Here is a 117,897-nt window from a genome sequence, read left to right as displayed (position 1 = left end):
ATACTAGTTGTTTGGCTGCCTCTGGCTTTTAATATTTTTTTTTTTTTAAACACGGATAACAAGCTTGCAGTTCAGAAAAGTCAGAAATCTGAATAAGTCAGTTCTGTAGAAGTGTCTAAAGTCATTTAAACATAAGTTGTCAAGCAGCTAGTTTCAGGGGAAATCAGTGGTATTAAACTCAAAAGCAAACATTTATTATTTTGCAGCTTTCCAATTCTTAGATATGATGGATACATCAATTTTCTTTTTTTTGTATTTCTTTCCTTTTTCATCTGGTGATCCTGTCAGTAATTCTGTTTTTCATAGCAAGCTGTCCTGCAGATGTAGCAGTTGCAAGGTTGAGACCATTTACTACTGACATGGGTGATTACAATGATTCACTTTTATTTATGTAAAACTTTTATCCCAAAAGGAAAAAGCTGTTTGCTGCAAGTGCTTATAAAGTATTAGCCGGAGTTCAGTTTCAATTTGTTAGTGAATGTAAATCTGCTAGTATATCTAGCATTCCCATCCCCCTCAGATTAACCATTCTGCTGTCCAAAGGTGCCCCTGTGCTCCCTTATCCAGAGTGTAGGCACTCCAAAGCTCCATGCACACTGGGCTTAAAAAAAAAAAAACAAGCGCCAGTTCCCTTGGCAGAAAAAAACTCTAATATAGAACGTTTTTGTACACCGTTTAGCATTTTCTGCCAGAAACCTACAATAAAAAAAGCCAACCAGAAGGGTCTTTTTTTTCCCCTGCCTATAACGTTGAGCCTAAGATATGCCTCTAAACATCCTAATCTGCATGGACACATAGGATAACACTGAGCTGCTTCTACAGGCAAAGCACAAAACCCCTGTAGAAGCAGCAATTTTTAGGCTAGTGTGCATGGAGCCTAATACAGGAGGTGTGTTACTGGCCAAAACACCAGAGGAAAGCAGAGGTGAAAAGCCTAAAAAAAGTAAACTAATGCAGCCATTACATCTAATGACTGGTAAACTACAATGTATTACATTTGGTTTTGGGTCTAATACCGGTTTAAGAGATTAATTTTGTGTTGTGTGTTCCTAGAAAGGGCTCTTTAAACATTTGAAATAAATGACAGGTTTGCGTTAAGTGATTTCATGTGTCATATGATCAAAACATAAAAGGCCTGGGAAAATGTACCAGTACAGCTGGTGAGTGGGAACTATGTTGCCCCGCTGGACATTTCTTTATTTATTAAAGCACACAAGTGAGGTGTGGTGTGTATATATACTTATACCGAGGGGTCACCACCCTAAAAAAGAGAGCAAACCTACAAAAGAGAAGGGATTTTAAGGGTGACCTACCAGTATATGTATATAAAACCATCAACAGTACAGATACAATTATATAAAACATCCATTACAATTTTTATTCAACAAGATATAAAAACAAACTACATGTAATAAAAAAGTGAATGGATCGTAATTTAAAGTGACTTGTTGGCGATAACGCATTTCGCGGTAAGAACCACTTCAGATTATTGCACTCAAGTGTGACAAATATTCGTAGCATCTCTAGAAGTGAAAAAAATACGTATAAGATATATATATATATATATATATATATATATATATATATATATATATATATATATAGGTAATATAACATAAACTATCAAAACATCAACTGACCTATAGGAAGAGAAAAGTGCCTATACAACCCCACAAAAAAAAAAGAAAAATTACAAAATCAATACGAAATATCTCAGGAAGTAGTCACCTCTATCTAGGCCATGGGGAGGCATGCAACAGACCACAGATAGGCAGTGATGGGCACAATATTGTCAATTCTCTGACACCAATACAAATCTAATGGATAAATCTATAAGAATTATAAATGGATGAGATAGTCATTCACCAAATACTGAATATATGTGGAATACACTTCGCAGTCTACAATATACTTACTCCAAATTTACAATATAGCTCGAATCCACAGATAGTGGGAGAGATCCAAGCAGGCTATGTCAAAAAACCAAACCCCTACCCAAGATAAAGATGGAACACGTACATCTGGTAGAATATTATAGGAGTGCAGACTTCAATAACCAGCGGAGGCATATAAGTCTCATATGTGGTTTCAAATATGAAACTATATCCTCTATGTATGGTTTTTTACTTCTAGAGATGCAACAAATATTTGTCACACTTAAGTGCAATAATTTGAAGAAACGGTTGTTACCGCGAAACGCGTTCTTCTCGCCAACAACCAGTGTAGTTTTAAATTACGATCCCTTCACTTTTTTATTATATGCAGTGCTTTATATCTTGTTGAATAAAAATTGTAATGATGTTTTATATAATTATATCTGTACTATTGATTTTTTTTAATATACATATACCGGTAGGTCACCCTTGAAATCCCTTTTCTTTTGTTGGTTTACGTTTCTTTAGTTATTTATGTGATTGTGATTTTTTTTTTTTTTTAGTATGTTGCCAATTCAGAACACTACCTAAAAATATATTCCTATAATGTATATAGTGTTCTGAGCTCTTAGTTTGGTGCCTATGTAAGGATTTGTTACTATGCCTTGGCTAAAAAAAACTTTTGGCTGCTCACTGACTGTCTAAGCAGTTGGTCTTGATTTTTCAGGGAAGAAATAAAAACACACATTCGGGACAGTATCAGATGTGAACCATGGCAGTAAAGTACTCTCCTTGGTATCTGCTGTGCTATGAATTATAGTTCACTGATGAACCTTTCCATAGTTTTTATTGACTTTGGGCATAGCTACACACTTATTTTATGCTGCTGCTCATCTAAAAGTCACTATGGATAGATCCCTAACTAAAGCTTTGGCATAGAAATATCTAGTACTGCAGAGTAGTAAAGATTGCAGCACTGCACAGTTGTGTGTGATTGATGCTTTCCTGTGCCATTTGAGATTCTACAGTTCACGTAATGATTGCAGTTAAAACCTCCAAGTATTGCTTGCCTGGTAATAAAAGCATTGTAGCAAATGTTTTGTCTCTCGTTCACACAAGTAGGGGCAGCTGTGGGGTGAGTTCTCTGCTATTAGTCTTTTATATGTGAGGGCTGCACGAGTGGGGGATCTTAAAGTGGTTCTAAAGTCGATCATATTTTACCCTAATGCATTAAAGTGTTACTAAACCCACAACAGTAAAATCAGTCTGTATTTGCAGTAAAGCATGCCTGTTATACTCACTGTGGAACCTAAGGGGTTAACCTTCTGCATTGTGTAAAAATGCTGTTTGATCCTGACTTCTCTGATTTCCCCCCCCCCCTTACAATGCCCCCCTCTTATCTCCTGATAAGACATGACATATGTGGAGTCACTCAGCAAATGCTCAGTTTAGTGTGTATTGCTAGAGAGGGTTTTTTTTTTCTTGTGCATGTGCTCAGCACAGGGCCAATCGGCACTGTCCAGATAGAGGTCAGGGGTCCTGCATCCTCCTACAGCAGAATGAAAACTCTTCCTACAAGCTTTAACCAGTGCTGTGCTGGACTCTGATAGAAGTCGCAAGACTGCTCTAACTGCTGATGAGAAAAGGTATTTAGCAGTTTTTATTTACTAGAATAATTGCATTTCCATGTTCTGTGTACTGTGAGAGATCAGATATAGTGAATGCAGGGTCCTGGGTTTAGTAACGCTTTTTAAGGTAAAAAAAAAAAAATGCTCCAGTGCCTGTCCCACCCCCAGGGCCCTAAACACTTGACTCCTTCATTAATCCTGCCTGTCCCGTCTGCAGTGCCACTTCTCTCTTCCTCTTCACTGAGAACAGTGGGAACCATAGATTCCTGCTGCTGTCAGATCCTGTGAGGAGGGGCCCAATCTGTGCTGTGCATGTCTATGGATGCACACAGCCCAGGCTTGGGAGCATGCCCACATGGGTACCCCCTCAGCAACCACACACAAGATATGCATGACAATGCAATTCTTATAGCTGTAACAGGGAAGTAGGAACTTGTTGATTTTACCACATGGGGTAGCTGTATGAAGAATTTCCAGTTTTCTTGACAATCCCCAATAAACTGATGCTGTTTCTGAAATTCTGTCTTGTAAGCAAACTATCTGCAGTTGTTAAAAATAAACCATAGATTTTTTTTTTTATTTTGTTGGCATGTAACGGCAACTACTATCACTGCCTAATATATTTTTCCATAGAATGTTTGTCTGCTGTCATTAAATTGTCTCCTCTATGTAATATCAGCGTATCTGAACGTCTGATATTAAAGCCCAGGTTCACCTTTTTTAAAAAAAATAGCATGTGCAGTCAAGGGTCCCCAGTAGGTACTTAAGAAAAGAAGCCCTGTGAAGCTTTGTAAAATGTGTAATAATTTCATTATCACACTTTTAGGCCTCTTGGGCCCCCCAGAAGTCTGGCTGGAAAAACTCCCAATTAGAAATCCCCTTGTTCTGCCATCTTTTTAACACATGGAAACTATTGGTTTTCATATCTGCAATCCTGGAACTGAGTACCCAAAGGGTTTTGCCTTTGGATGTTCACTACTAAATGATCAATGGGTTCTTTCCAGGGTGATTTTTAATATCTTGCATCATGTTAAAATGTATATTTTTGTAAATGGAATAATGGCTAATACATGGTTAAATTGCTCAGTAGCAAAAAAAATCCTGTGTAACCAATCCCTTATACCACAGCTTCACCATTTGTGGATGAGTAGGAAATTCTGTCTGAAGCTGGGGTTTTTGAAGTTTGTAGTATACTTTGCAGAGGATCACATCATTTTGGCTTTGCAAAATTGTATCAAAACTGATATAGAGGGGGGGTCTTGACCAATAGCATGCAGAGTCTTACAATGTTCAAAAGTGTGTGCTGGGTGTGTGTCATACAGCTTAAAGGAAGCCTGCAGGAGTTTTAAGTGCTTATGTGTGAGTGGAAAAAGTGTTATTTTTTCTTTCTTGTAACAAATCTCAAATTCCATGGATGAAATTCTGATTGTCTTTTAATGGAGTTAGGCTCAAACGTTAACATATACTTATGGTAACAGTCTTGCTGTTGGGCTGAAATTCTCTCCAGGAAAAAAAAATGCTGGCATAGGATTTTCATGACGAGATCCTATTGGTCTCTTCTGTTATAAATGCTTCTCTTTGCATGTCAGTGTTTATGTACCCTGAGCCACGCATGTGCAGCACAGCCTTCATTTACAGCACCTCTGTGCCATGATGATGTGACTATATAAACCTTGTGTTATAATGACAATATCTGATGGAGAGAGGCTCCGAGTTTAGATTGACTAATCCTCCTTTTCAGGAGAGATTATGGGGTTTATTTCCTAAAGCTTGAGAGTACAAAATCAGGCTCACTTCTGCATATAAACCAATCGGCTTTGAACTTCAGCTTGTTCAAGTAAGCTTTGGCAATAAAACCTGGAAGCTGATTGGTTTCTGTGCAGAAGTGGGCCTGATTTTACACACTCCAACTTTAGTAAATAAACCCCTATGTTAGCTAAAGGTTTGGCTTTCGCTCATGTCCTCAACCCTTGAGGGAGCCCCAGGCAACATTTTCTCCAGGACAGAAAAGTATTGCTGCCTTTATTACTTGTTATATGTCCAAACTAGTAAGACTGTAATAGATCTTTCAGTATAGCTTCCCTTAAACCTGTTATGGGAGAAACATGAAGGATGCCATTGCTGAGCTTTTCTTTTGAAGATGCTAGCTTGCCTGGTTGTCATTGTGACCCTCTTGCTTCTGAGTCACTGACTCAGAACAAGTATACAGGTAAGGACTTGACATTTCTACCTTCTTGTTAGCTTATATCAGGTTAGTGATTCAAAAGTATTAAAACAATGTGGTCATCTTAACAGCCTTTCAACTATATGGGTTATAGTTGTATCCTTACTGAAGGGTAAAATTAGTTCTTAGCAGGAATGTATGAATGGTTTCAGGTTTTGATCATATGGAAATACACAAGTGTTCTTTTATTGACAGAATTCTAGTTTGTACAACTCCTATCTGTCATGACACTCTACATTGCCAGGCCTATTTCACACGGGCTTCAGCCTGTATAAGAGCAGTGTGAATAGCAAGCTTTGATAAAGCATTTTCAGAGCTTCCAGCAAGCTTTGATAAAGCATTTTCAGAGCTTCCAGCAAGCTTTGATAAAGCATTTGCAGAGCTTCCAGCAAGCTTTGATAAAGCATTTGCAGAGCTTCCAGCAAGCTTTGATAAAGCATTTGCAGAGCTTCCAGCAAGCTTTGATAAAGCCTTTAAAAACTATTGCAACTCCAGTTTCTAAATCTTGAACACGGATCCTAATGGGAGCGTTGATTGCCGCTTTAAGCAAGCTGCTAGCAGGCTTCATCAGACTTTCATCAAGTGCTGAAGCCTGCTAGCAGCTTGTTTAAAGTGACAATCAGCACTTCTATTAGGATCCGTGTTCAATATTCACAAACTGGAGCTGAATGGTACTATAAAAGCTTCAACAAAGCTTGCTGATCACACTGATCTTATACAAGCTGAAGCCCATGTGAAACAGGCCTAAATATGTCATTGAGGGCCTGAGGTTTTCTCACCAAGAATTGGAATTTTTTTTTTTCCCCTTAGCTGCAAATCAGATTCAGATTTTAAGAGATGTGAATGAGATTGGTGGGTGGCTGTACATTGGATTGGTGGCTGTGGGGAACTAACTCCAGTAGAGTTCTCAGAGAAAGAAGAAATGTGTATATATATTGGTTTGACACTTTTGGATCTGGCAGGTTATATGGAATATAATTTAGGACACTTCATTAATAAAGCATGCACTGATACAAGACATTTAATAAATGGTGTGCTTTGCTTGGTATTACATGTCAAAGCTCTTTAGAGTAGATATTTAGGAAACCGTGGATTCACAGTTTAGATCAACTTACACCTGTGGTTTATGGTCACCTCAGACGTAGCTTGCAGGTTTTTGCCATTTGCGTTAGAACATTACAATATGTGTATATATATATATATATATATATATATATATATATATATATAATCTCCCCTGTTTTCCAAAGCAGAATTATGGCCACTATTCTACAGAATCATCAGATGAGTATACTAGAGACATTTTGATAGGCTAAATACAGTCTCAGCTTTAGTAATTTCATTTTGCAATATACTGATATGAGTGAATAGGAATTATATATAGAACTCTTTGTTCAAACAAAAAATAGGGGCTTCTTCCAGCTTATATTTTTAAAGATTTCTCTTAACAAGAGAGAACCTCAAAATTGCATGCTGGTCCCATTATAGCCACTTTCTCTGCATAGGATGCAGTGTTTTGGTATAGCCTTCCATCTGTGATTGTGTTACCATAGATCTTTTCAAAGTGGTCAGGATATGACTCAAGTTACTGACAGGTGTGGAGAGCTAAGTAAATGGTGCTATGAGACATTGATGAGCAAAACGCACAACCTTTCTGTTGGGAATATTGAGTGTGCCTATAGTTTGCTTACTGAGCCCATATAACATGTTTGTTTACATATGGATGGATTTTTGGGATGGTTAATTATATCTTGTCCTTCTGCCTATGGTATATATAGGTAGGTGTGTTTATGTAATCTATACTAGGAAAAACTGCATAGCAACCTCTGACATTGAAATATTTTGCTACTGGGATCAGCTTTTCATTTCATATTCTGTTTTTTGTTCTTTTTTTACTCAAAATTGTTCTGTGAATGGTAGGTTCTATTAGTTGTATATTGGACAAATACAAATCTGTAACATTCCAGTTACATTAAATACAGTATTTTCTTTGAAAAAAAAAAAACAAGCAGTCTAAAACTTTGGTGTATGATCTTGATTGCAAGTGCATTAACTTTGTTTTTATTGCTTTGAGAAACCAGTATATAATACTGGAGCCTGTCGAGGTTATCATCCAATAGGATTTAAGGTTCTATACATTGTGAAATGGGCCTATTCAAGGTTTGATGCAACAAATATTTTGATGCTCTTATGATCCATACTTCATGTGCAGTATGGAATGTATTGCCTTTAGCATGGTGCTTTTATTGTCTGTGTAGCCTTAAACTTACACTCTTAAAAGGCCTTAACTACTACGTGCCATGTCCATGTATTTATCCAGAAACCAATGCATTACAATTGTTCTTTCACACTTTAAATTATTTATGTTAAATTAATTTTGATTTTTTTTTCCATAGTAAATACAAAGGTGCCCACCTTGCGTGGGTTAGAAAACCATCAGAAGAATAACTACAGTATAAGAAATGGCTAGGGTACATAACTCCATAAAGAAATGGATATAAACAATCATATATCAAGCACCTATATCATAAATAGATGATTAATTGGTCTGTTCACGTGACGTAGTTGACCTATAGTTGGTGGTCAAAACGGGCCTTTGGAGAAAAGGCAACTTGTGCCAATTCACATCTCCAAAAAGGGACAAAAGAGAAAGGAGGGGAGACTGAAAGCAAGAAGGGAGGAGTGCCCAGGGTTTGTTCAGTCCCATAATTAGGATATTTACACAAGAAATCAAGGGACATGTAACGTTATCCAGAGCATTTAGACTTTGTGGAGTTGTGCAGAGCACAATGGAATAGTGCGGAACGTTTATCATCTATCAGGTCCAAGACTATTTTCTGCTTAACCTATATTACAGTTTGTATTGTCAATTCCCACACCTTTGCCAAGGTCTACTTTGCAGCCATTGGGATAAAAGTTGAAGGTTTAATTTAGGGATTATTGTATCCTTCAGGCTTTGAAGCTGATCTCTAGCTTTTAGTAAAGTTGAAATAGTTGGTCTACTCTAGACCAAGATAGTCGAAACAAACTATGTACCTCACTACGACCTCTTGGCTCTCAGTGCTGTATGGGGATTATATGTAGCTTCAGCTACATACAGTATACGGTGCTGTCTTCCAGCAGTGGGGTAGGAATTTACCTTCCCACACATGGAACAATATTGAGTCAGGCTAAGCGCTGCTCATCCATCCACATGCGAGCTTTGTGTTTTCTGAATGAATACAAAGCTTTCTCTGATTGGTTGAGGCGGGCGTACATGGTTAAATGGTTTCCTCCCCTTTTCTGGTTACACAGAAATGTTCCAAGGTGGACTCTTTGAAAGCCATAACCATCACATCTGACCATATATATTCTCATTTATAACTACCACTAACTGGTTCGATCCTCGTCTAAAAACATACTGGACCATCTGATTGGAGCAAAGGCTTTTACAGAGTAGTAAGACCCTGTGTCAAGTATAATTTTTCTTTACTGTGATCTGATCTCGAAGTAATGCAGACAGTGAAATGGCTGCTTGGTATTATCTAATTTGTTTCCACATTAGCATCTTCAGGGAACTATTATACCCTCTCTTTGTATAAATGACATTCCTTGCACAATCTTTAATTGCATCATAGAATATCTGTGCATGCTAATGCTGCTTTATAAATTTTGAGGAGATAATTGAAAATGAATAAGTTCCCCATATTGTATTTTTAAGAACTTGCAGAAATTAGCCTTGGCTAATAAATGCACTTTGTAGAAGCACTTAATGAACTATAAGCTTTAATACATATGCTGCTTTTCTGTGAACTAGCACTTCTTCACATCTCAGTTCTGTAGATGGATCAGCAGTGGACATGTAGCTTTTTATTAAATGGTCGGTACCACATTTCATTGTGACTGACAAGATATCAATATGATCATCAAATAAGAGAATTTTTTGGCTGGTATTTCATAGTTTGTAAAATAGTTTAATGGCAAAGTGCTTGTGACCAATGAGGTTATAATAGTGAAGAGTCATAATGTTCTAGCTAGCCTATCTGGCAACATTGAAGCATTTGAGACTGCTGATTATACATAGGACGAATGCCAAATATAGGATTTCATACATAAGAGCAGCTGAAGAAGTAATGCACAAAGCAGACCATCATATTGTCTCCATACAATGTTGAAATTGAAGACTATTTCCAGTGGGCAATAGGAATTGTTCTTTTATGTTTATACACCTCTATGAACGATAGCTAATGTGCTGCTACCCAAGATAAGAATAAGATTGTTGCTTCCTGCATTGAAAAAATAATGAATTTGGATACAGTCAACAGTAGCATAACTTTTCTTGTTTTAATTGTGTACATTATTTTGATGAATGAATTTGCCTAGCAAGCTTATACAGAAATTTCAAGTTCTAAAGACAATAAGGCTAGTTTGTTCCTGAATGTTTACTCCACCCTAATCTTGGCAGAAAGCATAATTTTCATTGAAAGAAATCGAGAAGGAGAATGAGATTGTAAAAGGGTAAAGCCTAGTACACACGATAATAAAAACGTACAAAAGATAAATGTCAACAGCAAAAATAAATGCAAATGTATACTGGATTAAAATTTAAAAATCTGCCGAATAATAAGGCAAACCATAAGAAAAAATATCCAAGTTTACAAGTTCGATTTGTCTTTCTGTGATTATCTTAGTTTTTTGGAAGCATCTTTACCATTTCTGTACCACACTTTGCTATTACGGCTTTCTGTGTCTTTTTATGTATTTGTATTTATATTGGTGAACATTTACAATAAAATTGGGCAAACTGTGGAGAACCAATAATGTGATCAATTTTTAATCAACGTCTGAAAACTTTAAAGATGATCCAAGAGATAAACACAACTATATAAATGCTGGACAAAGTAGATGCTCACCTCAGCCAATCATATCTCACTTGTTTTACAAGTGCAGGTAAGAAAATTTAAATGTATCACTTTTCTGAGACAATGCTGGCTAACAAACCATCTGTTTCAGATCCTGAAATTGGAGTAAGAGCATAGAGTAGAAAATACTAGAAATAAATGGCAACGTTGTGTGCAATGGTTGTAAGTGTTGGAACCACTCTAGGACGTTGTACATTTTCTGTAACCGTTCATATGAAATGATGCTGTGTAGTGCAGTTACATGGATGTCAATTATCCTTGATATTCTTGCTGAATCTCTACCAAGCAATCTATAGTCTTGCAGCATATCTTGGTATGTATTGATGTTTCTGGAAATCTTACTCAAACTAAAGCGCTTTAATGCATTTGCAAATATGTGCAAGCACAGGTTTTGTGCATATGTTGGTATATTCCAGTTTTGAATAAGTACCGATTTTTAGTTTTTAAACCACCTACCAATTTCTTAAGTCTGAGATTGATTCCAGTTGCAAGATTTTGAAGAAGCTTGTGCTAGCACTTCCTTCCTACAAGGCCATAAAAAAAATATAATTCTGTTATCGGTGAATTAATTTGTTCTTGATTATAGAGACTAGCGGGAACCTGGAATCCATCATTTGCCTTTATATTGGCAGTGGCAGTTGGTATGGAAATTTATGGATAGTTCTTGCCATTGGAGTCTTTAGGATATAATAAGCCAGCATGTGACTTCATTTGCCAGCAACTGCAGAAAACTGAAATATCAGCTTTGGTTGGCTTTGGCCTCTAATAGACATTAGCAAATATGGTACCCATCGAGCTGAAATATAGGGACCTATTAAACACACTGCCATGCTCATATACATGAACGCAAAAGAGTAACATTTATAGATCAAAATTAAGGTAAATATTTATACTGTGATTTAAAGTCAAAAATAGCTTTTATACCAGCCGGGATTGCCTCTGTAAATGGCAGAAAAAAACAAAAACTTAAATTGTATATAAAGTATGTGGTGTAAATTCGGCTTTCAGAATTTCTGAAGGCAATAAGAAAATGCTGTTGTTGTACTGCAGGTTTTTTTTTTTGTTTTTGTTTTAAAGAGGTGCACTTTAGAAAGAAAAGACAGATTCACAAAATCCAATGTGTAGATACAAGTAGTGTAAATATATAGAAAGTTAGTCTTTTTAGAGTGATTCCTGCTAAGCTTAGGTTATTAACCATTTTCATTGCACTGGCTTTTATTCAGCCATTGATTTTTGTTTTGTGATTGCTGTGCTAATTTTTTTTTTTATTTGTAATGTAACAATAGTGTATTATAATAGTATATAGTGTACTATATTACACTTGACTGTACAGTATTTGAAGTTGGATTGCTCTATTAAACAATGTTAAGTCTACATTTGGAATGATGTTTGTGTCTGTTTTATTCATTGACAATTTATTAAATGCCATACCATTTTGAAGGAGAGTGTGAAAACAGATTTCAGAAGCCTGCCTTAAAGCTGGACTCTAGCCTCACTTTATTTCCCATCTGCCTCTGCTGCTTGGTGGAAACTGTGCTGCTCTTTAATTTTCTCTTCCTCCCTAAAATGTGCTTCCACTTTTTTGGAAGGGCATTGCACCAGGCGCACATGATGTTTAGCCTCCCACAAGACCCGTTCACTTCATGGATACGTCCTTTCTGCTATAGAGGGTAACAATCACAGCTGTTGCATCCTCTGGATGAGAGGCTTAGCTGCAGTGCCTTCCTACCTGGCTGCGTATACTGAATCCTGGGACTCAAGAATTCCTCTGCAGCAATTGGTATGTTGCTTCAAAGTAGGGTATAGTACATGTAACAGCATCTTAATTCATCTGGATGAGAAGATTATTTGCAGTCTCCTCTCCTCCCTGTTCATACAGGTGTGCTAGGTTTAAAAATTCCACTGTAGCAGGTAGTGTATGTGTTGCTGTTTTCTATACACTATGTTGCCAAAAGTATTGGGATGCACATGAATGGTATCCCAGTCTTAGCTGGTAGGGTTCAGTATTGAGTTGGCCCACCCTTTGCAGCTATAATAGCTTCAACTCTTCTGGGAAGGCTGTCCACAAGGTTCAGAATTGTGTCTATGGGAATGTTTGACCATTCTTTCAGAAACACATTTGTGAGGTCAGGCACTGATGTCGGATGAGAAGGCCTGGCTCACAGTCTCTGCTCAAATTCATCCCAAAGGTGTTCTATCGGTTTGGTTGAGGTCAGGACTCTGTGCAGGCCAGTCAAATTCCTCCTGCCAAACTCGCTCATCCATGTCTTCATGGACCTTGCTGTGTGCACTGTCATGTTGAAACAGGAAGGGACCATCCCCACAAAGTTGGGAGCATGAAATTGTCCAAAATGTCTTGGTATGCTGACGCCTTAAGAATTCCCTTCACTGGAACTAAGGGGCCAAGCCCAACCCATAAAAAACAAACCACACCGTGATTCCCCCTCCACCAAACTTTACACTTGGCACAATATAGTCAGGCAAGTGTTGTTCTCCCAGCAAACGCCAAACTCAGACACATCCATAGGATTTGCCAGACAGAAAAGCGTGATTAGTCACTCCAGAGAACACGTGTCCACTGCTCTAGAGTCCAGTGGTGGCTGGTTGAAAGGAGAAATAAATGATCCAGTTCCATACTCTCTATGTGGATAGGGGAATCCTTCCCACTAAGTTATTGTAGTCTGACAGAGACTTCCTCGCCACCACAACACACTGATCGTTGCTGCCAGCAGCACTGATCAGGAAAAACTCAACAGGGTTGTTGGGCAGCTGCTCCCAGCTGAATTTTGATCCATGTATGGCTGACTTAAGGTGATACAGCCAGCATTTACCATTGTGAACTTGCATATTTTGACACAGTTGCCTCTGGATGTGCTTTCCTACAGCAAACTGCAAACCAACTACCCCCCACAACCCCGTATCCACTCCATCCCTGTTGATGTCATGTCATCTTCCTCTTTTGGGTCTGTCATCATACTGCCCACTGAGCAGGCACTGATGATGTAACTCCAACGCATGCTCACTTGTTACATCATATCAACACCTGGCTCAATTCTCATCATCTTTAAGATTTCCACAAATCCACACCAATACATGCATATGAGCATAAATATTAATTTTCCCTAAGAATATATTGTGTGTGTAAATGACTGAATGAGCATAAATGTGTGACTGTGTAAAACAAATGCCTGAAATTCCGTAAAAAAAAACAAAAAACCAGATGCTCAAACATCAGTACCATGTGCAAGAGGCCTTAGGCTAACTGAAAATTTTACTCCCCCCCCCCCCCCCCCCCTTTTCAGATTCAAGTAGTTGTGTGGGTCTCTGCCCACACAGCCACATCATTCTTTCACAGAATGAATGAACTACAAGTCCTGTCCATCTATACTTGTAGTTCTCAATGGAACGTGAGTGTGATGGTCACTTGCAATCCATTGATACTTCTGCCAGCTCTCTAACTAAAAGTCCGAACCTAGATATGGTCAGGGAAGTAGAAGAGTCTTCAGAGCCTGGCATTGCACCTGCTGATCGCTATTGTAATGCTTTGCAGGCTGATTTGCAAACAAATAGGTGCACATTTCTTGATTGTACAGTACAAAACACTGGAAATTTCAAAGACTGGGTCATTTGCTACCACCTTCAGGTGATTGAACTCTATCAAACAGAACTATTGGGGCCCTCATATAACCCCTCACACTGAAATTTTCAGTTTTTTGCTGGTGTTCTTAGGTCTTCTATGCCACTGGGGCCATACCTGGATTTTGCCTAATAGGGTGGTTGTGGTTCAGCCTGTAAAGTCACTTCGGGCACTGAATCCTGTGTTAGACATTCCTCCTTAGCACATTGTGCAGCACAGGGAGTTAGCCACAGGTTACTATACAGGTCTGGAGCAGTGAGATCCATGCTGGTGTGGATTTTGGAGGTATACTCTCCTGAATCAGGGGAGACTGCTGGTTAGTATAGAGCCTATTCCATTAAAGTGTAACTAAACTTATGTATTCACTATATCTGGCCTCCCACTGTACACAGAACATGGTTTATTCATGCATTTATTTTAGTAAATATAAACTGCTAAATACCTTTTCTCATTAGCAGTATATAGCAGTCTTGTGACTTCAATCAATGTCCAGCAGAGCACATGTTAATTCTCATAGGAGGCGTTTTCGTTCTCTCCTATGAGGCTGCAGGATCCCTAACCCTCTGGCTGGACAGTGCTGATTCGCCCTGTGCTGATCACATGCATCCTCCCAAGAAAAAATAAACAAACTCTCTAGCAATACACACCAAATTGACCATGTGCAGCTTGCCCTTAAGGCTTTGTTCTATCAGCTGATGGATTGGAGACTGTATATAAAAAAAAAAAAAAGAGGATCAGAGAAGACAGGATCAAACTGCCTTTTTACACAATGCAGAGGATTAACCCCTTATATTCCACAATGAGTATAACAAGCATGCTTTACTGCATTTACAGACTGATTTTACTGTTGTGGGTTTAGTAACATTTTAAATGTGCCCCTTTTGTGTCCCTTGGCCATCCCTATGCCTTTATGTGGGCATTTTTGCTTGGAGTCTGTGAGAGCGAACATGGAATTGGCAGGGTACAGTGCTACCATTCTGTGTCTTTACTGTGTAGGGTCTCTACAATAGTCTCTTTTCCTGTGACTCGGGTATCTTGAATTGTGTCAGATCACGGCTAAACTTCGGTTACTACACCCGCTCACTCTGAGTGCTGCTGTTCTCATTGGCTGCACGCCTGCTTATGTGGAATGGCTCAGGCACCATTTGCGGGGAGAGAGGATTTCTGCTCAGTGTCAGACTGGTCGATGAAGTCTGAAAAAGGCTGTGCTGTCTGCGCAAATCAGGTGTTTTAAGGACAGGCTCAAGGGTTGGGATACCATTTTATCCTGTGGGGTTTATTTATTTATTTTCTGCCAGAACAGATATTAACCCCCTCTGCAGCAATTCTTAGTGCGTACCTCATCGCTATGTAGGATTCTAAGCAGATGGTGGAGGGGCCCACTCTGTCATAACAACCTAAAGTACAGAAACCATAGACGTCAGGTTCACATTCTACTTTTTCCCTTCATCAGTTGGTGCAACCTACATACGTACAGAAGTGATGATCGGCTCCATCTAGTAGCTGACGTTAGTTTAACCTCTTCACACCGGCTGCACACAAATGTGCGGCCTCCCGGCGTCTGGGCCTAGAGGCCGAGTGGCCACACATTTGTGTGCAATTAAGAAAAACGTGCTAAGAGCGTGCGCCCTGCGCGCTCCCAGCACACATGTCCGGTACTCGTGGAAAGGTCCCGATCATGTGACAGAGAATCACGGCAGTCACATGACCCTAAAACCCCACCCTGCCTCCCGGCTTCTGAAACCCTTAAAGGGCCGTGAGGCGCCGGCGCCAAGGGGTTAAGGTTATCACACTAGAGTGCGCGCACAAGAAACCTGCGAGAGGCTCCCCAAGGTCTCGACTGCCACAGGGGCTCCCCAGAGTAATCCGGCACTGCATATCTCCCTAAATATTATCCCTTTAAAGATCCAGCAAGTACAGAAAAATAAATGTTCTGAAAGGCACATTACTTCTACTTTGCTCTTGTTGAATGGTACCACGTCTTTTTGTGGACTGGAATTGTAAGAATTTGTGTCATCCCTGCCAACTTCTATTAAGCGCTTGCCCTCCAGAGGATTTATCCCCCTTCCTGACCAGGCCATTTTTTGTGATACGGCGCTGCATTACTTTAACTGACACTTGAGCAGTCATGCAACACTGCACCCAAATTACATTTATGTCCTTTTTTCCCACAAATGGAGCTTTCTTTCGGTGGTATTTGATTGCCTCTGCGGTTTTTTTATTTTTTGCACTATAAACAAAAAAAGACCACCAATTTTGAGAAAAAAAACAAAACATATTTTTGACTTTTTGCTATTAAACATGCCCAGTAAAAAAATCAAATTTTGTCATAAATGTAGGCCAAAATGTTTTTCGCTACCTCTCTTCACCAAAAAAAAAAATCCCAATACGCGTGGATTAATTGGTTTAAGTGAAAGTTATAGTATCTACAAATGGCGGTATATATACTGGAATTTTAATTTTTTTTAATGGTGGCAGTCAGCGACTTATAGCAGGCATTCTGACACGGGGGGAACTAACTGTAACTGACATCCCCAGTGACACTAATACAGTGATCAGTGCTAATAAAAAGCACTGGCATTGTGTTAATGACACTGGGCAAGAAGGGGTTAACATCTGGGACAATCAAAGGGTCAACTGTGTGCTGTGCGTGTGTTTCACTTGTGTAAGCACGCTGCTTTGTATTGCTCTGCTATGCAGAGCAATACAAATGAAATGTGCAGGAGCTGGCAGAGGAGACATTTGTATTGTTTATATACAGGTCTCTTCCCCATCAGTGATGCTCAGCAATCACCCGGTGCCGGTGGGGAATCGCTGGCTAGGACCCAGCGATTGACAGCGGACACTGCCAATGGCAGCATGGGTAGGGTGCGCACGGCCCCTACCTGGAAATGTAAAATCGTGTGTGTGTGTATATATATATATATATATATATATATATGTATGTATATGTGTGTGTGTGATTTTTCACAGCCTTGCCACCCTGTAGCAGTATTTTTGTTATAGGGCGGTGGGACAGCGGATAAACTTCTGAATCCTTCCCAGCTCCACAACATTGGAGGGCTAATTGTTTTGTAGTGCAAGGCAAGAAATAGGAGCACTCGCTGAGATAACACAGCAAGTGTGCAAAAGGCATTGTAGGGGTACACATACTGTACATATAACTTTCCTTCATTTATCATCTGCGTGTTTGGTGCTAATAATTATATCTGTGCTGTAAGCCCATTCTCTCCTGTGGACAGCTGGATTTAGGACAAAAGTTTGAAAACAGTCTTACGTAAGATTCCTTCTTAAAAGAGAAGCTACAGCTGTCAAACACAGCTGATCGCTCAGCTCTCAGTCCTCAATCTGCAGATTGCTGGCGTCTGCCAGTCACTGGCTCTATTCTCTGCTCCTTCAGTGCTCACTGGAGCCCTGAGCTGTGGAGGGGGCAGGAGCAGCTGGCTCACTCTTGGGGGCTCACTGTGAGGCTGAGCCAGGTTTCTGGGCAGATCCCAGCCATATAGTCAGGATCTTTTCAGAGCCTGGACCTGGTCTGTGCCATCAACCGACCCAAGAGTGGGCAAAAAAAAAAAAAAAAAAAAGCTATGGCCATACCTCCTTTAATGGACCAGTTTAGTAGAGGACTTAACATAGACGTGTACTGAGGTCAAATACAGACATCTAGTTACCTTATAGAGTGCTATGAGACCTTTTTTTTTTTTTTAGCACTGACCACTGTATAGTCAGTGACACCAAGTTAGTTCCCCCCAGTGTCAGAATGTCCACTGCAGTCCCACTAAAAGTTGCTGATCACCACTATTACCAGTAGAAAAAAAATCCCATTATCCCGTCATTTGTAAATGCTATAATTTTCATGTAAACCAATTAATTTACGCATATTGGGTATATATATCTATATTTATATATATATATATATATATATATATCGTAAATAATTTAAGAAAGCTTCTTTGTAATTTTCTTTCAAGATCAAATCAATATTAATTTGATCCGTTATTTTGGGGCCCATAAGCTAGTGCCTACATTTGATAATTACAAACAACCTCCTGCGCTCACAAGGACTCCTACCCTATAACCATAAGCTGCTGACACTAAGCTTATACCCAAAATAAGTGAATAAACAGTGCAAAAATTATATTATGAGTGCAGCGCTAATTAGTATCTAATAGAACCGTAATACAATATATACTCAATCCCCAAAATAAATCCAAGATACTCAATACATATACAGTGTCATGCATGTATTCCCTCATGGGGAATATCTCGTGCAAAAACGTGAAAATAAAGTAATATATACTATAATGACATACAGTTACAAGAAAAAGTATGTGAACCCCTTGGGATTACGTGGAGTTTTGCATGAATTGGGCATAAATTGTGCTCTGAACGTCATCTAAGTCACAACAATAGAAGAACACAGTCTGCTGAACATAATACTACACAAACATTAGATGTTGCCATGGTTTAATTGCACATAACATGTAAACATTCACAGTGCAGGGAGGAAAAAGTATGTGAACCTTTGGACCTAATAACTGGTTGACCCTCCTTTGGCAGCAATAACCTCTACCAAACGTTTCCTGTAGTTGCAGATCAGACCTGCACAACGATCTGGAGTAATTTTGGACCACTCCTCTTCACAAAACTGTTTCAGTGTAGCAATATTCTTGGGATGTCCGGTGTGAATCGCTCTCTTAAGGTCATGCCACAGCATTTCAATCGGGTTGAGGTCAGGACTCTGACTGGGCCACTCCAGAAGGCGTATTCTGTGCTGTTGCAGCCATTGTTTTGTTGAATTACTTGTATGCTTTGGGTCATTGTCCTGTTGCATCACCCATCCTCTGCGGAGCTTCAGTTGGCAGACAGATGGTCGTGCGTTTTCCTGCAAAATGTCTTGATAAACTCTGGAATTCATTTTTCCATCAATGACAACAATCCGTCCAGGCCCTGAGGCAGCAAAGCAGCCCCAAACCATGATGCTCCCTCCGCCATGTTTTACAGTGGGGATGAGGTTTTGATGTTGGTGTGCTGTGCCTTTTTTTCTCCACACATAGTGTTGTGTGTTCTTCCCAAACAACTCAATCTTGGTTTCATCTGTCCACAGTATATTTTGCCAGTAGTGCCAGGTGCTCTTTTGCAAACTTCAAATGTGCTGCAATATTCTTTTTGGACAGCAATGGCTTCCTCCGTGGTATCCTCCCATGTATTCCATTCTTGTTTTATGTTTTCCTTATTGTAGATGTGTCAACAAAAATGTTAGCATGTGCCAGAGATTTCTGTAGGTCTCTAGCTGACACTCTGGGATTCTTCTTTACCTCATGCAGCATTCTGCGCTGTGCTCTTGCAGTCATTTTTACAGGACGACCAGGCTTAGGGAGAGTAGCAACAGTGCTAAACTTTCTCCATTTGTAGACAGTCTGTCTTACCGTGGACACATGAACATCAAGGATTTTGGAGATACTTTTGTAACCCTTTCCAGCTCCATGCAACTCACCAATTCTTGATCGTAGGTCTTTTGAGAGCTCTTTTCTGCGAGGCATGGTTCACATCAGACAGTGCTTCTTGAAACCAGTAAACCCAAAACAGGTGTGTGTTTTTTAAGGGCAGGACAGCTGTCAGCAACACATCCAATATCATCACACTGATTGGAGTCAAGGTTGGCTCACTCCTGGCTCCAGTTAGCTCTGGGAGAAGTCATTAAGCTAGGGCCTCACATACTTTTTCCTCCCTGCACTGTGAATGTTTACATGTTATGTGCAATTAAACCATGGCAATATCTAATGTTTGTGTAGTATTATGTTCAGCAGACTGTGTTCTTCTATTGTTGTGACTTAGATGATGTTCAGAGCACATTTTATGCCCAATTCATGCAAAACTCCACGTAATCCCAAGGGGTTCACATACTTTTTCTTGCAACTGTATATACTAATAATAAACAGTGCCACACAAAAAGTGCACAAAGGAACGATAATTCAAATACGAGAAAAGTCCAAAGTTAATAATAATAATACTGATGATGCTGTGCTTAATGATGAACTTCACACTCCACTCTTCATGCAAAATTATGTGCAGTGTACGTGATACACACGTGACAATCCTTAGCAGCCAAAATGCCCCCTCACCTCCTTCCTTAGACCCCAAGGGGCCAGCACGCTTTCAGGATCACACGATCCTATCAGTATGGATCACTCTCTAGAAAATATCTTCCTCCTCCAGCGTCCACCAGTTTAGCAGCCAGCTCCTCCCAGGGTCAAAGTAAGACACAAGCAGAGACCCTCCATAGTGCAACCAGTAATTTTATTGGTAACAGGTATAAAAAGTAGATTTCCACTGACAAAACGATGAATCTTCCAGCCTCCTACCACATGCTATGGGTGTACTGCATGGGTAATACACAGGGTGTTCCAATATGGCCCCCACGCTGGAAATGACGTCACCGCGATTACCGGAAGCTCCTCCCCACGTACCGACTAGTTGCGTCACGCCCACTTCGTGACTTCATCAGGGTAACTGGTCTCTGTGCTTCATGTTCCAATGCACGCAGATCATGGCTAGTGGGGTGTTTGTATATAGCTTTCCGAAAACATCACAGCGCCCTGTCTCGTTACTCTTCTCAGGAGCCCTTAGCCCTGAAGGAAGCAGTTGGAGTTCTACAAATATCAAAATTCTTTGATGGGTGGCAGTCAGTTTGGAGCAGTGGGTGCCTCTAGACAGACTGTATTTGCATGTCGTGCCCACATGTGATGTGGATCCTCCACAGTTGAAAGAACTGAAAGCTAAATGAATGAACGGGGCGGGCTGGGGAGGAAAGAGCTAGATGATGATAAACATCCTCCAGGCAGGAAATTAGGTGGCTTTATTTGCAACTTTTCGTACACTCAGAGGAATTTTTCCAAACTGGAATGACCACCAGTCAGCTTCTAGCTTTCATCTTAAAAGCTTAACTGACCAAGATGCAGATAGCTTTGGTTTCCATGCTAAGCTACTCCAGATCTGTCTGCTGCAGTTCTGATAACACCTCCTGACCCCTGAAAAGCTCACAGTGTGCAGTGAAATCAGAGTAAGCAATTTCAGTACCAGTGAGGAACCTGTGCAACTGTTCTAGACTGAAGGTAAGGCTGGAGGTTAATTTAAGAGTAATCTAGATCCCCAAATAATGGTTACATATCATGCATGTTCTGAAATGCTACAGATGTATCATCCCAGTTAAAAGAAAATTTTAAGATTCTATGTTGGACTATAAAATTTTAGTAATAGGAATTTGTTGCAAATAAATACCGTTTTAAGACACAGATAATGAAAAGTAAACCTATTGCTATATCCCTAGATAACTGAAAGGTGGCGCCATAATACAAGTATAAAATGACTAAGAAGGCATTCAGAATCTTTGTGTAACGCAACTGGTACAATACATTGTACAGTAGTTTGGTTATTAAATGAATTCATGTACACCAAATAATATAAAAATACACTTTTGTTGCTTTTAATTGATATTTTAAATTTATCAAAATTACATTGACAACTTGCATAGACAAAATGGCTGAAAATAGACAACAGTCCATCCAATTCAACCATAAAAAAAAAAAAGTTATCCTATACCCACAATAGATCCAGAGCAAGGCAAAAAACCCAGCAAAGCATGATTCAATTTGCTCCTGCAGAGGAAAAAACTAATTCCTGATCCTCTGAGAGGCAATCGGATATTCCCTGGATCAACTTTACCTATAAATGTTAGTATCCAGTTATATTCTCTGTATCGAAGAAAGAATCCAGGCCTTTTTTACAGCAATCCACTGAGCTGGCCAGAACCAACTCTTGAGGGAGTCTATTCCACATTTTCACAGCTCTCACTATGAAGAAACCTTTCTGTATTTGGAGATTAAATTTCTTTTCCTCCAGACGTAAAGAGTGCCCCCTTGTCCTCTGTGATGGCTTCAGGGTGAATAGCGCTAACTCTTCTCCAGTTCCCCAATGTTCTTTTTGTGAATTGGTGCCAATAATTCAACTGCATATTCCAGATGAGGCCTTACTAATGATTTGTACAGGGGTAATATGATATATCTCTCTTTCTGGAGTCTATACCACTTTTAATACAAGAAAGGATTTTGGTGGCTTTAGAAACCTGAGCTTGGCATTGCATGCCATTTTTAAGCTTGTGATCTACCAGAACTCCCAGATCCTTCTCCACCATTGATTCCCCCAGTTGTACCCCCCCTAGTATGTATGATGCATGCATATTCTTAGCCCCCCAAGTGCATCACCGTACATTTATCAACATTAAACCTCATTTGCCACATAGTTGCCCAATTACACAGTGCATTGAGGTTGGTTTGTAAGTTGAAGACATCCTGTAAGGATGTTATTCCACTGCACAGCTTGGTGTCATCTGCAAAGACTGAAATGGGATTTTTAATCCCAGACCCTATATTGTTTATAAATATATTAAAAAGTAAGGGTCCCAACACTGAACCTTGGGGTACACCACTGACAACCCTAGACCATTCAGAGTATGAATCATCAACCACTACTCTGAATACAATCTTTTAGCCAGTATTCTCTCCATTTACATACAGATTTTTCCAAGCCCGTAAACTTTGCCTTACACATTAGCCATGTGTGGGGAACTGTGTCAAATGCTTTAGCAAAATCCAAGTATACCACGTCCACCACCATCCCTCTGTCCAAGGTTTTGCTCACCTCCTCATAAAAAGAAATCAGATTTGTTTGACAACTTCTGTCTTTCATGAATCCATGCTGTCTGTTGCTTAAAATATTTTTTTTCCAGCAAGAACTTACCGTATTTGCCGGCGTATAAGACGACTGGGCGTATAAGACGACCCCCTACTTTTCCTGTTAAAATATAGGGTTTGAGCTATGTATTGTAAGTCCTCCTGCGCTTCTACGGACCATCCTCCCCTTTCCCTAGTTTACAGCTGCTTACACTCCTACTGATACCAAAAAACAGTGCACAAATAAATATTAAAATAGTGTAGCGCTAAATAACATAATCAAAGCAATCTATATAAAAGTGATAAATAAAATGTATTGACCTTGTGAGAAATCTCACAGTGCCTAAAGTATTCTAGGTGCTCATCACATGTGTTACTAAACTCATGAATAATAAGCCACATATATCATAATAGTGCTATATAAAACCATTAAACATAATTTTGTGTCAGTGCCACTTCAAATAGATATATAACGTGATCGTGCCAAATCACTATAAATAAATCGTCCAATGTCCAAAAAACCAATATAAAACAGTATAATCCAAGTGATGCTTAGATGCACATGCAGTGTGTTATCATAGTGTCACTCGTGAAAAACACACTCTTCCACTTTGGCTGCAATGCCTCCTCACCTCCTTTCAGCGACCCCTAGGGGCCAACAAGCCTCTAGGATCACCTTGGATCCTCAACACTCCTGGATGGTACCTCTCAGGCTATCCTCCTGTTTGGCCTCCTCCAAACCTTAACGCCTTATGGAGTCCTCTACAACGATCCTCTGTGAATTCTCACTCTCACAATAGTGAGTTCAAAAAAAGAGATCCTCCATAGTGTAGTAGTTTTCAAATCCAGCATTTATTTATAAGGCAAATCAGAAGTAACTCACATTTGTGTACAGCGTTTTTCTTCTCCCCTGCATGGGTAAACTGCACTCATGTGGAACTCTTGGAAAATGGCGTCCCGTACCGGAAGTGCGTCACTCCGGACTCCGGAAACTGCGTCTCTGCGTGCCTACGCGTTACGTCACGTACCTCGTGACTTCATCTGGGTTTTTTGGACATTGGACGATTTATTTATAGTGATTTGGCACGATCACATGTTATATATCTATTTGAAGTGGCACTGACACAAAATTATGTTTAATGGTTTTATATAGCACTATTATGATATATGTGGCTTATTATTCATGAGTTTAGTAACACGTGTGATGAGCACCTAGAGTACTTTAGGTACTGTGAGCTTTCTCACAAGGTCAATACATTTTATTTATCACTTTTATATAGATTGCTTTGATTATGTTATTTAGCGCTAGGGTTTGAGCTATACTCGCCGGTGCCCCATCATTAGTGTCAGTGTGTGAGGAATAGTGCCCCATCATTAGTGTCAGTGGGAGGAATAGTGCCCCATCATTGGTGTCAGTGGGAGGAATAGTGCCCCATCATTGGTGTCAGTGGGAGGAATAGTGCCCCATCATTGGTGTCAGTGGGAGGAATAGTGTCCCATCATTAGTGTCAGTGTGTGAGGAATAGTGCCCCATCATTGGTGTCAGTGGGAGGAATAGTGCCCCATCATTGGTGTCAGTGGGAGGAATAGTGCCCCATCATTGGTATCAGTGGGAGGAATAGTGCCCCATCATTGGTATCAGTGGGAGGAATAGTGCCCCATCATTGGTATCAGTGGGAGGAATAGTGCCCCATCATTAGTCAGTGGGAGGAATAGTGCCCCATCATTGGTGTCAGTGGGAAGAATCCTGCCCATCATTGGTGTCAGTGGGAGGAATAGTGTCCCATCATTAATGTCAGTGGGAGGAATAGTGCTCTGTCATTAGTGTCAATGGGAGGAATAGCGCCCCATCATTGGTATCAGTGGCAGGAATTGCGCCCCATCATTGGTGTCAGTGGGAGGAATAGCACCCCATCATTGGTATCAGTGGAAGGAATAGTGCCCCATCATTGGTGTCAGTGGGGAGGAGGAATAGTGCCCCATGGTTGGTGTCAGTGGGGGAGGAATAGTGCCCCATCATTGGTGTCAGTGGGGAGAATAGTGCCCCATCATTGGTATCAGAGGGGAGAAAAGTGCCCCATCATTGGTGTCAGTGGGGGAGGAATAGTGCCTTATCATTGGTGTCAGTGGGGAGGAGGAATAGTGCCCCATCGTTGGTGTCAGTGGGGGAGGAACAGTGCCTCATTGTTGGTGTCAGTGTGGAGGAGGAATAGTGCCCATTCGTTGGTGTCAGTGGGGGAGAGGAGCGGCTGCTCCTTCTTTCAGTTCGGCCGCTTGATTTTTGCGGGGCCGTTCGGCTCCGCCTCCTCGCCGGTGATTGGTCGCCTGCGTGCCTTTCCAGTGCTGGCGCCCAATCACTGGTGAGGAGGCGGAGCCGAGTGGGCGGCGGGACCATCGAGCGGCCGAACTGAAAGAAGGAGCAGCCGCGCTTCCTGGACCGGATTGTCGTGGGATCGGGACCGGAGCCAGGTAAGGTACAGCAGCCCCTCTGCCCACCCCTGTACTTGGTGTCCGTTGAAGGATGAGGGGGGGTGGCGCCGCCCCTCGAAAAAAAAGTCTCGCCCTGACACTGGCTCGCCGTATACCGGCGTATAAGACGACCCCCGACTTTTCAAAAGATTTTCATGGGTTGAAAAGTCGTCTTATACGCCGGCAAATACGGTATCTATGTGGTCTTTTATTAAACTCTCCAGTATCTTCCCAACTAGAGAAGTTAAACTAACAGGTACTATAATTACTTGGTAAATATTTTGTCCCCTTTTTAAATATTGGCACCACATTGGCCTTACGCCAATCCAGTGGTACTGTGCCAGTCATTAAAGTGTCCCTAAAAATTTGAAACAATGGCTTTGAAATGACAGAGCTCAATTCTTTAAGGACCCGTGGGTGTATGCCATCCAGTCCAGGTGCTTTATTCACCTTTATTCTGTCTAAATATTTTTGGATCATATCAATTGGGAGCCAATGTGGATCATCTGGAGCTGTGTCAATACCATGCCCATTATTGACAGGAGCTCCCCCATGTTCCTTTGTATACACAGAGCTGAAGAAGGTATATCATAAATTTGACTTTTTTTTCCCCAGTCACCTACTCTAGATTATTTTGTAAAGGGCCAACATTCCCAGACTGGACCTTTTAATATTAATATATATGAAGAATTTGTGGGGGTTTATCCTGCTATCTTTTGCAATCTGTCATTCTTTTCAGTTTTTGCAGCCTTTATTTCCTTTTTGCATATTCTGTTATATTCTTTGTAATGTTTAAACGATGATAGCGTTCCTTCATTTTTATATTGAATAAAAGCTCTTTTCTTATTATCTATAGCTTTTTTAACTTTGGCTGTAAGCCACATAGGTTTGATTTTTAGCCTTTTAAACTTGTTGCCCATGGGAATATATTTTGCAGTGTGTTCACATACAGTCTTTTTTGAAGAACTCCCATTTCTGTGTTTTGTTCATAGATGCAATATTCCCTCCCTTTCTAAATCTTGGAGAGCAGCTCTCAGCCGTGGAAAATTACCTTTCTTACAGTTGAGCATTTTATTTTTCCCGTATGTGCTTGTTGTTTACAGCTAACAATAAATGAAATCATGTTATGGTCACTGTTATCCAGATGTTCTTTTATATGGACATTTGTAATAAGCTCTGCATGGTTTGAGATTACCAGGTCCAGCAGAGCATCATTCCTAGTTGGGGCCTCTATGAACTGCACCATAAAATTGTCCTGTAGTAGGTTTATAAACTTTTGCCCTTTAACTGTTCCTGCAGTACCATTACTCCAGTCAATTTCCGGGTAGTTAAAATCCCCCATTATTATCACTATCCCAGCCCTTTGGATCTGTGCAAGGAGCTGTGTCTCCACCTCCTCATTAACACTGGAAGACCTATAACAAACTCCAATAATTACCTTTGTAGTACGCACCCCTATCACACTCCATTAACTAGGTCCTCTTTCACACTCACTTTGAGATCACTTCTCACAGAGACAGACACCACCACCTTTCCTTTTTACCCTGTCTTTCCGAAAGAGATCATAGCCAGGAATATTAATGGCCCAGTCATGTAAAGAAAGTTTGCAGTTCAAGTAATACTCTTTATTGGTTAACCTAAAGTAGAAGTCCTGCTTAACACTATTGTTTAAATTGTTTTCTCTCCCGCTTACTACCTATGCTGCCTAACCTATGTATAAAAAGGAGTATACTTACCTATTTTCAGCTTACTCCAGTGTGATGTCACTGCTCCTTGAATTCCGAATGCTCCCTCCTCTCCCCTGCAACCACCACTCACTGATACAGAGAATCACATGACTGGACTTCAGTGGGTTAAAAAAAATAAGTATTTTATAAGGCTTTTTTTTTTTCTACAAATACAGGTTAGGTAGCAGTGGGGAATTTTTAAACACTGCGGTATGCAGAAATTCCACTTTAAAGCATTAAGTGTAATTTCTCTCTGTTGTCTAGTTCCTCTGTTATCAGCATGAGTCACTTCTGACAAGGTTTCCTGACACCAAGAGAAAAAAAAGTGACAGGGAAGGGAGCTACAGACCACAGCCTGTGATTGACAGCCTCTGCTCTCTTCCTTTGTGCTGTGTAAAGGGGGGGGGGGGGGAATCACTTCCCTCCAATCAACTGTACAGTACAGTGTGTAATTGCAGCTCCCCGCCCCCTGTTTTGTGAGTCTGTGAGAAATCCTTTTCTGCTCTGAGTTTTACAAGGATGTACAGGACCAGTGGCTGCGGATAAACAAGAACAACTTATATATAATATTAATTACGTTTTTTTCACACCCCCGGAGTGCCATTATCCTTTCAGATCAATGTATAGAAAATATATATATAGATTGAGATTTTATAGACATCCAAACTGTTCATTCATAAAAATCCAATTTTTATTGTCACATATAACACATTAAAAATGACAGACGATTGTTAAAATAAGTGATCATAGCAACAACTTGGGTATAGTATTGTCATTCCAACATGTTTTGAGACACTCAAGGAAACTGAGAAGGTACAAAAGCTGAAATAGGCAGAAACACACTCAAAACTAATGTTCAACAATATGAAAATCAGCTTTAACCAATGTATTGTACACTTACAACCCAGCGGATCACTGAACATCGGTAATGAAAACACATCACACTTAGGGGAACTATACAAGCGCAACTTATGTGGGAGGATTTCTTTCAGCTCTGTGTATCGCCTGAAGCCAGTCACTTCACTGAGTATAGGTAAGAGTTTACATCCTCTTTAAAGCAGAAGAACTAAACCCATTGACTTAAAGTGATTGTAAACCTCAGACAAGAAATATGAACAAAGCATATCCCTCAATAGTGTGTACTTGTCTCAATTAAGAGCAATAAGTGTAATTTCTGTCTGCTGCTTTGTTCCTCTGCTATCAGCATGGGCATCTATCCCCACTGCACCATCTTCTTGGTTTAGAGAAAAGAATGGAGGAGCTTTTGCATTCTTTCTGCTTGAAAACACAGGACTGCAGCTCCTGGGTGGTATAGGCTCTAAAAATAGAACAGAAAGAAGCCACCTGTAATGGCACAAGTAATTTGTGTCATAGTACTATCTCCGACTCACTTATCATAGAAGTGTGGATTCATAAACCGAAAAATGCATAATAGACAATATGGTAGTGTGACAAGAACAACACCACCCAAAGAAAAGAGGTTATTTAAAGATCCACGCGCAGTAATATAGGTTCAATAGTTACAGAGAATTCTTTATTTGATCACATAGATCATGGGGAGGTTAAGCATAAGTACGGTGAACATATCAAACAGGTAAAATCATTTAAAAGCACTTGGCGTCCTCATATCTGGGTGATTTTGGCACATAGGCAACCATATAAGGCAATGGGATATTTAGCTCTATGATCCTAGATTTCCATACAATTCAACCTTGTATTTAGATTCGCCATATATTCTTCAGATGTATTCTTGATATAAGCCAGGATATGTAGAATAGCTTCCTGGTAAGTGGAAACTGGAACACAAAAATATATGATGATAGAAAAGCTTAAATAACACATAGATCACACCATAGCTGCCCTATGACGAAGTCCGCGGTGATTGGCGGATGAAAACGCGTCAACGTAATGACGTCACTACGCTCGGCGTCTTCATAGGGTGCGGTGCCCACGAGGAGGAAAGGAGCGGCGTTGTTACAGCTCCATGCTGATCACATGCAAAGTAGTAAACAAGATGTCACTTGTGACATCATTGCTTACTATGTGTGAAATCTTTGAATGATCACAGAGGTCACATGGTACAAGGCTATTCACAACAGCCTTGTACCATGTGACAAGCTGTGACCAATCACAGCTCACTCAGTAGTTCTCAATGGCTGCAAGAATGCATTAACCCTTCGTTTTCAGGAACCACCAGCCCAACAGGTCAACCCAAGACACCTACATTGAGGCAAGTGACTTGCACATACAGTTAGGTCCATATATATATTTATTTAGACACAGGCACATTTTAAATTTTTTCAGGTATTTACCAAAACATATTCAAGCTATAGTTGTATAAGGGATATGGGCTGAAAGTGCACACTCTCAGGTTTAATTTAAGAATATGTACATTCAAATTGGAGGAAGGGTTTAGGAATTACAGCTCTTTAAGTGTAGCCATCCCCCTCTTTTTCAAAAACAAAACAAATCCATCAGAGAGATAGCAACAACATTAGGAGCGGCCAAATCAACAGTTTGGTACATTCTTAGGAAAGAAGAATGCACTGGTGAGCTCAGCAACATAAAAAGGCATGGACGTGCACGCAAGACAACAGTGGTGGATGATCCCAGGATCCTCTCTATGGCAAAGAAAAACCCATTCACAACATCCAAACAAGTGAAAGACACTCTCCAGGAGGTAGGTGTATCATTGTCAAAGTCTACAATCAAGAGAAGACTTCACGAGAGCAAATGCAGAGAGTTCACCACAAGGTGCAAACCATTCATAAGCCTGAAGAATAGAAAAGCCAGATTAGACTTTGCCAAAAAAAACCAGACCAGTTCTGGAAAAGCATTCTTTGGATGGATGAAATGAAGATTAATCTGTACCAGAATGATGGGAAGAAAAAAAAGTGTGGAGAAGGCTTGGAACAGCTCATGATCCAAAGTACACAACGTCATCTGTAAAACATGGTGGAGGCAGTGTGATAGCATGGGCATGCATGTTTCCAGTGGCACTGGGTCATTGGTGTTTATTGATGATGTGACAGAAGATAGAAGCAGCTGGATGAATTTTGCAGTGTTTAGAGATACAGTATACTGTTAGCCCAGATTCAGCCAAATACAGCAAAGTTGATTGAACAGCACTTCACAGTACAGATGGATAATGATCCAAAAAACACACTGCAAAAGCAACCCAGGAGCTTTTGAAGGAAACGAATTGGAATATTCTGCAATGGCCGATTCAATCACCTGATCTCAACCCAATTGAGCATGCATTTCACTTGCTGAAGGTAAAAACTAAAGATCAAGTACAGAGGAGCTTCTAAATGCATGTCCTCCTTCAACCATTACAAGGAACCCCTTCCCCCCCAAGCCTGGGCATCAGCAGCTACTATCTATATGTCTGCTCTTCAAAACTTCTGTGTGGTCCATACCTTGGCTACAACAGCTTAGACACACCCCAAGATCACATTCTAGAATTCCTACAGTTTTGTCTAGAGCATTTAAATATATTGTAGAGACTTTGACACGCAGTTTAAAATTTTGACCAAGGTATGAGCCACAGAGTGATGCTGGGCATCATTCAGCCAGAGTTGTGAGTTTGCGGAGTACAGCAAATGAAGAGAAGTATAGCAACGTTAATGTTCTGGACTTTATTTTTTTTATTAAAATTGGTATTGGGCTTTAGTCAATTCCTCAAGTAAGGTCATATCGTTGAAAATGTAGGTGGCAGATGCTTATTCCAAGCCCAGCCTTTGAGTGATCTCTTTTTTTGGGGCACAACTGGATAATGCATTGGACATTTCTTAAAATAGGAAGTAGGGGCTTTATATGCATGAGAAATAGACTGGAAGAAGATTCTTTTGGAATCCTTACTTTCAAAATAGAGCTAAATGTTCAGACCCTAGGAAGTGGTCATTTAACAGACAGGATCATTCTTGTTCAATCCTAAAACTCCCACAATGAACCTACCTGATATATATATATATATATATATATATATATATATATATATATATATACATACACACACACACACACACACATACATACATACACACACACACACACATTTGCCATAACGATTGTGCCAACAAAATACTTACTGTGCACAGAGGTCAGGTGTGTGTAACCTACAGCCCTAGGATTAATTTAACCCCACTACTTAACCTAATGCACAGCAGCACTCCTATGAGAAATCATATGACCCCCTCCACTGACACACTTCTCTCGCAGCCTTGGTGCTGGCTTCCAGTCCATGTGGGGGATGCTTGGTTTGCTGTATAATAGAAGAACTCCACACTCCTTACGTGTTACAGCCTACACATAAGATCCTCCAAATATTAGGGTTCTGAACCACAAAACGCCATTCCACACGTGGCTTCATGGTGTGATGTGTCCATTTTATATTTTTTTACCCTTGTATCGTGAAGAAGCTCTTTCTGCGAAACAAGTTAAGATACACCCCTCCACCCTCTATTATATCTATTTAGTATCCTACTTATGAACACTCTTGTTTTGGAATACAAAACATATATTATGTTATACTAGGGGTCTCCAAACTTTTCAAACAAAGGGTCAGTTTATGGACCTTCGGTGTGGGCCAGGCCCAGCATCAGTGAGAATAAACATGGCCACAGGAATGTTGGTCAGCAAGAGGAAGAGTAGTGCCCCATCTCTGGTATTAATGGGAGGAATAGTACCTCATAGGCATTATCAGTGGAAGAAATACTGCCCCATTGTAGGTGTCAGTGCCCCAAGGGCTGGATAAAGGCTAGCAAAGGGCCACATCTGACCTTCGGGCCGCAGTTTGGAGACCCCTGTGTTATACCATTGATTATTTACAATATAGAGTACTGAATATATACAGGGTGTCGAGGATTATATATAGGGTATAATAACATACACATGGATTATTATATGCTTTTATGCACTGGATTGTGTGGTGTATAATGAACTGATTTGTATTACCTATATATTGTGTGTATTTTCTTTTCCTGTTAAAAAGTGTTCAGCACCTCTAAAGTCCCACACTTTGCTTTATAGTCTAAATTTTATATATCTTTTTGGGGATGTGGTGCATTATCTACCAGCCAACACCATTGTTTATATAGCACATTTCACTCACAGCCAACATCCACCCCTTATTAGCAACATAACATCGCTCCCACCCTTTATTCATAGCCAACAGTAATCACTTCACTACTGCCCCACATTCACTGAAAAACAGTACCATGACAGGCAGTAGTGGTGGCAACAGGCTGTTTGAGGCATAGCAAGACCACATCTATCAGTCAGTCACTCTATGTGGCTGACAGAAGGCCCATCCAAGCCTGCTCATTTCACAATGTTTCTGTTGCAGCCAGCTGGAAAGTGTGGGGGTTGCATTAAGGAGGAGTAGCATGACAGGGTCCCATATGACACTTGCCCTGCTAGATCCCACATTCTTCACAGCTGCAGAAGACAACTGGGCCTGTCCACAAGCAACGCCATACCTCACAACTTTAAAGACGTGTTGGTGTGGAGGTTACATGCAAAAAATTGGTGGACTACATTCTCCAAATAATGGGTGTAGCTAAAAAAATCTGAGTTTGTTTATAGAATAACTGATTCAGAATGGGAGGGTCTGGTTCATTATCACCAGCTGGTGCTCTCAATGTTCTAATGAGGAACGTTGCAGCGTCTGCATTCTTTTAGACATATTTTTCCCTTTAGGGAGTATCTCATCAAAAATTAAATTCCTATTGCTGAGGATGCCTAATTTTACTTTAATCAGTGAGTCAAACAAACATGCAGGACATTACATTTCTGGAGATTTCTATACACCAACAATGGATAGGTCACCTTCAAGTCGCTACATTGCATTGGACTTTTTAAAATTTTTTGAAATTACAGTTTCCAGACTGAAACAGAAAGGTCATTTTTAATAACATTAAATTACAAAATGGCAATTCTATATGCAAGTTTTTTTTATAAACGTTTTATTGAAAAATGCATACACAAATATAAGTACAGTCACAAAAGTATGTTCCAAATTGGGAACAGGAATAAAGTTATTATTCCACTTTTAACACCCTTGCATTTTATTGTTGCTATTGTCTGTTTTGTAATATAATATCAGTAAATATTTCCTGCACTATTTTTATTTTCATTGAAAATAATATTTAAAATGTTACACTGAAGCTCTGAATGCTCAAATTAGAAAAAGCAGAAACCCCCCCAAAACTTTGACTTTGTTTAGAACTACTGCACTGTAAAGCTATATTACTTTGTTGTCTGGACGTGACAGCGAGTGAAACAGCTGATGCTGCGGACAGCATGTGTTTCCATTAAATCACATGATGTGAGCCATAACTTTCTGACCACCCACATAATGTTGAGAAGATCCCCTTTTGTCATCAAAACAGCCCTGACCATCAAGGCATGGATACCACTAGACCTTTGAAGGTATGCTGAGATATCTGATTTGAAGAATTGAGGCCAAGTCAACACCCAAACTAATTGTTTTGTTCCTTAAACAATGCTTGAACTATTTTTGCAGTGCAGCAGGGTGCATTATCTTGCTGAAAGTGGCCACTGCCATCAGAGAATACTGGTTTCATGAAAAGGTGTACTTGGTCAGCAGCGATGTTTAGGTAGGCGGTAAATGTCAAAGTAACATCCACATGAATGGCAGGACCTAAGGTTTCCCAGCAGAACATTGTCCAATGCATCATGCTGGCTCCATTGGCTTTCCTCTTCTCATACTGCATCCTGGTGCCATGTCTTCCCTAGTTAAAGCGATGCACACAGCCATCCATATAATATGTAACAGCATAACATTATGACCACTGACAAAGTTAATTATATTGATTAGCAACATAATTAATAATAATTATAATTATATTGATTAGTGTGGACTGACAACTTATGGAGGCCCCTGTTTCCTTGTCCACACTCAAAAAAGCCTATTAAAAAAAAAAAAAAAAAATAAAAAAAAGGTACCAGGGGCATTTCATGGGGCCCCCTACTGACCCCAGGCCCTCAGACAGTGCCTGAGTGCTCGAATGGTCAGTCTGCCCCTGCACCACTTACCCTCCTGAGGATTTACCCCCCTTCCTGACCAGGCCATTTTTTTTGTTACGGTGCTGCATTACTTTAACTGACAATTGCATGGTCCTGCAACACTGAACCCAAATGAAATTTACATCCCTTTTTTCCCCACAAATTGAGCTTTCTTTCGGTGGTAATTGATCGCCTGTGCAGTTTTTATTTTTTGCGCTATTAAAAAAAAAAAGTGACAATTTTGAGAAAAAAAAAAAATATTTTTGACTTTTTGCTATTAAACATCTCCAGTAAAAAAATTTAATTTCCTCATAAATGTATGCATAAATGTATTTGCTAAAAAAAAAATCCTAATACGTGTAAATTAATTGATTTATGTGAAAGGTATAGCATTTACAAATGGCGGTATATATACTGGAATTTTTTTTTTTTTTCTTTAGTAGTGGCGGTGATCAGTGACTTGTAGCGGGACTGCGGCGGGCTGGGGGGAAACTGACTTGGAGTCACTGACATCCCCAGGGACACCAACAGTGATCAGTGCTTAAAAAAAAAAAAAAAAAAAAAAAAAAGCACTGACACTAATGACACTGGGCAGGAATGGGTTAACATGAGCAGCGATCAAAGGGTTAACTGTGTGCTGGGAGTGTTTCATTGGGGGGGCGTGTGTTGGTGCTTCACTGTAAGCACACTGCTCTGGATGCCATCCAGAGCAGTGCGCCCAAGCTGACAGGGAGGAGGACTGTTCGTAAATAAATCCTGGTAATCATCGGCATCAGCGGGTAATCACTGGCCGGGACCCTGGGGATTGACAGCCACCGCAGCGAATGCGGCTTGGGTAGGGTGCGTGTGCGGCTCTGACGCGCCCCCTATCCAGAAATACAAAATCACATACAGTTGTGTTCAAAATAATAGCAGTGTGTTGAAAAAAGTGAATAAAGCTCAAAATCCTTCTAATAGCTTTTATTTCCATACACACAAATGCATTGGGAACACTACACATTCTATTCCAAATCAAAACATGAAGAAAAATAGATCAAATTTGTGTTGTTCCTCTAAGAAAATTGAAGGAAAGTGAATATTAGACTGTTCAAAAAAATAGCAGTGTTTGTATTCTTCTTTACAAACTCAAACATTCAGTATATAAACTGAAAAATGTTTGAAGATTTTGCTTTCCTTTGAATCACTTAATTAATATTTAGTTGTATAAGCACTGTTTCTGAGAACTGCTGTACATCTGTGTTGCATGGAGTCAACCAACTTCTGGCAGCTGTGAACAGGTATTCCAGCCCAGGATGATTGGACTACATTCAACAGTTCTTCTCTATTTCTTGGTTTTACCTCAGAAACTGCATTTTTGATGTCACCCCACAAGTTTTCTATTGGATTAAGATCCGGGGATTGGGCTGGCCACTCCATAACGTCGATCTTGTTGGTCTGGAACCAAGATGTTGCATATTTACTGGTGTGTTTGGGGTCGTTGTCTTGTTGGAACACCCATTTCAAGGGCATTTCCTCTTCAGCATAAGGCAGCATGACCTCTTCAAGTATTCTGATGTATTCAAACTGATCCATGATCCCTGGTATGCGATAAATAGGCCCAACACCGTAGTATGAGAAACATCCCCATATCATGGTGCTTGCATCACCATGCTTCACTGTCTTCACAGTGTACTGTGGCTTGAATTCAGTGTTTGGGGGTCGTCTGACAAACTGTCTCCGGCCACTAGACCCAAAAAGAACAATCTTCCTTTAATCAGTCCACAAAACATTGCGCCATTTCTCTTTAGGCCAGTCAATGTGCTCTTTGGCAAATTGTAACCTCTTCAGCCCGTCTTTTTTTCAACAGTGGGACTTTGCGGGGGCTTCTTGCAGATAGCTTGGCTTCACATAGGCGTCTTCTAATTGTAACAGTACTCACAGGTAACTTTAGACCTTCTTTGATCTTCCTGGAGCTGATTGTTGGCCGAGTCCTTGCAATTTTGGCTATTCTTCTATCCATTCGAATGGTAGTTTTTCGCTTTCTTCCACGTCTTTCAGGTTTTGGTTGCCATTTTAAAGCATTTGCGATCATTTTAGCTGAGCAGCCTATCATTTTCTGCACTTCTTTATATGTTTTCCCCTCTCCAATCAACTTTTTAATCAAGGTACGCTGTTCTTCTGAACAATGTCTGCAACGACCCATTTTCCTCAGAATTTCAGAGAGAAATGCACTGTAACCAGCATGTACAACATTTGCTGCCTTCCTTCCTTAAATAAGGGCAATAATTGCCACCTGTTTTTCAAAGAATGAATGACCTCACTAATAGAACTCCACACTGCTATTATTTTGAACATGCCCCTTTCAATTAGTGATTCAATTACACAGAATCAGCAGCATGTCATGACTGTTAGGTCTGTTGGATTTCTATTGCTCTACTACACCCGCTAGTAAATTATTTGCCGTGTAGAAATATCATTTCTACCAAAAACTGATTGATCGGGTTAGTGATGTCTGACTGCTATTATTTTGCACACAACTGTATATACGTGATTTTGCGCACCCCTGCTGCCCTGTAGCAGTACAGTATATCTGCTATAGGGCAGCGGGGACGTGGTTAATAGACTATTTTGTGATTGGATGTACAGTCTTCATTGAGAAATTCCCACTATAGGCTTGTTATGTGTTCTTATTCACACAGCATACCAAGAATATTTTTTTTAAAGATTTGATTTCTTACCTTTCTAGTTGTTTCTTTGGAGCAGGATTATAGATAGGACTGCAAGCAAATCTGAACAATTTCAAAATTGCATTAAAACTGAGGGAAAGTGCATTAACTTACAATATTTTACCCAGGCCTTGAGATAGTTAACCCTTTGTTAGATCCAGTTTACAACTAGTAAAGAGATCTGACAGCCAAGTACAGACAGGGTTAATTACGGTAAACATAACTCTCCAGCCCCCTCCTTAACATTACATAGAAAGAAATCCATGTTGGATTTTTAGGCAAGTAAAAAAGGTCAGCAGCAGCAGCCCTCCTCTGGGGAGGGATTATGACAAATGCCCCCCCCCCCCAAAAACAGGATATTGTGCTAAACCTGTAGATAAATAAGAAAACCAGAACATTCGCTAAGTGGAAGAGTTTGATAATGAATTTGGCAGTGCCTCCACCCAGGACAGGTCCTCTGCAAACAGAGGAGATTCCCTTCCTAGGAAATTACCCAGTAACAAAGTAATTGGGCGCTGAGGAACTACTGCAGCTAGCATAAAACATTAACCATAAGTATATAGATGCACCCCAGTGAGGAAAGAATATGGGTTTTATATAATAAATGATTAGTAATAGCACATACTGTACATTCACTGTACAAACAGGTAATATTAGCAAATGGCCCAACAAAAATCCTGGAGGAATTGTGTATAACACCCTAGTATATATATTTATTAGTAACGATAGCTCCAGCTTGGTTTTAAAAAAAAACAAACCACAATAAACCTCCAGATGAATGTTGCAACAAAGTCTAGTTGCAGAGGCCCTTGAGAAAGATTTTGATGTGGCATTCGTCTTAGTTGCAAAGACCTGAAAACAAGAGCTGCGGTGATGGGGAGATTCTCCAGCTGTTGTCCAATCAGCCTGGAATACAGCTTCTCACCAGCAGGAACTGTGGTGTGCTACTGGAATTTAGAGTCAGCCTATCTACTACCAGAAATGGCCATTGGATGACTAACTTAGCTCTAGCCTATGCTGGTTATTTAGCCCTGAGCCAAAACGAACTATAGAATCCCAGACCAGAAATGACAGGGTTAATTATAACAGGAGCTGCATACAAACTCTATTGCAACAGACAGGTTCACCTACTAATATACTGGAAGGTGACCACTATACAAATACAGTAGCACATGCCTAGTTATCTGGTACTGTGTATGTGACATATTAGGACAGAGACTCGCCTGTCACGAGGATTCAGAATCAAGAAGTTATAGGTAGCTGCAGTAAAACTATTAGAATGGAATTTTTACCTGATAGTCTTTGCTTCTGGTGTGGGTGAAAATACAGTGTCAGCAGTTGCTCTTGCGTGAAAGATCATATGACTCACTTCTGTGTCTACTTCCTGGAAACTCCCATTTATATAAAATATCAAAGTCCTCCAATCCAGGATTCTGAACCGGTCTATAGACAATTAACTCTGTGGTAATAAAAACAAACCTATCTACAAATTCAGACAGTAGAGGAAAGCAAATCCGTATGCAGCATTTTAAAAATATTTTTTAAAGTTGTGCTAAGTAATTGAGCACATATAATAACTATAAAATAGGCGGTGTCACGTACCTGGTTGGGGAGCCTGATGTGGAGAGGAGGCATCCTCTTAGGACTCCCGCTTGGAGCCCCTGATAGTGGGAACAGAGGGTGCAGAGCCAGGAGTGGCACGAGTGCCGGGTAGGTCTGGTGCTGGCGGCAGGTAGGTGAAGACCCAGGAGATCCGGATGCAGGTCAGGTGTGGATGCAGGAACATAGGTGCAGCAGCAGGCAGGTATGGCAGCAATCAGCATGCAGACTGGGACTTGACACAGGAGCATGGATGCAGCAGCAGGCAGGTATGGCAGTGACCAGGATGCAGGCCGGGTGCAGGACCGTGGGTGCAGCAGCTGTTAAGTATGGCAGCAATCAGGATACAAGCCAGGTGCAGATACAGGCAAGTAGGTGCAGCAGAGTCAGACAAGCCGGGTCAGGATCAAACGAGCAAATCAAGTACAAGGGAGCAGGCAAGCGGATAGTCAGGGATAGCCGGGGTCGGTGCAGGTGGAGTTCTTTCTTAGTCAGGTCAGATCAGGATACAGGCAAGAGAATCAGGTTATGGAGTGCAGAATGTTATAGACTAGAAGGCATTGATTACACTGTATTGCAAGCTTAAATAGCCCGCCTTGCGGTGACATGTACCCTACTGCGCATGCGCACTCGCAGCGCTGTGGCTCGAGGGGATCCGTCGCCCAGCTGCACGGCGACAGGATCCCTGACAGACTCTTTTCATTTGGCTGGAAAAGTGGAAATTACAGTGCAAAGTGAAACTTCAGGACATCTCTTTTTTTCCCTACTTGCATTAGTCTAGCTTGACTCATAAGTATCCATAATCTGAAAATCATTGTCGTAGTCGGTGCAACATGCAGTGATTGCCAGTGTTGTCCAGATGCTGCTCCAATGGCTTCCCCTCTGCCTACTAAACACAGGGAGTCAATTGCTCAGTCATTCTCTGATTGGACAAGGTGGAGATCGTGCCTTCACTTGCCCCTCTTCTCCACCTTTCCAGTCAGAGAATGGCACTGAATACTATAATGATTTTCTGTATCCCCAGTGGCCCTCCAGATATTGATACTTACATTGAGACAAGCTGGAATAAGGCAAGGGTCAATATACAGATTACAATGTGACTGAACAATCACCTTTAGATTTACCAAAGCTATGTAATATGAGGACCTAACTAAACCGTGCAATCAATTTCTACCCAGTTGGTTAAGCCCTTGAAGTACATCATGGGTCTCCAAACATTTCAGTATGAGGGCCACATCATATATTTTACAAATATTTGTTGGCTAAAAAAAAAAATAGTTTATGAATGAGTGATCCTTTACATCAGGGTCCCCATCAGATTTCCCTTGCATCAGAGGCCTCCTTACATTAAGGTCCCCCATCAGATTTCACTTACTTCAGGTTACCCATCAGATTCCCCCTTACACCAGGGTCCCCATCAGGATACCCCTTGCATCAGGGTCCCCATCAGATTTCCTTTGCATCAGAGTCCTCCTTACATTAAGGCCCCCCATCAGATTTCCCCTTCTTCAGGGTACCCACCAGACTCACCCTTACATCAGGGTCCCCCATCAGTATACCCCTTTTACCAGGGTCCCCCATCAGGATACCCCTTGCATCAGGGTCCCTCATCAGGATACCCCTTGCATCAGGGTACCCTGTCAGGATACCTCTTTTATCAGGGTACCCTGTCAGGATACCCCTTGCATCAGGGTCTCCATTAGAACCCCCCTTTATTAGAGTCCCAATTATAATCAGTCTTACCACTGTAAGGGGGAAGAGTTTGGAGACCCCTGCACGTCATTGGTAGATCTAATTGAGATTGTACAATCAGAATTTAATGTGTATGGTGAGCTTATAGTGGTTCTAAAGTCTAAATGTTTTTTACCTTGAAGTTATACTAAATACGCATTGTTTAATTTACATTATCCATTCTCTTCCGGCATTATAGGGGTGATGGCACTGTAATTATTTAAAATTAAAAATAATAATAGTAAGAAAAAAAAATAAATCCAGGTACCTTTTTCCTAATCAATATATATCACATAGCCCAGCTCTATCCCAACCTGTCTGCATGAAAGCATAAGCAGGAGGAGCTTCTAGTCCTCTGCAGCTGGGCACATGTTCAAAATAAAAGCAGCCTTTGGGATACAGAGTAAAAATAAATAATACCAATAAACAGTATTAACCCTCCAGAGGATTTACCCCTCTTCCTGACCACACTATTTTTTGCTGTTCGCTCCTGCACTATTTCAACTGGTAATTGCTCGTACCCAAAACCAAATTGATGTCCTTTTTTCATACAAATAGAGCTTTCTTTTGGTGGTATTTGATCACCTCTGCGGTTTTTATTTTTTGCTCTTTATAGACGTTATAGCGTCTACAAACTATGGTATATATATTGGTATTTACGTAGCTTTCACTTTCTGACTGCCTATCAAATGTCTTGAGGTGCTAAAATGCCAGGGCAGTACAACCCCCCCTCCAATGACCCCTTTTTGCAAAGTAGACACCTCGGGGATTTTGAAGATAGGCATGTTGAGTCCATGGAACATTTTATTTTTTGTCACAATTTTTTTTAATATGACAACTTTTATTTTTTGTTTTGCACAAAGTTGTCACTTTAATGATACATTGCTCACACATGCCATGGGTATATGTGGAATAACACCCCAAAAAACATTCTCCTACTTCTCCTGAGTATGGGGATACCACATGTGAGAGACTTTTTGGCAGCCTAGCTACATACAGGCCCCCAAAATCCAATGACCACCTGCAGGCTTTCAAAGAGCACATTTCCTCATAAGACTTCCCCAATACCTATCATAGTTTCAGAGGCCCTAAAACGCCAGGATAGTACAAACACCCCCCCCCCCAAATGACCCCTTTATGGAAAGTAGACACTCCAAGGAATTTGATAAGAGGCATAGTGAGTATTTTACAAATATAATTTTTATCACAGGGTTTTGAAAAAGAAAATAATTTTTTTTGTTTTCTCTTTCTTCATTTTCCAAAAACGTGGCAACAAATGAGATCTGCAAAACACTCACCATGCCTCTTAGCTAATACTTTGGAGTGTCTACTTTCCTGTAGCTGCCACCCAGCCGCAGTACATTGCAGGCGGGAAGCGGTTAAATTGGCATACAAATATATATTTAAAATCAAATCTTTATTATTTGATGTCAATAACATGGTGTGGGCAGATTTCTGTCAGTCACATGCCGTGTCACACCCCTCCAGCCTGTTTCCTAGGATAAGAGGGAGGTAAAGCCACCGTTAATTTATATATAATATCCCGCCCCCATTGTGTTTGGCTGGTTAGTGGGCATAGGGAGGAATGTTAATAAAGAAAAAAAATGCCATTAGAAATAGGTGTAATCACCATATCATAGATATTCCCCAACTCACCCAATGTTAAGGTGTGGATTTTAAACCAAATAACATATGAAAAGAAATTAGCAGCTGACAAGAGCAGACCTGCCATAAAGTGGTATATTACAAATCCAATGTGGAGTAATAATCACTAAATTAGTGAATGCAATTAGGATTTATTTAGATCACATAGATCATGGAAAGGTTGACATTATAGCATGGTGAACAGTTTTCAATCATAAAAATACAATAAAAAATGTATAAAGACAAAAAACGTTCTGCGTTCTCCACTTAGCTGCATGAATGACTAATGAGCCAGATATGATACGCAAAGACTACTTCTGTATTCATCAATGGAAAGTCCATGTAGAAAATCCAGGAATAAGGAAATCTTCCATATCAGAATCTGTATCCTTTTCAATTCCTCTGATAAGGTAGTATTGGGCATAGGGAGAAGTGGGCTGTCATTTCCCACGTGTGATTCTAGTGTCACATGGGCTGCTCACATGTGATAGGGAGGAAATGCTCAGCATAGAAACTGACTGCAAACTGAGCATGTGCAGTAGCTGCCAACACTGCTTTGCAAAATCCCCAACTGTAGTGGGGACATGGACAGAAGAGGGAGATAGAGAACAGCAGGATCAACCAGGATCAACCAGGTTTTTTTGCTGAATACAGACATTAAATCCCATAGTGACTGAGTATGAACAGCATGTACAGACAGTTTTAAATGACATGGGTTTAGTGATGCTTTAATGTATTCTCTTCATTAAGGTAAAAAGCCCAAAACATTCCTCTTCCCCCCATCCCTACACAATTAACGGACTCTTCTCACTGATCCAGCACTATCCCAGATGCAGCAATGCTCTCCTCTTGTTCTTGTCTCACGAGACAGAGCAGCAGGAGCTTACATCAGTCAAACTTCTGTGAGGAGGGAGTGGACTTACCAGTGCTGTGTGTGTCTATGGACTCACACAGCTTGGCTCAGGCACTAGCCCACATGGGCGTCTCTTAGCACAGCACTTGTAGACGGGGCACCCAGAGGGAGGAGGAGTGGACAGTGCCAACTGGGGACTGCCAAAGAGGAGATAAGGGACCGCTCTGCAATTGTTTTATAATTTAGCCCCCCAAGCAAAGCCTGCAATATCACTTTAAAGAAAGCCTAAACTTTGAAAACTAAAGCAGGCATCTTTTTACTACAAAAGAGACCTGTCTGGAAGGTGGCTCTTTAGGGGTGTAGTTCCTCCCTAACAATTCCAAAAAATGAATTCATGGTGTTGCACTTTCAGCTAGGATGAGGTAGATGCTGAGCTCCGCAGGTGTACTACAGATGAGAAGAATGGACCATTCACGGACCGTACACCGGCCTCCGCCCTCATCAGCACAGACCTGTCACTACATCAAGCCAGGCAAATGAGCATCCCGATCACTGACAGCTAGGCGGACAGCTCCGCCCCCAACACGCCCCTTCCATATGACAGCCAGTCTTGGGCTCACGTGATCCAGCGGCTCGCAGGATAATCAGTGTACCGGTGTGATCCCGCTCTCCCCCGTAGGATTCAAATGGTACACGCCACACAACATACGCAGTATAACCGTACAGGACAATGGCCGCGGCGGGAAGGTCCCCCTGTCCTCATGGGCACAGCCCAGCCGCTCACGTTCAATGCCATCCCCGTTCCTGGCAGGTCACATAAAGGCAACGCGGGAAAAGAAATGAATTCAAGAGTCATTACCCCGCCCACTTTTAATAGTCTCCCCTCCCTCTGTCTAATCGATGGTACCGCCCCCTTTCTCCGCTGTGTTTCATTGGCCGGTTTTACTCGCCTGACCCCGCCCAGGTGTCAGCCGTGCTCGTGTGTCCCCGTATCCAGTAGAGAGGAGTCCGGGCGGAGAGGGAGCGATCCGGAGCCGTTGGCTGTGTGTGTCCGCTGTTGGTTCGCTATAGCTGGGAGGACGCAGGGCAGTGGCCGGGGAGAGAGCCCCGGGGGATGCTGGAGTTGTGCTGGCCACCTGCCGAACCACTCTCCGGATTGTAGAGAGCTGCGTGTTCCCGGACAGAGCTCAGGATGGCGGCCAGAGCCCGCAGGTGAGACTCCGCTCCCAGGTGTATGTGTGTGATCGGGGGGGAGGGGTACCGGGTGATGGCCGCCCATGTCATAGCTAAGGAATGCGTGCGGGACTTCCCAGCCGCTGATCCTGGAGAACTACAACTCCCAGCACTGCGCAGCCACAGCTGATCAATCATAACTGCCAACTGACACCGTCTACCAGCACCGCCCCCTCCCCAACCGGTCCGTGTCTGTTCATTGCGATATGATCACCATCCGTGATACGGAACACGGACTTATCTTCGTAATCATCCCAAATATGGGCGGAGGGGATTGTAGGTACAAGACCGGGGCAGGATGGGGACAGTTCAGGGATCAGCGTCCCCAGAGATGTCTTCATCGTGGAACAGGGGCTGGTGTCACTACAAGTTCCAGCATGCCCTAGAGGAGGACCTGATGAGGTCTGTAATACTAAAACTGGTGGTCATCACATGTTTAGGTTCAGCTCCTGAATCCCAAAACATCTCTGTACTGGTGTAGGGTCGTGTGTGGACACATCTGCTGCCTTCTTCTAGAACATACAATCAGAGCAACCTGCATACTCTGTCTACATCATATTAATGTATTAATGGAGTGAGTGGCAAAAAAGGCAATTTATACGATGTCAAATATATACATAAAGTGTGTGTGTGTGTGTATATATATATATATATGTGTGTGTGTGTGTTTTTAATTGTGTATATTTATCTATATACAGTATAGGTTTGCTTTACTAAAATTGAAGAGTGCAGAAGCTAGTGCAGCTGTGCATGGTAGCCAATCGGCTGCCATCTTCAGCTTGTTCAATTAAGCTTTGACAAAACCTGGAAGCTGATTGGTTTCTTTGCAGAGCTGCACTAGATTTTGCACTCCTTTTTTATTATTATTATTATTATTATTATTATTATTATTATACAGTATTTATAAAGCGCCAATAGTTCGCTCAGCGCTGAGCGCTCCTTAGGTTTAGTTAACCTCACATATGTATTATATATGAATATTATGCTATGTGTATATAAATATATTGTATAAAAAATAAATATATATATATATATATATATATATATATATATATATATATTATATTTTTTTTTGTATTTGTTAGTGTACAAAGGTGACAATGTATATTTCCATTTCATCTATATAGCAGTCACAAGGTGTTTGCAGGCTGGATAATGTTGAGCTGTTTCCAGTATTTTTGTATTTGTGGTGGGTAATCTGAGTATAGTTGATACTAATTATTTTGTAAACATTTTATTTGTCATGGTTTCTGTTGATGAGATCACTTTGTATTATTTTTGATATAACAAGTTTTTGATTTGTAGCTTTTTTTTTTCTAAGTGTAGCTAATCAGATCAGAAATCCACCAAAAGATTTACACTGTACTTGAATACATTAGTGTATTGTACAGTATTTAGGTGTCATCTGTAATGTGTCTTCTATGTTTCCATTTGTATCCTGTACAGTAGATCTCAGCTACTGATTGGCAGTCTGATTCAGTTCACTTTAGTGCGGTCTGTGGTTAAATATATGTGGGAAATTAGTGTTGTTTCTTAACTACAATTGATACACTTGAATTAGATCCGACAATGTGAAACATACAGCTCTTGTGTACAAATGTCATAGCTGAGCTCATCTCTGTAAACACAATTAAATCTGATGCCATTGCTCTTGTGCAGCCAGCAAGACACCACTATTAATAAGACATCCTGATTGCTGCAGACTCCAGTGTGTGTGTGTGTGTGTATATATGTGTGTGTATGTGTTTGTATAAATTTCACATTTTTTATTCTTTACTGTATATTCTGCACTCCTACAATGTAAAAAAAGTACTAGAGATAAGAAAGGAATATAGTTAATTTCCTAAATGATATTTCAAATATTATTCACAGTTCTCTCCTTGTCTAGAATGTCCCCCATACTCCGAATTCTGTATATCATACTTCTGTTGTCAGTTCTAATTCATTGTTTGCTGGAGATTTTTTGAGTTATAAGTTCATTTCCCACCTTTGCATTCATTTGGGACAGCACAGTGGCTAAATGGTTAGCACTTCTGCCTGGCAGTACTAGGGTTGTTGGTTCGAGTCCCAACCACGGCACCACCTGCCTGGAGTTTGCATGTTCTCCTTGTGCCTGCATAGGTTTCCTCTGGGTACTCCAGTTTCCTCCCACACTCCAAAGACATGCTGGTAGGTGAATTGGATCCTGTCTAAATTGTCCCTAGTATATGAATGTGAGTTAGGGACCTTAGATTGTACGCCCCTTGAGGGTTAGGGACTGATGTGAATGTACAATATATATGTAAAGCGCTGCATAAATTGACGGCTCTATATAAGTACCTGAAATAAATAATTTGTGAAGGTGTATATCACTTGTTGGGGGCCATCTGTTAAGCAGATTCATATTCCCAGATTGTTCAGCCATGGGTAACACATTTTGTTTAAAAACAGGCAGGTAGTTAAACTTGATGCTTTACTGCTCAGCTGCAGCAAGGGAGCTGGTTATAGGTTTTGTACAAGGCTTTTCTGCTGCAGAGAATAGATTGGCTGCACTACAAATATTATACTAGATGTTTAGAGGGGGTGCAGATAGGAGGCTGGTTACCAACTTTGCATTGTAATGTAAGATGCCAAAATGTTTTCAGATGGGAGTGGTGCACATGCATATAATTCCATTCACAAAACTAAAACATCAGAATAAGGATACTTCTTTTCACCAACATGGCTGTTCTTTTGAGTCCAATGAGATTATATATTAACTATAGTGACATAAGTGCATACCCATGTGGTAAAGCTTTGTGAATTAAGTCCATTTAAAGTATAACCAAGAAAAAAAATATAATATATTTATTTTATTTTTTGTTAGTTTTGGATAGTTGAGATGGATTCAAATTTCTTCCAGTTTTTATTGCTGTCTCTGTCCCTGTTAAGGAGATTTACCCTCCTTTTAGATGTCCTTTTTAACTTGTGTTTTGTTTACTGGCAGTGATCATTAATATTTATTGGTCAGAAAAAAATGCTCAAAATCTTGTGTATAGTTGACTCCAAGAATGAACTGAACAGTTGGAAGGACTAGTTGGGAATGTTCTATTATTCATCAGACAAGGACATTGTGTGAAGGTGTCTGCTGACCAGGTCCGGTTCTGTACATGGAGGTTGAACAAAGTCTTGCAGTTTATATTACTGATGACAGAACACTGACACATGGAGGGGAGCGTTAGTAAAACTGGTGCACTCGGAATCTGGTGTAGATGTGCATGGTAGCCAATCAGCTCCTAACTTCAGCTTATTCAATTAAGCTTTGACTATAAAACCTGGCAGCCGATTGGTTTCTATGCAGAATTGTACCAGATTTTGCACTCTCCAGTTTTAGTAAATAACCCCCATTTTGTTCTTCAGTATGCATCACTCAGGAGAAAAGTGATATGAACATCTAACTGACCCTTAATGAAAAATCAGTTGATCTGTGTGAATTATGAATTGGTCCAATTACTTACAACCAATAGGTTAATTTTTATTTGCTTCTTTCTAAGATAAAATAGATGTTCTACTTACCTGCAGCAGCCCTCTAGCTCCTATTCTGGGGTCTCCTGGTGCTCTCTGCTCCTCCATTTCTGAGTGTCCCCATAGCAAGCCGCTTGCTATGGGGTCACTCTTGCTGGTTTGTTCCTGAGCTAAGTTGTGGCATCTCTAGATGCACACAGCATGACTGAGCCCTGTCCCCCTCTCGGCTAACAGGATTTGATTGACAGCAGCAGGAGCCAATGGATCCTGCTGAAGTCAGAGCCTCCTGTGCATATAGGAAAAGGGGAGAATAGATGTTGCAGAGAGGACATTGCTGGATCAATAGAAGATTCCGGTTAGTGTTTAAGAGGGGGCGGGGGCTGAGGGGAGCTGCTATTTGAAAGATTTTTATATGTTAATGTAGAGAATGCATTGAAGTGTTACTAAACCCAGGACCCTGCATTCCCTATGTCTGTTCTACCAGTCAACAGAACATGGAAGTGCAATTATTTTAGCAATTATAAACTGCTAAATACCTTTTCTCATCAGCAGCTAGAGTAGTCTTGTGACTTCTATCTGTGTTCAGCAGAGCACTGATTAATCTTTTAGATTAAGAGATTTCATTCTGCTCTGACTGTCCTATGAGGCTGCATGACCCCTGTACCCTGCCTGGACAGCTCTGATTGGCCCTGTGCTGATCATATGCACCCCCCTCCCCAAAAAAAACCCTCTAGCAGTGCATACCAAGCTGAGCATGTGCAGAGTGTCTCCCAGGGCTCTGTTCTGTAAGCAGATAGATTGGGGACTGTGGAAGAAGGGGAGGATCAGAGAAGACAGGGTCAAACAGCCTTTTTATATAATGCAGAGGATTAACCCCTTAGGTTCCACAGTGAGTACAACAAGCATGCTTTACTGCATATACTGACTGATTTTACTGTTGTGAGTTTAGTAACACCAATAAAACCCCTTTTGCCTTTTAGAAGCACTTTAATTAAAAAAAGTACCAATTGTATTAAAGCAGAGCTATATTTACCTTCACTCCAGCACTGTGGTGTCTAGAAGCTCTCCGCCAGCCACTGATATGTTTGGCTGGTACCATTTTCATTGGTTGGGCTGAGATGAGGCCACTCCCACACAGTGCAGGCGTTTATTCATCTCAACAATGCTGAATCTGTATACTGCGCTTCATGTGTACAGTTTATTGTACAGTGCGGGCAGACCAGTAAAAACTTACATGCAGAAGAGAAATAGTGGGGTTGATTTACTAAAGTCTAAAAGACTGCACTTTGCAAGTGCAGTTGCTCCAGAGCTTAGTAAATGAGATGAAGCTTCACTTTGCAAAGAATACCCAATCACATGTAAGGAATGTAAAAAACAAACAAACAAAAAAACCCAGCATTTTTTTATTTAAGAAATCTGAAGGCGCTACATGGAAGGTTTATACCAAGAGATCCCCTTTTATTTTATGTTTTTACAAATTTTAGTTCTTCCTACTATAATTGATGAAGCGAGTGTGTGAACTCATTTTTACTTGATCATTTTTCTGATTCTCTTTTATAGTGATCAAAATTATTCTTCAATAGTGTGTAATTTGGTGTTTGAACTATGAATCCACACTTACCACCCAGCCTTAGGGAAGTTCCTTTGCAGGCATCAATGCATGTGCTGTGTGCCATTCCACAGAAAGGATGGTGTAATGTAACACAGCTACTGAATAAGGTGTGTGTGTATATGGTGTGTATGTCATACACCCTGGAATGTTATTGCTTGTTTGACTACCGTGATATGTGGATTGGCCTGAGTAGCTGCAGCTGGTCTGCCTTAGCCGTCTATAATTCACCTGTCTACACAGAGGTTACATAGACAAGTCCATCCAGTTCAACCATTAAAGAAATAAAGTTATAATCCTATACACACAGTTGATCCAGAGGAAGGCAAAAAACCCCCCAGCAAAGCACGATCCAATTTGCTCATGCAGGGAAAAAAATTCCTTCCTGGTCCCTCGAGAGGCAATCTGATATTCCCTGGATCAACTTTACCTATAAATGTTAGTATCCAGTTATATTCTGTGTATCCAAGAAACAATCCAGGTTTTTTTAAATCAATCCACTGAGCTGGCCAGAACCAACTCTTGAGGGAGTCTATTCCACATTTTCACAGCTCTCACTGTGAAGAAACCTTTCCGTGTTTTGGATATTAAATTTCTTTTCCTTCAGATGTAAAGCGTGCTCCCTTGTCCTCTGTGATGACCTCAGGGTGAATAACTCTACACCGAGTTCACTATATGAACCACTGATGTATTTATACATGTTGATCATATCCCCCCTAAATCTCCTCTTCTCAAGAGAGAATAAATTCAGTTCCTCTAATCTTTCCTCATAGCTGAGCTCCTCCATGCCTCGTATCAGTTTAGTTGCCCTTCTCTGTGCTTTCTCCAGTTCCCCAATGTTCTTTTTGAGAATTGGTGCCCAAAACTGAACTTTTATATTCCAGATGAGGTCTTACTAATGATTTGTACAGTGGGGAAATGATCTCTCTCTCTGGCGTCTATACCTCTTTTAACCTCCCTAGCGATAATCCCAAGTGTGGCTCGGGGTCAATTTTCAGTACCAAAAGTGGTAACCCCAAGTCACGCTCAGGATTACACTGTATTGTAATTTACCTTGTCCTGCGATCTCCTGATGTCCTCCCGCTGTGTCCTCCAGCTGATGCCGGCATCCGTCTTCTGGGTTCCCTTCCCTGTGAGTATCACGACGTGAGGTGGCGGAACCGGCGGGAGGTTAAAAAAAAAACCTGACATACACACAATACATTGTAAATCTGTATCAAACCATTTCACCTCAGTTTTGTCCCTAATGCTGTGTCCAGTGCCCTGCTTGCACTTTCTGTTCTTTCTGCCTGGAAACTTGAGAACATCCATGACATCCAAAAAGTGTTCCTTTTAGGTCAAAAGTGGTTTTAGACCAGCTAGAGAACAGCGATGGTGAATTAGAACCACTTGCAGAATTGAGTGATAATGATTTGGGGGGAAATTCATCATCAGACCCAAAGTGATGACAGCGACGATTCTGCGACTGAGCTCAGTGATGTGCAAACTTGGTGCTCTATTTAAAATTTCAGTGTTTTTAGCTTACATTATTTACATTATTGAATTTAAGTTTTTATTATTTTTATAATTCATATACAGTATTATAATTTATGATTTTGTGTTTCAAACTTTCATACTTGGACAGATTTCAGTGAGTTATTCCTAAGAATTACAGGCCTACAATATAAAACAAATTTCCATGCAAAATAATTTACGGCTTTGACATTCAAAAATATTGACATAATTAGACCACAAGGGAGGTTAATACAAGTGAGGATTTTGGTGGCTTTAGAAACCGCAGCTTGGCATTGCATGCCATTATTAAGCTTATGATCTACCAGATTCCCCCAGTTGTACCCCCCTAGTATGTATGATGCATGCATATTCTTAGCCCCCACGTGCATAACCTTACATTTATCAACATTAAACCTCATTTGCCACATAGTTGCCCAATTACACAGTGCATTGAGATCAACTTGTAAATTGAAGACCTTCCTTAAGGACGTTATTCCACTGCACAGCTTGGTGTCATCTGCAAAGACTGAAATTATATTTCTAATCCCAGACCCTATATTGTTTATAAATATATTTAACACTAAGGGTCCCCACACTGAGCCCTGGGGTACACCACTAACAACCCTAGACCATTCAGAGTATCAGGGGTGTGGAAATGTTTGAAAAAACTACTTATCCAGGGACTAAATTGGTGTCCCAATCTACTTGTCCAGATAAATTTTTTTTTTTTTGTAACCACAACCGTATTGAAATCTGAGTAATGTCGGTGGGGCTATTAAAAACAAGAGGCTTTATGGCGACTTAAACATGTAATATTTTTACCATTGCGCTGTTTTTCTCCTCCTTACCTCCCTTCCTGTCTCCCGCACCGCACCCGGGGACTAGCAGGGAGGGGGGAGACCTTGCAGTGTGAACGATTGGCTGCTTGTCAGGAAAGGGTGGGTCAGGGCTTATACTTTATCCCTTTCGCTGCCAGAGCTGTTTTTGCACACATTTAAAAAAAAAAAAAAAAATAATAATTTTAGGCCTGAAGATGACATAAAACCCCCAAACATTATGTAATTTCTGAAAGCAGAGACCCTAGAGAATAAAATAGTGGTAATTCCAATTTTTTGTCACATGATTTTACCACAAAATTTTAGTAAAAAATTACAAGTTAATTTTAGGGTACAAAAAAGCAATAAATGACCCTATTTTTTTGTAAAATATGAAAGATGAGGTTGCAGCGAGTAAATAGATATCCAACTTGTCAAACCTTAAATTTGTGCGTGCTCATGAAATGGCGATGAATTTCAGTACTCTATATTTTCTATAGGTTGACACTTTTTTAAAGCTCCTTATAGGTCACTAGTTTAGTGTTAGGCTGGCCATACACTATACAATTTTCTGCCCAATTTCCTTTAGATTGCCCTTCAACTATGTAGTGCAAGAGCCTACCTAATTGGATACAATTGAAAGTGTTAGGTTTGACCTCCTATTATATGGTTTTTGGTAAATCCTAAACCAAAAATCTCCAGAAAATTGTATAATGTATGGCCAGCCTAAGTGTTACGGAGGAGGTCTGGTGCTAGAATTATTGCTCTCATTCTGAAGTGTGACGTGTATGTATTGCAATTGACTGTTTCATGCATAGGTGCCCTAGTGTGTGTTTTCACTCTTGTATGTGGGGTTGGGGGGGCCTCAATATTTTTTGGGGTGGGGGATGGTATGTGTTTAGGTGTAACTTTCATTTTTTTACTTTTTGTTTGTTCATCACATTGGGGACAAAGACCACATAGATGAGTTCCAGCAAGAACTCATCTATGTGGTCTTTTATTAAACTCTCCAGTATCTTCCCAACTATAGAAGTTAATGTAACAGGTCTATAATTACTTGGTAAAGATTTTGCCCCCTTTTTAAATATTGGCACCACATTGTTATATGGACATTTGTAATAAGCTCTGCATGGTTTGAGATTACCAGGTCCAGCAGAGCATCATTCCTAGTTGGGGCTTCTATGAACTGTACCATAAAATGTTGTCCTGTAGTAGGTTTAATAAATGTTGCCCTTTAACTGTTCCTGCAGTACCATTACTCCAGTCAATTTCCAGGTAGTTAAAATCTCCCATTATTATCATTATCCCAGCCTTTGCAGCCCTTTTGGTCTGTGCAAGGAGCTGGTGATACCCTGATGAAGTCACGTTACTAGTGTGGCGTTACACGGAGAGGAACTTCCGGTACGCGGTGACGTCATTTCCGGCGTGAGCGCCATTTTGGTATACGTTTTACTACCAGTGCAGTACACCCATAGCATGAGGTGAAAAGCTGTCATTATATGGAGCAACCATGAGTGAGCAATCATTATTTTTGTGAATATTTTATACATATTAAACATGATTACACTATGGAGGATCTTTTTGCTTTATTGATATGATCCTTTTATGGGAGAGTGAGCGGTATTGCTGTTACCTGTGTCTGGAGGAGGTCTTAAAGGAGAGGAGTAAGTGCCACCATTGATGGGATACAATGAGTCCTGTGATGAACCAATACCTGTAAGGATCAGGGAGTGATCCTAAAAGCGAGCTGACCCTTGTGGTCATTGTAAGGAGGTGAGGGGGCATTTTGGCCACTTGAGGCTTTACACTATTGCTGTGACCACGGATACACTTCATCACTTACACAAATTCGTTGTTGGAGCACGTGTTTGTTTTCAGCAATTTTGGACATTTTGTGTATATATATTTTGTGCGTTTATGAACAACTATTTACACTTTTTTTATATGTGGACATTTGGATGTGGTTAAGTGTGGTTTGTGGCACTTTTTGTACAGGTTTATATCCCCATAGTAGGGGATTCACTTTTATGTATTTGCACTATTGTATTTGTGAGTGTTTGATCCCTCAATTGTGGATAGGGGGGATTGTGGAATTTTTTACCAATTTTATAGGATTTATTCCTTTTTTCACATTATCACTGTATTATATTTCACCATTAGATCCTGTCAGGATCATATTGCTTTATATATAATAATTTTTTTGAATTAATTTATTTACATTTGGATCTATTTATTGTGTCTATAATGCTACACTATATAAACCATTCCACCCACCAATAAGGACTGACCCCTGTCTGATCTGTATGCCCATTATAATCTAATTCACCTTCCCCCCTCGATCCTAGTTTAAATACTCCACCAGCCTCCCCATAAACCTATCCCTCAGCACAGTAGACCCCCTTCCACTTAGGTGCAAACCATCTCTAGCATATAGGTTGCACCCCAATGAAATCAGCCCAGTTCTCTAGAAACCCAAATCCTTCCCTCTTACACCAGGTCTTCAGCCATGCATTGAGTTCTCTAATCTCCCCCTCTTTCCTGAGTTGTGCATGACACAGGTAATATTTCAGAGAATATCACCTTGGAGGTCCTTCCCTTCAACTTGCAGCCTAGTTCTTTTCAAATGATTCTATGCCTCCATCTTCCATGTTTTCTGTCATTGGTTCCAACATGGACCAAGAAAGCTGGGTCATGCCCAGCCCCTCCCAGTAACTTATCAACCCGGTCCACCACATGCCAGACCCTGGCACCAGGGAGACATCAAACCATTCGATTGAGGTGATCCTGGCCACAAATTATTCTATTGCTCCTTCTGATTATAGAATCCCCTACTACCACCAGCTGTCTAGGCTTTCCTGCACTACCTTCACCTCCCTTACTAGATGGTCTGCCCTCCCAGCTGTTAGGGATAGCAGTGACATCCAGGGCTGCCACCCTTGAGCTTGCCACCCCCACATCTTCACCCAACTTGGCAAATCTGTTTGGGTGCTCAAACCCATGGCCAGCCTCCCTTTTTCTGTGAACCCCTACCATTCCCTCTCGTTACAGTAACCCATCTTCCTACCTTATAATCCTGATTAATCTCATTAGCTACCTGCTCAGAGAGCAGAAGACCCCTTTTCAAGGTTGCCGTTTCTGCCCAGTGTTGCAACTTGCTCTTCCAGATCTCTAACGCGTGTTTCCAGAAGGTCAACGTGCTCACATCTGTCGCAGTGGTATCCATCCTGGAGCTGTTGCTCCATTGTTGCATTCATGCTGTACACTGTGCACTGCACAAAACCTTCCACCCTGCTAGCACACAATATCCCAGTTACAATATTAATAGGAAATATCAGTTGTCACTTACAGGTTAGTAGACTCCTGTTACAATCTCCTGTTTTCCACTCTGGTTTTTTTTAACTCCACTTATCAAATGTCCACTTAGGCTAGGTTCACATCTCCGCGTTTCTGCGGGCTGCGTTTTGCGCGGGCATGAGAGCCCATTCATTTGAATGGACTTCCGTGCCCCGGGACACTCAGGGAAGAAATCCCCTGCACTTCTTGGGAAAACGCAGCCCACACAGGAACCTCGGTTCCCAGTATGGTTGCGATTTCCAATGCGGGCGGCGTGCCATTAGAATTAATGGAACCTGCCCACATGTCCGCATTCCTCTGTACGGGTGGTGCACAGCTTTTTGTGCGGATCCGCAGCGGACCTCCCGCATAGATGTGAACCAGGGGTTAGTCAAAGGTCCAGCAAGCAAAATACAGGCAAGCTCAGAGTGAGCTCTACAGCAAGTTATATAGTACCTGTATCCCGTGACCAATTAACCCCTCTCCTTAATTAACAGAATGAAGGAAGGCCAGGAAAGGAAGAACAAAAAATGGTATTTAAAAAGTGATTTAAAAAAGTAAAAGCTTTTAGGAAGACCCAAAGAAGAAAAAACAACTACAAGTACCAGCAGTCAAAAGTAAAACTTTTTCACTCTCCACTCAAATTTCCCACTCTTTTTAGCTATCAGCCAGCAAAAAATGCCAGGTTTCATATGCTAACTTTAATAAAAGGTGGGCTGTTTCTGTACAGTATGCAGGAGCAGTGTATGTATCATTCATTTCCACTAAGTACAGGAACACACATTGTGCACTGTGGTGTGCTGCTTTTCACTGCATTCTAATTAATGGGCATCTTTAATGCAACGTGTGTTAATGCGTGTTTATTAACCACTTTCTGACTGCCCTATAGCAGAACTACTGCTGCAGGGCTGTGCAAAATCACGTGTGTATATATACGTGATTTCGTATTTCCGGGTATGGGGCGTGTGAGCGCGCCTCCCTAGCCGCACCGCCAGTGGCGGCTACAGCTGTCGATCACCAGGTCCCAGGCGGAGATTCCCCACCGGCACCCAGCAATAGTCACATATCACTGGGGAGAGACCTGTGTGTAAATAACACGGGTCTCTCTCCTGCCAGTAGTAACATACTGCTGTGTATTTCTCTGCACAGCATAGAAATACACAGCAGTATGTCTCCCTAGTAGAACACACGGTACACTTCGTAAAACAGAACAGTTAACCCTTTCATCACCCCAGAAGGACACAAAGTTCATTTATGTACAGCGTTGCATGACTACACAATTGTCAGTTAAATAATGCAGTGCTATATTGCAAAAAATGGCCTGGTCAGGAAGGGGGGTAAATCCTCTGGAGGGCAAGTGGTTAAAGGAGATGCATAAGGTTCATTAAAAAAAAAGCAAAAAAAAAAAACATGCATACTCCCCTCCATGCTGCAGTATCAGTTTTAAACCCAAGAACGAAGTGATCACATGACCACTGATTGCTCCATTCTAAGTCTTTTCGGAGTGGAGAGTGGTGACTGTCAGTCACCAGGTCTCTGCTCTGCCCCCCAGTGCTGAGCTGGAGAGGTGGCAGGTGCGTCTGGCTCCTGCTCTGTCATACGCTGAGAGCCGGAGCCAGCTGTCAATCAGGCAGCTGGGTTGATACTGACAATATTGTCGGGATACTTGTGGAACCTGGAGGCATCAGCTGACTGTGTGCTCTATCCCACTGGTGGGTGATTCTGAGTCACAGGAGAGCAAATGTAAGTGCAATCCTGTGACCCACAAGAGAAAATAGGCCCTAAATATCAACTTGAACTGATATGTTCTCTAAAACAGGCTTTACATCAATGAAGCAAGGCGAGAGCTACTAAAATGTGAAACCTGTTAGTTCTTTTGCTGACTTAAAAAGAGAATGCAATATATACTAGACTAAACCAAGAAAAAGAGAAAAAATGTATATATTTTGGTCCTGTACGTGTAAAAAGCCATTTCATATTCCCTTTAAAGGCCAACTCCGGGAAACTTAAAAAATTATGCATTGCAGTAGGGTTGCTCCTTTAATTGCTCATTAGGTCTAGGGGACATAGAAAAGATCTATTTACCTGATCCTCTGCTCCTCCATGCCGCTAAACCAGCCTCCGCACTTTTTTTTTTTCCTCTGCTCCCCAGCTGTCTAGGGTCCTTATGCTCTCTAGACCAATGCAAGGCCCATAGCCCTGCACTGGATGTGATGCCAGAGTCACTAGAGCATGGGGGAGCACCATCTGCGGGTATGGAGGGTCAGGTAAGTTAAAGTGTAAAAACTCTTCCCTGGACTAAATTAACAATTGACCCTTGCAGTGCAGGTATAGCCCTACTGCAAGGGATCTTTTTTATGTTTTCCGGAGTTGGACTTTAAGCCCTACTGTAATATCTTTTTACTCCATGCCATATTTATAATTCTAAATTTTTTATTCAGTTATAAATTGGGGTTTATTAGAAAAAAAATTTGTGTAGCTGTTCTAGTGAAACTGCTCATACAGTCGTTCTGTGCAAAAGGGGCAAAAAAAAGTGTGCTCCTACTATTTCCTCTACTGGTTAAATATTTTTGATAGAGTGGTTTGGGAAAATACCACGTTATGGTCACTAGATGGTAGTAAGTAGATTTTATTTATTTTTTCCCAAACCACTGCATTTTGTGAGTGAATAACATTCGACCTCTAGAGGAAATAGAACATTCAATTTTTCCCTGTTTGCACAGCATAAATATGAGTGGTTTCTCTGGATGAATGGTTATGTAATTTGTTTTTATTTTTTGTTTTTATTTTAAATGAATTTATTATACAGGGCTATGTTCCATGATAGCAACTTGTTTATTACACACCGTTGCCTGAAATTCACACAGGTATGTTGGAGATGTTGAAGTGTAGTGGTTTGTGACCCTTGGAGTATAAATCTGTTTTACACAAAAAAAATCACTGAGATTACAGGTGTCCTCACTGCCGGCAATAGAGTGGAGACACTCTAATACAGGAGGTGTTACTAGCCAGATCACCAGGCGAAAACGCAGCTTAAAAAGAGAAAAAAAAACTAATGCAGTCACCACATCTAATGATTGGTTAGCTGCAATATATTACGTTTTTGGGTTTAAGGGCTCATGTACACTGCAGCTGATAAACTCACATTTAGCCCCTGAACTCACCCTAATGTTTTCCTATGTGTCCATGTACACATTGTTTACAGTTGTTTTACAGGCAGTTGAGTTTACAGTCATTTTTTGACCGCAGAAAACTTGCGTTCAGCAGTAGATTTTATCAGCATTTCAGGCACAAAACGCTTGTAAATGCTGCTAACTGCGTTTGTAGGCGTTTGCGTTTGAATTTTTTTTTTAACTCTGCCATTTCCAGATGCTGTCCAGAGCCTTTTTTCATCATGAAAAATGCATGCAAAGCGTTTTACCGGTTCTCATATGGACCTGGTACGCCATACTTTGAGGTTTTGCATGGAAAAAAATATGCTAGACACTGCTGCAATAATTTCTGCACATAAATGAGCTGGAACACATCCAAACACCACAAAAAAGACAGCTAATCTCAACAAATACTGCTCTCTGCTTCTGCTCTTTCTCTCAACATGTCTGAAATAGTTAATTTTTGACTGTTTCAGTGCATTCTGGGCATTTTGGAAGGTCTTCTGAGGTTATCTTAACTGCCTCCTGCCCGCCATATAGTATTATGACGGACCTCCCATTCTCACCGTGCATGCGCGGCTCCGGCTCGGTCATGTGATCAGCTGTGTCCGATCACAGCTGATCACATGTAAATGGCAAAAATGCCGGTTATCGGCATTTCTCTCCCCACGAGCTGTCACGCTGACAGCTCGTTAGGAGAGGAGAGACGGTAATCTGCATTCCTCGGAGGGGACATCTACACAGATCATCAGCGTGCCCTGATGATCTGTGTAGCCCCAGCAGCGCCACCTGTCAGTGCCAGCTCTGTGCTCATCCATGCCACCTGCCAGTGCCACATCAATGCCACATGTCAGTGCCCACCTGAGATGCCTTTCAGTGCCGCCTATCAGTGCCATATGAGTCCGGCATTTCAGTGCCCATCAGTGATGCCTGTCTTTGCCTATCGGTGCCTCCTCATCAGTGCCACCTATCAGTGTCCATCAGTGCAGCCTCATTAGCGCACATCATCGAAGGGGTAAAATCACTTATTTACAAAATTTTATAACAAAAACTAAGAAAAACATTTATTCAAAACTTTTTTTAGTGGTTTTTGGTTTGTTTAAGAAAAAATGAAAAACCCAGAGGTTATTAAATACCACCAAAATAAAGCTCTGTCACAAAAAAATTATAAAAATGTCATATGAGTACAGTGTTGCATGACCGCGCAATTGTCATTCAAAGTGCAACAGCGCTGAAAGCTGGAAATTGGCCTGGGCAGGAAGGGGGTATATGTGCCCTGTAGGCTAGTGGTTAAAAAAAACTCTTCCAAACACAAACATGCATAAACGTGGTATGCAAACGCGGCTAAACAGATGGCTTTTTAACCTACGTTTTCCAGCAGTCAGTTTCCATCGTTCAGAAGTGTCCCGTGTACATGGGGCCTAATACTGCCTAATGGAAAGAGGACTCTGAGAGGATGCACAAGACTCCCAGCAGCTCAGGAAACATATAGCTTGCTTTGCAGATTTTTTTTAGAGGAGCACAGAGCCAGTGATCTACCTATGCAGCAGGCTGGGCCTCTATTAGTTTAGATATTAGTTTAGATATTAGTTTAGATATTAGTTTAGATAGATGTGTATGCCAGGACTATCATGGCAAGCTGGAGGCAGGGAGGAATGCAGCCAGAACAAGGTGTCACCCATTGCCTAGGATAGCATTATGTCTCAGTACATAAAGATGGTCATCTGTCCCACCAACCACACCATCCTCTTGTAGCGGGTGAATTATGAGGTCCAGGGGCGGACTGACAATTTGAGCACTCAGGCACTGCCCGGGGTCAGTAGGGGGCCCCATGAGATGCCCCTGGTACCTTTCATTGGCTTTTTCATAGGCTTTCTTGGGTGTGGGCGAGGATACAGGTGCCCCATGATCTCCTATTGCCCGGGGGCCCCATGAGTTGTCAGTCTGCCCCTGATGAGGTCTCATACTAACCAGAAAGTCTTCATGTAACTGCATGGATGGCTTATTAGCAAGGGTTGCCCGGAACATTCCTTTAATAGGTACCATGCTGGTAGTCATTGCAAGTTTCTGCTTCTAGCCTTTACACCCGAGAAGCTCTGCGACTTTCTGCATATCCATTGCACTGACTGGTACAATTGAATAAAAATCTGAGAACTGTCTTCAGTATTCTCTATCCTCCTCCTGGCATCTCTGCAGTCCTGGCCGCCCAGTCTCTGGATTCACGGCAAAGGAATGTAGGCTGGAAAATGTGACTCTATTGGACAAACCCTTGATATGCCAGAGCTGCTTGTATTACATAACAGGGGAGGCATTAACTGTTTCCATGCAGGCGGCCTCTGAGTGAGAATGTAGATTGGCTGACATATCTCAAAATGTAGACATTGCATGCCTGTGCGTTTGTGACAAAGGATCCCATTATTCCATTCCTATAAAAGTTATTTCTTAAAACAGGTTTTATTTGATGAGCATGGGGCTTTCCAAATAACCTTTTTAGTTTTGTGCCTACAGTGCTGTGAAAAAGTATTTGCCCCCTTTTCTGATTTTTGATTTTTTTCTCGATCATCAAACAAATTTTAATATTACACAAAGATAACCTGAGTAAATACAAAATGCAGTTTTTAAATGATTTCATTTATTAAGGGAAAAAAAGCTGTCCAACCTGCCTGGCCCTATGTGAAAAAATAATTACCCCCTGCTGCATAACCCAAGTGCGCCTGAGCTTGAGGTCACAAGCTGATGTCTGGACATTCTCCTTCAGGATTTTCTAGTAGAACGCAGAATTCATGGTTCCATCAATTATGGCAAGTCGTCCAGGTCCTGTAGCTGAATGCAGCCCCAGACCTGCGGCAAACTGCATCGCACAAAGAAGGTCCTGCTCCTTTTACAAGCTTTGTGTGATGCAGCAAAATGACTGGCACACAAACCTGCATTGTGCGCTTTGCCACAATTGCAGTGCAGTTTGGAATGGCTGGCCGAATCACTGCGAATCCATCTGTGATCCCAAACTGCTCAGTGTGAATGGGCCTTAGCCCTCTGCTAAAGAAAACTGAAATATAATTGTGCATAATTTCCAGGAGTTAGAAGCTTTGAGCTGAGTTCTACCTGCTGGCTGCATATAGGGCTGCAAAAGCTGCCTAGCCCATACTGTCATTCCTGCACTGAGAGGGGAGAGAGCCGCAGGAATTTCAAATCTCCAGCTTTTCCTTCTGTGGCAGCCTGGGATCCATGCAGGGAGGTTTCCCGCACTACTCCTGTGTGAACTCAGGCTATGACCAGCCTGGGTTCACACAGGAGCAGTGGGGAAACCGCATGCGATTTGGACTGGAATTCAATTCCTGTTCAAATCGCATGCTATTCTTTGTGGTGCAATTTGCGTCCGTTCGATTGTATTGATACAAATCGCACCGCAAAGTATCTTTTCAGGTATCGGTAGCATTTTCAGGAGTACTCGGTATCTGTGCATATCAAATATATTAAACAAAATAAAATTTATTTCTTTTTTGTTTTGCCATAAACAATAAAAATATTCATAATATCATGATATTGAGTTGAATTTCTTTACTCACACATACACACCAATCTGCTGTTTGAAAGTCAATGGGATATATTATGTAGCAAGTTAATATGCTGTTCCTGAAGTTGATGTGTTGGAAGCAGAAAATATGGGCATCTCATTTTGTTGTGTATAGAACTGTCCGCATGCCCATACTGACCCGTGTCCACAGCCAAAAGTACCTGCAATGGTCAAAAGAGCAACAGAACTGAACCATGGAGCAATGGAAGAAGGTGGCCTGGTCTGATGAATCACGTTTCCTTTTACATCTCATGGATAGGTGTGTATGCGTCACTTATCTGGGGAAGAGATGGCACCAGGATGCATTATGGGAAGAAGACAAGCTGGCAGAGGCAGTGTGATGCTTTGGGCAATGTTCTGCTGGGAAACTTTGGGTCCTGCCATTCATATGGATGTTACTTGACATGTACCACCTACCTAACCATTGTTGCTGAACAAGTACACCCCTTCATGAAAACTGTGTTCCCTGAAGGCAGCGCTCTTTTAGCAGAATAATGCACCCTGCAACGCTGCAAAAATGCTTCAAGAATGGTTTGAGCAGCGCAACAATGAGTTTTGAGGTGTTGATGTGTCCTCCAAATGCTCCAGATCTCAATCCAATCAAGCGTCTGTTGGATGTGCTGGAAATAAAAGTCCGATCCATGGAGGCCCCACCTCGTAATTTATAGGACTTTAATGATCTGCTGCTGACAGCTTGATGCCAGGTATGACCTCCTACCTTTTGGAGCTCAGTGGTGTCCGTGTTGCAATGGGTTAGGGCTATTAGTGGCAAAAGGGAACCTACTCCATATTAGGAGAGTGGTCATAAACGTATGGCTGACCTTTTTTTTAAATATAATGTGTACAGTCAGGGCTCGAAAAGACTTCAATGGGAAATTGCGCCCCATAGACTTCAATGGGAAATTGCGCCCCATAGACTTCAATGGGAAATTGCGCCCCATAGACTTCAATGGGAAATTGCGCCCCATAGACTTCAATGGGAAATTGCGCCCCATAGACTTCAATGGGAAATTGCGCCCCATAGACTTCAATGGGAAATTGCGCCCCATAGACTTCAATGGGGAGTGGTCTCCCCCCATAGACTTCAATGGGGAGTGGTCTCCCCCCATAGACTTCAATGGGGAGTGGTCTCCCCCAAAGACTTCAATGGGGAGTGGTCTCCCCCAAAGACTTCAATGGGGAGTGGTCTCCCCCAAAGACTTCAGTGGGGAGTGTTTCTCCCCCATGGACTTCAGTGGGGAGTGTTTCTCCCCCATGGACTTCAGTGGGGAGTGTTTCTCCCCCATGGACTTCAGTGGGGAGTGTTTCTCCCCCATGGACTTCAGTGGGGAGTGTTTCTCCCCCATGGACTTCAGTGGGGAGTGTTTCTCCCCCATGGACTTCAGTGGGGAGTGTTTCTCCCCCATGGACTTCAGTGGGGAGTGTTTCTCCCCCATGGACTTCAGTGGGGAGTGTTTCTCCCCCATGGACTTCAGTGGGGAGTGTTTCTCCCCCATGGACTTCAGTGGGGAGTGTTTCTCCCCCATGGACTTCAGTGGGGAGTGTTTCTCCCCCATGGACTTCAGTGGGGAGTGTTTCTCCCCCATGGACTTCAGTGGGGAGTGGTCTTTCCCCCCCCCCACAGACTTCAATGGGAAGCGGTCTTTCCCCCCCCCCACAGACTTCAATGGGAAGCGGTCTTTCTCTCCCCCCCCCCACAGACTTCAATGGGAAGCGGTCTTTCTCCCCCCCCCCCCACAGACTTCAATGGGAAGCGGTCTTTCTCCCCCCCCCCCACAGACTTCAATGGGAAGCGGTCTCTCCCCCCCCCACAGACTTCAATGGGAAGCGGTCTTTCCCCCCCCCACAGACTTCAATGGGAAGCGGTCTTTCCCCCCCCCACAGACTTCAATGGGAAGCGGTCTCCCCCCCCCCCCCCCCCACAGACTTCAATGGGAAGTGGTCTTTCCCCACTCCCCCCCACAGACTTCAATGGGAAGCGGTCTTTCTCCCCCCCCCCCCACAGACTTCAATGGGAAGCGGTCTTTCTCCCCCCCCCCACAGACTTCAATGGGAAGCGGTCTTTCTCCCCCCCCCCCACCACAGACTTCAATGGGAAGCGGTCTTTCTCCCCCCCCACCACAGACTTCAATGGGAAGCGGTCTTTCCCCCCCCACAGACTTCAATGGGAAGCGGTCTCCCCCCCCCCCCCCCCACAGACTTCAATGGGAAGCGGTCTCCCCCCCCCCCCACAGACTTCAATGGGAAGCGGTCTTCCCCCCCCCCACAGACTTCAATGGGAAGCGGTCTCCCCCCCCCCCCCCACAGACTTCAATGGGAAGCGGTCTCTCCCCCCCCACAGACTTCAATGGGAAGCGGTCTTTCCCCCCCCCCCACAGACTTCAATGGGAAGCGGTCTTTCCCCCCCCCACAGACTTCAATGGGAAGCGGTCTTTCCCCCCCCCACAGACTTCAATGGGAAGCGGTCTTTCCCCCCCCCCCACAGACTTCAATGGGAAGCGGTCTTTCCCCCCCCCCCACAGACTTCAATGGGAAGCGGTCTTTCCCCCCCCCCCCACAGACTTCAATGGGAAGCGGTCTCCCCCCCCCCCCCACAGACTTCAATGGGAAGCGGTCTTTCCCCCCCCCACAGACTTCAATGGGAAGCGGTCTCCCCCCCCCCACAGACTTCAATGGGAAGCGGTCTCCCCCCCCCCCCCCACAGACTTCAATGGGAAGCGGTCTCCCCCCCCCCCCCCCCCCACAGACTTCAATGGGAAGCGGTCTCCCCCCCCCCCCCCACAGACTTCAATGGGAAGCGGTCTTTCTCCCCCCCCCACCACAGACTTCAATGAGAAGCGGTCTTTCTCCCCCCCCACCACAGACTTCAATGAGAAGCGGTCTTTCCCCCCCCCACAGACTTCAATGGGAAGCGGTCTCTCCCCCCCCCACAGACTTCAATGGGAAGCGGTCTCTCCCCCCCCCACAGACTTCAATGGGAAGCGGTCTCTCCCCCCCCCACAGACTTCAATGGGAAGCGGTCTTTCCCCCCCCCACAGACTTCAATGGGAAGCGGTCTTTCCCCCCCCCACAGACTTCAATGGGAAGCGGTCTTTCCCCCCCCACAGACTTCAATGGGAAGCGGTCTTTCCCCCCCCACAGACTTCAATGGGAAGCGGTCTTTCCCCCCCCCACAGACTTCAATGGGAAGCGGTCTTTCCCCCCCCCACAGACTTCAATGGGAAGCGGTCTTTCCCCCCCCCACAGACTTCAATGGGAAGCGGTCTTCCCCCCCCCCCCCCCACAGACTTCAATGGGAAGCGGTCTTCCCCCCCCCCCCACAGACTTCAATGGGAAGCGGTCTTCCCCCCCCCCCCACAGACTTCAATGGGAAGCGGTCTTCCCCCCCCCCCCACAGACTTCAATGGGAAGCGGTCTTTCTCCCTCCCCCCCACAGACTTCAATGGGAAGCGGTCTTTCTCCCTCCCCCCCACAGACTTCAATGGGAAGCGGTCTTTCCCCCCCCACAGACTTCAATGGGAAGCGGTCTTTCCCCCCCCACAGACTTCAATGGGAAGCGGTCTTTCCCCCCCCCCCACAGACTTCAATGGGAAGCGGTCTTTCCCCCCCCCCACAGACTTCAATGGGAAGCGGTCTTTCCCCCCCCCACAGACTTCAATGGGAAGCGGTCTTTCCCCCCCCCACAGACTTCAATGGGAAGCGGTCTCCCCCCCCCCCCCCCCACAGACTTCAATGGGAAGTGGTCTTTCCCCACTCCCCCCCACAGACTTCAATGGGAAGCGGTCTTTCTCCCCCCCCCCCCACAGACTTCAATGGGAAGCGGTCTTTCTCCCCCCCCCCACAGACTTCAATGGGAAGCGGTCTTTCTCCCCCCCCCCCACCACAGACTTCAATGGGAAGCGGTCTTTCTCCCCCCCCACCACAGACTTCAATGGGAAGCGGTCTTTCCCCCCCCACAGACTTCAATGGGAAGCGGTCTCCCCCCCCCCCCCCCACAGACTTCAATGGGAAGCGGTCTCCCCCCCCCCCCACAGACTTCAATGGGAAGCGGTCTTCCCCCCCCCCACAGACTTCAATGGGAAGCGGTCTCCCCCCCCCCCCCCACAGACTTCAATGGGAAGCGGTCTCTCCCCCCCCACAGACTTCAATGGGAAGCGGTCTTTCCCCCCCCCCCACAGACTTCAATGGGAAGCGGTCTTTCCCCCCCCCACAGACTTCAATGGGAAGCGGTCTTTCCCCCCCCCACAGACTTCAATGGGAAGCGGTCTTTCCCCCCCCCCCACAGACTTCAATGGGAAGCGGTCTTTCCCCCCCCCCCACAGACTTCAATGGGAAGCGGTCTTTCCCCCCCCCCCCACAGACTTCAATGGGAAGCGGTCTCCCCCCCCCCCCCACAGACTTCAATGGGAAGCGGTCTTTCCCCCCCCCACAGACTTCAATGGGAAGCGGTCTCCCCCCCCCCACAGACTTCAATGGGAAGCGGTCTCCCCCCCCCCCCCCCACAGACTTCAATGGGAAGCGGTCTCCCCCCCCCCCCCCCCACAGACTTCAATGGGAAGCGGTCTCCCCCCCCCCCCCACAGACTTCAATGGGAAGCGGTCTTTCTCCCCCCCCCACCACAGACTTCAATGAGAAGCGGTCTTTCTCCCCCCCCACCACAGACTTCAATGAGAAGCGGTCTTTCCCCCCCCCACAGACTTCAATGGGAAGCGGTCTCTCCCCCCCCCACAGACTTCAATGGGAAGCGGTCTCTCCCCCCCCCACAGACTTCAATGGGAAGCGGTCTCTCCCCCCCCCACAGACTTCAATGGGAAGCGGTCTTTCCCCCCCCCACAGACTTCAATGGGAAGCGGTCTTTCCCCCCCCCACAGACTTCAATGGGAAGCGGTCTTTCCCCCCCCACAGACTTCAATGGGAAGCGGTCTTTCCCCCCCCACAGACTTCAATGGGAAGCGGTCTTTCCCCCCCCCACAGACTTCAATGGGAAGCGGTCTTTCCCCCCCCCCACAGACTTCAATGGGAAGCGGTCTTTCCCCCCCCCACAGACTTCAATGGGAAGCGGTCTTCCCCCCCCCCCCCCCACAGACTTCAATGGGAAGCGGTCTTCCCCCCCCCCCCACAGACTTCAATGGGAAGCGGTCTTCCCCCCCCCCCCACAGACTTCAATGGGAAGCGGTCTTCCCCCCCCCCCCACAGACTTCAATGGGAAGCGGTCTTTCTCCCTCCCCCCCACAGACTTCAATGGGAAGCGGTCTTTCTCCCTCCCCCCCACAGACTTCAATGGGAAGCGGTCTTTCCCCCCCCACAGACTTCAATGGGAAGCGGTCTTTCCCCCCCCACAGACTTCAATGGGAAGCGGTCTTTCCCCCCCCCCCACAGACTTCAATGGGAAGCGGTCTTTCCCCCCCCCCACAGACTTCAATGGGAAGCGGTCTCCCCCCCCCCCCCCACAGACTTCAATGGGAAGCGGTCTCCCCCCCCCCCCCCCACAGACTTCAATGGGAAGCGGTCTCCCCCCCCCCCACAGACTTCAATGGGAAGCGGTCTCCCCCCCCCCCCCCACAGACTTCAATGGGAAGCGGTCTTCCCCCCCCCCCCCACAGACTTCAATGGGAAGCGGTCTTCCCCCCCCCCCCACAGACTTCAATGGGAAGCGGTCTTCCCCCCCCCCCACAGACTTCAATGGGAAGCGGTCTCCCCCCCCCCCCCCACAGACTTCAATGGGAAGCGGTCTTTCCCCCCCCCCACAGACTTCAATGGGAAGCGGTCTTTCCCCCCCCCCACAGACTTCAATGGGAAGCGGTCTCCCCCCCCCCCCCCACAGACTTCAATGGGAAGCGGTCTCCCCCCCCCACAGACTTCAATGGGAAGCGGTCTTTCCCCACTCCCCCCCACAGACTTCAATGGGAAGCGGTCTTTCCCCCCCCACAGACTTCAATGGGAAGCGGTCTTTCCCCCCCCACAGACTTCAATGGGAAGCGGTCTTTCTCCCCCCCCACCACAGACTTCAATGGGAAGCTGTCTTTCTCCCCCCCCCACCACAGACTTCAATGGGAAGCGGTCTTTCTCCCCCCCCCCCCCACCACAGACTTCAATGAGAAGCGGTCTTTCCCCCCCACCACAGACTTCAATGGGAAGCGGTCTTTCCCCCCCCCCACAGACTTCAATGGGAAGCGGTCTCTCCCCCCCCCCACAGACTTCAATCGGAAGCGGTCTCTCCCCCCCCCCACAGACTTCAATGGGAAGCGGTCTCTCCCCCCCCCACAGACTTCAATGGGAAGCGGTCTCCCCCCCCCCACAGACTTCAATGGGAAGCGGTCTCCCCCCCCCCACAGACTTCAATGGGAAGCGGTCTTTCTCCCCCCCCCCCACCACAGACTTCAATGGGAAGCGGTCTTTCTCCCCCCCCCCACCACAGACTTCAATGGGAAGCGGTCTTTCTCCCCCCCCCCCACCACAGACTTCAATGGGAAGCGGTCTTTCTCCCCCCCCCACCACAGACTTCAATGGGAAGCGGTCTTTCTCCCCCCCCCCACAGACTTCAATGGGAAGCGGTCTTTCCCCCCCCCCCCACAGACTTCAATGGGAAGCGGTCTTTCCACAACCCCTCCCAGACTTCAATGGGAAGTTGTCCCCCCCATACACTTCAATGGCGCAAACTGCCTGTCAGTAGCAATCCTATGTGAACACTTGCATGTCTGGAATGCATAACTACAAACTCGCTCAGGACTCTTTTCATAATAGCACTCAAAACACTATGCATGTGGATTGCATCTTTGTGAACCACCTCAATAGGAACACAAAATATCTAGCCTGCCATGCCAATCTGAGTTTCAAAACAAAGCCAGAATCTCATGTGTGTGAACCATGTCCACTCTTCATACCTGGGCATTTTGAGATTACAGCCAAATCTCTGTGATTGCAAAACTCCGGTTTAGGTGCCGTTATTTATAATGGCGCCTAAAACGTGGTGCGGTTTTTGCCTTGATTGTTGCGTGGCAAATCGTGGAGTCCCGGGCACCGACAATGCACACTATGCTATAAAAAAAAACCTGGCTCCTAACTTTTTCCGCTGGCTCCTAGATTCAAAGCAAATTTGTGAAGTTCTGTATCTCTAACATTTCTTAACAGTCTTGCTAATGGACTCCGTACCTTCTTTATGAGCAGCCTGCTGTTTACTTCTGTGTAGAATAGATGATCAGATTTGGTCTTTGGTGATGTCATTAGGATTGTAAGAGTGGCAGTGTTATAAAGTGCCTGCTGAGCATGCATCTACCACTGATTAGACTTTTAAAACAATTCAATCAGTTTCACAAAGCATTCTTTATTTTAAAGACCAGTCTAGTACAGCAGAACCTGTTTACCTGTACACTTTTGCTATACCGATCATCCTCTGACTCATAATTTTTTTTTTTTTGTGTAAAATTCAGCTTGAGCTATTGTGCTTTTGTAAACGCCAAGCTTTTCCCCAAAACAATAGTCTGGAAAACATTTTAAAATGAGCCTATATATTTCTCTTCTGAGAAAATAAGAATATACAATATCATCAATGTAAACAATTTCATGTTTACTTATTTTTTTAGCCTCGAACATAATAAATGAAAACCGCCATGACAAACACTGTAAATTCCAGGCAGGCTCCAGGGCTGCTATCTTATCACCTGTATGTAGCGAGTCACCAACCTTGAACAAGTAGGGAAGGAATGGAGTTCAGTTATCACAGGCTTTACTGGCTGCATGCTTATCCCAGGTTACTGGCACACTAGGCATTGGCATCAAGATCAGATGACTTGGGGTGGTTAGTGTTAGTAGCCAGTCATTCTTTTGTCTGTAGGTTCACATTAGACTTGTGATGTGGCTTTTTAATTGCCTGACTGGCAATTGGGTATCATGAAGCTGAAAGAATAAAAGTAAGCATTTGCTTCTTGGTATAGGATATACACTGCTCAAAAAAATGAAAGGAACACTTTTTTTTTAATCAGAGTGTAACATCAAGTCAATTAAACTCCTGGGATATTGATCTGGTCAGTTAAGTCGCAGAGGGGGTTATTAATCAGTTTCAGCTGCTTTGGTGTTAATGAAATTAACAGGTGCACTAGATTAGCAACAATGAGACGACCCCCAAAACAGGAATGGTTTTACAGTCGGAGGCCACAGACATTTTTTTTTTCTCCCCTACTCATTTTTTCTGACTGTTTTTCACTAGTTTTGCATTTGGCTTAGGTCAGTGTCATTACTGATAGTATGAGGTGATACCTGGACCCTACAGAGGTTGCACAGGTAGTCCAACTCCTCCAGGATGGCACATCCATATGTACCATTGCCAGAAGGTTTCCTGTGTCTCCCAGTATCCCTCTCAAGAGCATGGAGGAGATTCCAGATGTGCAGTTATTCTAGGAGAGCTGGACAGGTCCGTAGAAGGTCCTTAACCCATCAGCAGGACTGCTATCTGCTCCTTTGTGCAAGAAGTAACAGGATGAGCACTGCCAGAGCCCTCTAAAATGACCTCCAGCAGGCCACTGGTATGAATGTCTCTGACCAATCAGAAACCGACTTCATGAGGGTGGCCTGAGGGCCTGACATCCTCTAGTGGGCCCTGTGCTCACTGCCTGACACCATAGAGCTCGATTGGCATTTGTCATTTGAGCACCAGAATTGGTAATTCCGGCACTGGCACCCTGTGCTTTTCACAGATGAGAGCAGGTTCACCCAGAGCACATGTGACAGACATGAAAGGGTCTGGAGAAGCCAGGGAGAATGTTATGCTGCCTGTAACATTGTTCAGCATGATAATTTTGGTGATGGTCTTGGGGGCATATCCATGGAGAGACACACGGACATCTACAGGCTGACAATGTCACCCTGACTGCCATTAGGTATCGAGATGAAATCCTTGGACCCATTGTCCGACCCTATGTTGGTGCAGTGGGTCCTGCGTTCCTCCTGGTGCACAGCAATGCCCGGACTGATGTGGTGAGAGTATGCAGGCTGAAGGATGAAGGAATTGATACCAATGACTGGCCCTCACGCTTCCCTGACCTAAATCCAATAGAGCACCTCCTGGGATATCATGTTTTTGTCCATCTGACTCCGCCAGGTTGCACCTCAGACTGTCCAGGAGCTCAGTGATGCCCTGGTCCAGATCTGGGAGGAAATACCCCAGGACACCATCCGTCATCTCACTACGAGCATGCCCTGACATTGCATACAAGCAGGTGGGGGCCATACAAACTACTGAGTACCATTTTGAGTTTCTGCAATGAAATTTCAGCAAAATGGACTAGCCTGTTGCATCATTTTTTCACTTAGATTTTTGGGGTGTCTTTGAATTCAGTCCTCTGTAGGTTGATCATTTTAATTTCCATCAAACAATGGGGCATCCTTACGTTCTTAGCACATTACCCAGTCCATATCAGTATAGATATCCAGCATGATATTTTTCCCCGTTGAGATCTGATACGTTTTCAAAGTGTACCTTTTATTTTTTTTGAGCAGTGTTGTCATGTTTCACATGACTGTCATATGCATTTTAAATGTTTTCAGTATTTTGTCTCTGCTCCTCCCTTTCCTTTAATTTAGCTAATGTTGCATAGATAGCCCTTCCCAGAGATACATTGCAGTAAGCCTCATGGCATGGAGCAGGAAACAGCATGTTCTTTTGACCTATGGAATTTCATTGTTGTAAGATTCTCTCAGTTTATGGAATAAACCTCACAAGATCTACAAGATGTCATTCTCATTGAGTCACTGACTGTGGACCACAACTGAGGTTGAAGTTATCTCTATCTCATCACAACTGTAAGCTACAGAGATCACATGATCAATGCTTAGATTGGAGCCAACAGAACAAGTGTATATTACAGAATTTATATAGCGCCAACAGTTTGTAAAACGCTTTACAAAATGAAGGCAGAGATTAGACGCAATATCATTTGGTACAAGAGGAATCAGAGGGCCCTGCTCGTTAGAGCTTACAAACTAAGAGGGTTGAGTGATACAAAAGATAATTATTGTGAGGGATGAGCTGATGAGAGGAAAAAAAAAAACATTGTATGCTATATTGTAGAATCTTGGGTTGTCTAGTCTAGAGAGACCTTTCAGTAAGAATGGACTCTGCACAGATAACATTGCCTTCCATATGTCTGACATTCAGGTGCAGTGATTTGGAAAATTGCCGTGCAATTATGACCTCACACCCAAGGTGTCATTCAAGAGTTGAACCCTATACAGTCTTACTGTCTCAAGAGATGTTGGACTGTTGAATCACTTGGCTTTATTTGGTAATGTGTAGCTTAAAAGAGCATAAAAATCATACTTCTTGTATGTCACAGGAAGGTGAGTATGATTTGTTTTTGTTTTGTTTTTTTTTTAGAATCCCACACTACTCCTTTTAAAGGATTGTTGTCTCTTGTGTGTTCCAGGAGAGCGCCTCCAGGCTCTGGAAGGATCCCGACTATATTGTCAGGATCCAACCAGATGCCTGAATGACAGCTGGCTCAGCCGCTCATTGTGCCACTGGAAGCCCAAGTCAGCAGCTCCCACCCACTCCAGTGCGTACTAGATGGGGAAGAGCAGACAGTGGTGACTGACAGTTAACACTCCATTTAGAGCAGACTGAGAACTGAGCAATCAGTGGTCATGTGATCGCTCAGTTCTTGGGCTTAGAGCTGGCAGGGGACAGCTACAGCATCAGACCCATGCAGGGAGGTGAGTATGTATGTTTGTGTGTGGGTTTTTTTTTTTTTTTTCTTAAGAATCCCAAACTACTCTCTATAAATGATCACTATAGAAAAATGTCATCTGTTAGCCATATTAGGTGAAGGAATATGTAAACCAAATATTTCATATTCCTGATCTGTGCCTGCTATACCATATACCTGTATGAAAAAGTATCCTGTTCCCTTTTGTTTTGCTTCCTTTATGTGAAATCCCTGGTGTTCCTGCCAGTGCCTCTGCTTTCCTATTAAAAACTGACCACACTAAGCAGAAGAGCATCGTGTGGTCAGTTCTCTAACTGTGCTGGGAACTCTGCCTGCTCTCCAATGATCAGACTTCTGATGATTCCCTCCCCAACTAGTGTCCTGCTGTTTCTCCTTCTACAGCTCTTAGGCAGCTGAGAACAGAGGGAATGCAATCTCATAAAAAGGGTAAAAAATATTTATGCTTTTTTAAATTTCTGTACACAAATGTTTCCTTTCATTTCTATTTTAAACTTAATGGGTTGTGAGTGTTTACAATCACTTTTATTCTTGTAAAGATGGTATTCATTATGATTTGGAAAAAAAAAAAATCTAAATGCCAAGCTGTCCACGGTGTGATGGTTTACAGGGGTTGGAACAAATCATATAATTGGTGGGGGTGCCTACAATAGTTCGTGTTTATTTGGTTTTAACCACCTTCTTCTGCCGCCTTTTGCAAAAGAAGATCTGACCGCTTAAGGTACTTGTTGTGGGTTTAGTAACATTTTAAACAACAACTCCAACAGTAAAATCAGTCTGTATATGCAGTAAAGCATGCTTGTTATACTCACTGGGGAACCTAAGGGGTTAATCCTCTGCACTGTGTAAAAAGGCTGTTTGATCCTTCTCTGTTCCTCCCTTTTTTCAAGTGACCACTTCTTATCTCTTGATAAGACAGACTGAACCGTGGGCATTTGCACATGCTCAGCTGGTGTGTATTGCTAGAGCTGTGTTTTGTTTTTTTTTCCCCTTTTCCTTGGGAGAGTGCATGTGATCAGCACAGGGCCAATCAGCACTGACTGGAAAGAGGTCAGGGGTTTTTCATCCTAGAGCAGAAAGAAAACTCCTCCTACAAGCCTTAGCTAGTGCTGGGCTGGACACTGATTAGAAGTCACAAGACTGCTCTAACTGCTAATGATAAAAAGTATTTATCAGTTTATATTTACTAAAATAATTACATTTCTGTGTACTGTGGGAGACCAGATATAGTGGATGCAGGGTCCTGGGTTTAGTAACACTTTAACGTTGTCGCCCTGTCATAGGAACGGGGAAATTGGATAAAACTGTGTTACAGTGGGGACAAACATTGCTGTGTTAAAGTATAAAAAGACATATGCTGCAGTCTTTCAATAAATTTATTTTGCCCATTAGTACAAAAACTATGCAACTGCCATCATGAATGCCTATTTTCTTCCCTCTTAGTGAGGATGAAGACGATGACCATTGTGTCGATCACGATTATGATGTTCCAATACAGAAGGGGCAAAAGAAAATCTGGAATAGAGCAAAGTGGAGCAAGGATGAGGTATCGGCTTGGTTATTTTGCTCTTCCTTCTAGTACTGTAATTACTGGCTTTTAATCGAATTCATGTTTTAACAGGATGACAAATTAAAGAAACTTGTTGAAGTGCATGGGACCGAGAACTGGAACTTGATCGCATGCAACTTTCTGGTAAGTCTTCTAAGAACTGCCAGAAATAAAAGGCGTGGGATGGGAGCAGCTATAGTAAGCCAATTTATGACGCTGTTTAAAAGGAAAATCTACCTTCCCAAAAATGAACTTGTACACCGTAAGTCCTATCTGCATGTAGAATTGACAAAACACATAGCCCCATTACTACTGTTGAAAAAAAGTTGAACTTTTCTTTAAAATTCCAGAGTTTAATGTTTGCTTGCTTGATTCCTGTAACTGCCATATTCATGTGCACAGATTTTCACTCATTTCCAGTGAATTGCCATCAAGCATGAAGAGCATCTTGTAGCTAATCCAAATCACCATCATGTACTTTGTGGGCCTTTGTAAACCTGGGCTCATTCTGTGTATTGCTTAGGCCTCATGCACACAGGGCTTTTTTTGCAGCCACTTTTAGGGGTGTTTTGTTGTTTTTTTTGTTGTCCTGTTGTTTTTTTGTTGTCGTTGTCGTTTTTTTGTTTGTGTGTGTTTTTTTTTTTTTTTTCTTTTTTACAGCTTCCAAACACCCCTCCATGTTATCCTAAGTGTCCATGTACAAATAGATGTCTAGGAGCTTTTAGGAAATGTAAAAAAAAAAAAAAAAAAAAAAATTCTTCCAGTGTGTCCAGGAGCAACAGCGTTTTGGCAGAAAGATGCTCGACTCGTGTAAACGCGCCTAAATGTGTGAACGCTAGGTGCTTTTAGTGCTTGAGTGTTAATTCATTTCAGTGGCTAGAGTAAATGATGATTCTGGCCAATGAAATTATGCCTGTAAACGTGCCTAAACGCTTGTAAAAGCGTTAGACACTTTTGCAGGCGTCAGGCGTTTTTTCTGCCAAGAGGAGCAGCGTTTTTTAAAACACCCTGTGTGCAGGAGGCCTTGGTTCTGAAGTACGTGTTGAGTTAAACTAAGAGCACATTGCAAAGCAGTTGAGCCCCGAGTGCTGATCCTTTCTCTAAGAGTGTGAATGCTTTCTATGCAGGGATTACAACAGGCTGATATTGAGACCACTTTTGCTACTTAAACTATACCTCTACTTTTGTTGAGTAGAGAGATCAATCCCCTTTGGATGATCTATGTGCATTGCCAGGATTTTAACAAACTTTGTAGCAGATTCCTAACTTTATTTTGTTCCGACAAAAAGCTGTTTGTTCCACTATGTCCCTGTGAGACTGAGTCCTCATGAACACTGGACGTTTTGATAACGCTGGTAACTTTAGCTGTGTAAAGTAAAAAAAAGTCCAAAAATGCCGGTTTGCGGCATTTTACTGTGTTTTTCAGTGTTAGAGCGTTTTTACAGCTAAAAATCTCTAGAAACCCACTAGTCCTGGGTTTTTGTCCAGCCAAAAACTTCCCAGCCAAAAAACTTTGACACATGGACACATAGGATAACATGCTGGGGAGTATACCGGCTGTAGAAAAAAATGTCAAAAGCCAAAAACGTCAGGTGTGCATGAGGACTGATTCTTGAAAGGGAGGGGTTCATTATAACCACAGTGCATTTTTAGTGTTCTCATGAAGAAAGTTGCATCCATTTAGATATATGCATGTTCTCCCTGTGCCTGCGTGGGTTTCCTCCAGGTACTCCGGTTTCCTCCCACCTCCAAAGACATGCTGGTAGGTTAATTGTCTCCTGTCTAAATTGGCCCTAGTATATGTGTGGATGTGAGTTAGGGACCTTAGATTGTAACCTCCTTGAGGGCAGGGAATGATGTGAATGTGCAATATATATGTAAGGTGCTGTGTAAACGGACGATGCTACTTAAGTACCTGTAATAAATTTTAACTCTGATGGAGCATCTGACCAAAATGAGTATAACAAAGGCAATTTTTTTCTTGGTTTTAGAAAGAATGGAGAGGGATTAGAACATATGTTGTGTTTTTATTGCTTTCTGTGTCCCCCTTAGGGAGATTGCCATCTCCATTCATTCTTTTTACCATTCTCACCAAAAGTGAAAAAAAAAAACAGAAAACACTCACATGTTGGGTTATCCCCAAAACAGAAATAGTAGGGATATCTTCCAATGATGACATTCGTTCTGATGACAACCAGGGTCCTTTTTTTTAGAAGAATTTTCTTTTATTTCCTCTTTTGGCTTATGGGACAGGAAGTGAAGAGAAATCTCCCTAATGGGAAACAGGAGACAAAAATAAACATTTTCAGAGGTAACTCTTCCTTAGGCAGGCCATAGACGGGCCATTTATCGGCCAAATTTTCGGCCGATAAACAATAAATCGGTCGACCCTGTTGCCGAAGCTGCCACCCATGTCCACGAAAAGCGGCTGTTTTTTGTGGATTTTCCAGCATGACCGATAAAAATAAATGAGGAGATCTGCGAAAAACGTCCGGGCTGGCCCCATTAACGGCGTGACTATCTGCCAATTTTTCGTGTGGACAAGAATTCGGCCAATAAATGACCCGTCTATGGCCTGCATAACTCTATCCAAAATGGGGAAAAGAATACTATGATTCTAGTGCTTCTTTAAATTTCTATTGATTCCTAAAATTCGGAGGAAATCAGTGAGCCAATCTCACAAGCAGTGAATGCCGTTTTTGGGGGGTGTTGTGTGCACTAAGGGTATAGATTGAAATTGAAAGTTAACTTTAAATAAACGTTTGTATAGCAATTTTCTATGCTATATTTATTAACAGAAGTGGAATTTCGCTATTTAATATATAGTATGTATTATTTCTATCACACATTATGTTCTTACACGCCAGAAAATATTTGATGCCTACCTGTGAACCCCTTACCTAGCAAGCTGACCTTGAAACTAGGGTATCAGAAAATTGGCAAAACCTCTGTATTATCCTCTGTGTTAATGCTTTAATGAGTAATAATTACACAAAGGACTGTTCACATCAGAGTTTGGATGACATCAGACATTTGCAGCAACTTGTAAAACAGGTTTGTAATATAAACGATTAAACTGAAATGCTTGGAAAGCTTGTACTTGGTGTGCTTGCTGAAGGCTGGAAAAAGGCCAAACAAGACATTAAATAATTTACCTCCTGAATATTGCTGATTCTGACATCTAATTTGCATTCCCATGTATTTTATTTCTTTCATAATGTTGCTGCAATGGCCCCCCTCCAGGTCTGCTGGAGACCAGGGGGTTGAAGCTAAAAATCTAGTAAATTGTACTGAGTACCAACATCACTGAGCTGCAATACATTATTATGCCAATAATCTATGGTTAGCCCTCTGGGGTTTTACTGCATATAGTGATGCAGACATGTAAACCACAATGGAGATATACAGCCAATATGACCTGAAAACTTCCCTGTGTTCTGATCTCTCTCTGATGTGTCATGTTTTGTTTGCATTATTTTTTCACTTTAAGGACCGGTCAGATATTCAGTGCCAGCATCGGTGGCAGAAAGTGTTAAATCCTGCACTAATTAAAGGCCCTTGGACCAAGGAAGAAGACCAAAGGGTAAATACTTTAAGATTGTCCCTTCTTATTTATTTATTTATTTTTTCATTCAAACTGATTTTCTAGTTGTTTAACCCTCTTAATAGAAAAAACTAATTCTGGATGATGCTATATGGCATTGTGTACTCTTTTCTGCCTTCATTCTTGGGGCTCCTTCACACCAACAATTGTTTTCTATGTACCCTGTTCACACCACAATGCTGCTGTGATGTGTGAAAAAATGCAGCATATTTGCCATTTTCAGCAGTGCACTGGGAGACATCACATGGCACAGCAGCGCAATGGACTGCACTGCTCTGCAGTGACATGTATAAAGTGTCACTGTGACCCTTCAAATAAAGTAGAAACAAAAAAGTAAGTGTGATGTGCTTAACTGCACATTGTGCCACTCGCTATAGTAGTTGGTATGGACACTAGCCTGCACAGTAAAATGTGGCATTTTTACCATGCAGGCTAGTGTAATCCTTTAAAACCGAGCTTATAATATTCCCTCCCCCTTGTGCATTCCTACGTGACTTTTCCTTCAAGATCAATAATACACATATCGGTCCGTCCCCTCAAGCCAGGGTACTAGGTGTAATTCTAGACTCTGACCTATCCTTTAAGCCCCAAATCCAATCACTGTCAAGCCTGTAGACTTCGCCTTCATAATATCTCTAAAATTCGCCCCTTTTTAACCAATGAAACCACAAAGCTACTCGTTCACTCCCTTGATATCTCTCACCATGACAATTGCAACTCACTTCTCATAGGCCTACCTTCTCTGTAGGCTATTGCCTCTTCAGTCTATCATGAATGCTGCTGCCAGGATCATCTACCTTACCAGCCACTCAGTGTCTGCCACCCCTCTCTGCCAGTCCCTCCACTGGCTTCCAGTTGCCCAGCGAATTAAATTCAAAATTCTAACATACAAAGCCATCCACAACTCTGCCCACAGCTACATCACCAATCTTGTTTCCAAGTATAACCTAAACCGTCCTCTCCGCTCCCCTCATGATCTCCTGCTCTCAAACTCCCTTGTCTCCTAATCCCATGCTTGTCTCCAAGACTACACCGGATCCTCTGTCATCCTCTGGAACTCTCTACCTTAATTTATCCAGCTATCCCCTACCATCCCTGCCCTTAGGTGATCCCTGAAAACTCCTCTTTTCAGGGAAGCCTATCACGCCTCCGAATAGACATTTATTGCTTCCATCAGCTCATCCCCCACAGTTATAACCTTTTGCACCACTTGCTACACCTTATTAGATTGTAAGCTCCTATGAGTAGGGCCCTCTTAATAATCTTGTTTTGATTGTATTGTAGCTGTACTGTCTCCCTTTATGCTGTAAGGTGCCTTTCAAACTGTTGGAGCTATATAAGTCCTGTATAATAATGAAAAATAGACAAATGCTGTATCTGAATTCCCTCCCCCCTCCTACTTATTAAAATAGCAGACTTTTTATCAGTTTTTTTTTTTTTAAACTGGTAGTAAAGTCCAACTCTTATTGACTTGTACCCCCAAGTAAGATTTCAGAAAGGCTTACCTGTAGGTACTGTGAATATGCTCTGTTTAGAAGATATTCACTGTAGATGCAGCCAGTGATGTCACCAGCGCATGCACAGTAGCTCTGCATTTTGAGCACACTGAGTGTCAATGAAGAGGGTGCTCTGCTGCTATCATGACTCCCATGCAATGACTCCTGCGAGTGACGTCATTGTGACCTGGCCATTCAAAGGCTGAAGAGTGCCAACCTGACAGGAAAACCAGCTGAAGGTGAACACCCTGGCATCAGAGATAGCACGCTGATGGAGGGCTACATTTGAAAGATAAGTCTGTCATTATGTGCCATGCAGTGCATACTAGCACATTATGGCATCAACCTGCACGTGCCCGGCCAATTTTCCATTTTTTTTCTTTTTTGTATTTTACTACCACTTTAATAGCTACCTATCCTTGCCTAAGTGAGGTTGACTAGTAGCTTACTGCTGCAATCTCTTGTGATGCACGTGACATCCCAGAAGGCAGTAGGTTCAACGCAGGGCACAAGTCTCTCCCATGTCTGTATAGCACTGTCTTGTTTGCATGTTGCCATGGTGTTCTTACATGAGATTATGCTGATGTTGCCATGGCAAATTCATTAGTAACATGTAAACTAAACTTAAAGAATAGCTAAATAATTATCCGGAAAAATAATTTACCTGAAAGGAGGTACAATTAATTTAAATGCAGGAAAATCTGGTTGGCATTTCAGAACACCAGCAACTGTTTGGCTGGAAGGCACCATGATTCTCATACACAATCGAGCATATGTAGAAGAAAAAAATGGATCTTTATATCCACCTCTCAACATGTCGTGGCGGAGCACATCTGAACCGGGAAATAAAAGTTTGGCTTCTTTATTTTGCTCAGTAGAAGCTCTGCTTCAATCATTCTAATGATGTAGGGGGAAGGAGAACATATTTCTTAGTGATGTTAGACACTAGATTAGATTCTAGCTAGCACTCCAGTGCAAAAAGAGAACATTTCATTGGCTGTAGCGGTCTTTAGTTGCTTAAGTGGCATCGTGGTGAAGGGTCTAGGCCTCCAGGGGACTTGTGAAGAGGTTTAAAATATGTACAGGACTGACAGTTGGCATTGTTTGTTTTTATACATGTTTTGTAGATTTACAAAAAAGTTTTAATTTCGGTGATGCCCTTTTTTCACATTGGGTACCAGTATCCTGCTTGCTTTCAGTTTGGTGATTTTTTTTTTTTTCCCCTCATTCTTATGAGTACAAAAGTGGCTTCACCAGATGTATGTCTTATATTCAATAACAGGTGATTGAGCTTGTGGAGAAATATGGACCAAAAAAATGGTCTCTCATTGCTAAGCACTTAAAAGGAAGAATTGGGAAACAATGCAGAGAACGGTGGCACAATCATCTGAATCCTGAGGTGAAGAAGTCTTCCTGGACAGAAGAGGAGGATCTGGTCATTTATGAGGCCCATAAAAGACTTGGAAACCGCTGGGCTGAAATAGCCAAGCTACTTCCTGGGAGGTAAAGCTGCGCTATACTTTATAAAGATGGAATGTTGATAGGGATGTAGGATATTTGGTACAGTGTCTCCTCAGCAATAAAATTCATCTACCTGCCTGCTCACTGTTGTCCCTGGCAATGTAAACTGAGCTGTGCATGCATAGCTCAGCTTACATAGCTAGGTCTTCCCCTGTGTGCCGAGATGGCCTGCTGCACATGCACAGGAGTAACATCATCCAATGGAGAATGGCCAAATACCGGAACCCAAGAGAAAATACTGGTGAGGGACAGGAACCATAAGGCAAGGGAGGGAAAGGTAAATATAGATCCTTTTAGTTCCACTTTAAAGGCCACTTCTCATGTAGTAGATGGGTTCATGAGTACTTGCGTGAATGAGAAGGGTAGAAGGGGTAGACCCTGCACTTGGTTGCTTTATGTGGGTTCACATTTATACATTGCAGTAACCCATTATGTCTTGTACACATTGGTGTAGTGTGGTGCCATTCATTTCTAATGGCCCCCAACACACAAAATACCGCACCTACGTTGCAGTGCACCAAAATGCCCATTATTATGTGGGCCTAGATGTATTTTTAAAACTTAATATTTATGGCTTCTTAAAGCATTAAACCCAAAAGCAAACATTTTATTATGTTGCAGCTTATCAATTCTTAGATATTGTGGCTGCATTCGTTTTTCTTTTTTTAGGCTTTCTTTTATTTCCACCTGGTGATCCTGACAGTAAGTTTGTTTTTAGACATAGTTTTTTTAACATTGACAGGTGCTTACAATGGTCATCTTTTATGTATTTTTACATATTTATGTAAGATATTTATCGTAAAGGGAAAATGAAAAGTTGCTGTAACTGCTTAAAAAGTGTTAGCTGTTGGCTTCTGGGCTTCAATTTGTTTGTCTAAATGTGCTAGTGCATCTAACACTCCACCCCCTTCCCCGGTCCAAAGGTGTTTGTTGCTCCTTCATCCAGAATGTAGGTGACCTATTACAGGAGGTGTGTAACTGGCCAGATCACCAGGTGAAAACAGAGGGGAAAAAGCATAGGAAAAGAGAACTAATGCAACATTAAAATTTCAGATTTGGATTTAATACCTCCTTTTAAGTCTTGTTTTAGCTACATCAGCACCAATGGCAGATTACATTGTGGGAGTTAACAGCTAAGTTCACCCTATGAAAGCCTGTTACACGATACTCTCCTATTTATGGTGTAACATGCAATATGCTCCAAGAGTCCCCCAAATATATCTTCGATCCTCCCCCTGTGACAGCACGTGGGGATTCTTCTCTCCCCACCCACTCACACCCACTGTCACAATTTAAAAGTATTGTGGCTGTGCAGTGCTCCGCCCCCACAGCCACGTCATTCCTTCACAGCAATCTGTGAAACTACAAGTCCCATCTGCCAATGCAGCTGATGGCTTGTAGTTCTCAAAGAACTGCAAGGACACTAACAAGCGATCTTGTAGTTCTTTGATCTTCTAGCTTTTCAATAACTGCCTGCACTGGAGGTACAGGCAGACAGCTGTATGAGATTCTGCAGGAGCCTGACATTGCACCCGTGATCTACTGAACAAAAGTGCAATGCTTTCCAGGCTCCAGCGGGAAAAAAAAAAGTAAATGCATTTTTATTTTCTGCAGTAATGTGTATATTTTATTTGGTTTTAAGTGACATTATTTAGCATCAATTTGACCATGCGAGGACTAAATTCATGGATTAGTTTTGCTTTAGGTTTTATTCCATTAATCTGGTCTAGATTAGGTTTGTCCAACCTTCAGTCCAGCACAAAATCGTAAACTTACATAAAAATGTTGATTTTTAATTTTTTGCAAAAATGTAGTGAACAGATGCAGCCGAAGACAAATTTTGTCTCTTTACTGAATCTTGGTTATTTTTCTTTGGGAAGATAAAAAAAACTTACACGCTCTTCATAATTGTGCCTTATTCATGTCATCAGTTTTTGGCAGCACCTATATTTGTGAACAACTATTTTCAAGGATGAAGCACACAAAGATAGAGCTAGGTACATTATATTAGTGATCATTAATTTGTGATTTGCCCAACTTTTTCTGCTCATCAGCTATCCTTATTGTTAGAGTATTTTATGTGTGGCCCAAGACAATACCTCCTCCTCCAGTGTGGCCAAGGAAAGTCAAAATGTTGGACATCCATGGTATGAATGATTTCAGGAGTAAGGGCTTGACAACTGACACATACATCGTTTTGCTGTAGGACTGATAACTCCATAAAGAATCATTGGAATTCCACCATGAAGAGGAAAGTAGAACAGGAGGGATATTTACGAAAGGAGTCGACTCAAAGAACAAATCCCCAACCCTCTTCATCCCTAGGTCATCTACAGACACAGAACCCTTACTATGTACCAGCAGAGGCTCAGGTATATGTCTGCTGTTATTCCATATATACCATACTCTTTTTTTTTTTTTGTCATGTTATACACATGTGATCAAGACTGGCCCTAATGTATTTACTTTGTGTTTTTTACTCTTTCCCTCCTGGTGTTATGTTTGACCTCTTTAGATCTTCCTCCATATGGCACACTGCTCCATTACTTTACACTTGCATTTATCACTGTCATTGTAAAGAAATCCTTTGTTCAGCTCTAGGTTCCTTTCTCTTTTGTTTCTTATCAGCTGCCAGTGGCTTCTCTGATCTACTTTCATTTTCATGATTCTTTAGAGTTTATGTATAAAAAAAAAAAAATTTATATTCACTGTAAAAATTTGGGTTTTTTTTGTGGTGTTCATATTTTCATGTACCCCATTGCAAAGACAATACTACATATAGATGTTTGTACATTCTCCATATGAAAGTTATTGCAGTTTGTCTCTATTGGTGTAAGATTTAGGAAATGTTACCAATATGTCCATTTGTTTAGGATATTCTGGGGAAGATTTGGATCATTTTTTCCCCTCATTTCCTGTTCTGGTGGAGGGGGGGGTAAATTTTAACGTAATTTCAGATATTTGTTTTGTGTATATTTACGCCCGTATCTGCTCGTTTGTGCATATGCACGCACAATATATTCTTGGGGAAAATGCATTAATATTTATGCACATATTCGCGCACAAATGCACGAGCGCAGTGTAAATTACTGACCAAAACTGCTAATTTTTTTTTTTTTTTTGTTTACATGCCTGTGTGCAAAGGCACATTTTAAATAATAGGAAACATTTTACCTTCGTAAGAAAAGAATGCTATACTGAGCTTTTCCAAGCTGCAGTGTGCAAGAGGCCTAAGATATGATAAAAACCCCAGGGTTACAGAAAGCCATACAAGTCAATATACTTTTTGCTGATCACATTCACTTATAACTAAAAACTGTTTGAAAGCAAATATTGCATCATTTTATGGTTTACCTCTAGTAAAATTAAATGGTGCCTAAAATGTCTATTACCTTTTTTAATAGGCGGTAGAGCTGATTTTATAAATGCTGGGTTATGCAAAACATAGCCTGCAGTTTAAGTAGTATGCACAAACTGTGGACAGCGGTGTGGAGCCCCATAGATAATCACAGCAGAAAACTGATAAGGAAAGCAACGTTGGAGCTCTCCTCCCAATTTTTTACCCCCCCCCCCCCTTATGACCCCATTAATTTTTATTGTGCTTCATTCAGACTCTTGATACTAACAGAGAGTAAAGCACATTGGTGGTTATTAAATATCCTGCCAACTGTAATTTTACTGTCCAGTAAGACTGCAGCCTACTTCAAGGACCGCCTGATTGGACAGCCTGATTGGAAAAGGTGATGGCAGTAGCCCTGAAATAAGGGAAAGGCAGGCCCTAGTAACAAAGTGAAGGCAAATCAAAGCGGGCACTGACAATTATTTTATGTCTACTTGCAATAATAGCAGACATCTTGTAATTTTTGGAGGACTTTTTAATTTTTTAAACCATTTGTAATGGAGACTAGTTTTGCTTTAAAGTGCCTTCCTTACTTTGCTGGTACCTCCTTTTTTGTCCACCTTTTTAAATGGTGCAGACTTAAGAATATTCCCTATACCTCTAGCTGATCTAGTGTATCTCTGTGGAGTCCTTTCTGTGATTCTCTAGGTCTGATGCAGCTGAGCACTCTCCTTCCAAATGTCAAATCTTTTGTTCTCTTTGGCATGACCTTCCCAGTACTTATTCACGCTTCGACTGCTCTTTGTCTTTTTTTTGTGTGCCTTTTTTTTCACAGTATGTCAACATTCAGCCTTAAGCTTCTTATGACTCCTTATCTGTGTATCTAATTATACCATATTATGCCATTAAAACCAGGGCTATATGGTCTTTACTGAACTAATAGGAGTAGGAACTTTTGTGCCTGAGCTTGAATTCTAGCTGAAATTGAGCTAACCTAAGTTAAATATTGTGTTTTTTTTAGGTTTACTGTGTACTTCAAGACTGCAGACCTCAAGTGCTTGAAGGCCCTTGTTGCTCACATACTTTGAAAACTTATACAGAGCAGTGAACTATTGTTTTTCTATAGTAAATCCCCAATCTTGGCCTGTATACATCCTCCAAGGACTAGCGGTCTGAACTTCATTTGAATTTTTAATGGTCATTCCACCCAAAATGATTACTTGTTTTTATGGAGCATGGATAGTTGCACCACCTGACAATTTCTTCCATCTCTTTAAAATCAGTGAGATCTTTGCAAGTTTTTGGACCTTTATTGTGATTGGTTCTCAATCCCCCTATTATGCTTTTTTTCTTTAATGTGAAGGCTGTAACAGGAGCTGTTGGCATGTGCAAAGAGGGGTGGGATGACCCAAATTTCTTAAAGTAGAAGATTTGGCATGTTATGCCCAAAACCCATAAGCAGCCAAGGTCAACATAACCCACAGCCTGCTCCTGTAATGTAAATATCACTTTTTGGAAAACTGGCCCTCTAAGTGCTACTAGATAAAATTAAGTATGTGAAAGACAAATGCTGATCAACGGAAACCTTGCTTTTGACCCTTTGACAAGTGCAGTTGGATGTCACCACACTCAGTGTTTGACTTCCTAACCATCTACTTGCACAGTCCATCCTAGTGATGGCCAGTTTTTTGCCATACTGAAGAGACCAAGTTGTTTCGTTGGATTGTGGTTTTTTTTTTTTTTTTTGTCAGCTGTGTTTGTGGAGAAAGTGGCCAGTGGTCCTGACACTTAATTTCTATACAAAATTAACCCATGTTGTCAGTAAATAGATCAGATTAGAGGAACATAGTATCCTACCATGCAGTAAAGGGTGTAACTTACTGGAATAAACAATGTTTGCTTCTAATGCTATAGTACTGACAGTCATATATTGAATGATAATCCAAAGTTTAAATGACCAGTGCACTTTTCATACATGCTGGAAGAAGATGGCAGTTTGTGTTGTATGGGTATGGATCTTCCACTTGGAAATCCTACCCTACTTAGCTGCAGAATTATTGTGCAAAATCAGTTATGGGATCAGTTTACCCAAAATATACATTTCATATTTGAGTGGATTCTGGACCCTTTTGGTTGCAGATTCTGGTGGTGAGTACTTTGTTCCTTCACTATCTACTCCTCTTCATTTGTGTGTGTCACTGCAGCAAAGGGGATCTCATTTCTCTTCCAGTGGGCACAGTGAGACCCCCGTAATGGCCATGGCAGGTGGGCAGACATGGGTATCCAAGTCCATCAAGCTGGTGGATGAGTGCCATCAGCAGTGTCTTCCAAGACTGGGTACAGCAGAACCCTTGTAATGGTGACATCAGTTGGGTAGTTCTGGAAATTGGAGTGAAGACATCAGCACAGTGGTCACTGAATGATATGAGAAGCTGATGCGTGATGAATAAGCAATATCCTTGTACTGCCATTTCAGTCTGTTTTAAGTGGTCTCATCTGTTAATAGAAATATGTTGAAATAAATAAGAAACCTCAGCTTCTGATAAAGCTTGTTGCCAGGCAGTCATTCTGATCCAGAGTGTGAGGTTAGTGACTCAGGATGTACTGAAGCTGTTAAATTGGTATAACAAACAGGTAAATAGTCCTGTGTGTGTCTTTGGAAATTAAAGCACTTAGTATGTGTCCAGCATTAGTGTTATTAACTTTGCCTTTAGGCTCTAAAGACCTTACTGCAATACATCCACACTTGTGTTTCATTAAAGTGTTACTAAACCCAAGTCCCTGCATTCAAAATATCTGGTCTCCCACAGTACACACAACATGGAAGTGCAATTATTTTAGTAAATATAAACTGCTAAATACTTTTTCTCATCAGCAGTACAGAGCAGTCTTGTGACTTCTGTCAGTGTCCAGCAGAGCACTGGTTAAAGCTTGTAGGAAGAGTTTCCATTCTCCCCTGATTGATCTATGAGGCTGCATAACCCCTGACAATCTGGACAGTGCTGATCACATGCACTCTCCCAAGAAAAAAAAAAAACGTCTAGCAATACACACGAAACTGAGCAAGTGCAGCGTGCCTCCAAGGCTCTGTTCTGTCAGCAGATGTATTGTAGAAGGGGAGGTTTAGAGAAGACAGGATCCAATATAATATTTACACAATGCAGAGGATTAACCCCTTAGGTTCCACAGTGAGTATAACAAGCATGCTTTACTGCATATACAGACTGATTTTACTGTTGTGGGTTTAGTAACACTTTTACCCCTTTCCTGCCCAGGTCAATTTTCAGCTTTCAGTGCTATCACACTTTTGAATGACAATTGCGCGGTCATGCAACACTGTACCCATATAAAGCTTTATTTTGGTGGTATTTATTCACCGCTGGGATTTTATTTTTTTTGCTATGTAAATGAAAGTCCAAAAATTTTGAAAAAAAAGTGTTTCTTATAAAATTTTGCAATTGCACTGTACTACTTGTGGGGGGTGATGATTTTTTTTTTTTTGTGATTGCTTTTACACCCATATAGGATGTAAAAGCAATCATTTCTCTTTCTCTCTGCATTCTTGCAGCCATTGAGAACTACTGAGTGAGCTGTGATTGATCACAGCTTGTCACATGGTACAAGGCTGTTGTGAATAGTCTTGTACCATGTGGCCTCTGTGATCATTCACAGATTTCACATGTAGTAAGCAATGATGTCACAAGTGACATCTTGCTTACTACTTTGCATGTGATTACTGATTGGCCAATCAATGATCACATGATCGGGACCTCGTACAGAGGTCCCGTCTGACGATCGGTGTTTCACTGTGTCCGGAGGACACAGCGGGCACCGGATCGCGGTGCTGCACGCTCCCTGGGAGTGCGCACAGCTAGAAATGGCGAGTACCGTTTATGAACAGCAACCCGCCCCTGGAGTGCCACCGTTCTGCCGTTTATAAACAGGCGGACGGCAAGTGGTTAAGAGAATATAGGTTTTAGCTGTGATTATGATACCTCATGGTCTGTGCTCTCCAAGTGTATTCCTTTTAAAAGCTGTTAAATAAAACTCTATTCTTAAAAAAAAAAAAAACTAACAAAAATAAAAAGTATATTCAGGAGGTTACCAATTGACAGCAGGCATGAATCCATCAGCATGATGTCCTTTAATATTTGTCTTGGCACCTGTTTAGAGGGCAGTATTTACAGACATGCCCACAGAGGTTCTGCCATTTTACAGTTCTGGTCTTAGGAGAATTGAAATCCCCGAGTACAACCTGGCCTCAGATCTGAAGAGCTCAGTAGAAGTCTGGGATCAATTTTCAAGACTAACAAGATCACTTGATACCTGTGTTTTTAGCACTGCTGTTACCTTTAGGTGCTTTTTAAGCCAGAACAGATGTACTTAGTAGGTTTACAGAACCAGACTAGACCTACAAATATGAGCCACCTTGATTGATCAGTTACAAAATGACACAGAAGGTAACCGATTCCAGCTGTTATAAGCTCATTGGCTGATATGCTACAAAGCTATATGTTCCAAAAACACTTTGGTCTTTTTGGAGGTTTTACATTCCAATCCTATACCTCTCCCTCTAATATGGTTGTATGAATGTTAATAATGACAAAACTCACCACGTGTGTTCGGGTGCCATTCATATTTAATGGCACCTAAACAGGGTTCAGTTTAACCGCACAATAAATCACAATGCACAAAGCTTGTCGCCCAAAAAGGAGAGGGAGCTTCTTTTGGGCAACAAGCTTTGCACGTCGTGGCAAAACCACACCGCATTTAGGTGCCATTGAAAATTAATGGCACCCAAACTGGCATGGTGCCTTTTTGTCATTGTCACAGTATTTTGGATTTTGGGCAGATTAGTGGAGATTCTGCTGAGATTGCAGAACACCAGATGTGAACGGGGCTATACCAATGTGTTTTTTTTGTTTAATGTAGCTACTCGCTTCAAGTTGCCACATTTTAGTGATCCAACAAGTTTGGAGGTTTGTTTCATGTATATTATTATAAGGGATTTCTATAGTGCCAATAGTTTGCTCAGCGCTTTACAATATAAAGGGAGACCATACAGTTCAATACAAGAGGGTTAGGAGGGCCCTGCTCCTTAGAGCTTACAATCTAGGAGATGGGGATGGAGAGCAGCTGTCTAATACAAGCGCATGTATTTTAAAACCGCAGTCATGCTAGATAAAATGATTTATTCTTTTTGTGTGATGCTAAGGTGAAAATTGTAATTTTTATTTTTAAGTAAGCATTTGTTGCATTCTCAAAAATAAAAGTTTGTATTGCTTATTAGAATGCTGATGTTCTAAAATGAAAGGTATGATGTGACCATAGAACTCTTTTTAAATAACCAGTTTGTTTATTTTTAAGTAAGCATTTGTTGCATTCTCAAAAATAAAAGTTTGTATTGCTTATTAGAATGCTGATGTTCTAAAATGAAAGGTATGATGTGACCATAGAACTCTTTTTAAATAACCAGTTTGTTGTTTGCCTTTAGGTTCCAGGATATCATTGTGTGTCAGTTGATGACAGCTACATAGAAAATGTTCGGAATTCTTTTACCTTTATTCAGGTAAAACTCACTGTATGATATGGCAAAACACACGTCCGCTTTAAGGAAAAAAAAACGTTTAGAGAATTATTACTGTAGCATGGGAACTCTCATATTAAAAAATAGTTGACAAGAAAATCTCCCATTTAATAATGCCGAGTAAGTGTTGACATGTGTGAATACTGGTACCAGTAAATATTGTTGTGAAATTTTTTTTTTGTTTTTTCCCTTTTTGCTAAAATAATAAACATGTTCTACTTACAAGCTATGTGAAATATTGCACAGAGATGCTCCAAACCTTCTTTTCTGGGATCACTTTTGGTCCTCTTCTGTGTGTTCCCTCATAGAAAGCTTCATGCTATGGGGGCACACATGCGGGCAAGCTCCTGACCCCGGGCTGTGTGCGTCCATAGACACCCATAGCACAGCTCAGTCCCACCACCTGCTCTCTCTTCGCAGGACTTAATTGAGAAAGCCACTGGAAGCTGGGGGGGAGCCATGGGGGAAGCAGGAGGAGCCAAGCTGCGACCGCTTATGTCCACAGTGGGACTGAGAGCTGGAGGTTTCCCGCACCACTCCTGTGTTAACTCAGGCTCCAAAGTCACTATGACCAGCCTGAGTTCACACAGGAGCGGTGTGGGACACCACATGCAATTCGGCCAGGAATTGCACCGCATTCCTGTTAAAATTACATGCAATTCTTTGCAGTGTGATTTCAGCCCATTCATTTTGTATAGGCTCAAATTGCACCACAAAGGTATCCGTACTCGGTATCGGCGAATACTTGACCGAAAGAATCTTTACGCTCCAAGTTTTTTTTTGTTTTTTGTTTTTTTTTAAACTGATCTGTTCATCCCTACATTAAATACATTTGCTTTGCAATATTTAGCAGTTACATCTAGTGTTTTTCATTTTATTGCAATTTTTTTTCTTCATAGGTGAACAATGCACCAGAGGAAGATTGTACTAGGAATGAAGGAACACAAAAATATTGTGAAACTATGAAAACCTGCTTAGTGTGTCTTCATTCACAGAACCATCTCCTTCTAGTGAAATGTTACCATTTATTTATATTCCTGAGCTCAAGGCAGAACATTTCCACACTGATACTTTGTATACTTTAAATTTACTGGCCAGTGCAGAGTTCCCCTCATTTTTGTACATTCTTATATAATATCAACTTCCTGTACCATGAGATTATTTTTTTTTTGTGCTTGTTTTTAAGTGAATTAATGGATTTCTCATTTTTTCAATATTTACCTCACATTTTTAATGAAATTTGAGATTTAGCCTCAAATTTTAATATTTTACTTTGTGTTTACTTGGAAATATGGCAAGCAATAGTTCTTACTAAATAACTCAAATATCGCGTGCTATAATCACTAGTAGATTAACACCTAAGTGCGTTATTTGTATCTGCCTAGATGGGGTCATTCTTATACACGCTTGACTCTACAAAGAAAGCATATACTGTAGTTGTGACACACTACATACTATAGATTTCACCCTGCACTGATTCTCTTTAGACAGGTTAAAGTGAAACTGCTATTTTGAAACCAGTGTATGGTTAAAAAAAAAAAAATTAGAGGTTACCTTCAGTGAAAACTGTATACGTAAACAAGTAATAGATCTAGAGATGCAGACAGCTGAGGTTTTATGCAAATCTCAACTCTTCCTGTAAAGGCAAGGTTTGATACCACTGCTCCCGCTACCCTATCAACTCCTTTTTCAGGTGATAGGTAGCCTCTGTGTCCATTGGGAAGCTCAAAAGGTGGGAGTGGGTTGAGCTTGTAATATAGTAGTATAATTTATTGTATTATTAGTACGGTAGTATAATTTATTGTTTTATTATTTAGTAGTATAATTTTTATTACTAGTAAAATTAATATTTATAACCTTTTATTAGTAGTATAGTTTATTGTATAATGTATTCGTATAATTTATTAGTAGTTTAATTTTATAGTTTATTCTTAGTATATTTTTAATATTTTTACTATAATTTATTAATATTTATAACTTATAATTTAGAAGTAGTATAATATTGTATAATGTGTTAGTATAATTTAATATTTTTTACTAGTATAATTCATATTTATTTTAACATAATTTAATAGTAGTCGTATATGTTTTATAATGTATTGTTATTAAACTATACAATTAAACAATAAATTATACTATCTATTAGTATAATTTATTAGATCTTTGCTGTTTAATAGTATTAGTATAATTTACTGTGTAATGCTTTAGTGTAATGTATTGTTTTAGTAGTACAATTCTAATATTTATTATTAGTATAATTTATACTTGGATGAAGTGCTTTAAACTATTGCATTCCATCTGTTTCTGATTTCTTATTGGTTGGTATATCTGTCGTGGCTGCATTTTTAGCTGCAAATTGTAAGAATTAAGAGAATAACCTGTAGTAGGAAGGTGTGTGTGTGTGTGTGTGTGTGTGTGTATATGTGTATGTGTGTATGTATATATGTATATATATATATATATGTGTGTGTGTGTGTGTGTGTGTATGCCATGTTTTTAATTTTTGTTCAGCTTTTCATATTACAGTGGATTGTAGTGTAGATTTCTGATTGGCTCTTTGTACCTACCATGCGATTTACATTAAAACTTTCTCACCTATCTGTGCTGAGGACTTCTCATGACCCAATTGCTTTCATTATGGGGTGCTTCCCTATACTACGACTGTGTGATATCTTTTCTATCTGTCTTCTTGACCTGTTCTCCTGTCTCTTCTCCGGTTGTCTTCCATGCCTCTCTCAGCAGCCCTTTGTTGATGCCGACGATCCAGATAAAGAAAAACGAATAAAGGAGCTTGAATTGCTGCTAATGTCAGCTGAACATGAAGTCAGAAGAAAGAGATTATCATCTGTAAGATTGCCGTGTGCTCTCTTCTTTCTCTTGCATGCTGCTGCTTCTTCCCTCACTTCAAGGCTTGAAGATGTCTTAACCTGCTTGGTGATTGTATTGGTGGCTGAGCTAAGGCAGTGACAGAGGGCAGTATGGGAAAGTGACAGCTGTGACTGTGTATACTGAGCCAAGGGGTCACTGCAGAACAATAACACTTTGACTTATTGTACATTGTAGGTGGACAGGGTGCATTATCATTTTTGCTTTTAAAGTGTATGCACAGGCAAAACGTGTGATGTGTTTGTATTTTTTGGGGGGGGGGGGTTTCCCAAGTTTTGGTTAGAGTGGGGAGGGGTAAACCCTGGTGGGCTTTATTGCTACTCTACTTTAGAAAAAATAAAAATCTGTTACATTAAGTGGTCATTCACTAGAAGGCAGCCACAGCTGTGCGGTCCAATGATAGTGGCGCCAACGCACCAATCTCTATGCATTGCACTGTTATTACTTTTTTAATGAAATGTTTATTGAAATATATCACAAAATGACAGTCCTATTGGCTGCAGCGGCACAGTGTGGTAGGTTGCATCACACTGCGCTTGATAATTACAAAGCCAAATGGGTTGTCATCCTCCATTGATGTGCAGTATGCATCACAATGTAAAATACATTGTTTCAGCTATATGATAGTCGCTCATTTAGTTATGATATATGGGGAGCCACAAAGTTTGTGGGAAAAGCTTCCTTTTTTTTTTTTTTTTTTTAAACAAGTGTTTTAACGCAACTCTCACAATAAAACCATCACCAATTTTGTGCTGCACAGAAAGTAAATTGCATCTCATTGTTTACAACCTGACGTCATATAGACAATTGTGGTAATTTTGTGAACAGTGTTTCAAAAATCATTCACAGTATATGCAGAAAGTTTGGTGCTTCATTACAGCATATGAAAAATTTACCTCTGTGCATCTTTAAAAGAATGTGATAATGCAGCTTTGTCCACTAAATCCCAAAGAATCCAGAGGTAGCAGTATATTTTGTACATAGCAGTGTTTTCATTCTCCTGTTTAGCACTGACTTATTACAGGGTGTGTACATACAGTATCTCACAGAAGTGAATACACACCTTACATTTTTTGTAAATATTTTATAACTTTTCATGTGACATCACTGAAGAAATGACACTTTGCTACAATGTAAAGTAGTGAGTGCACAGCTTGTATAACAGTGTAAATTTGCTATCCCCTCAAAATAACTCAACACACAGCCATTAATGTCTAAACTGCTGGCAACAAAAGTGAGTACACCCCTAAGTGAAAATGTCCAAATTGGGCCCAAAGTGTCAATATTTTGTGTGCCCACCATTATTTTCCAGCACTGCCTTAACCTTCTTGGGCATGGAGTTCACCAGAGCTTCACAGGTTACCACTGGAGTCCTCTTCCACTCCTCCATGATGACATCACGGAGTTGTTGGGTGTTAGAGACCTTGAGCTCCTCCACCTTCCATTTGAGGATTCCCCACAGATGCTCAATAGGGTTTAGGTTTGGAGACATGCTTGGCCAGTCCATTACCTTTACCCTCGGCTTCTTTAGCAAGGCAGTGCTCATCTTGGAGGTGTGTTTGGGGTCGTTATGTTGGAATACTGCCCTGTGGCCCAGTTTCCGAAGTAGATCATGCGCTGCTTCAGTATGTCACAGTATATGTTGGAATTCATGGTTCCCTCAATGCACTGTAGCTCCCCAGTGCTGGCAACACTCCTGCAGCCCCAGACCATGACACTCCCACCACCATGCTTTACTATAGGCAAGACACACTTGGCTTTGTACTCCTCACCTGGTTGCCGCCACACACACCACCATCTGAACCAAATCAGTTTATCTTGGTCTCATCAGACCACAGGACATGGTTCCAGTAATCCATGTCCTTAGTCTGCTTGTCTTCAGCAAACTGTTTGCAGGCTTTCTTGTGCATCATCTTTAGAAGAGGCTTCCCTCTGGGACAACAGCCATGCAGACCAATTTGATGCAGTGTGTGGTGTATGGACTGAGCACTGACAGGCTGACCCCCCCCCCCCCCCCCACCCCTTCAACCTCTGCAGCAATGCTGGCAGCACTCATACGTCTATTTCCCAAAGACAACCTCTGGATATGACGCTGAGCACGTGCACTCAGCATCTTTGGTTGACCATGGCGAGGCCTGTTCTGAGTGGAACCTGTCCTGTTAAACCGCTGTATGGTCTTGGCCACCATGCTGCAGCTCAGTTTCAGGGTCTTGGCAATCATCTTATAGCCTAGGACATCTTTATGTAGAGCAACAATTCTTTTTTTCAGATCCTCAGAGAGTTTTTTGCCATGAGGTGCCATGTTGAACTTCCAGTGACCAGTATGAGAGAGTGAGAGTGATCACACCAAATTTAACACACCTGCTCCCCATTCACACCTGAGACCTTGTAACACTAATGGGTCACATGACACCGGGGAGAGAAAATGGCTAATTGGGCCCAATTTAGACATTTTCACTTAGGGATGTACTCACTTTTGTTGCCAGCGGTTTAGACATTAATGGCTGTGTGTTGAGTTATTTTGAGGGGACAACAAATTTACACTGTTATACAAGCTGTACATTCACTACTTTACATTGTAGCAAAGTGTAATTTCTTCAGTGTTGTCACATTAAAAAACAAAATATTTACAAAAATGTGAGGGGTGTACTCACTTCTGTGAGATACTGTAGATCTAATTACATTGTCACTCATTGTGCTGTGTTTATGGAAGAGCCACACCGTCACCTGCAAACCACCACTGTCTCTCCTCTTTTCCGTAACACAGGCAGGGAAGGTGTTTTATAGATCACTCAGAAAACTTGCTAACTGATAATGGTACAGCACAAGCAAAGGAAGTGGCTAGCTCAATAGATTTCTTCTACTGTCACCTACAAACCACCACTTTCTCTCCTCTCTTCCATAACACAGTTGGGGAAGGTGTTTTATAGTTCACTCAGAAAACTTGCTAACTGAGTACGGTACAGCACAAGCAAAGGAAGTGGTTAGCTTAAAAGATTTATGGCAGGATCAACTGATTTTTTTTTTCCTTCCCAAAATTGAAAAGATCTAACAAAACACTTTCAATGGTATATTTAAAGCAGAAGTTAATCGGTTACTTTCAAGGTATGACTCTGGGGATTACTGGCACAGTTGTCAGTCTGTCACTTGGACGATTAGGGGCACACAACAGATTCCTGTGCCAAGAATTGCAGATTTGTGCAGCTGAGACTACAGCTATGCCTGGGAAGCCTGTACGAAGCACTGACAAGCGCCTTGGTTGTTTGCATGTATCTGCATATCCAGTGTTTATCTGAGGTTAGGGGTGGATGAAGGACTTTGGGTGCAGAAAATTGTGCCCGGGGTTGCTCATGTGTCCCTAACTACAGGTAACTACTGGATGTGCAGATACATGTGGACAGCCGTGGCTCCTGTCAGCCTGTAACTGGTCTGTATAGGCTTCCTGGCTGCAACTATACGCTTACATCTGTGATCCCAACCTCAAGAACCTACTGATTCTTTCTGCAGGAATCCACTGTATGCCCCTAATTACCCGTGTGATTGTAGCTTTACAGATCAAAGGGGAGCCAATAAGAGTTCGTTGATCGGATCTGCTCACATTTTGAGGGTATTCGCATTACAGCCAAGGGAGGGGGAGGGGGATGCAGTTTTCAGGGTCAAAACAGGGAGTCAGGAGGGGATAACATGTCAACTCCATGGATCTGAACAAGCCCCTTAAGCCTGCTTGACTGAATGTAGGTGATAAACAGGGCAGTAGTTATCATGGGCAAAGCATTTAATTTAAGTTTTCATTGATAGACTGACTTTAAAGTTTGCCTACATGCAAAGCAATGATGATAGCAATAGATCTAGTATTCCTACTGTTTGTGGCAGTATACATACATTACTTATTGCTTTACTGATTGGTGCCTTGCTTGCTTATTACACAGCCTAGTGTAAGCGCAAGATGATTTAATTGCTTTTTTTTAAATTCCCAGTTTGGCGCCTAATTACTTGCTTCACCGTTTAAAAAAAAAAAAAAGAAAAAAAACAGGATGCAGCCTGCGGTATAAAATATAGGTATGCTTGTATTGGATCTCAAAGAACTGTTTATCCCAGGTGTACAGTTTTTGCTTCAGGTCCTAAAAGATTTAGCCAAGTCAGCAATTTACATTTTTTAATATCTATTTTCTTTCCATAAGGCAGAGTAAGGTCAATCCAATTTTTTTTTTTTTTTAAAGTGCTGTGTTAAACTAAACGTGCCTGAACGACGCTGTACAGGTATTTCACTTTGCGTTCTTCTGACAAACTTTTAAATACTAAGTACGGTACTTAAAGGTTCAGTCCACTCAAAACTATTTTGAAAAAATAAGAGCACTAAATTCTCTGACAGCTTGTTTTATCTTTCAGGAACTGTTTGTAAGATCTCTGTACTTGAGTCTGTGGTAGATTTACTAAAACTTGTGCACTCAGAAGCTGATTGGCTACCATGCACAGCTGAACCAGATTCTAACTTCAGCTTGTTCAAATAAACGTTGGCGATAAAACATGGAATCTGATTGGTTCTATGCAGTGCTGCACCAGATTTTGCATTCTCCAGTTTTAGTAAATAAACCCCTGTGGGGCTTCATACTTAGAATGGCCAGTATGAGGAGTTCCTGGTTTTTTTCTTGTTTTTTTTTTCCAGAAGGTTATTTTTTGTATATGAAGAAGAATGCAATGGGAGGTGCTGAAACACCCAAAGGTGGACAGGGACATCTAAAAGTCCTTGGTAGACAACAGAGTTGAGAATTATAGCCAGGAGATCTCACTGTTTTTACCTAAGACATATGGTATAAACAGCCAGGAGCTGGTCCTGTCCACCAAGCTAAATCTAAGAAGTGAAACATTCCTGTGAATGAGCTAATCCTTCACTTTTAGGCTGTGATGTACTATGTGAGATGCTAGCCTCTAAAGCTGGCCAGCTTAAGACTTTTTATAGTCCCCATGGATTTGCATGTATGCATGCCTATTCTATAAAACCATGCAAAGCGCATCAGCGATTGTACAAAATCCAATGAACCCATAGCAACCAAAAACCATCGCTGGTCTAAGCAGAAATCCAATTTAATGTTACTTTCACAATTGTTTTATTTGGAAGGCTGCAGCCAGGTTGCATGACCGTTTTTCAGCTGTGACTTTGGCTATGAGTTGCTTTTTATTCTCTAAGCTTTATGCCTTTTTCTGTCTCGGCAGACTGGAAGTTTCTCGAGTTGGTCTGACACTTTCCTTAGTGAGGATACATTTTCTAACACACTAAACAGTCTAGAGGAACAGACAAGTGAGTTCTATAGTTTGGAAGAGAGCCTGTCTTGTAAACTGGCCTCTCCAAATAAAGTTGTTGTCTTGGAACCTAATCCTGTGCTGGCAACCCTGGATGTCATCCCAGAGTTTTCTGAAACATTAGAGCTAATTGATCCGGTGAGTAGTTTTGAGATGGAATTGGGTAATAGGGGCATTGCTTTTTTGCACATGAAATAACATCAATTGCATTGTTGGTGATTCAACTTTTGGGGTGGAATGTTTTTTTATCCACCAATAACAAAATATTGGAGTACTGTCCTGGAAGTCTAATGTTGTGAAAATGTAAAGGGTAGTCCAATTGTTTGATTTATTTGGAGCTGAGAGGCATGATGTCACATTGCCAAGGTGATGGAAGTTGGATGGATGTAGAGAGTGACTCCGTGCAGGGATCTCCACTAACTGTTGGGGGTTCTGCTTGTCCTGGCCTGCCAATCACAGCCATCATCACGATCTGGCAACACCTAGCACGGGGGCCCTAAGAGGTGATTGAGAAACTGAAATGTACTGACACTGTATGGAACTTTTTGTGCCAGTACAAATGTGCATTCCAATTTCCTTTTGGGTTTTTCAGACTTCAGTTAAACAGAATATTTATGTGCGGTCCTTACCACGAGCCTCTGAACTCCTAAATGAATAACTCCTGACCCCTGAACTCTGCATTACTTCTGACCTCCCACACTACAAGCCATACAATGTGAAGCCACGTTTTTTTTATTGGCTATGCTTCAGGACACCTTCATGGTGTCCCTTCTACCTATACTTTCATATCTTGGTGCCTCTTTGTTTATTTTGTCTTTATAGCTTGAATGTCTGATTATGACCAATCGGTTAATGGCATGTTAAAGAGTGGGTGTGGGTTTGTTGCTATGTCTACAAATGGGAGGATGATTTTCTAGGTGTGGAAAATCTGGTAATCTTGCTTTACTTGCCTTATTTTTGCATCAAAATTGCCCAGTTCAACCACCAGATGCGTAGTCACTGGAGTTTTAGCTTACACTAGTCGGTTCAGCTTTGTCACATTCTCCTTTTTATATACAGAAGTACAGGGTATTTTTTTTTTTTTTTTTTTTTAATTCAGCTCCCATCACTGAACAAACGAAGCAAAGGAATTAAAGGAAAAGGTTAATATATGCTGGAGAGTGATGGGGAAGCAGACCTGTTGATTTGGACCAAATAGAAATATCAGTTTGACTTAAAGCAGAGTTCCACTCAAAAGGGGAAGTTCCGCTTTTCTTCCTCCTGGGGGGAGGGAAATTCAATAAAGCTGCTGTACCACTTTTCTGATGTTCAATCTTCTTTCCAAATTCATGAAGCATTTGCCACACTTTTGGTTTTGACAGCCACTTGTGTGCCAAATTCAGATAGTTCTTAAATGCACCACTTTGACATTGTGCCACACTGAATGTTCCAAATGTAAAAGTGGAGCTAATTAAGACCAACTCTTTTAGGATACAGAGAGAAAAATGGCTCAGACAGATTTTGGGAAAATGTCTCAAGTGAATTCTAAAAGTGGAGCAGCATGAGTCAAATTCAATTCGGGTACATGTCTGTGCCAGTCTTTATGAATTCCAGGGCTTATTCCTTAAGTTTCTAAAGTTTAGGGTTTCTATTACTTGATCAATTTTGGACACCTAATTGTCATGAAAGCATGAAATTCACTTATGCACATTCTGGATGGCTGAAACTTTTCTTCCAATGCCAGTTTCAGTGGATTAAAACATGATTTTGTACTCAAATTGCACAAGTTCCTTTTTATGGTTTTGCTGTTTATAAAATAGGATTTAGATATCGCTCACCACCACTTGCATCTCTGTTTCTTAGTTGTTTAAAAAAAGTGTTCATGTACTGTATATAATAGAATTTGTTTTATTATTGTAACCCAAAAATGGAAATTGTACAAATATATTTACTTAAATGTTTTCCATCCAAACAGGATCCCACTCCATGGGGTGAAATTACGAATGCTGAGGCATCCATTGACGTTACTTCTATCAAACACACTCCAGAAAAAATGGTTCGGGTTTTGCAAGAGTCCTCACAGGATAGCAGTTCTGAACTTATTGATGTGGTGACTGTTAGTGAGGACAGTAAAGTGTCATTAACATCTTCCATTTCACACATCAACACATCAACATATATTTTGAAGAAAGGTCAGCAGAGGCTACCCTTTGCTACAAAAGGGAACGATGTCTATGAGGCCAACAATACCGTGCTGAAAAATACTCCAGTCGAATCCATCCCATTTTCCCCATCACAGGTTGGTACACTCATTGCTGTTGAATGCTTCCAATGGTTTTTTATGTTTGTTCTGGCTTCTTCTGGTCCCTGTTGCCTCCAAGACTGAGATCTGAGTGATCACACTGCTGATCACTTAGCTCTTGGTCTTCAGCCTGCTGAGAGCCCATTGACTGTCAGTCACCGGCTCTCTGCTCTGCCCCTCTAGTACTCACTGGAGCGCTGGGCTGTTTTGGGGGAAGGGGCACCTAGCTCAGGCTCTTAGCAGCTCGCTAAGAGGCTGAGCCATTGCCAGTCGAGGCAGCTGGGTGGATCCCGACTTTAAAGTCAGGATCTTTCTTGAGCCTGAACAGGCTGTGATGTCAGCCCACAGTGGGCTTTAGCCCACTGTAGGCTGAAAATGGGTCACGGGTGCAGAACAAACTGTACTTCTTCTGTGATCCATAAAAGAAACATAGCAAAAATAGCTTTGGCTATATTTTCCCTTTTAATTTCTGCTTTAATGGACCCCTGGTCTACTAGTTAAGCCATTGCTTGTTTGCATGTGTTTCTATGTTAAAGAAATCCGACTGTGTTCCAGTGGAACAGGGTTGATGTGAGCGATTTAGCACTTATATTGGGTATTCAAATAAAATGAGCATACAATAGTAATTTCAGTAGTCAATCCTGTTGTATTTTCCTTTTCCTTGTACTGAAATGATTTTGTGCAAGAATGACAAATATACATTTTTTGACCATGACTGAAATGTATGTATTTGTAGTTCTTCAATGTCTGTCCGGGCAATATACAGGAACCGTTCAATCTTGAAAATCCTGCTTTTACTTCTACTCCAATTTGTGGCCAGAAGTATCTAACAACTCCTCTGAGGAAACAGATGACCTCTGTAGAGGACAAAGAAAATATTGGGTAGGTAATCACATGCTTCATTTTTACAGCCTTTAAGTGGTTTGCAGGGTGGGGTGGAAACCATATTGGTGGAAGTTCAAGCTATTAGGAAACCTCATAATTCCTAGATGCACTCCTTGATGACCTCAATTACAAGCAAAGGTATTGGAGATTGTTACACATTGCACCCTACAAACGTGATATGTAACATGCTCAATAACGCGAGCTTGTTCTTTCATTTTGCTCTCTAAATCTTAACCTCGGTCTCTAAAAATCAGCACATACATTTTGGGGACCTGAAGCTCTTGGTACCATTAGCTCCCCTTGCTGTGCTGAGACCTAAATGCACTTGGATCTTGGTGCTGAAAACCACGGTCTGTAACCTGATACTAATTCAAGGTAATTTGGGTCCTGAAGTTCTGTGTTAAGGGTGCTTAGTGTGTGTTCCTGCAAATTACTAAGTAAAAAAAATGCATTGAGACATTTGGTAGAGCTGACCGCTTGGTAAAAGAGGAGTTAATATAAAAGCTTTGGTGCCAGTTCTTAAAGCAGCCAGAGACCTTACCCTGGCCATACTGCTGTTCTAAAAAATATAAAATGCTTTTGGCACTTTTTGTAAAGCATAGTCAGGCACTGTAATTGTAAGAGTAGGAAGAGCCCAGTCATAGTTCCTTCCCTGCGTCATATGACCAAGCTCTTTTTCTATCATGTCTTGTCTTCCCTCCAGCCCGCACACCACCCCCCATTGACTTCTCCATCACATCCAACAACGCCACCATCAAACCTGCCCCGCAGGGCAGAGTACTTGGTGTCATTCTGGACTCCAACCTATCCTTCCAGCCCCAAGTCCAATCTTTAACAAGCTCGTGCAGACTCCACCTCCGCAACATCGCCAAAATACGCACGTTCCTAACCCCAGAAACCACTAAACAGCTCATCCACTCCCTCATCATATCACGACTCGATTAGTGTAACTCCCTCCTTACTGGCCTGCCTCGCCGCTGGCCATCCCCACTTCAGTCGATCCTGAATACGGCTGCCAGACTCATTCACCTTACCAACCGCTCCATTTCCGCCACCCCCCTCTGCCAATCCCTCCACTGGCTTCCAATTGCGCAACGGATCAAATTCAAAATCCTAACACTGATGTACAAAGCCGTCCACCATACTGCCCCGAATTACATCACCGACCTAATATCCAAGTACCACCCAGCACGCACACTCCGCTCCTCACAAGACCTCCTTCTCTCTAGTTCCCTGGTCTCCTCCTCCCATGCCCGCCTCCAGGACTTCTCCAGGGTGTCACCCAACCTCTGGAACTCCCTGCCCCAACCCATCAGATTATCACCTACTCTCCTCTCCTTTAGGCGCACCCTGAAAACCCACCTCTTCAGGGAAACATACCCCACCCCCTGCTAACTTGCCAACCTCCTCCACTCTTCCTACCACCCCATCCCCCACAGCTATCTCCTCCTGTGCTACCATCCCCTCCCACCTAGATTGTAAGCTCGAAAGAGCATGGCCCTTGATCCCCTCATGTTTTGCATTGTATTGTTGTTGTTCTATCACATGTTCTGTCCCCCTTTGTAATGTACAGCGCTGAGCGAACTATTGGCGCTTTATAAATACTGTATAATAATAAAATAATATCATGAAGTGTTCCCTACAATGTTGTGACAGAACACTTTGAAATAAACTTCAGGACCTACACCGCAGACTGCATTTTATGAATGACATGTAGCTACCCCCCAGGGAGCCGCTTGGTAATTTGAGTTCTCTGTGGCTTCGACTCCAAGAACAACTTCTGCCCATCTGATGCACCTGGTTGAGTAAAATCGCTGCAAGCACACAAGTATAGATATCTTTATCTTGGCTGTAAATTAGTACCAGGAATTAGACACAAGAATGTTTAGTGGTAAATTAACTCAATGTATTGGTGCGAGTTAGAGTAAATGATGGTATGAGCATACAATAGGTAGTTTCAGATAGTCTGATAGACACAGTATAATCACTATGCCAGAGTAACTTAGAATAGAGTTTTGTACCACTAGACTAGAATCAATTCCTAAATCAGCAAAGTCATCACACTATATCCTGGTCATTCTTAGAGTGCATGCCAAGCCAGTTACAGTATTCTTATCCATACAGCAGTTATTGTACGGATAAGAATACTATAACTGGCTTGGCATGCACTCTAAGAATGACCAGGATATAGTGTGATGTTCCGTGAGAGATACCTCTTGGCACAAGTAATAGGTAAATGTCTGTGTAACAGCTGTAAAGGGGCAGTCTTGAGTCCGAACTCTCAGCTGGTTATCGTTGAGGCCTACTTGTACCGTTGGTGCACATTAGAATAGTCCCTGTCAAACCTGTAGGCTGCAAAAAGGCTACTAGATATCTGTATAGTCCGTTCCTAAAGGGCTTAATCTCCAAAGTAGCAGATAGTAAATCCCTACAGCAGCAGCTGACCAGTCCCAGCAATATTACAGCTCACCATCTGGTCAAACCCAGTCCACCCTCTGGTCTGTCTCTGGCTGTCGGCACCCCCGAATTCAGCACTCTGGATCCCACTTAGGCAAATAAACAGTAGTAATTGTGCACACTCCAGTTTCCCTCAAGGCAAGAGAGTTTTATGTTTTGTACAGCAGGGGAAAATGCATCTCTCTCCCCTCCTCCTGGTAATCTCTTGGGGGAATGTAGTTCAAAAGCTCTTGATTACACAGAGTATTTCTTCAGGACTACAGTTCACACAATGCAGTGCTCCCTGACTCAGTCTATTGAACTCTTCCTCCTCAGCAGCTCCCTTCTTCACTGATAAAGCTGTTAACCAATTCAGCACTGCAGTGCAGCTGCAGCCAGTGTTTCTCTCACTCTACATTCTTAGCCAAGCACCTGGCTACAGCTATAAGATAATGTGCATTGCAGAGCTAATGCTGAAATCTCCTGGATGTAGTGTTTTATATGATTTAGTGTTCAGCTCATGTTTTTGCTGTAGTTGTTTTTAGTTCATTAGTCCTCACTTTCCCAAAATAAAGGGAGCTTAATACACTTGTACTGATGGTCATGTGCTATGCTTTCATGCAACTTTATGCCTTTATTTAGGAGCTGTACTAAATCTGCTCTCATGGGCATAAAGGAGCGTTGCTTTAGCTTGTATCTGTAATAATCTGTTTTGACACAAATTGCACTCAGCCGCTTCATATTGTATTGCCATTTTTTTCAGGGTTTCTTGAATTGTTTTGTTATTTATTGATTATAGATTTCGAACACCAACTATAAGGAGGTCTTTGAGTACAACTCCCAGAACACCAACACCTTTTAAAAATGCTCTAGCTGCCCAGGAGAAAAAATATGGTCCATTAAAAGTTACAGTATGTGTTAATGTTTACTTTTTGGTACAATTTTTGTCACTTAATTGTTATATATTTCACATGCAATGAACCATTGATTTGCAGGAATACGAATCACGCTAAACAATTTAAATAATGGAAAATAGCTTTTTCTCCAGAAAAGGTATACAATAGACCACCAAAGTCATTGTGGCATTTTTGTGTTAGTGTATGTAAACACTGATTGTGTGTGTGTGTGTATATGTATGTATGTATATATATATATATATGTATGTATGTATGTGTGTATATATATATATATATATTTATATAACATACGTACATACATTTAAAAAAAAAAAAGTACACATTGGTTTGTTTCCAAATTTAAAAAGAGAAAAAAACACAAAACTTTTTTGACACCCAAGGACCTATCCACACACTGTGTGTAGGAAAAGTGCTCTTGGTAATTCAGGGGACATGCCAACATTGCTAAGCACTGACCTCCTGCTTCCCCTGCAATAATGCCTGGTAATGTGAAAGGGAGTAATTTAAAGCTGATTCTCTCTACAGCAGGGATGTCATTCAAGTTCATTGAGGGTCGCATCAACCTTAAGGTTGCCCTCAAAAGGCTGGTTGTAAGACTAGATGTCCAGAGTACCCCACCCCAATTTACATCAGATATCAAGAGCCCCCCACATCAGAAGTCGAGTCCCCCACCCTCCTTGCATTGTATTGCACTCCCCTTACCTTGTGCTGTTGCTGGGAACCAGAAAATGCAGGGTCTGGAGGAGGACCAGAGGAGGCCTGGCATTTGCTGAATGCTGAGACCAGGGGAAGTAGAGAAGAGAAGGTGCTGCTGCTGCATAGAGAGGCCCAGGATCTGGCGGAAAAATTCTGTTCTTCTCTCTGTTTGAGACTGCTGAGAATAGGTAGGGGTGGGAGTACCACAGCTGCAGGAAAGGTGCAAGGGTCACATAAAATGGCCTGGCAGGCCGGATTTAGCACAAAGACCTTGTGTGTTTGATACATGTGCTCTACAGGTTATAATGTGAATAAAATAATGCAGCAACATGCTCTAGAGGGTGGAAGGTAGCTCTGGGGGTAAATGTGTAGAATTACACTTAAGCATATGTAGATGATCTGATTTTACAAACTCATTTGCGAACTGCTAATTTTGGTGATCGGTCCAACCAGTCTGTAGCTGGATCTGCTTTGTTGTCTTATTGTGATCCTTTAACATGATGTTCAATATTTGTATATGCTATACAATATACTGCATAATTAAAATCTGTCTTTATTGTACATTTTCAGTCACAGCCTTTTGCTTATCTCGAAGAAGATATTCGAGAGGTCCTCAAGCAAGAGACTGGAACAGATATCTTCATTAAAGATGAAGACGATCCAAATTATAAAGTGGAAAGAGGGGTAAAATAGAATCTTATTTTTTTACTATGCCATGAGTGCATCACAAACTAAAACTGATGTAGGTAGTGGATGCTGGTTGGCCAACAAACCAAATTTCTTCTTACATCTGACTCCAGCTGGACTCCTTGGTTCTGGCCACCATGGAGTTTTACTCTATCAGCTGCAAGAGGAGATCTTTTTTTTTTTTTTTTTTTTTTCCCCCCTCCCCTACAGTGTCTGTCCTATAACAATGAGGACAGTAAGTAGTAGTGAAAAAACAACTGCAGATGCCTCAACTTTTTGGTCCAAGAGATATAAAAAGCTAGTAGGTGGTAGCCTGCAAGCATCTAATATTAAATGTCCTATTTTAACAACATTACTTTGATTTTTTTTTCCAGCATCTTTCTGCTTTTAAAAGAGTCAGAAAGTCGTTAATTCTTGATTGGGAGAAAGAGGGTATTGGGCTCTTGTCAGAAGTTGGAGTTTCTAATATAAAGGTACATTTTATGTGTAGGATCTAGTGTTAACTGTTTTGTAGCTGTTATATGTGTGACATGATTTTACACAATACAAATGTTTTGCTGCTATTGCATGGCTGTCTGCTTTTGTGTGGAGTGGTATAATTTTGTATTAATGACTCCTGGCAGACAAGCAGCACAACTGCAATTGATCTGGTATCTTTTTTTTTTTTTTTTTTTTTTTTTTATTAGCTCTGTTCATCTGTACTGTTGGCCCTTTCCCTGTCATTGAAGTCTGAATTGCCAGCCCAATTTTAGCATTGTTAGCATATGTCAGGCAACTTTTATTTATAACTTTATTTTTTTTTTTTTTTTTATAGAATTCATTGGTTCAATACTGTAATTGTATCTGACAATTGCAGTATCAAACAGACATACTGATATCTTTAAGATTCAGCAGTGTCCAAAATTTATTTTTTTTTGTTAAAGCTTGCATATAATCACCATGCCATAGCTGTCAAAGGGACCATGACTGGGAACCAGTTTGACCACAGTTTAAAAAAAAATTCAAAGTAACTATTAAGTTATTAGTAACAAAGTGAAATTAATTACAGAAAGCTGTCTGCTATTAAGATTGCAACACATGTTAGTCTGATTTTTCCATTCTCCTCAGCTGTACCAACACTTATATAGTGGCTGGCCTACCGAAAAACCCATTCAGTTTTGTATCCAACCAATTCAGCCTTATGCACTTTACTGTATAGTTGTCAGTAATAATCAGTAACAGGAAGTGAAGAGAAATCTACCTAATGAGACAAAGGGCAAAATAAACAGAGGTTTTTCTTCATTTCGTACTCTATCAAAATCTAAAATAAAGTGTTGGCTTTACACGCTCGGTGGCTCCAGAAATAGGCTGAGGCTGAAGTTCTTCCACTTAGTCTGTTATCTTGAGGACTAAACAAATCTGAAAATAGATAGAAAGATCTATTTTAAGAGCTAATAATCACGTTCTTAAAAATCATGTAATGCTACAGACCCTTGTTTTAGAGAAATTGACCGGTATGTAAATCTAAAGTGTATGTAAATCCTAACAATGAGCTTATCTTATTGCTGCCTTTTGGTCTGCTAGTTATATCATTTGAAATTGTTTTGTTTTATCTGTTCTAGAAATGCATAAAGTACCTGTTGGATTTTGCTAAAATATTTTGAATGTATAGCTTCATGTGTGGTCTGTACTGTTGTCTTCTTGGTTACTATTTGTCCCAATTCATCTCTGTGGGCTACAGAACACCTTTCTGCCATGGAAGGGGTTTTTTTTTTCACCCCAAACGTTGAGGAACTCAGCTTGATTATAAGCAACTTCGTGTTATGCTGCTGCCTACTAGAGAAATGGACACTAGGTATATAGGAAATTTGAAGACCAGCTCCCCTGAGGTTATAACCTCTCCTAACATACCAGATCTGTTTTGCTTAGTGCCCATAGGAGAATAAATATCTTTTCTCTCCGCTCCTACATGCTTTGAGCTTGGGTAACTTTAAATGTTCATGGCAAACCAAGAGTTGTGAATAAATCTTCAGCTGCCTGTAGACCCATCTCCACAGGTTCCATCAGGTGTGGGGAAGGTGTTGGGGGGAGTTGGGAGTGGATGACTGATGGCTTGTGCAGAGATTTGCAAAGCTTGCATAACCAAACCATGTGTGTAGGAGGTAGTTTCACTTCTTTCCTTCTCTTTTCTTTGTGTCTTCCTGTGTATCAGTAATGTCTGACAGACATTCAGTCATTCAGGGATTGTTGTTTCAGTAGGTTATATTTTCATTGCCCCCAGACTAAAGGTTGCAAAATTTTTACTCAAATCTGTTTATAGTTTAAAGTTCTGAAACCCAAAGGAAGCATTCATTACCTTTTTTACATGTTCTCAAAAGTTTGGAGAATCTAATTGGTAATTGCCTACCTTCATCACTGAAACTTCTTGGCTTCCATTGGACTAATGGAAGCGTATCTACAAATTACTATTTTTGTAGACCAATAGTGATACTTTTTTTTTTTTCTACTTTTTGCAATGTGTGATAATTTGTGACCAGGGGCGGACTGACCATTTGGAAATTCGGGCACTGCCCGGGGTCAGTAGGGGGCCCCATGAGATGCCCCTGGTACCTTTTTCATAGGCTTTTTTGAGTTTGGGCAAGGACACAGGGGCTCCATGATCCCCTATTGCCTGGGGGCCCTATGAGTTGTCAGTCCGCCCCTGTTTGTGACCCTTTCCTTTTTGTCTTGCTTTGACCCCAAAGGTTTTTTTTTTTTGTTTTTTTTTGCAGTCCTCTGTCCTCTCTGCTTCAGACTGAGGTCTTTCTGTTCCAGGTGAAGTTGAGGAAAACTGCAGAGGTTGAGCAACTCCAGTCTCCTTGTGGAGCTAAATGCGTGTACTGGGTTTATGGTATCCACTTTTGCCAAATTCCACTCAAGTGGCTTGCAGTAGGACCTTATTATATCATGGAACAAATCAAGTCTATCTCTAAACAAGGTGATTTGACTACATTCAAGAACCAAGATGTTTGTCATGGTTGATTCTGTCCTCTGCATTGTCAGCAGGTGTTTTTTCCCCTCCCTTTTTATATTGGAAAATTTGTCATAACAGTCTTCTGAGTTGTGGCAAAGTGCTGGACCCTCACTGTTATGGGTTGTTGGTCTACCCCCTATCTATGTCTTTCCTTTGCTGAAGCTATTACTTTGTCTACTTCAGAGGATTGTGGCATAGGGTTCATAAGTCATTCCCATTACTCCTGTTTGGGTACAGAGAGTTTAATATGTTGACCTCGTTCATCTGTCAGCCTACACTCCATGGCCAGATTTGTACCCTCCAGAACCAATCTTCCTCTGTGCTTCTCACTTGCTGGCTTTGACGGCCTGCCTGTTGAAACCTAAGTTCTGAGGGCCAGTAAAGTTTTGGATTTGGTTATCCCAACAATGTTCAAAGTTCATAAATCTTTTACTTATAGGGTTTCTCATCAAACATGGAAGACTTTGATTCACTGGTGTGATCCTCTGGTGGTTTCTCCACAAGCCTTTTCAGTCTGGAGGGTAGAACAATGCTTGGTCCCTAATATCAAGGTCTGCCCTGTCTATTATTTATTTATTTATTTATCGAGTTTATATAGCGCCAAAGGGTTTGCTCAGCGCTGTACAATAGGGGGGGACAATACATGAAACAGTACAGTAACATCAAACAGCACACAAGGGGTAAGAGGGCCCTACTCTTTTGAGCTTACAATCTAGGAGGGAGGGGGTAGAGGTACAGGAGGAAATGGCTGTGGGGGATGGAGTGGTAGGAGGAGGGAAGGGCAGCGGCTGTTAGGTGAGGGTGGGGTAGGCTTCCCTGAAGAGGTGGGTTTTCAGGGAGCGCCTGAAGGTGAGGAGGGAAGGTGACAGTCTGATGGATTGGGGTAGTGAGTTCCAGAGGATGGGGGAGGACCTGGAGAAGTCTTGCAGTCGTGCGTGGGAGGAGGAGACCAGGGAGCAAGATAGAAGGAGGTCCTGTGAAGAGCGAAGGGTACGGGTAGGGTGGTACTTGGGAATCAGGTCGGTGAGGTAGTTAGGGGCAGTGTTGTGAATGGCTTTATAGGTCAGAGTGAGCAGTTTGAATTTAATGCGTTGGGCAATGGGGAGCCAGTGGAGGGAGAGGCAGAGGGGGGTGGCAGAGGTGGAGCGGCTGGTGAGGTGGATGAGTCTGGCAGCTGAGTTCAGGATGGTCTGAAGCGGGGAGAGTTTGCACTGGGGTAGGCCGATGAGGAGGGAGTTGCAGTAGTCCAGGCGTGAGATAATCAGGGAGTGAACGAGTAGTTTAGTGGTGTCTGGGGTAAGGAAGGAGCGTATTTTGGCGATGTTGCGAAGGTGGAGCCTGCATGTATTTGTGAGTGATTTGACATGAGGTTGGAAGGAAAGGTTTGAGTCCAGAATGACGCCAAGGACCTTGGCTTGCTGGGCGGGATTGATGGTGGTGTTGTTGGTAGTGATGGAAAGGATGGGGGGGGGGGGCACGGGAAGGGGGAAAGACGAGAAGCTCGGTTTTGGAGAGGTTGAGTTTGAGGAAATGGAGCGACATCCAGTCAGAGATGTCGTTTAGGAGGTGAGTGATGCGGGCGGAGAATGTGGGGGTGAGGTGAGGGGTGGATAGGTAGATTTGAGTATCATCAGCATAGAGGTGGTAGTTGAAGCCGTGGGAGTGTATGAGTTTGCCAAGGGAGGAGGTGTAGATGGAGAAGAGAAGGGGTCCAAGGACAGAGCCCTGGGGGACCCCAACAGAGAGGGGGAGGGAAGAGGAGGTGGCGCCGTTGTAGGAAACGCTGAAGGAGCGTTGGGATAGATAGGTCTATTATTTTTCATTCTCGTCCTGACTTACCATAAGGTAGCCTTCCTTGTCATCACTAGGGTTTGAGTTGTCAGTATTGTTCTCTAGGGACCCTCATTTAACAAGACAAAGTTGTTGTAAAACTAAGGACTCCTTTTTACTCAGTGATCTTTGCTTTTCACCTTAATGAGGATATCAAGTTGCCTTCCTTGTGTCTGGCACTGGTGTGCCCAGTGGAGTTCCATCAGGGTTTGCGTTTTTGCCACCGCTTCTTTTAGGCAGATGAATCCCCTGTTTATTCCTGAAGGTCCTGAAAGCATTCTCTGGCTTCCGGACCCTCTTTTCTTTGACATTTGACAGATTATTGTAGAGGCCAATGAGTTGAGATAAAGTGCCTCCTTTTCTGGTAAAGCTCACTGTATTAGGGCAGTGAATGCTTCTTTGTTGTTTTTTAGATTTTTTTTTTTTTTTTTGTCATCAGGCTTCTGTACCTGGGATCTGTGAGGCTGCACACTGGCCTTCAGTACATACAGTCTCCAAGTTCTGTAAGATTCGTATCTGCCCTGAAAGGTCAAAAGGTTCTGCAATTGACTACTCATGCCCTTTGTTTCCCTTTTTTTTTTTTTTTTTACATTTTTATTTCTTGTTATGCTGGTTCACCATTGTTTTTGTTGGTGTGCCTGCCTCTCTGTTTGGACTGCTTTTGGGCATCCCTAGGTTGCATATTATCAGTCTGTGTCTCTCAGTAGACAAGAATTCTTTGAGTCCACTGAGGAACACAGTTCTCTCCCCTCAAATGCTATTCTCTTTTGGACTGCTTGGCACAAATAAGCAGATGTGAAGTATTACAGCCTCAAGGGGGCTGGTCTTCAGTTTAAGTGCCTACTGTCATTTCTCCAGTAGACGGCACTATAACCCTAGGTTAATTTTTATCAGGCTGTGTCCCTCAATGGACTCTGAGAAAAGGATTTTATAGTGGGTGCAAAAATCCTATTTACAGATTAACCAGATGAAAATAAAGGAAAAAAAACTATCGCAGCCTCCACATATAAGTACTGTAAGCTACAATATATTAAATTTTTGTCCTTAGGCATAGGTACTTGTGTTGCCTTGCTATGCATTATACTGCACAGTAGGGAACATTTAAAAAAGGTGTATATACTGATGATGCTTATTTAAAATACACTGTAATCTTGCATTTTAATTTGAAGAATGTAAACCATGGAATGGCTGAAGAGAGACATACTACTTCATCATCATTGACACCTCTGTCTACACGGGACGACTGGAACTGCATTATGAGAACTAAAAAGCACAGAACAAGTTCAGGGCCCACAAAAAAGACACGCCCGGACTGCAAAAACATCAAGCTGGAAAAATCTCCACAGGTATTTTCAAAAACAAGAAATTTAATGTCTTTCATTTTAAATAGTATGGCTGAGGTTAGTGCATTTTCTTTAGAAAGCGGCAACAGCTGCAAATCTAATTTACAGGCCATGACTTTACATATGTAGTATGGGCCAAGTTTATTCATAAATGTGGCCAGTACTGTTGGAGGCATGAGAACTCTATAAACTGTATTTTTTTTTTTTTCCCCCCTAAGTGAGGGTTGTCACTTATCTAAAATACCATTGGATTGTGTTATGTGACTAGTGTTGGTGCACACAGTATCAAGTGGGGAACCTTCTTTAACATGGCATATGTTGAAAACCTAAGGGAAATTGGCATGGAGATATTTTCATATTCCCTTGCATGCATAATTCTCCTCTGGCTGACTATCTCCCTTCATTTCCTGTACACCTTTTAATACTAGTTCTGGTATTTGCACTAATTTTGTTGTATTAATTTTCTCTGCAGTCACTTGGAGAATGGGAAGCAGTTGTGTTTGGAAAGACTGAAGACCAGTTAATTATGACCGAGCAGGCAAGACGATATCTTGATAGCTACAAATCATCCAGCAGCTCTTCACCCAGACCTCTCATATTATGAATGTGGGATTCTTTTAACTGGTCTATCCAGTGGCCTCTTTTACATGCACTAAGATGAGACTCTTTAGAACTGTTGTTACAGTAATGCGTTGTTTTACAGCCCTACATTATGCATGAACCTAGCAAATACTTGGCATTTTAACCAAGGCACGAAATGCGCTTCTTTAGCTTCGCTGAAGAATATTTAAAAGACAAAAGCAACCTTTAATCCCAGCTAGGGACTCTTACACATGTTGAATAATAACAAAGCATCTAGTTTTTACAAGGGAATGACCTTAAAGGCCTCAACTTTTTTTATTTTTTTAAATTATTTTAAGTGTGTACTATTCCCCCCTCCTTCTTTTGCCTCCTTTTTCGGTTTAGTAGTTGGCTGTATTCTGTTAAGTAAGACGTGAGTGTTGATGAAATAGGTTTCAAGGCAAATTTATTTGTGCTATAAAATAACAAGCACATTAAGCGCTTACTGCAAAGGGTTCTGGATAACACCTAGTTATAATGTTTAAATTTTTTATAACCATTGCTTTTCCTGACTTGGGAGTTGAGAAAAGGTATGCTATACTTGGTGTTACTAAACCCACAACAGTCTGTATATGCAGTAAAGCATGCTGATTATACTCACTATGGAACCTAAGGGGTTAAAATGTTACTAAAGCTATGACTCTGTAAAAAGGATGTTTGATCCTGTCTTCTCTGATCCTCTCCTACTTCTACTGTCCCCAATCCATCTGCTGATAGAACAGTACCTTGGTGGGGGCAAGCTGCACATGCTCAGTTTGGTGTGTATTGCTAGAGGTTTTTTTTCTTGGGGGTGCATGTGACCAGCACAGGGCCAATCAGCACTGTGCAGACAGAGGGTCAAGGGTCCTGCAGCCCCATAGGACAATCAGGGGAGAATGAAAACTCCTCCTACAAGCTTTAACCAGTGCTCTGCTTGACACTGACAGAAGTCACAAGACTGCTCTAACTGCTGATGAAAAAGTATTTAGCAGTTTATATTTACTAAAATAATTGCATATCTTTGTACTGTGGGAGACTAGATATAGTGAATTCAGGGTCCTGAGTTTAGCAACACTTTAAAGTTTATCTAAAGCCGAAACTTTTTTCAGTTTTGCACAGAGTGGGAAAGCATAAAACCCCTGTCAGGGTTATTATTGCTGTCTTTGCGAGTTTTTCTCCCTATCTGTCCTAATGACCATTATCAGGAAAACAGAACTGATCGGAGATGCAACATTTTGCGTTGTCACCAGAACATGAACAGAAGAAAAGCTTCCACTGGGGTACACGTCTGGCAAGAACAGTCTAGGAAAGCATTTTGCTCAGTTTGGAGAGATTTCACTTAACTTTTGTGTGCTTTCTTCAGTTCTTATCCTGTAATCTCCATAATGGGACACAGATGCCAAAAACAAACCTTTCAGGGATTTTAATCATTCACTACACTATCCAAAATGATAAAAAGTTTTGGCTATAGATCTATTTTTAAATTTGCAAAGCAGCCGATTGGACAAGTTACATCAGCTGACTTGTTAAATGCTTTGATAACTGAACAAATATCCTGGTGTTTGACCCTTGCAGAAGTTTATTATGCATAGTACTACGAAGGTTCTTCAAAATGTTTAACTTTTTTTTTTTTTTTTTAACTTTTATACACAACTGTTATATATATATATATATATATTAAAGTCTGGAAACATTTTGAAGATCCCTTCTATTAGGTAAACTGATATTTTGTGGTTCCACAAATGTTACCCCCTTAAAGTGGAAGAAAAACCGAACTATAACTATTCTTAAAAAATATTCCCTCCTTCCTTCCTCCTGCTTAACCTGCATATAAAAGTTATTTAAAAGGTGCATAGCGCTGCACCTTTTAATATCTGTCTTGAGGAGGTTTTACTTGGTTACCTTTTGTGTGCATCAGCAGCTAACTTTTTAAAGCGCTCACTGATTTTGCTCTATTTTATGCATATAAAAGTTGTGTGTACTTGCTTATTTTTTAATCCGCTTTGGTCTGGTCATGTGAGCAAGTAGCTCCGGGTCCCCAATGTCAGTGAGTGGCAGCTGCAGGGGAGAGGAGGGAGCGCGAACAACAGCTGAGCCTATGGGTGGTGTCACATCTCCCGGGTATTCACAGCTGTTGTCGACCCCTGGTTCACATATGTGCGGGCCGTGTTTTGTGCGGGCACGAGAGCCCATTAATTTGAATGGACTTCCCATGTACTGTGACACGCACGGAAGTCCCTGCACTTCTTTGGAAACCGCAGCCCGCACGGGAACCTCGGTTCCCAGTACAGTTGTGATTTCCAGTGCGGGTGGCGTACCATTAGAACTAATGGCACCCGCCCGCGGGTCCTCATTCCTCTGTCTGGGTGCATGGATTTTCCTGTGGATCCACAGCGGCACCACCCGCACAGATGTGAACCTAGACTTACACAGAGCTGCAAGATCACATTACTGGATTGGAGCAGATTCAAATGGGTAAGTAGATATATCCCTTTTTTTTTTTTATATACAGGTGAGTTAGGAGGCGGGGGGGGGAATGACACTTTTTTAAAAATAATTTATAGATAGGGTTTTCTTCCACTTAAAAATAAATAAATAAAAAAACCCGCTATTCAATGGATTTGAATAGATTGGACTTTGGTTACCATTAAATGTGAATGTCTGTTATATCTACTCCACCTTTAACACATCTCCCAGCCTACTGAAAGTTCTGTGCCAAAGGCATTTGCCTCTGTAGAGCACTGTCCATAATGAAATGGTTTTCAGTTCTGCTGTGCCAAAAGCAGTATTAATCTGACAACTGCAGTAACCTATAGCACCAATTTAAGGCCAAAGTCCCTTTTAACTGTCTGAGACAAGAAGATCTGTGACATTGTGAAATAACAATTGCTTGCTGTGGGTTACTGATCTTTGCAAATTATAGCTGGCCTTTACCTTCTCTTATGGAATAGTTTAGTTCAGGGAGTACAGAGATACTTCACAATAGACCAGCACTTGACTTTCAGCCTGGTGGCAGATCATGGCGATAGAGTACTGGCAATAAGCAACATTCATATTTTGGTCCCTCAACCCCTACTTTGCCTAAATTGTTTGAGTGGAGCTATTGGTTAAATATAGCCTGTAGTATGTTTATGGTTTAAATATTATAATAATATTTTTATTAATCTAATATAAATTAAAAAAAAAAAGAAGTGAAGCATAGAATATGGCAGTAACACATTTTTATTTTGAAATCCCCGTAGAACATAGTTGCTGCATTGCTTTAAAGAAAGCTAGTTACTTCTGGATTTTCAGAATGGCCGTGTGCAGAAGGTGTTGGTGTTCCTAGCTTCCAAAAAAACCTGTTTATACTGTAGATGTTTGACTGAACAGGAAGTTGCACTACTAGGAATTTGTTATCCTGCAATGTAATACATGAATGAGCTACAGTGTTGTATATTTCTATACAAAAGGTACTTCATGCATAGAGAAGCAAATGCAGAAATAAGATTTTTTTTTTTTTTTTTCCTGGTTAGAATTTATCAGTATTTTCATTCTCAAACTGAGAATTGTACTGTGTGAATGTAATGTACAGGGAGCAGGAACAAGGAGACTTTGTTCCTGGGGATCTTTTAATTTATTTTAGACTTATGAGTAGAGGTCTGTGTTTTTTAAATGTATATGTAGATTTCATAGAGGCCAAATAGATTTCCTGCTGTTTAGCATCTGCGTGTTTCCAAACAGAATGCTGACATATGCATTGTTTATTACTATTTTAAATACCACAGATTCTAAAAATACAAGTTGCTTTCAAAATGAATGATCTAATCACACTGATGTTGCCTATAGCTACCAATCAGATGCCAATGTTACTTTTTTGACCTACTAGAGAAAAACGGCTGGAATCTGAGTTGCTGTTGCTGGCAACACATCTCCCCCTCTTTTTTTTTCTTCTTGAGATCCTTTTTGTGTTGTGTTTTACACTTGCAAAAATGTTGGAAATTAGGCAATATTTTTTTGGTATAGGGAGTACAAATGGTCCAGTTCTTTACAAATGCAACCCTAGAAGTGTCCCAGTACCACAAATGGCAATCCTCTTTAGAATATTACCTTTCTGGGTAAATACATCTCTGCTTGTCGTTGCAAGCATTTATTATATGGTCAAATTCGTTGATATGTACATGAAAACTACTGGACAGTTTTATATAAATGCAACTTGTACTTTTAGTTTAGCGGTAGATGTGGAAGACTTATAGTCATGAATGTTTTTTTTACCTTTATTAAGACATATTGCACATATTGCATTTTGTATGAATCATGTAACTGTATGAATGCAGTCAGCAGCGTCTTTTCTTAATTGCATTACTGCATCATCTTTTACACACACCAATGACAACACTGGTGTCTTGGTTCGATCTTCAGATTGGAATGCACAGTGTCAATCCAGAGATATTTCATGCATTTGGTCTTTCTAAGCTTTGCACGTCAAAAACTGGTGACAACAGTTGCTTTTCTTTGCCTATTTTTAGGTATTTGCACTTATTATTATTTATTTTTTTTTGTTCACCTTGAAGGAAAAATTTTTGCTTGTAATGTAGAGAAAGTATGGTATGTAGCATAGAGGTGCGCTTGGCAGTTTATTTACTGACTGGTAAATAGAATGCTGTACTGTAGTGTTTGGGGTTTGTTTTTATTTATACATTTTAAGTTCCTCTCCACTTCCAAGATTTGCTGCTATTCCTAATGGCAGAATCGGCTTGCTGCTATTGAGAGATGGATTAATAGAGCATTGTATGCACTGTACAAGGATTGTAGCACGTTCCTAATACAAGAAGAGGGAATCAGTCAGCACCTTATGTGATAAAGTTTCATTACTGCATTACCCAAATCACTAACTGGAAATACTGTGCAAGAATGTGTCAAGTTTATTGGCAAACACTCTTAACAATCACCTCTTGTACTCCACCCATAAAGATGCTTTATTTCTGCGTCAATAGGTACTGGCTGAGCTCCTCTCAGTTTTCTATATTTTCCCAACTTCATAAATGAACACCTCTACAACCTTCTCCTGCCCATCTATAGTGACTTGTATGGCTTTGTGCTTTATTGATGTATGTTTGCTTTCACACTACATACCTTATTTTATAGAACTATCAAACATGCATGCACATATACTGAAGGCATTTGATAAGCCATTTATTGTCATAGGAAAGGGATGGTGTTGGTCAGATTCTAACCAATGCAATCTTAACTGCAAGTCTCATGTACTAAGCAGTCAGTCTCTTGGCTTAAAGTAACACTAGGATGCTGCATCTGTAGAGAATAGATCTGAGTTTTTTTTATTATAAATGTTGCTTATTTTCATGTTCCATACACTGTTTGCTGGTATAAAATAAACTTTTTATAAAGCACTTGGTGTCCCTTGTATTAATGTTTTGCAGCTATTGGTATACATACAGCAGAATTACAATCCGTTATCTGTGCAGCATATATAAAGGGTTAATTAGACAGCGAGGGGCCACATTACCCAACTGCTGCTTGTCTCGAGTCTTCTTGCCACAGCTCCAAGTTGCACCCACACACAATAAAAGGGGCTCAGAGCTGCAGCTGTTCCAGGAGCCTCAATCCTGACGTTGCCCTCTACACCTGACACTGAATGCTGCAGGTAGGTGGACTGGTGGGCTCTCAAGTGGTAAAATCTCAGCAACCAACAGGTGTCAGAATTGGGTCCACTGTGATTTTACACCATTGATATGTTAAAGGTACAGTGCACTGTGGACTGATATCTCCACAGGAGGTATCT

The 117,897-nt window shown here is 41.7% G+C and overlaps 1 protein-coding gene across 3 annotated transcripts; it reads left to right on the top strand.

Moving 5' to 3' along the window:
• The first annotated feature begins 43,736 nt into the window (after positions 1-43,736).
• Positions 43,737-117,505, top strand: MYBL1 (MYB proto-oncogene like 1). Of its 3 annotated transcripts, none has more exons than XM_089654265.1 (16): positions 43,737-43,965; positions 73,608-73,710; positions 73,786-73,857; positions 77,204-77,296; positions 80,096-80,316; positions 82,541-82,706; positions 89,169-89,243; positions 92,004-92,108; positions 97,362-97,586; positions 99,403-99,726; positions 100,466-100,611; positions 103,850-103,961; positions 105,234-105,347; positions 105,725-105,823; positions 111,342-111,518; positions 111,988-117,505. In XM_089654265.1, exons 1-16 carry the CDS (start codon positions 43,946-43,948, stop codon positions 112,117-112,119), a joined length of 2,184 nt encoding a protein of 727 aa, XP_089510391.1. In that variant the 5' UTR covers positions 43,737-43,945; the 3' UTR covers positions 112,120-117,505. The 3 variants fall into 3 exon arrangements, with proteins under 3 accessions (XP_089510391.1, XP_089510390.1, XP_089510392.1); XM_089654264.1 differs by having other exon boundaries at positions 92,001-92,108; XM_089654266.1 differs by lacking the exon at positions 92,004-92,108.
• Positions 117,506-117,897: the final 392 nt, after the last annotated feature.

Source organism: Staurois parvus, unplaced genomic scaffold (genome assembly GCF_062004578.1).
Source record: "Staurois parvus isolate SC_StPar_1 unplaced genomic scaffold, SC_StPar_1.0 ptg000748l, whole genome shotgun sequence".
Taxonomy (NCBI): domain Eukaryota; kingdom Metazoa; phylum Chordata; class Amphibia; order Anura; family Ranidae; genus Staurois; species Staurois parvus.
This window is presented reverse-complemented; position numbering and strand designations above follow the sequence as displayed.

Bases quoted from the DNA above. Each gene is read 5' to 3' on its own strand.
- MYBL1 (XM_089654264.1), top strand. From the start codon at position 43,946: ATGGCGGCCAGAGCCCGCAG. The intron at 80,317-82,540 runs GTAAAGCTGCGC...GTTTTGCTGTAG, and splicing joins GCCAAGCTACTTCCTGGGAG to GACTGATAACTCCATAAAGA. The intron at 105,348-105,724 runs GTAAAATAGAAT...TTTTTTTTCCAG, and splicing joins ATTATAAAGTGGAAAGAGGG to CATCTTTCTGCTTTTAAAAG.